This window comes from Pipra filicauda, unplaced genomic scaffold, assembly GCF_003945595.2.
Source record: "Pipra filicauda isolate LSUMZ 115617 unplaced genomic scaffold, ASM394559v2 scaffold453_size531900_pilon, whole genome shotgun sequence".
Lineage (NCBI taxonomy): Eukaryota > Metazoa > Chordata > Aves > Passeriformes > Pipridae > Pipra > Pipra filicauda.
Genome location: NW_024104591.1, coordinates 367,521 through 500,350, shown reverse-complemented (window position 1 = coordinate 500,350; position 132,830 = coordinate 367,521). Strand labels below are relative to the sequence as shown.

At 55.7% G+C, this 132,830-nt stretch overlaps 11 protein-coding genes and 2 long non-coding RNA genes across 26 annotated transcripts; 7 read left to right on the top strand and 6 right to left on the bottom strand.

Annotated features, from left to right (window-relative positions):
- Positions 1–712: 712 nt before the first annotated feature.
- On the top strand, positions 713–3,336 carry CUNH1orf43 (chromosome unknown C1orf43 homolog). Its single transcript, XM_027742503.2, has 7 exons — positions 713–847; positions 1,315–1,416; positions 1,598–1,706; positions 1,868–1,921; positions 2,208–2,374; positions 2,602–2,660; positions 3,048–3,336. Exons 1-7 carry the CDS (start codon positions 779–781, stop codon positions 3,244–3,246), a joined length of 759 nt encoding a protein of 252 aa, XP_027598304.1. The 5' UTR covers positions 713–778; the 3' UTR covers positions 3,247–3,336.
- A 972-nt stretch (positions 3,337–4,308) lies between these two features.
- On the top strand, positions 4,309–5,187 carry CUNH1orf189 (chromosome unknown C1orf189 homolog). The gene is given in 5 exon segments (XM_027742505.2): positions 4,309–4,324; positions 4,327–4,439; positions 4,571–4,611; positions 4,712–4,844; positions 5,014–5,187. Coding segments are annotated over 5 exon segments (405 nt in total). The 3' UTR covers positions 5,116–5,187.
- A 3,183-nt stretch (positions 5,188–8,370) lies between these two features.
- On the top strand, positions 8,371–9,025 carry LOC120324194 (tropomyosin alpha-3 chain-like). The gene is made up of 2 exons (XM_039385968.1): positions 8,371–8,484; positions 8,843–9,025. The coding sequence occupies exons 1-2, from the start codon at positions 8,371–8,373 to the stop codon at positions 9,023–9,025; spliced, it is 297 nt and encodes a 98-aa protein (XP_039241902.1).
- Positions 9,026–11,433: 2,408 nt separating this feature from the next.
- LOC113999180 (tropomyosin alpha-3 chain) lies at positions 11,434–27,261 on the top strand. 11 transcript variants are annotated; one of them, XM_039385951.1, is made up of 10 exons: positions 11,434–11,618; positions 14,401–14,534; positions 15,377–15,494; positions 15,748–15,818; positions 17,138–17,213; positions 17,690–17,752; positions 17,901–17,970; positions 19,723–19,801; positions 21,639–21,702; positions 25,421–25,498. In XM_039385951.1, the coding sequence occupies exons 1-10, from the start codon at positions 11,487–11,489 to the stop codon at positions 25,496–25,498; spliced, it is 885 nt and encodes a 294-aa protein (XP_039241885.1). In that variant the 5' UTR covers positions 11,434–11,486. The 11 variants fall into 11 exon arrangements, with proteins under 11 accessions (XP_039241885.1, XP_027598218.1, XP_039241882.1 ...); XM_027742417.2 differs by lacking the exons at positions 21,639–21,702; positions 25,421–25,498 and adding an exon at positions 26,084–27,261; XM_039385948.1 differs by lacking the exon at positions 25,421–25,498 and having other exon boundaries at positions 21,639–22,132.
- A 735-nt stretch (positions 27,262–27,996) lies between these two features.
- On the top strand, positions 27,997–30,104 carry LOC113999221. The gene is made up of 4 exons (XR_003544781.2): positions 27,997–28,210; positions 28,329–28,462; positions 28,729–28,835; positions 29,066–30,104. It is a non-coding gene; the product is annotated as an uncharacterized LOC113999221 (long non-coding RNA).
- Positions 30,105–36,381: 6,277 nt separating this feature from the next.
- On the top strand, positions 36,382–37,368 carry LOC120324193. Its single transcript, XR_005565307.1, has 2 exons — positions 36,382–36,634; positions 36,801–37,368. It is a non-coding gene; the product is annotated as an uncharacterized LOC120324193 (long non-coding RNA).
- A 3,114-nt stretch (positions 37,369–40,482) lies between these two features.
- On the bottom strand, positions 40,483–43,326 carry TMEM79 (transmembrane protein 79). The gene is made up of 4 exons (XM_027742494.2): positions 43,277–43,326; positions 41,638–42,454; positions 41,212–41,425; positions 40,483–40,962 (listed from the first exon to the last, which is right to left on the bottom strand). The coding sequence occupies exons 2-4, from the start codon at positions 42,359–42,361 to the stop codon at positions 40,758–40,760; spliced, it is 1,143 nt and encodes a 380-aa protein (XP_027598295.2). The 5' UTR covers positions 42,362–42,454; positions 43,277–43,326; the 3' UTR covers positions 40,483–40,757.
- Positions 43,327–45,917: 2,591 nt separating this feature from the next.
- On the top strand, positions 45,918–76,847 carry SMG5 (SMG5 nonsense mediated mRNA decay factor). The gene is made up of 22 exons (XM_027742471.2): positions 45,918–46,011; positions 51,578–51,676; positions 52,361–52,484; positions 53,091–53,247; positions 56,130–56,219; positions 57,475–57,564; positions 58,443–58,521; positions 59,105–59,230; positions 59,669–59,737; positions 61,580–61,788; positions 61,918–62,055; positions 63,096–63,797; positions 66,828–66,997; positions 67,279–67,354; positions 68,141–68,316; positions 68,662–68,820; positions 69,040–69,099; positions 69,929–70,088; positions 70,426–70,516; positions 71,122–71,196; positions 71,908–72,046; positions 72,445–76,847. Exons 1-22 carry the CDS (start codon positions 45,935–45,937, stop codon positions 72,526–72,528), a joined length of 3,150 nt encoding a protein of 1,049 aa, XP_027598272.1. The 5' UTR covers positions 45,918–45,934; the 3' UTR covers positions 72,529–76,847.
- Positions 76,848–81,060: 4,213 nt separating this feature from the next.
- Positions 81,061–82,861, bottom strand: LOC113999220 (bone gamma-carboxyglutamate protein). Of its 2 annotated transcripts, none has more exons than XM_027742509.2 (4): positions 81,896–82,861; positions 81,595–81,639; positions 81,445–81,511; positions 81,061–81,307 (listed from the first exon to the last, which is right to left on the bottom strand). In XM_027742509.2, exons 1-4 carry the CDS (start codon positions 81,954–81,956, stop codon positions 81,175–81,177), a joined length of 306 nt encoding a protein of 101 aa, XP_027598310.1. In that variant the 5' UTR covers positions 81,957–82,861; the 3' UTR covers positions 81,061–81,174. The 2 variants fall into 2 exon arrangements, with proteins under 2 accessions (XP_027598310.1, XP_039241887.1); XM_039385953.1 differs by having other exon boundaries at positions 81,061–81,304.
- A 108-nt stretch (positions 82,862–82,969) lies between these two features.
- Positions 82,970–86,418, bottom strand: PMF1 (polyamine modulated factor 1). The gene is made up of 5 exons (XM_027742497.2): positions 86,264–86,418; positions 86,064–86,169; positions 85,232–85,332; positions 84,411–84,606; positions 82,970–84,081 (listed from the first exon to the last, which is right to left on the bottom strand). The coding sequence occupies exons 1-5, from the start codon at positions 86,416–86,418 to the stop codon at positions 84,028–84,030; spliced, it is 612 nt and encodes a 203-aa protein (XP_027598298.1). The 3' UTR covers positions 82,970–84,027.
- Positions 86,419–87,201: 783 nt separating this feature from the next.
- SLC25A44 (solute carrier family 25 member 44) lies at positions 87,202–96,665 on the bottom strand. Its single transcript, XM_027742499.2, has 5 exons — positions 96,542–96,665; positions 92,864–92,972; positions 91,811–92,538; positions 89,736–89,863; positions 87,202–89,419 (listed from the first exon to the last, which is right to left on the bottom strand). Exons 3-5 carry the CDS (start codon positions 92,430–92,432, stop codon positions 89,228–89,230), a joined length of 942 nt encoding a protein of 313 aa, XP_027598300.1. The 5' UTR covers positions 92,433–92,538; positions 92,864–92,972; positions 96,542–96,665; the 3' UTR covers positions 87,202–89,227.
- A 1,155-nt stretch (positions 96,666–97,820) lies between these two features.
- On the bottom strand, positions 97,821–106,384 carry SEMA4A (semaphorin 4A). Of its 3 annotated transcripts, none has more exons than XM_027742475.2 (15): positions 106,167–106,384; positions 103,133–103,270; positions 102,006–102,163; positions 101,837–101,899; positions 101,657–101,755; positions 101,053–101,161; positions 100,832–100,948; positions 100,599–100,729; positions 100,024–100,193; positions 99,801–99,951; positions 99,403–99,592; positions 99,199–99,314; positions 98,950–99,113; positions 98,763–98,875; positions 97,821–98,483 (listed from the first exon to the last, which is right to left on the bottom strand). In XM_027742475.2, exons 2-15 carry the CDS (start codon positions 103,266–103,268, stop codon positions 97,867–97,869), a joined length of 2,334 nt encoding a protein of 777 aa, XP_027598276.1. In that variant the 5' UTR covers positions 103,269–103,270; positions 106,167–106,384; the 3' UTR covers positions 97,821–97,866. The 3 variants fall into 3 exon arrangements, with proteins under 3 accessions (XP_027598276.1, XP_027598277.1, XP_039241900.1); XM_027742476.2 differs by lacking the exon at positions 106,167–106,384 and adding an exon at positions 104,722–104,785; XM_039385966.1 differs by lacking the exon at positions 106,167–106,384 and adding an exon at positions 103,760–104,322.
- Positions 106,385–110,656: 4,272 nt separating this feature from the next.
- Positions 110,657–132,065, bottom strand: LMNA (lamin A/C). Its single transcript, XM_027742502.2, has 12 exons — positions 131,274–132,065; positions 115,600–115,756; positions 115,286–115,411; positions 115,008–115,178; positions 114,781–114,906; positions 114,447–114,667; positions 114,151–114,355; positions 113,919–114,026; positions 113,635–113,754; positions 113,456–113,551; positions 111,433–111,687; positions 110,657–110,747 (listed from the first exon to the last, which is right to left on the bottom strand). The coding sequence occupies exons 1-12, from the start codon at positions 131,621–131,623 to the stop codon at positions 110,715–110,717; spliced, it is 1,968 nt and encodes a 655-aa protein (XP_027598303.2). The 5' UTR covers positions 131,624–132,065; the 3' UTR covers positions 110,657–110,714.
- Positions 132,066–132,830: the final 765 nt, after the last annotated feature.

Here is a 132,830-nt window from a genome sequence, read left to right as displayed (position 1 = left end):
GGCCCGTGAGGAGCCCGGCGGGGCGGGAGCTCGGGCTCCCATTGTTACCGTCGGCACCGGCGGGGCCGGGCGGGCCGCAGGAGCGCGGCAGGGCCCGGAGCCGCCCGACCCCGCGGCGCACAATGGGGGCCGAACGGCCGGAGCGAACCGGAGGGCGCCGGCGGGGCCGGGGCGGGAGCCCCCGCGGCGGCGCCAGGCCGGGCCCGCACCAGGGAGGCGGGCGAGTTCGGGCCGCTTCCGCCCTCATGGCCGCGGCCGCCATTTCACCCCCCCCCTGCCGCCCGCCTGCCCGCACCCGGCCCGCCTGCACCCGGCCCGCCCGCCCGCCTCACCTGCGGCGGCCGCGCGCGCTACGCCAGCCCCCGGCCGCGGCCCGGCCCACTAGGCCGCGCGGGGCCCAGCGGCGGCGCCGGGGCGCGGAGCCGCCTCCGGAGCGCGGCGGGGCCGGGCGGGCCGTGGGGCGACGGTGGCGGCGGAAGGGCCGGGCGGGCCGTAGGGTAGCGGCGGGGGGGTGCCCGGCGGGGAGGGGGCGGGTTCGGGGGCCGCGCGGTACCGGAGCCGCCGCCGCCGCAACTTTACCTGGGTCCGCCCGCACTGACAACTCCCCCGGCCCCGCCCCCGGCACGTGACCGCGCGGGGAGGGGCCGCGCGCGCTGCGCTGGCGCCGCGCGGGGACACGTGACCGCGGCTCCCCCCTCTCCTCCTCCTCGGTCACGTGCCGCGAGCCGCAGGGCGGGTTCGCGGCCGCCATGTTGTGCGGCCCCGGGCCAGGCCGGGCATGGCGGGGGCCGGCAGCAACTGGCTCTCGGGGGTCAACGTGGTGCTGGTCATGGCCTACGGCAGCCTGGTGAGGGCCGGCGGGGTGGGCTGGGGCCGACGCGGGGCTGGCGTGCCCGTGCGGGGCGTTCCGGGCGTGTCCGCGGAGCCGGGCCGCTCATGTCCGTGCGGCCCCGGTGAGGCCGCTCCCGGCGTGTCCACGAGACTCCCGTGGAGTCCGTAACGCGCCCGTCAGGCAGGTCTCGGGCTGTTTTTGGGGAACCCCTCGGAGCCTGGCTCGGGGCCCTCAGGGGCCTGGGCTGGACCGCCTGTAAGCTCCTGGCGTCGGTAGGGCGGGGGGAGGACGTGGGTGGGAGCCTCTGTGGAGGCTGGGGGTCTGTGGGGCCGGGCCGGGTGTCCGCGAGGCTCCCGGCGGACTGAAGCGAGACCCTTGTGCCCGCTGGCGTTGGAGGGCTGAGAAGGGGGAGTCGGTGGGCTGGGTTATCTGTGACACCCCCCGGCTCATGCTTGACCCCCCGCCCCGCTGTGGCTCCTTAGGTGTTCGTGCTGCTGTTCATCTTCGTGAAGCGCCAGATCATGCGCTTCGCCATGAAATCCCGCCGCGGCCCCCACGTGCCTGTGGGACAGCATGCGCCCAAGGTGGGTGCACTCCATCCCCTGTGCTCTGAGGGACGGACGGGCAGGGGCTGCTCCAGCAGCAGAGCTGCCACCACGGAGTAGCAGTGGGGCAGTGGGGAGGGATCGGTTTGTGTAAGGCCTGTTCTTATCCTTGTGATCCCACAATCTAAGTGAACGTGTCGGGTTTTTTCCTGCTGTGCAGGATTTAAAGGAGGAGATTGACATTCGACTATCAAGGGTACAGGACATCAAGTACGAACCACGGCTGCTGGCTGAGGACGATGGCCGGCTCCTGCAGTTGGAGACACCAGGTACTGTCCCACAGCTGTTGTTCCCCTGGGGCCAAGTTGCATCTTTGGCTGCTCACGTTGGTGTCCTGTCACACGAGATGGTGTCTCTGCTCCTGTTTTCCCTTTCTCCGCCTCCCTCCAAGGTTTGCAGAGCTCTCAGTTTGTTCTTTCCCGTTTCCCAGGCTGCTATAACTACCTGTACAGGATGAAGGCACTGGATGCAATCAGGACATCAGGTAAGGGAGCTCGGAGCAGGAGGGTGCAGAGAGACCCTGACTGAGGGAGATGAGGGTGTCAACAGTCCTGTGGGGAGGCTCCAGGTCCTCGCTGGAGAGCAGCAGTCATTTCTCCCGCCCAGGGCTGGTGGCCTGAGGGTCAGCCTGCCCCGTGCTCTGGGGTCATCCGGCAAACAGGGGCAGCAGGTGTGGAGGGAAGTTTATCCAGCCAGCAGCTCCTGACTGTGGGGGTGAGCACAAGCGTTTCCACCTGTGCTTCAGCCAGTTGTGTTGTGCCTTTTTACAGAAATCCCATTTCAAGCAGAGGGCCGGTACCCAAAGTCTTTAATAGGGAAGAACTTCTGTGCCTACCTGCTGGAACTACGGAATTCCAGCGCCTCCTTCAAAGGCATCCGCAAAGCCTTGATCGACACCTTGCTGGATGGGTACGAGAGTGCCCGCTATGGCACTGGGGTGAGTGCTGGTGTGGCATTGCCGGCCCTGTGAGGTGTTCCTGTGCTCCGCCCTGGCTGCATCCCTTGTTCCTGTGGCCTGGCTTCATCCTTCTCTTCCTGTGCTCCAGCCTGGCTGCATCCCCACAGCAGTGTGGGGCTGTTCCTGTGCTCCAGCCTGGCTGCCGGGGCTGAGGTCACACTGTAACCTCAGCTGGGTTTTCCGTGATCTTTTCCGTTTGTATCCAGGTCTTTGGGAAAGCAGAATATCTGAAGTACCAGGAGGCTCTGAACGAGCTGGCGAACATGTAAGTGCTGCTGCCCGGGCACGGTGGTGGGTTCCTGGTCCATAGCAGCCCACGGGGGAGGTGTGAACAGAGACAGGTTTTGGGGCACATCCAGCGTCCGAGACTGGGGCTGTTTGTGCCCGTCCGTGCCTCTGAGTTCACTCCCTCCTTGCAACCTGCCTGTTAATGGAGTTTTGGGTTTGTTCCATGGTCACAGTCCACATTCCTGCTTGTCCCTGGCACTTTGAGCCAGGGCTTTGTGCATGACCACTGGCCTTAGATTTCAAGACCTCAGTGAGCGCCGTCACCCTGAGGGCAGAGTTGCCTCATGTCGGACAGACGGACGCGCAGCTGAGTGGCTCCTCTGGGGCGGCGGCAGTGGTGACGGTGCCTCTTCTCTGCCCACAGCACCAAGGCCCGGGGGGGCAGCAGCCAGCGGCAGCACCAGTCAGCAGCAAAGGACCTCACCCTGTCCCCTGAAGTCTCCAACCCCACCACCATCCAGGTCACCTACCTGCCTTCCAGCCAGAAGAGCAAACGTGCCAAACACTTCCTGGAGCTGAAGAGCTTCAAGGACAACTACAACACACTGGAGAGCACCCTGTGAGCACGTGGGGCCTGGTGCAGTGCGTGTGCAGGCAGCACTGGGAGGAAGCAGCTGCGCTCTCAGATCTCCCCTTCACACCACATCTCCGTTCCGACTGCTGGAACTCGGCCCTTGCCAGAAGCCCATTCCAGAGCAGTGTACCTGCCTGCTCTACAACCTCCTCTGCCACAGGCTCGTGACACTCCAGGCTTTGAGTCCTGCACCGTCTTGGACCCTGTGAATAAACTGATTAGCTTGATCTTATTTATAAAGACACGGATCCCAGCCAGCACCCCCCTCTGCCCGTCCTTCGCCACAGCAGCTGGCGGGAACTGATGTCTGTCCGTTCTGTCCGTGTGGGTCTTGGGCTCTGGAGCCACCTGTCTGTCCTTTCTCAAGGGTGAACACTTTTCCCCGTGTCCCTGTTGTTCCTGCTGTCAGCCCTGTGTGCCCAGCCTGCCTGTGTGCCCAGCTGGGGTGTAAATAGTTTGGTGCCCGTTCTCAGCACCGCAGCCAAGCTGCTGCTTCAGGCTGCAGTTTCTACTCATTCTACTGCAACTGGGCATTTGGGGATGCCTTGAGAGGACAAACCAGCATCAAGTGTCCCGTCTGTCCTGCCAAGGGGGTGTTTGCTCCCACTCTCACCAGCGCCTCGCGTGCCAGCAGCTGCTGAGCCCCCAGGGCCGAGAGCTTGCAGCCCCCACCTTGAGTCTGCGTCTGCCAGGCCGAGGGCAGCGCTGGCAGCTCACCCGTCACCACGGCACGGGCAGCACAGGGTGGAGGGCACAGACCTCGCATAGGCCTCGGCACTTTTTAATTATGTTTAATAAAATGACAGTTTAGCCTGAGCAGATTGCGTGCCACCAGCCTCTGACTGCAGGGGCCCGTTGCTGCTGGATCCGGGGCTGTGTCCCTCCAAGGTGCTGCTACGAAGGTAACCAGGATGCTGTTTATGGTGGCCAGGTTGCTGCCATTACAGCTGTGGTAGTTGGGATGCCGTTACAGTAACCGGCATGCAGTTATGGTAACCAGGATGACACCATTCCAGTAACTGGAATGCTGTAACAGGCTGCCGTTACTGCCATGGTAACCAGGCTGCCTTACTGCCAGGGTATCCAATGGGTGTGGCCCGTGTAGAGGGCAGTTGCAGGGTCCCTGTGGCACCAGCTATGGCAGTGCCAAACAGCCAGAGCTGCTCCCTGCAGGGGGAGAAGGTTGGACAGGGCAGGGGCTGGGAAGGTGGGAGCTGTCCTTGGGCTCCTGGGAGCAAGTGGAGACAGTGGGGTGCCGTGTCCCTTGGTGCAGGTTAAACCCTAGACCCCACAAACGTGCTCTTTGGTTGCAGGTCCAGGAGAAGGGGAGTGCTGGCACAGGGCTGCTGGAGAGGTAGAGCTGGCAAAGAGCCCTAGGGGCCAAACCCCCCATGCTGGGGGTCCGTGGGTGATGGGGGAGACATCCCCGGCCTGCCCACTCTCTGTCTCCACAGCTGTGGGCAGGGGCCCAGGGAGCACCCACGGTGCTGGGCCTCAGCCCACGGGGTGCTGCAGTGGATCATGGAGTCACGGCTGAAGCGGCGCGTGGAGTTGGAGCTGCATCTTGCGGGCAGGGAGCAGGCAGCGGTGAGGCCTGGCATTGGTTGGATGCAGCTGGGTCCTCCCAGCGCTGTGCTGCTGTGGGTGGTTGGGATGGCCCCCTCGTCCTGCTCCACCACGTTCTAGGGGACAGTGTCCCCCAGCACTGGTGAGCCAGGGTGACGCGGAGGTTCAGCACAGCCCCTGTGCCCAGCAGATCCGCCAAGATGCCCTGTACCAACTCTTCCAGGATGAGCATCAGCAGCACCGGCAGGAGCTGAGCCGGCTGGGGAAAGCCTTCTATGTAGAGCGGCTCTGAGTGCTCAGCCCAGCGCAGCACTGGCCTGGCATCCCCTGGCTTCTGGCTGGGAATAAAACATGTTGAGCAAAATGGGGGCTGTGTCTGCTGCATGTGGGGTGTGGGACAGCCTGGGGCAGTGGCGGGGGGAAGATGCAGCTCATCACGATTCCTGTGGCTGGGGTTCAGACATGTTGCCTGCAACCCTCCACGGGTTGCACCCTGCACACTTGGTCCTGTCCGTGGCTGTGCCAGGAGATGGCAGCACGGCCAGCATGCCTTGCCAGCCCCGGTGCTCCGCGCTGGGTCCCACTCCTAGCACAGGTCCCGCCGTGCCCTGTCGCGCGCCACGGTGCTCCTGGCCATGTGGCACAGCCCTGCAGCAGCAGGGAGAGAAGCCTGGCTGGGCTGGGTGTGATGCTCCCTGTCCCCACATTGAGGTGCCCCCAGACCCCTGTCTGCTCCCAGCTGGGGGGGACCTGTCCCTGGCCTCCTGTCCCTGCTGCCTGTGCCCGACCTTGGTGTCTCCCAGCCCCAGGGCCCATCAGTGCCTGCCCTGGCTCTGCTTATTGACAGGGCTGGGGGCCGCTGGGCCAGCACCCCCCACCCACAGCCCTTCATTAGCTCAGCTGTCGGGCTGCATCACATCAGCTGCTGCCGCACGCGCGCCCCCGGCTCTGGCACCGCTGCCGCCACGTGTGTCCCTGCTGTCCCCACTGCCACCTCACCTTGCGGCCACCCCGTGGGGCCAGAGCCCCTGACTCCCCAGCCCAGGCTGTGCCCCTGTCCTCCCCATGGCACTCAGGGCTCTCTGGTTGTCCCACATCCTGGCCCACTGATCACCCAAAGCTTGGGCCCCCACAGAGCCTCCAACACCATTCCCAAAATTGGTGCATCCTGCTACAGCAAAGCACCGCTGTGGTGTGGGGAGACACATGCCTCCAGCACCCCAAGACACCCCGTGTGCCCTTGTGGCTGGATGTCACCCCCCAGGTCCCAGTGGCCACCCCAGTGTGGGGCAGGGTGCTGCCTCTGTCACACAGCATGAGAGGGGTCACATCCCCAACACGGGTGGGGTGGGGTGACAGCCCCTCCAGCTGCCCCATGGAGGAGACGCTCCTGTGGGTCCCAGCAGCTCTCCCAGAGCAAGGGGATGTGGGGCACAGCCCCCCTGTGCTGATGGGGCCCGTCCTTGGGCAGGGTCGTGCACAGCCCCTAGGTGTCACAGGGCCCGCAGGCCAGGGCTGGCCCCCGGTATCGACAGCCTTGCTAATGATGGGGAGTGTGGCCGGAGGCAGGAGCAGGCGATGCGGGGCCATCGACCGCATTGACCGGCACCGGTCCGCGGAGGGGCAGGGGGATGTCAATGGGTGGTAATTAATGGGAACGAGGCCACGTGTGCAGGGCCGGGGCGCTCGCTGGCTGCATCCCCCCGTCGGGTGCAGCCCAGTGTGGTTATAAACAGCGGCCAGGCGACCCCCGAGCCAGAGCACTGCGGAGCCCCCCAAGCCAGCCCAGGTAAGACGGTGATGGATGTGGGTTTCCCCTGGACCCGGGTGGGCAGCGTGGCCTTCCATGGCATGCTGTGCCGTGTCAGTCCATGGCATGGCTTGCCCTGACATGCCATGCTGGGAGACTGTGCCTGCACTGTCCTGCTTCAGCTTCATCCCAGCCGCAGGACACCTCCTGCTCTGGCAGTGCATCCCGAGCAGCCCAGTGCCGGTGCACTTGCCCGGCAGGCTCCAGGCACTGCGGTGAGGCCAGGTGCTGCCTCCGCAGTGCCCCAGGAGTTATGCCTGGATACCACATCCCCCCAAGCTCTCAGCCTTTCCTTCTCTCTTTCTCTTGCAGGCAGCTGAGCTGTGGTTCCTCCTGCCTCCATCTGCCCCTGCCTCTGTCTGATATGTTTGATATTAGGTTGTTTTATTAGAAAACCAACTAAATATCAAACATATTCTTACAGCGCCAGGGATGCCCAGCGCTGACTTGGCCAGATGCTACCTGTGCCCTGCCCTGCACTGGGGGGTCCCTCTGCACCTCATCCTGCAGCCCCTGCCAGCCCTTTCACTGCCGCAATAAAACCTGTCTGCCCGTCTCCATGGTGCTTGAGAGGGGGAGGCCGGAGCTGTCCTGGGGACTGGCGGAGGTTTGGGATGGCAGAGGGGTCACCGCTTGCCACCTGTCCCCTTGCTCACGCTGGGGATGATGACAATACAAAGGCCCGTGGCCCCATGCCCACTGCTGGCTCTGCTGCCCTAGCACAGGGGGTTATTTATGGAGGTGCAGCCACTGCTCGGGGCCCTTGGTGGGTGGGCATTGTTCCCCCAGGGCCCTGCCCAGGGTGCTACAAGCTGTCACCAGGTCTCTGTCCCCCAGGTCCCTAGGTGCTGACTCCCTTAGCCCCCAAAATCTGTCATTGGGTGGGAGCAGTGAGTCTCTTCCATGGGAGATCCTACACTGGCTTATGGGACCTCGAGGCTGGCACGAGGAGGCCATGAATCCCCTGGCTGTGGATGGAGTGCTGCTGCGTGCCTTGAGAATTCCTCCCTGCGCCTCGGGAATCTGCTCCTCCAGCTGCCAACAGCATCCTCTGCCTCAACACCAAGCACCAGCATGGCTGGAGCTGGGCTCAGGGCTCAGCAGGCTCCTGGGGGGTTCTGCCCCTGGTGCCGGGCTCAGGTTGTCCCACTGCTCCCTGCAAAGCCAAACACTCTGGGCCAGGGGCTGCTGCCAAACCCCTGTTCCCAAAATAGCACCAGGCTGAGCTCACCCTTTTCCATGCCACCCCCAGGCAGGGGTAAATGTCAGCCCAGGGCCACCAAAACACTCTAAGCCCCTGGTGGAGGGTAAACGCACCAGGGTAAGACTTCGTGCTAGTGCTGCATGGACTCAGCTCGACATCCTGAAGGAGCGCTGGGTGGGAGCACAGTGTCCTCGTGGCACCAGCCAGAGTGTCCTGTTGCATGGGGGGCAGGGGCGCAGCTGGGACAATACAGGACCCCCTGCTCCCAGACCTGCCACTGCTTTTTATAACACTCCAGCTGTCCTCAGGAGCCCAAATAAGGCTGTGGCCACCCGGACCCCCTGGGGCGGACAATGGGTCCTGAGCACAGACTTTTTGGGAAGGTGGGGAGGCGGCTCAGCCCAAGAAAGGCAAAGCCCTCGGGCTGGGCAGAGCTGATAAACAGGCAGTGGGGCACAGGCAGCACAACTGCCCTGTCCACCCCTTGCCAGTCCCGCATTCAGCTACCCGCTGCTGCCCGTGTCCCAGTGAGGATGGAGGCCATCAAGAAGAAGATGCAGATGCTGAAGCTGGACAAGGAGAATGCCCTGGACCGGGCGGAGCAGGCGGAGGCCGAGCAGAAGCAGGCAGAGGAGCGGAGCAAGCAGGTAGGGCAGGCAGCAGCAGCCCCCAGCCCATGGGTGTTGGGAGGCGGCTTCTGTCTGTGTCAGCTCACCGTGAGCCCAGACTCAACACCCAACACAGACTCTGGCTGAGGTACGAGGGTGCCACAGCTGACACTGTCCTGCAGCTCAAGGGCACCCCAAGGGCTGCCTAGGGCTCAGCCCCTGCCAGTTGGTGGGGTGTGGGAAAAGGACAGACACTGTGGGGCAGTGCTGGTCCCAAGGATGGGGCAGGAGGGATGCTGTGGGGCAGAGCTGAGCCTGGGATGGGGCAGGCAGGGCTCTCTCACAGTGCAGGGATCCAAAGTGGTGTCCACCTGTGGTGACACCACTGCCCTTCCAGCTGGAGGACGAGCTTGCTGCCATGCAGAAGAAGCTAAAGGGGACAGAGGATGAACTGGACAAATACTCTGAGGCCCTGAAAGATGCCCAGGAGAAGCTGGAGCTGGCAGAGAAGAAGGCAGCGGACGTACGTATGGGGTGCAAGGTGGAAGCTGAGGGCTGCCTCCCCTCATTGCCTTCCTGATGGGACTGCAGCCCTTCCCTATGCCTTGGGGACACGGGAAGGTCCCTATCTGGCTCAGTGCATTCCCAGCAAAGCTGTGTGGGTATCTGGGAGCAGAGAATGACCCTGTGAAAGACATGTCCTGAAGGCAGAGCCAGGCAGTGAGCAGCCCCTCAAGAGTGAGACACATGTCCCCAGGAAACTCTGAATCACAGTTGTGGGCAGAGGAGTCGAGCTCCTGAGCAGGAGCAGAAGGAGGAAGAGGAGGAGGAGGAGGAGGAGGAGGAAGAGGAGGAGGAGGAGGAAGAGGAAGAGGAGGAGGAGGAGGAGGAAGAGGAAGAGGAAGAGGAAGAGGGGGAGGAGGAGGATGAAGACAGGTGGAGGTGCATAGGCAGTGTGAGGATTGCAGAGCCCAGCTATTGTCCGCCACTGTTTACAGGAAAACAACAGCACCAGCCATTCAGGGTTTCACCCACTGGCCGCTCTGCAGCCATCACGAGGCATCTGGCCCTGCTCATCACTTGCCAGGACCTGGCAGCCAGGGGCCACTTCCCCGTGGGGCTGGGATGTCTCAGGGTCCAGCGTTGGGGCGATGCAGCTTTTCCCTCCTGTGAGAGCCAGGAGAAATCCTGCAGCTCCTCTCCCTCGATGGGCAGAGGAGGCAGGAACTGTCCTCTGCCACTGTGCCCACAGGGAAGTGCCTGAGCCCCGGCACAGCACCTGAGCTGCTCTCAGTGGCACATTCTGGCTCCATGCTGGGGGTCAAGGTGTTATTGGGAGCTCTGGAGCCTTTCTGGAACCCTGGGACGTTTGTCACCCTGCAGCTTTGCTTGCAGCTCTCTGTCCCAGCACGGTGGCAGTGCCATCCCTGCACTGGAGTCGGCACATGTTCAATGAGGCATTGCAGAGCTCTGGGATCCCTTTCGCTCCCTTACACCCTTCCCGCTTCCCTCTGCTCCCTGTTGGCATTTTCCTGCTGTCACCACATCCCCACTTGCTTCTTTGTGGATCCCTCTCTGTGTATCTGGAGCCCCTTTTCCTGGCTGCTGCCACCTCAGGGTGGCCCTCGGGGCTGCCCCAGTTTCCCCCTGGTTCCAGGCAGTGGAGGGACTGGATGGGCAGAGCTGCCTCCCAGGTGCCTCCAGTTCCCACCTCATCCCTGGAAACGTGCGTGCTGCACATGCCGCACATGCCAGCCCAGGCAAATGGGGCCCTGCAGCATCCACCTGCCCAGCTGCTGAGGACGTCAGGAAGCAGCAGCTTGAAACCCTTCCCTTCTATCCATGTGCCCAAAGCCCTGCCAAATGGGCTTTGTGGGGGGTGAGGGCAGCAACGGGGCTCGGTGGTGTATTTACTGAGCTTTTGGGGGGCTCCAAGAACCCTCACGGCACCAAGAGACACGGCTCCTGGCTCCAAGGAACACTGATCTCGGCAGTGTTGTCTGCACCATCGTCTGCCCTCAGACTGGAGGGTTCTCACAGGGGCTCAGGCCGTCGAGATGTTGGGGTTTGGCACACGGGAGTAGAGCGGGACCCCGGCAGTCACAGCCCCAGTCCCGGGCAGGAGGAGGGAGCAGGATCTGCCGCAGGGCTGTAGGGTCCTGGGGGTTGCAGTGCCCGAGCTCAGCCCCTGTGTCCCAGCAGTCCCCAAATGTGGCCCGTGGGGCTGAGGGATGGGTGGCACCGAGGAGTCCGGCCCCACGGAGGGGGGCCCGTGTGGGGTCAGGCCTGGCTCCTCTGGGCCCTGTGCTCCCCAACATATGGGGCCGGTCCCAGTGCCCCCACGCAGGCACTGGGGGCCCTGTGCTCCCCAACATATGGGGCCGGTCCCAGTGCCCCCACGCCCATATGGGGCAGGTCCCTGTGGACCCAGGTGCCTGCGGTGCAGATCCCGGTGTCCCCCCCGGCCCGGTCCCAGTGCCCCTTTCCCACCAGGTCCGGGTCCCAGTGTCCTTATTCCCGCCCGGTCTTGGTCCCGGTGTCCCTTCCCCACCTGGTCCCAGTCCCAGTCCCGGTGTCCCAGGTCCAGGTCCCAATGCCCCAGGCCCCGGTGTGTCCTAATCTCGATGAGTCCCGGTCTCGGTGCCCCAGGCCCCGGTGTGTCCCGGTCCCGGCGTGTCCCGATCCCGAGGAGTCCCGGTGCCCCAGGCTCCGGTGTGTCCCGATCCCAGAGTGTCCCCGGCCGCGGTGTGTCCCGATCCCGGTGTCCCCACTCGGTCCCGGTGTGTCCTGGTCCCGGTGTGTCCCGATCTCGGTGTCCCCGCCCGGTCCCGGTGCCCCAGGCCCCGGTGTGTGCCGGTGTGCCCCGGTGTGTGCCGGTGTATCCCGGTGTCCCCCCCGGTCCCGGTGCCTCCCCCCGTCTCCCCGGTAACGCTCGCGCGGGGCGGGGCGGGGCGGAAGTGCCGTCAGTTCCGGGCGGCGGGACCGGGCGCGGTCCCGGGGGGTGCGGGGGTGGCGGCGGGGCTGGAGCGGACGGACCGAGCATGGCCGGGGCCACCACCATCGAGGCGGTCAAGCGCAAGATCCAGGTGCTGCAGCAGCAGGCGGACGATGCGGAGGAGCGGGCGGAGCGCCTGCAGCGCGAGGTGGAGGCCGAGCGCCGCAACCGCGAGCAGGTACCGCCGGGGCCGCCCCGCTGGGGCACGGCCGGGGTGGCGGCGCGCCCGGGGCCGGGGGGTCCCGCTCCGAGCCGCAGGGAGCGCCCGCGGGGTCCCGCGGGGTCCGCTGCGCCCCGGGGGTCCCGCCCCGTGGCCGGGGGTCTCTCTGGGTCCCTGGGACCTGCCCGTGGTGCTGAGCGGGGACCGGAGCGGGGGGGGGGGCCGGCGAGGCGTCGTTTCGCCGTTCCCCGTGTCCCGGGGCTGACCGCGGCCGGGGGGAGGGAGAGGCCCCGGCCATCTTGTGCGGCCCCGAGCCCGGAGCTGCGCGGGTAAAATGGAAGGGAGGAGGGAGCGGGGTCCCTCGGCTGCGGCCGGGCAGAAGCCCCTGGAGCGTCTCCCGAGCCCCGCATCCTGCCCCCGGGACCGGCAGCCGCGGGGGGAGGCGCAGGGGCTTGGCTGGGATGGCCTGGAAGGAAGGAAGGACGGAGCAACCACGGCAGGATCTGAGCTGGCAGATCCGGGGGACGCCGGCACGGCTGGGGACGGGGATGGGGTGACACAGGCAGCACCTCAGTGTGCCCGGCTCCCTTGGGCCGGGGGCACAGGCAAGGCCGGTGTGTTGTGGGCACAGGGATGGGGTGACACGGGGCCAGTCCCGGCTCGAATCCGAATGTGGTTCTCAGTGAATTTGCAGTGACTTTGCTGAAGTTGAGCCCTCTCCCCTCAGTGCCCGAGCTGCGTGTCTGTGACAGCACTGTGTGATTGGGCTCTGCTGCCCAGGCCCATGCAGAAGCTCTTGGGCCTCAGCTGGGCTCTTTTTTCGCAGCCACGTAAGGAATTCTCCTTGTAATAGCAGCGTTGTCATGGGAACACGCGTGCTTCTCCCAGCTCCCTGAGCCTCCTTCAGGGGAGCCAACCAGTGCTCCCAGTTTGGCACTGATCCCGGGTCCTGGGGAGCCCTCTTGGATCTCTGTGGGCTGGGGAAGCGATGGTGAGTCCCAAAAGCCGGGGCGAGCTCCTCCCTTGGCTTGCAGGGCTCCAGGTGCTCCCTGGTTCAGGGCTACCTTCCTGAAGGAAGCACAGAGTAACAGGAATGTGCCACTTGCAGCAGGGCTGCCTGGAAGTCACCTGGAAGTTCACCCCGTGGTCCGGGGAAGCCTGACGGTTTTGGCTGCATCCAGGGAGGAGCAGCAGGAGGGGAGGTGTAAGGGCCCTTCTGCAGTGGGGGAGAGGCACTTCCTCAAAAGCAGCGGTGGTTTTTGGGTGGGTTAAGCACTGCCTGCAGGAAGTCAGGGCTAAGTGATGCAGTTCAGAGGGTGAAGAAGCAGAGGCCTGCTGTGCTGGTGAGTCCCCACCCCCTGGGAGAGGAAAAGTGAAAGTTATCCACCTCAACAGCTCGTGTCCCCTTTAATAGGCAAAAGATATGTCAGGCAGTCTCCTTCCCAGTTCTGTTTAAGGTATCGTTGTGTTCCTCTTTGGGCAGACCACTTCCCCCTCAGGCGGGGCGGGTTCTGGCTTTGGGCACCCACAAGGGTGTGGGCCTCTTGGGTGAGGAGTGGGATGTGCCTGCATGGGAGTTCCCCTGCTGCTTGTGCTCTCCCAGCCCAGTCTGGAAATGTGGTAGGGGGTGCCTCAGTGGCAGAAGGAGGGGGAGAGCTCGGACAGCCCCTCTGGGAACTGGATGCAACTGGTGTTGGGCTCCACTGTAACACTGGCGCCTTTCATTGCTCTGCTCCTCCCTCCTCGGCATGGTGAGGAGCAGTGTGTCTGCGTAGGCTGCTTTATTAACATTCAGCTAGGGTATTTTGTGTCTGTCTGGCATGTGCCTGTGCCCAGGTCTCTGTAGAAGATCACAGCACTGCCCTGGAATGACCACAGCCCTGTCTGCCTTTGTCATCCTGTTGGGGACCAGGATTCCGAATTCCCCAGGGGGCTCCAGTGGGGTGTCAGTGTCCCCAGAGCATCTGGGCTCCCCTGGTCTCTCTCTGGGATTAGCATGGATGGGGCTGTGAGAAGGGGCCTTGTGGCTGATCACAGTGGCTGGGAGATGGGACAGCCCCTGATCTCCGCTGGTGTTTCTGTGGTCACATTTCTGGCAAATGCCTGAGGGCTGTCAGCAGTTTCACCAGCTCCTGGTGCCTATGGCTGAACCGAGGTGGCTGTTGCTGGGGAACAGCCTCCTCAACCTGTCTCAGGACTGGAGGAGGCTTTTGCTCCTTCTCTGGATTGTTAGTGACTCGCTGGGAGGAAGGAGGCCTCGAGCAGGGCAGGCTCTCTTCTGGGGCTGTGGGCCCCTGGGTTGGGCAGCACTGGTGGCCCACCTAGCCTGCCAGCACCTGACATAACTTGGCACATCCCCTGAACCTGTTAATCCTTCTCACCTTGCTGGTGAGAGGGTTTGCCTCAAGCAATGCTCACTGGCGTCCAGATGTGTGAGTAAACTGACTCTGTGCTAAGTGGCAGCTGTCACCATGCTCTGGCATGGTGGATAAACAGCTGTGATGGATGGCCTGGCAGGATCCCAGCAGCTGCAGAGGCACCCCTTGGCACAAGTCATCTCCTTAGTGTTTATGGCTTAAACTGTCAGGACAGCTCAGGCTGGCAGGGAGAAGGCTGCAGGAGGGCTGCAGCATGGACAAAGCATGCAGGAAGTGTTGTTGAGCTAAACGTGCTGCAGGCATCTGGGAGAGGGGCTGAAGGTTTGCTTAGGGCTCCCATGTTGACCCGATGGCAGAGCTCAGCTGCCCTGCCTGAGCTGCTCAACCTGCACAGGCTGAGTCCCCTCCTCTGCTCCCTCCAGGCTGAGGCAGAAGTGGCATCTTTGAATCGCCGTATCCAGCTGGTAGAGGAGGAGTTGGACCGAGCTCAGGAGCGCCTTGCCACGGCTCTGCAGAAGCTGGAAGAGGCAGAGAAGGCAGCAGATGAGAGCGAAAGGTGAGCAAGGGCTCCTGCTCATGCTCTGTCAAACAGCTTGGATATGTTTCTGACTGAGGGCCCAGTGCCATCCAACCTTTTGGGCTTCCCAGAGTGGGGGAAGGAGATCCCACATCGAGGCTGGATGTGGGAGTCGGTGCCTGCTTACGCAGAGCAGCTAAAACAATGCTGATGGCCTTGAGTGTCTTGGAACCTGAGGCTGCTGATGGCCTTGAATGTCTTGGAACCTGAAGCTAAGGAGCAAGGAAGTGCTGTGTGCTACCATGCATTCCTGCCTCCAAGGGAGGAGAAATAAGTGGGTTTGGAGACACCGTTGCCTTGTGAAGGTGGGGCAGCCTCTCTTCCTGCAGCCTCTGCCAGCTGGCAGATGTCCCCTGACCTGGCCTCCGATTCAGCGAGTAGTGGTCCCCTTGCAGCTGGCTGATGTGCTTCCTCGGTTGCACACACCATGGTGAGCAGCCCGACCTGGCTGGTGGCCTGCCATGGAGATGGACTTGGCTCTTCCTGCATTCCAGATGGGGAAGTGCTTGACTTGGCTTTGCTGAGTTCCTAAGACAGCCAGGCTTGTTCTTCTCAGCAGCACTGCACTTCCCTTGACCCAGGAGCCCAGTGAGCTGCTGGAGGAATGTTCCAAGGAACAGTCATTTCTGAGCAATTGAGGTTCACATCAGCCCAGCGGTATCTGCCTTCCTGTGCCACCCTCTGCACTCAGAGGAGTCATGGCTTGTCAGGAAGCATTGTGGTTCCAGGGTAGCGCTGTTAATGCTCTGAAACTCATCTCAGCGCTGGCTCGTCGAGGGTTGTTTTACACACCTCTCCTCCCTGTGCTTACTTCTGGACAGAGGTATGAAAGTCATTGAAAACAGAGCTCTTAAAGATGAGGAGAAGATGGAACTGCAGGAGATCCAGCTCAAGGAAGCCAAGCACATCGCAGAGGAGGCGGACAGGAAGTATGAGGAGGTGAGACTCTTGGATGCTCTAGTACAGCTGACCTGGGCTAGGAGAGGCAACTCCTCTTCCTGCTGGCAAGGCTTTCCTCAGCAAAGCTCTGTGCAGAGCCTGGCTCTCAGCAGAGCTACATCAGTGCTCTGCTTGGCCAAAAACCTCTGGCAGCTCCAGCAGCTCTTGCAGGCATTCGTTCCCTTCACTGCTGTGCACAGCCTACAAGTGCAAAATCATCCTCCTTCCTCTTGATTCTGATTCTCCCTTCCAGGTTGCTCGGAAACTGGTGATCATAGAGGGAGATCTGGAGCGTACTGAAGAGAGAGCTGAGCTCGCAGAGTCGTGAGTAGTCCACTGGCATGTAACTGGCACATCTGCCTCTGCATGGGAACTAACACTGCATTGCTAACCTTGTTACACAAGGCCTGAAGCACTGGGTGGGTTTAGGTCCTCAGAGGAAAGGGCTGGAAGCACTCTTCTCCTTGAAACAGGATTGGCTCCACTCAGGACAAGGAGTTTGTGATGTGATTTGCCTTGAGCATAGTTGCTCTGCCCCTTCGCATGGAGACACTCCCCAGTCACAGAGGCCAGAGAGCCCTTCTCCCCACAGCATTCACCAGCACTGCTTTGTGCGTGCAGTCACGAGATCCTTCACGTAGCCACAGGGCGCAGTGCTTGCCCTAAAGCAGCAGAGGCCTCCTGGGCTGGGGGCTGAAGCAGCACATGGGATGGCTGAGGGCAGAGCTGTGGCTGAGGCTGGTCTCTGGCTTCTGCAGGTATTTGCAGTAAGCGCTCCAGGCTCCTGCACTGCTGAGCAGCAAGCTGGACTTCCTCTGCTCAGAGCAGAGGCACAGATCCCCTGGTCTTCTTTCACGTGTCCGGATGCTTTAGCTGATCCTTGAGGAGCTGGTCAGGACCTTTCCGTGCTCTGGGCCTTGTCTAACGCAGTTGGTGTGTACGCAGCAGCAGCACTGTGCTTCCTGCCCAGATGTGCATGTTGTGACCATGACTTTTTTGTGTTTCCCCCCACCCCCTTTTTTGCTCTATGGTGTTGTGGTTTTGGTGCTCCTTTTGACCTTGCCCCCATCTGGCTTGTGCCATTGTGTGACCATCACTAACAGTCATTGCCGGGAGCTGCAGGAGCAGATCAGAGTGATGGACCAGAACTTGAAGTGTCTGTCTGTTGCCGAAGAAAAGGTACTAACCTTTCCCTTCTTGAACCATTAAACCAGAACTCTTGTGGTCTCCTCACTACGCTCCTCCCGTCAGCTTAACTGTGCCTTTCTCTCTCCTGGAACGTTCTGTCCTCTCTGCCCATGAATATCCCTGTCTGAACAGCTTCCTACTGTACAGCACACTAGACATGCAGCTTCTCCTTGGAGACTCCAGGTCTGGCAGAAACCTGTGTCCACATCTTGCTGCTCAGCTTCGTGCCCTGTACATGTGCTGGCAGAATACTTAAAACATGAGCTCAGAGGCAAAAAGGGAACTTGCTTTCTGCACAAGTGCCTCAAAGCAGGGTTCCATCCAGTCTGATCTCAGACAGTCTCCTGAAGTACTTCCTGGTCTTCCCTGCATGTGGATTCACTTCTTGTCTCCTGTCTTTCCCTCCCACTTCTTCTTTTCCTTTTTCCCCCCCCTTTCTTTACAACACCCCACAGTAAATGTTCCGAGCTGGAGGAGGAGCTGAAGAATGTCACCAACAATCTCAAGTCTCTTGAGGCTCAGGCTGAGAAGGTAGGGCTGCCTGTCCCAGAGCCAGAAACATTGCTGTAGTGCTATAGGAGGGTGTGTGAACAGCAGAGCACCCACTGGGATGGAAATGATGCAACTGCAATCCTAAGCAAGCCAGGAGAGCTGTGCTTGCTCTCCTGGGAGGGCTAATGGATTTCAGCGGAGGGCTGTGGAAGCTGGGGTGCAGGAAGCTTGGCTGCCCTTCCCTGCCTTGGGGCAGACTCCATCAGCCAGGATGTTTAAGGTGCTAAGATGTTAAGATGAGAATTTTTCTGTGCCCAGGTTTGTGTTCTGTGCATGATGTGGGACTTGCTACCTGACCCAGTCCTGTTGGACACAGGCAGGGATGTGAACAATTCCCAGTTGGAAGTTTCTGTGGGCATGTGTGCTGCAGTGAGGAGTTTGTCTCCCTCTGTAGCTGTGGGCTTTCTAGAGTGGGAGGTACCTGGGGCTGCTGATTGCTAACTTCTTTTCCACAGTACTCTCAAAAAGAGGATAAATATGAAGAAGAGATAAAGATCCTGACTGATAAACTCAAAGAGGTGAGTGACCATGTCAGGATGGCCCAGCTGGGTAATCTGGCCTCAGCTTGATGGGGGAGAGACATGGAGGATGGGAGACTCCATGTCCTCAAGCTGATGCCCTTTGCTGAAGAGCTGTTGCACTAAGTGGCGTGTTTCCATCTGGCAGGCGGAGACCCGCGCTGAATTTGCTGAACGCTCTGTAGCCAAGCTGGAGAAGACCATTGATGATTTGGAAGGTACATTTTGGTGATAGGAAACCAAGGAATATGTGGTGAGGAGCTGTCTCCCAGGTAGCTGGAGAGTGCAGAGGCTGCTGTACTCCTCAGTACTTGGATTATGACCTGACTTGGCCTCCAAGGTGAGGCTTGCAAGAGTCATGCCCTGTGTATGTGCTCTGAAAATATCTCCCCAGCTGTACTGCAGCAGATCTCAAGCTCCTTTTCCAGACACCTGCTTTATCTAACTGGTAGCTGGTGTGTTTTGGTGGTGATGTCCTCAGGAATGTAACTAGATCCCTATGCTCCAGCTTAATCCAATTTAAGGAGTGGCATAGGAAAGAAACACCTAAACTTGCAGGAATTAGTCACAATAAACATCCCTGCATGCAGAAGGTCATGCACATGCTGGCTGCTGCAGACAATGTCCTGCCAGCCAACCACGGGAGTCAGTGAGTCTTGAAACAGCCCCTGTGAAGACTCAGACTCCCCAGTGTTGATCCTGGATCAAGGTTAAATCACCAGCAGCCCCGTCCACGAAGTGCGGTGGTCAGCCAGTGCCAAGGATGGGTTCCTTTCCTCCTGCCATTCCTTCACACAATCCTTCAGGAGCACTCCTGAGGCCAGCCATTGCAGAACCTTGCCCCAGGCCACGGAAGAAGAAGGTTCCAGCTGCCTCCCTTAAATCTGGGGCTGTGGCCAGATTTTCCTATGGATTGCTGTGTCTGGAGTGGTGGTGCTGGTAAACCAAATCCCTTACAGGCCTTCTGCCTTGACCGCAGGTGTGCCTTTGTGGTCTTATAGTGCCAGGTCTTGGAGATACAAAGCCCCATCCTACTGTCTGGAGCTTTATTATCGAGAAATAGCAGTGGTGTCAGCTGAGCTGTTCCAGAACCACAGCCAAGCAGCAATCTGAGCTACCTCATGATCCAGGGCAAACTGCTATGGGGAACTGCAAAAACTCCACCACATCCCTGCATACTCCCCTCAAAACCTGTTAATTGAGAGTTGGCTTTGGTCTCCAGCCTTGCTGCTGAAGTGACCTAGTTTGTGACAACTGACAGCTCCCCAGGCTCTGTGAGGCTGTTAACAGCATGACCAGCTGTACTGTAGCCCAGGCAGCCCGAGCTGCAGCAACCTGTGCTGGCTCTGCAGGGCTCAGGAGTGCATCAGCACAGCTCCAGGCCCGCCCCTCCCCAGAGGCCATGAGCTGCCTGGCTGCTCCATTATCTGATGGAGAACGCCAGTGTGGCTGGTCTGTTCCACTTGCCCTGCCTCGCTGCCTCCTGCAGGATAGGAATTCCTTCTGATGTCCAGCTCTATTACATGACTGACTTCTCCCAAGCCAGTCTTTGCATTGAGACACAAGGTGAGAAGAAAGCACCTCGATTGATCAGTGCCCTCCCTAGGTGGAGCAAGCTTCTCCTTAAGTGGATGAAGTTGCCCTTTCCCGGTGCTCCTCCTGTCACTGGTTCCTGCTGGCCTAGCTGGGCAACTTGTTTTTACAAGCTAATGTGGTTTGAGTGCTTGGCTCAGCTCCCCTTGGAGCTGGATTGTAATCCTGGAAGGCACTTGCTGGTCAGATTGTCCTCAGGCTGCTGGAACCCTCCTGTTTATTGTTGCGGACGAGCACAGAGTCCCGAGAGCTCCACATTTGACTTAATTTTCTTCTGTTCTTGAGTCCCACCTGCTTTTCCTGCCCCAGAGTGTTGGAAGAACTCCTCTGCCTTCCCTCATTGTTTCCATTTTGTTCTCCTCCTAAACCTCTTCTAGATGAGCTCTATGCCCAGAAACTGAAGTACAAAGCAATTAGTGAGGAACTGGACCACGCCCTGAATGACATGACTTCCATGTAAATATGAGCTGGCTGGCGTTTGCCTCTCGCTTCAGCAGCCTGGGCCGCCAGCGCTTGCTTGGTTTGCTGTGGTTTCTGTAGTTGGAGAGTCAGCGGCGCTTGTGCCGTCCCAGGTTACTTCTACAGATCTGCCCAAGGCGCCCCAGCATGCCGTCCTCTAACTCTAGGTCCTCGTGATCTGCATGTGTAACCAAGTGCTGTGCTGGCCTGAAAGGGTTCTGACTTGAACTCCTGGAGTGCAATTCCCAGTCCTGCTGGGAAAGGCTTCCTGAGGTAAAGCAGCTTTGTTGTCTGCTGGAGCCACTGGGCCATGGTCTCGGGATTCCTTCAGGAAGAGGCTGTGGATAGCGCTCAAGTGGATTCCTTAGGAATTGCCACAACAGGCTTGAGATGGGCTGGATCATGAACTGATCTGTGGAAGTAGCTGAACTCATGTGTTTCTGCAACTTTACTCCTCAGCTTTGTGTTCAGATCTGCAGTGGGTGCTGCTCTAACAGCTGCTCTGCGTGATCCTTGCACTAACCCAGGAGAGGACGGGGTCCTCACCCCTCAGAGAAGAGCCTTAACATGAGTGTCCCAAAGCTGCCTCAGCAGAGTTTGCTGTGCACAAACACCGAAGCTTCTCTTAAAATTAGTGTCTCCTTCTGTCTCACACAGATAAGTCTTGCGATTCCAAACTCCACTTTGGATTTGTCTCTCTGCTTGGTGGCTTGATCTACATCTGCACTCTGCATTCACGCTCTCTTCATCTCACTTTGAATTCCAGTACCTTTTTCCAGTTACTGTGCACAGGGCATCCCTGGGAAAGGGTGCTGTAAAGACACTGAAGCTTGACAGCAGCAGCAGCCCCCCAGTTCTGCTGCTCTTGCTCCCAAACAAAGCTCCCTCTGTGTGACCTGATGTGCCAGACACAGCCTGCTCTGAGGGGCTGCCCTTTCTGTGTCGGGGGAGCTGGGAGGATGTTGTTCTCATCTGCATATCTTGTGTGGAGCCATAAAGCTCCTTTTGTATTTCTGTTGCCTCTTGCTCGAGCATGATGTCACCTTTTTTAAGGAAAACAGTTCTTATATAAATGGAACAGAATGGCTGGTGCTTTTGAGAAGTGGGATTCTAGTGACCACTCGCTGCTTTAACAACGTTTCAGCATTGCCTTCAAACTAGTATCACCTTCAGTGGAACACAGACCTCACTAGCATGCTGGATTTTCCCTTGCGTTGTGTTGCTGGCTCCCAGATGCAATGGCAGCACTGCAGACAGGGCCTGTGGGGTCAAACGGGAGGCTGGGGGTTGCAGCAGGAGACCCTGGAGCTGTGCCTGACTGAAGACGCTCCTCATTCGTGCCTGCTCTGGAGTGTTCACCAGCACCAGTTGCCAAGCACTGGCTTGCAGTGGGAGGTCACACACCTGGTAGTCACTAGGCCAAGGCGTGGAAGCCAATAAATATTGCATGAGCTCTGGCTGGTCTCCCTCGGGGCAGGACTGGTTTGGGTGTGAGGCTCTGCCTGTGCGCAGGGAGGGATGTGAGGCCCCTTGCTTCAGGAATGAGGAGGCACTGCAGCAGGGCTGTGAGCACCTGAACCAGGGAACCCATGTTTTGTAGAACCCTCCCCTTGCTGTGCAGGGGCTGAGGGCAGCAGGATCTTTCTGGGAGCGTGGCATGGAGCTCTCCACTGGGCGCTGCCACCAGGCTGTGAGCACCTGGCGCGTGTCACTGCTGAGCTGTTGCTCGTTGTGTGGTATGATAAACACTGGTCAGCCTGTGGTAACGGTATGTGCTGCCTCGTGGGGGCTGCTCAAATACTTTTTCCTTTTTGGATTGGTTCATCTGCCACAGTGCCCGAAGAGCCCTTCGTGAGCAGAGTTCTGGTGACACAGGACACCTGCCGTGGTTTTCTCAGGTTTGTGCCCCTCTGTTCTCCACACGACAGCACTGGCAGTCAGGATAGTCGAGGCATGCCCCAACCTGTTCTCACTCTGTCTTAGGTGCCAGGTCTGGGTGGGGAAGGAGGGAGCATTCCTGTAAGGAATTTCAAAGTATGGTGTGACTCTCCTGGGATGTGGGGCAGTAACTGTGCCCTGTAAGCACAAAGCAAGAACCTAGAACTCCTCAGTAACCCAACTGCAGCTGGAGTTGGGGGGTCTGGGTCCTGTGGGAGGGGCAGGGCTTCTGTCAGTGTAGAGGCTTCCAGCCTGGTGTTCCATTGTCAGCTGTTGAGACAACGGGGCCTCATCTGTGTCGGTCAGTCTCTGCTTAGTGGTGCCCAGCAATAGGACAAGAGGCAATGGGCAGGAACTGATGCCCAGGAAGTTCCACCTGGACATGAGGAAAAACTCCTTTCTTGTTTGGGTGACCAAGCACTGGCATGGGCTGTGCAGAGAGGGTGTGGAGTCTCCCTCGCTGGAGATACTCCAGAACCATCTGGATGCAATCCTGTGCTGTGGATGGCCCTGCTGGAGTAGGGAGGTTGGACCAGATGACCCACTATGGTCCCTTCCAGTCTCACCCATTCTGTGATTCTTACTGGGTGGAAGATGGCAGCCTGCCCTTGAGAAGTGCCTCTCTCCTCACGGGGAGGTCCTGTTGTGTTTGACTCATGCTGTGGAGAGCTGGTGGCTTTGCACAGTGGTGTTCCAAGTGATGTTATCTGAGGCTGGGCTGTGGCAGGGCCTTTCCCTGCTCGTCTGGATAGAATCCACGCTGGGTGGCGGGTGGGTGGGTGATGCATCGTCTGCCCTGGGAGGTTTTGGAGGCATCTGGTCTGACTGGATTGCTGGGCTTGTACAGGCTGGTTGCTGTGAGCTGGGCTGTGACTTGGGAGTGCTGCAAATGCAGATTAGCTGACCAGCAGGGCCGGGTCCTGGGGCTCCCTCAGTGGCGGGGATGGCTGGTGAGGCTGCCCTGGGGCTGGGCAGAGAGGAGAGCAGGCCTAACACTAGGGGTAGCAGCCTAGGCAAACATTCCATGTGGGGGAGCTGTTCCTGAGGTCTGGGAAAGGTCATGCATGCCAAACACTCCAGTTTTCCCCCTTGTGCAGGTGGATTATCAGGTCCCTGTCCACAGGCAGCAATGCTTGCTTTAAAGCTGTGAGCTGTTACACCAACTGACAGTCACTGGTCCTTCTGAGCACAGTTCACTCCCATCCTCTGCTGCTCTGGGGACCCAGGACCAGCCCAGATCACCTGGGGCTGGAGGCTGGCATCAGGGTGCCCAGCCAACCTGCTCAGAGCCAGCGTGGAGCCAGAGTCCTTAGCAGCAGTAGTAGCTGTTGTGCAAGGTGTGGGCCAGGATGGGGGTGGGTGTACCCACAACTACCCTCAACTTTCGGATTGTGGTGGGACAGAAATCACTGGCTTCTCTGGCTCTGCCTTGGTCCCTTGGTGTCTTTAAAGAAGGGACAATCAATCAGCATTACTGCCCTCTCCTACAGAGTGAGGTGCAGCTGGAGCAGGTCCTGAGGGCTGAGAGAAGCTGAGGGTGAGGCTGAAGGTGAACTTCCCCCTCTGTGTGTGGGTGTCACTCTGGAAAGACCGGGCTGAAACCCTGGGGATGGCAATGTGCTTTGACTGTTCCATGTGAATCAGTTGACTGTCTGGAATCTTACCCAGCTAGATCTTGTTCAAGAGCAAAATATTCCTTGGTTGAAAGCAATGAGGAACGGTGTAGCTCCCCTTCAGAGGGTGCCCAGGACCTCCTAGTACAAGGATTTGAGGAGAAGCCCAAGGCCCAAGCCCAAGGCTGTGCTCTAGGCTTGCTGCTTGGGCACAGGCAGCACACTGTGTGTGTCACTGCAGTTGGTGCTGGTCAGTTCTGCCAGGCTGGAAGCTGTTGTGTAAGCATTTTTCACTGCCTGGAATTCCCCTAAATGCAGGAATTGGAGCTGTCAGGCTGGGAGGACCCTGCCTGTGCAGATGGGCAGAGAGAGATGCTGAATGGGCTCTCTGGCCAGTTGTGTCAGGACATTGGCCACCCAGCTCTGAGAGATGATAGGTCCTGGGAGGGGACCAAACTGGTTCTCCCTTTCCTGGAACTGCTCATGAACACATGTGCTGGGCATGAGCCTCGAGGACGCGTGTGGCTGCTGGACCCCTGTGGGGCTGTAAGGCCAGGGACTGGAGAGCCATGGCTGCAGAGACAGCAACAGCTTGTGTCCTGCTCATGTAGTTCTTCTGGGGCAGATCTAAAAGAGGAGCCTGCACTCCAGAACTTTCTCTGTCCTGTACTAGAAGCAGTTGCTGCCTTCAGTCCTGTCTGGTCTGAGTGGTTGGTGTGGTACCAGGTGTGTTCTCAGAGGATGGTCCTCCAGGGATGAGGTGCTGTCATCCTTGTTTCTCCTGGTGTCCTTGTCCCACTGTGCAGACCCTGTCAATCTTACTGCAGTGTGGTGTGGCTCCCTCTGGAAGCTACTCCTGGTTCAGCTGTGGTAGGACTTGTTTCTGCAACGTGCTACACAGGCTTAAAGCACATCCCAGGTCTCTGTCCTTACTGGGGTCCAGCCCAGCCTGCAGGCTCGTCTTCTGGTGTCTCCTTTTCCTTTCTTTGCCTTTGCACATCCTTGGCAGCACTTCCACTTCTGTCCACATTTGGTTTCCTCTGTGATCTTCCTGAGCTGAAGCACAAATTAGAGAAAGACAAACCTTTGTTCTTTCCAGCTTCACCTGAGAATAGCCCAGGCCATCCTTGGATGGAGACAAGCTTGTTTGATGTGCTCATCCTGGTGCTCTACTAACCTTCCCTTTCTCTCTTTTTCTCTCTTCTTGTTTCCCTCATCCTGTCACTGCTGCAGAGTGCCTGTACAGCCAGCTTGAGAAAAACCGCCTGCTCTCTAATGAGCTGAAGTTAACGCTGCATGATCTGTGTGACTGAGAAGGGGCTCACTAATCCCATAAATGAGCTTATTGCAACCACCAGTGCTGTGGACCACAGTGAAATCTGATCATTAAGACTGGCAGACTTGCGAATTTTATGCAATTGCCGCTTTTTAATGGGGCACTTGAATTCATCCTATAATTTATTTAAGCATTTTTTTAACATATAAAGGTAAACTCTATTCTTGGTGAAGTAACCCCCAGACTTGGCTGGTTTTTGAGCGGTCTTGTTTGCTTGTCCAGGGGGGTCCTGCCTGGCTCCTCCATGGAACCAGAATGGCTGCACCCCTGAAATGAGGGGTGGGGTGAAGTTAGGCTTATGTCTGCTTGAAGCTGCTACAACTGAATTTGTGATTAGGTAAATGACTGTAGGATTTCTGATGCATGGAATGATGGCTTCTGCCAATAAATGACTGACCTTGTAGTCTGTGAGACACTGCACACCTGTAGTGTGTTCCTATCTAGGGGAGTCCTAACCGAGAAGGTGTAGGGTAGCAGTCATTTCCCGGGCCTGACCCCAATGCAGCTTCAGAGCCCTGGGAGGGTTGGGAAGGCTCATGGATATCTTGGCAGCAAGTCCCAAAATGTACAGCCCAAAGCTGTGTCCTGAGTGCCTGCAGAGTGTGTTTAAGCGCTGCCATTGCTCATGCTCGAGGAAGACTGTTCTCTCTCTGTGCACAATTTCTGACTCTGGGGAGGTTGGGAGTGGCTTTGGGAATCTGCCTGTACCTAAAGGACATTTTTCAACAGCCTGTCTATCCAGTGTCCCAGCGTGTGGATGTCTCCAGTGATATGGGTGGGCTCACCTTTGGAGTAAAGCCTACCTAGAGCACTAGCTGCTGATCTGCTCTCCTCCTGGCTTAAGGAACATGTGAGAATCGACTGCACAGCTGCCTGTAGTCTCGGGCAGGGTGCAGCTCCCTTGCTCCTTGCTCTCTGCCTGTTACTGCCCCAGCCCCTGCCCCGCTGCCCTCCAGGCTGGCGGTCTGCTCCCTGCTGCTGGGCTTGGCATCCCTGCCCTGTGCTGAGGGAAGGGGGTCATAGCCACCTTCTAGGGGTGATTTCCAAGTGTGTGTTGCTCTCAGGGTGCCTTGCTGGGCCATGTGGGTCAGCTATGGAGGTGTGGAAGCCCTGGGGAGAGCTGGCTGCAGTCGGAGGCACCTGCATGTGAGACACTGCCTAGGGCTCTGGCTGAAGGCACACCATGACTGTGCTGACTGGGAGCACCAGCAGTGTGAGAGGCAAGGGCTACACACAAGCCAGGTAACCTCAGAGCTTCCAGCTGCACCCAGCCAGTTACTCTGGCCCGAGGATCGCTGCGTGCGGGGAAGGGGCTGGCACAAGCTTTCTGTGGCAAAGGAGTTTTGGTTGTCTGACACTGCTTTGTAACTCTCAACTCTTGCTTTCTGCCAGATAAACTGAAATCCACCAAAGAGGAGCATCTCTGCACGCAAAGAATGCTGGACCAGACCCTGCTAGACCTGAACGAGATGTAATAGATCCCTGCCACCGCCTCCGCCACGCGATGCCAGGCGCCGGCCCAGCTGCTGCTGCCCTCTAACCCTGGGGACCAGAGTTTACGTTCTGTTGCCAACTTGACCAAACACAAATCTCCTTTGCCCCAGGGTTAAAGGCCACCAGGTTGGGCAGAGCTTCAAACAGCATCATTAAGGGAAATAAACAATGCAATAATGTTTGGGGAGCATGTTTGAGATGTACACATTTTGTAACTACCTTTTTTTGTAGCAACCATTGTAAACATTCCAAATATCGTGTGAGGCTGGTGAGCTACACTTCAAAGCTCTTGGCTTTAAAATTTGGTATTAACTTTCTGTTAATTGGCTCTAGGCCACCCTGCTTTGGCAGGGCAGGAAAAGGGTGTGATGGTGCTCGCTGTGAGTCAGAGTAGCCAGGCTAGGGATGGAAGCTTGTTGGGAAAACTTCCTTTCCAAGAGCTGTTTGCCAAAAGTGCAGTTCAGTTTCTCAGCTTTAAGGTAACTGTGTTGGGGAGGAGCAACTTGTGTGAAAGGTACTTTTTTTTTTCTTTTTTTTTTCTTTTTTTTTTTAAGCCAAGCCAGTCATCTGAACAATTGAACCTTCACAAGGATTGTGTCCCTTCCCCCCCCACCGTTGGCCACTTCCTTTCCTGGTGGGCTTAGAGCAGCCACGGCCCCTCTAACCCGTTGCTACCCTGGGGCTGACTTTGCCTTCACTAAGTGCTGGTGCACCAAGCTTCACCGCTCATTGCTGTGTTACACTTAACAGCTTAAGTACAACAGCCTTGTATTCTTGGAGAAGTGTTTTTGCCTACCTGGAGGGAGGGAGCTGAGCCTTCCCTCCTGGCCAGGACTGCTCTTACTGTCTTAATTGGGTACAAGCCATCTTGCTGTGCATTGCTGGTGTTTCGTGGTTGTGAGGCGTGAGCGCGGTATCGCCACGCTCGCAGTGTGTAGCTTGTGGTTTGAGCATGCTGCTTGGTTGTAGCAGTTTTAGGGGCCAATCTGGAGACGAAACCCCTATCCAGTGTTTTGATACTAAATTGAAAAATTGTGTTACTGTCTTTTGAAATAAAAACCGATCCCTCCACACCACTGCTGGCTGCAGAGCTTTACTGTGTGTGATCCACTCCATCTGGGCTTGTGGGGGATGAGGGTGGGGATGAAGGCCAGGGTGTGTGCCCATCTCCTGGAAATGAGACCAGACAGAGGGTCAGACAGAGGTGGACTTGCCAGTGTCTTCCTAGGGCTGGAGCACAAACATGGGACTGTGGGGGTGAGTCCCTCAGTCAGTTTGGAGATGACAGTGAATTGCGTGGGAGTGTTGATCTGCTGGAGGGCAAGAAGGTCCTGCAGAGGGATGTGTACGGGCTGGATCAATGAGCCAAGGCCAGTGGTGTGAGGTTCAACAAGGCCAAGGGCCAGGTGCTGTCCTTGGATCACCACAACCCCCTGCAGGGCTCCAGGGCTTGGGGAAAAGGGGCCGAGGGGCTGCTGTCCTACCTGTGCTGGGTGGGGGATGCAGGCTTGTGCAGGATCAAGGGGGTTGTTTTCTGAACTCTTATTACTGGCTGGTGTCCACACCAACACCTGAAGAAGAGGGACTGTCAGCTGAAGCCTGTGCACTCCAGGACCTGACGGGTGAGCTACTGGAGGCTCTCCCCAGCACTGGGAGGATGCTCTGAAGCAGATCATTGCAGGAATAAACACTAGAAAGGGGATTGTTTTAGTGACAATATAAACCCACTTTTATTTATGTGCTCTGCCACCTCTTAAGGTCATTTAAAGATACAGGTCTAAGTGGAGGGGGAAAAACTAACCCTTCCTCCCTCCCTCCCTTCCTTGTAGCTGTTGAGAAGGGTGCTGTTTGTTCCCCAAACCCTCTGGTGGCTGCTCTGCTGCAATGGCTGAAGAACGTGGAAGGCAGTAAAGTGCAAATTCATTGAGCAGGGAACTGTATGCAGAAACGAAAACTTTCCGAAAGAATGAAAGACTCTGTGAGAACCTACAGGTCATGACGGTGCCTGTACCCAGTCTCTGTAGGGTAAGAAGTCGCTGATTTGTTCTTTGTTATTTTCATTAGTGCTAATTTTTCACCAGTTTTGAAGCCAGTCTGAGCCTGTAGATGCTGAATTAGGGATTATTTATTCTCGTGTTGACAGGCTGTTTACTCCATTGTGATGTCCTTGTTGATATGATAGCATTGAAATTATGTTCCAAATTTGAGAACATTCTGGACAATTCTCCCCTGGAGTTTGCTGTGAGAGCTCTGGACATCAAAAGATGTACCTGTGAGGTAAGCTCTCCCACTGTTAATTCCACAATTTTAACTCTTCCTGCTGAGAAAGAAATGCTTCTTGTTGTCTTTATCTTTAATGGAAAAGGAGGCTTGAGTTTACTTATGTCAGCAACCAAGAGTCCATGACATTTAGTCTCTGTGTGAGTTCTCCTTCCTGTAGGTGATTATCAGATGCCTTTAATTTGTCAAATGAGCTTTTTGCAGAATTAGAACTTGCCCTTGAACGTTATGTCATCTTTGTGGATATCACCTTCCTCCACCAGCTCAGCAGTGAGGACCAGTTGGACCTGATCTGCTGTGTCTTCCTTCACCGACCTGATTTGTAGTAAAAGAGACTGTGAAGGCAAACAGGACATTTTGGAGCCTAACTGTGAGTTTCTCTGAATGCTTTAACTTCACAGAGTAGTTACTTGCGCACTCTGAGGGTGCCCATATTATCTTTCGTTAAATTGAAAATCATGAGAGAATTCCTGTAAAAGAACAAGGATCTCCATGTGTGAGCCCCAACTGCTCTTAATTGCACTGTAGAAGCTGGATTTTTAGGTAGTAAGTAAATTAAAAGCTCAATTATAAAACCCTCATGTTTCCTTTTTTTCCCAGGAATATACTTTCCCTTTGTAACTGCATCCATCCTGCTGGCAGTGGGAAGCTCAATCTTAAGGCTACATCTTTTCAAGTGCAGTGATTTGAAAACTGAAGTTGGTGTTTCTCCACTTGATGGGCTTCTCTCTAAATCAGACTAATTAACTCCACTGCAGACTAACAACAAGGAAATGGGCCCTGGAGCTTGGAAAGCATGTGTCAGAATTGCCTTCATGCCACTTCTCTGCTGCTTGTTTTTGTTATGGAGTGTTTGGATTCAGGGTACTTGGATACTTGGATAGAGGATGAAGAACGAGAACACTTCTGCTCCAGTCCTTGATTCCTGCCCAGAGGAGTTTCACAGTGACCCTGTGCCTGTCCTCTGTTCCCCACTAAAATCTGGTTTATGGCAGTGGGAAGATGTTTCTGTTACAGAAATCAGCATCACTGGCACTCTCATTGCTTTGGGACAAAGCCTAATGCAAACTTCAGGTTTCCAAGCCAATTTAGGAGTGCTCCTATTATTAATCCCCAGATTAATAACTTCCAATAATAGAGTTGCATTTCTTAATGAAAATCATGTTACCGAGTTGCTGTTGATGGTTCTTGGGAGCCAACCTTGTGTTTTATTTCAAGTTTCACCATCTGCCCAGGAGACAGGAGGACGCTGGAAGTGGAGCAAGAGTATGTGATGGCTGTGACACCGAAGTGCATTTATCTGATGTGAATGTGTGTTTACTTAGCAACGAGCAGCTGCCAAAGGGAGTGCCATGGGGAATTGTGCTACAGATTTTAGCACTAATAAGGAAATGAGAGTGAGAAGGGAATTAACCCTTGTGTTATCTCAGTCTCTCCTTCACACACAATTCTATTCCCATATAATCCCCAAAAATCTTCTGTGTGACAAACCACTACAGAAATGCAAAATCCTGTGAGTGTTTTTGGAAAGTGCATTGCGTTTTCCTTGGAAGGGAACACACTTTTCACTGATTTCTGTCAATTCACAGGACCTGAGAATAACTCACCATAATAAAACACAGCTGGTTTCTGTTCTGCAGGTAAGAGGCAAAGGTGGTAGTAATTTTCTTCACATTTTTTTTCTCTAGTCCAGTAGGTCATGTAGCAACACTCTTGTTCATACCTATGTGAAAGCAACTGCCCTGTGCTTGAGGTTATGCCATATTTCATACAAATCATAGACTCACAGACTGCTTTGGGTTGGGAGGGACCTTAAAGATCATCCCATTCCAATCCCCTGCCGTGGGCAGGGACACTTTCCACTAGGAAAGATTGCTTCAAGCCCTGTCCAACCCAGCCTTGGACACTTCCAGGGATGGGGCAGCCACAGCTTCTCTGGGCAACCTGTGCCAGGGCCTCACCATCCTCACAGGGAAGAATTCCTTCACCATATCCCATCTAACTCTACCCTCTGGCAGTGGGAAGCCATTCCCCCTAGTTCTGTCACTCCAGCCCCTTGTCCAAAGTTCCTCTCGATTTCTCCTGGAGCCCCTTTTAGCACTGGAAGGGGCTCCAAGGTTTCTCTGGACCTTCTCTTCTCCAGGTGAAGACCCCCAGCTCTCCCAGCCTGTCTCCAGAGCACAGGGGCTCCAGCCCTCGGAGCAGCTCCACGGGCTTTTCTGGACTCGCTCCAGCAGCTCCACATCCTTCCTGTGCTGGGACCCCAAGGATGGAGGCAGCACCGCAGGGGGGTCTCAGCAGAGCAGAGGGGCAGAATCCCCCCTCACATGCTGCCCACACTGTGGGGATGAGCCCGGTCCAGTGTTGGCTTTCTGGGCTCCCAGTGCACCTTCCCCATCAGTTTTCCCTAGACAATTCCTTCTGCAGTCCCTGCAGCTGTGAGGAGTCCAAGAGCTCTCAGAAATGCAAGAAACCAGACACTTGGATAAAAGTCCATGCTGCACTGGGGGATGCAAGAGGGGGTCTCAGCTGCACTGGAGGATGGAAGCAGGGGTCTCCACTGTCCTGGCAGATGAAGGGTCCATGCTGCACTGAGGGTTGTAGGGGATGGGGCCCTAATATCCCAGGAGATGGAGACAGGAGTCTGCACTGCCCTGGAGGACAGGAGCTCCTAGGAGCCTCTGCTGCACAGGGGAATGGAGGCAAGGGGTCTCTGCTGGACTTGGAGTGGTGAAGGTGGGGGTCTATGCAGTCTTGGAGAATTGAGGAGAGGGTCTCTGCTGCCCTGGACAGTGGAGATGAGGGGTCTCCACTGAACTGAGGATGAAGGTGGCTCTTGGCTGCATGGGATGATGCAGGTGGAGGTCTCCGCTGTCCTGGGAGCCAGGGCTGGGGGGCCTCCAGTGTCTCAGAAAAGTGAGGTGAGGATCTTGGCTGTTTTGGGTGACCCAGAAGGGGATCTCCACTGTCCTGGCAGATCAAGGCAGAGGTCACCACTGCATCTCTATTGGACTTGGCGGTGAAGGTGGGGGGTCTCTGGAGCACAGGGTATTGAAGGTGACTTCTCTGCTGCCCTGGGGGATGGAGATGGGCATCTCTGCTGTTGCGAAGATGAAGATGGGGCTCTGCACACTATGGGAGAATTGCTGTGGGGGTCTACACTGTCCTGAGGGATGGAGGTGTGGGTCTCCCTTGCCCTGGCAGATCAACAAGGGGTGCTCTGCACTCTTTCACCACTGAGACGGGGGGCACCTGCCCTGCCACTCCTGCTCCAGCACTTCTTGTCTCCTCTTGGCCCTTAGAGCAACCTGCTTGAAAAGGGCACAACGGGGGCTTCAAGGGTCCCTTCCCTCTGCAGCAGCTATGGAAGCACATGGCCGTGGCTTTGGCTCTCTGCCAGCACTACTCCAGGACATCCCTTGGCTCCAGGGGCTGGTCCTGCAGACCCCTCACATCCAGGGGTGCTGCCCCTTTACAGGGATGGGGGTAATTGCTGCAAGAATCTGTGCTATCCTGAGGGAGAGAGGGAGGGGGTCTCTGCTGTCCTGGGTGCTCCATGCCGGGATTTCTGCTTTCCAGGGGGTTGAAGGTGGCCAGGGGTCTCTGCTTTACTGAGGGATGAATGTGGGGGTCTCTGCTGCACTGGAGGCAGGGAGGAGTCGTGTTCACTGTCCTGGCAGACAAAGGCAGGGTCATGGAGAAGGGGATCTTTGCTACCCTGTGTGGAAAATGTAGGGAGACCTTCTAGCCCAGCTGATAGCTCAGGGCTTTCTGAGGTGACAAACAGCATTGCTGAATTCTGGGTACCTTCCCAATAGCTCAACTGGCCAACACTTCCTGGCATGGCTTCCAAATTCCAGACCCCCTCCTGCGTCTCTCTGGAGCCACACTCCAGTGCCCTCAGCCCAGGCACAGAGCAGGGGAGATGTGGGCACCCCTTCCTACACATCTGGTCAGACAGAACACTCAGCACAGACCTGGTCAGCCCCACAGTAAAAATGCTGCAGTATTTCATCCCAACCTGACTTTCCCAGCTTTCACCGGGGAAGGTTTGAAGGGCCTTTCACCCCTTTTTCAGCAGGTACACTGCTCTCCCCACAGACTGGCTCCACTGCACTGCATCAATACCTCTGCTTCACGCTGATTTTGGACATCAGAACCTGCTTTTTCACTTTCACATCCCTCCACTGCCCTGAAATCCACCCAGAGTGGCATGAGGAACCCTGCTGCCCAAAGACAATGCTCTGTTCTCACCAGTCACCCCACTGTGAGTCAGGCTGTAGTTGGGAGGCAGGCCATCACTGAAGCTCCCAGTACCCCCATGTTCCCCTTCACTTCCCCTGTGCCAACCTGCTCATAAGTGCCCAAGTTCCTGGGTGAGGCAGCTTGGCTTTGCCTTCTCTGTATTCACTGCCATCTACCACGGTAGGGTCCCCCCAATGTCCCTGTGCCCCCCAGTGGGGTCCTGAGAGCTGGCAGGCTCTGAGCCACCCCTGCTGGTACCAGGGCCCGTGGCCAACCTCTGGCACAACCTGATGGAGGCAAAACGCTCGATGGACTGCGTGGTGGATCTTCAGGTCAACCACACGACCGGTCTCTGGGAGGTGTCAACGGCCCCCCTGCGCCGCGTGATGGAGGAGCTGGTGGTGAGGGGGGTCTGGGGAGGGGGCAGCAGGGGGCTGGGGGAGCGGGGCCGAGCCTCTGCGTGCGCGTGTCTGCGCGTGTGTCCCGGCAGCGGAGCGGGGAGACGCTGAACACGGAGATGCAGAACCTCTCACGCGCCTTCGTGGAGCTGAACGACCAGGTGGCCAGCGATGAGGGCTACAACCTGCGGCAGGACAAGGGCAAGGGCACCCAGCCGGCCCGCAGCACCCAGGAGCTGTACGAGAGGAAGACCAAACACCGCTGTGCCAGTGAGCAGGACGGGCAGGGGCTGGCAGCACACAGGGCAGGCGGCTGCCAGCCGGGGGAGGCTGTCCTAGAACCCCATGCCAGCACCATGGACGGGGTCTTGGCCAGCGGGTCTAGGTCTGCACAGGCAGCTGAAGACTCCTGCCTCCCAGGTGTGATCAAGAACAGCCTGGAGCGCTGTGAGGGCCAGTTCTGTGGTTGTGCTCTGCATCGGCCACCTCAAGTGACACACCCCTCCCCAGCACCTCATGCCACTGTCCCTACTCACCAGCCCAGGTGGCTGCCGTGCTCACTGTGCCATGTGTGTTTGCTACAGGCGGACAAAATGCTTCCACTGCCACAGCCTGTTGTACAGGTGCAGCACACAGCTGCTCTCTTACTGCACTGGCAAACACTGCTGAGGAGTGGCTGGTTGGGGGCACCAGCCCACCCCAAAACCCACCCCCTTCCAGCTGTGCCAGGCTCATCTTGGGTTAGTACAAGGCTGTGATGGCACAGCGCAGGCAGACTTGGGCCAGGCAGAGCAGGGCCAGTGGGCCAGGGGCAGGCAGATGCTCCAGTACTGCTGCCTTGTGATGCTGTGGGGATATGGCAGGCTGGAGACATGGCACCAGTGTGAGTCCCCCTGCAGCACACAGCATGGCCAGGCCCTGGGGCTGTGGAATTCCCATTCCCAGTGGGGTTGGGTGCTGAAAGTGCCGTTCAGGGCCCAGTGGTGCTCTGCAGCAGCTGCACCATCAGGGACTTGGCCACCATGTTTGCAGACATGGTGGCTATGGGATGGGAGGATGGGGAGGCTGGGAGAGGGTGGGGGAGGCCCTGCATTGCCACGGTGCACAGTGGGGCCCATGGAGTTGCTCCCCAGGGCCATGGCCTCACTTTGGTAGGAACACTGCATGAAGGAATGGTTCTGGGTGACATTGAGAACCTGAAGGGGTCCAGGCCAGAGGTAAAGAGGAAGAGCAGGAACAGGCTTCACCTGAACAGCTCCAGCACTTGCAGAGAGCAGGGTGTGTCACAACCTGCTGCCCCCCAGCCCCAAACTCCCCGGTTGCCCCCAGCCCCTCACCATGTGCTTCAGCTCAGGCCACTGCAGGGCCAGGTGGCACAGGATGATGAAAAGCCGAGGTCTCGTCCCGGAGTTGGGACAGCAGCATCTGCTCGGTCTGGGTGAGGGGCAGCAAGGCACATGCCAACCCCTTCCACCATGCCAGAACGGTGCTGTGCAGGAAAGCCACATGCTCCTGGCATGGATGTGAGGGGATGAGGGCAGGTGGCAGCTGAGAGGGTGTAGAGGGAAACACATGTGGAGGATTAGCTTCTCACCTTGTCTCGGGACAGGCAGACATCAGGTCACAGGTGATCTCGAAGATGTAACCCATCCCATTTATGTCTGCAGGATGAGTATAGCCCTGCTCCTGTCCACCTCTGATAGTGGCAGATTAAGTCCAGCAGCCAGAAGAGGCTATGGTCAGCCAGAACATGGGCTGCACCCCATACTGGAACCAATCCTGCTCTGACAGCCACAGCGTGGCTGTCATGAGAAGACAACAGAGAGGAAAGTGAAGGACAGCAGTAGGCAGAACAAGGAGATGGCGAAACCCAGGCAGGTGCCTTTCTCCAGCAGATGTGAGGTTACCCCCTCGCTCAGCTGCTCCCTTTTGTGGGCATCCAGTAGTGTATGGTGGTGCTCCTGCTGTGAGGAGGAGCCGTGGAGCAGGGCAGGACCTGACCCCCATCCCGGGGACAGGCATCCACAGGGTGCCCAGGCAGCCACCTGCTACATGATGCTGGTGCTGAATTCCTGGCTGAGGCTGTGGACAAAGTTGTTCACCTGTTTGTGCACCTGCCAGCCCATGCCCACCCCATTCACCAGCACAGCAGTGTTTGCTCTTCATCTCGGAGTGGGGGCCCAGTGGAGGCCTGCGTCCAGGGGCTGCTGCAGGTCACAGCCCTCCTCACTGGCCACCTGTCCTGTCCCCCTGCGGGTAAAGGCAGAGGTTGTTTTGAATCTCTGTGCGGTAGCAAGGGAAGTAATTGTGATCATGCAGAGGTCTTTGCAAGTAGAATAGTATTCATTGGCAACAACTGAGCTGACTTGAATTTTTGACTGAGCGAAACTTGCAATCAACGCTGTCAAATCAAGGTGTATCTGAGAGAAAGAAAGTAAAAAGCAGAAGAGGGAAGGGAGGCAAGGAGAGAGGGAGAGAGGGAGTGAGGGAGGCAAAGAGAAAGCAAAAGAAAAAGAAAGAAGGAAAAAGGAAAGGAGGAAAAGAGAAAAGCAGAATAGAAAAAAGAGAAAAAGAAAAAAGAGAAAAAGAAAAAAGAGAAAAAGAAAAAAGAGAAAGAAAATAAATAAGAAAGGAAGCAAGAAAGCAAAAAAGCAAGAAAACAAGAAAAAAAAACAACAAAAGAAAAAAAAAACAATAAAACAAGCAAGGGAAAAAAGAGAAAAAAAAAAAAAAAACAAACCAAAAAAACCCCAGGCTCTCACCACCCCTGGTTCCAGGGCCGTACCCTACCCGCTGCTGCCACGCTCTGGTGCTGTGCACGCCTTTACCCCGAGCCGAGCCTTAAGGCCTTTGGGTCCCGCCCCAGGGGCTGGTCTCAGCCCCGGTCAGCCCCTGCACGTTTCTCCTTGACTGAGCCTTCTGGAAATGTCTCTGGGGGGTCCTTTTTGCGGCCCCACCAGTGTCCCGGAGCAGCAACCGGGTCCCAGCACGGTCCCCTGATTTGTGTGCCTCTGGATATGCTAGGTGGCAGGTTCTCCCGTGGAACATACAATTGTGAGATGCTGTGACCTACAATAGCAGCAGTGGAATGCTCCTCTGGCAACCGTAGAACAAAAAAAAAATGGTGGAATGCTTCCCTGGAACCGACAGAAGCTGGAACTGGGGCTGGGCATGGCCTTCTCCATCATGACATGATGACCATGCTGCTGGTGCTGCCCAAGTGAGCAGCTGTGGGCCCAGGAGCCAGGAGGGTGCTGGGGGGGGTGCCAGTTCCCAGCTGAGCCCCAGGATTGCCCTGTCCCCACAGGGGAGGGGACGATGCTGCTGCTGGAGCTGGGCATGGCCCCAACATCCTGCACAACATGCCCCAGGCTGCAGAGTCGCTGTCGTGGCTCATCCTCTGGATATGAACGAGGGTCATGCACACTGTGGAATTCATAGCAACCCTGTTCTACATAGGAGTAGCCACCCCTTCTGATGGCCTTTGAGCTGTTCCATCTGCTCTATGGTCAACGAAGCTCAGCAGGTCAGGCATCTCTGTTTTTCCCTTGTTCACCGCCTGGCCCCAAACGGGGCTGCAGCAGCGACGGGGCTGTGTGACGTGAGGGGAGTGTTTGGGGCTCTTGGCACCTGATTCCGGAGGAATTGAACCCTGATTCTCTTCCTTGCTCTCCTCTCTCGTCACTTTACAGAGCCACCATGGATATGAACCTTCCTGATGGGCTGCCTATGTTGTAAATAACAACGGTCAATGGGATGGTACCTAACGGTCAGTGGACCAGTGGAACACTGGAATGTTGAGAGCTCTGCAATCACCTATGGAACAAGTCAAACCAGCCCAATCCAGTTTGTTCAGGAACCTACTGTGCAGCTTAGATGAAAACAACACTGTATATGGAAGATCGGGATGAAAACTCCGAAGTTCAGTGGCTCAATGACCCCCACAGGGGTCCCTAAAGACCCCCCAAGAAGACCCTCTGAGACTGACTGCAAAGACTGAAGAGACTTAACAAATTAGATCCATGTATCACCTCGAGCCAATCGTGCATGGCAGGCAGAGTCATCCTCCCCTGCAACCAGCGCTGCACCGATGTGGGGAAGAGCTCAATGTAGCGACCTGGTCCCAAGGCTGAGCTGGGGAAAGTCAGGGAATGACAGGAGAAACCCCGGAGGTGCCCCTGTGCTACAGGACGCTGATGCTGGGGCGAGGTCTCTGGACCAAAACTTCACCTGGTCCTCTAAGTAAAGATGTTGTTTCAGGCTGTTTGTGTGATGGGAGGGTGGGGGGGAGGTGGAGAAAAGCTCCCCTGGGCTGGGCACTACTGGGGACCCTGAGAGGGTGGGGTGGGCCCCCCCCAGCCACTGCCACCAGCTTCTCTCTCTCCCCACAACTTGAAGACCACATCCGAAGGTTGGGGTTTTTCAGGGGCTGTGGTAGGTGACCCCAAGGGGTTCTGTGTGGAGCATTTCCTCATGAGGGGCAGGCACTGATCTCTGCTCTGTGTGACCAGGGACAGGAGCTGAGGGAACAGCATGGAGCTGTGTCAGGGGAGGTTTAAGGTGGATATAAGGAAAAGGTTCTTCCCCAGAGAGTGATCAGGCACTGGGATAGGCTCCCCGGGGAAGTGGTTACAGCACCAAGCCTGACAGAGCTCAAGGAGTTTGGACAACGCTCTCAGGCACTTGGTGGGATTGTTGGGTTGTCCTGTGTAGGGCCAGGAGTTGGACTCCAGGATCCTTGTAGGTCCCTTCCAACCTAGAAGGTTCTAAGATTCTACTCTCCAATTTTCTGGCTCAAATCCCACAGTGCAGCTCTTCCACAGAGGGAGCTGGGGTGGAAACGCTTGGCTGCTTCTTGCTGTGATACTCCTACGGAGAACTGACAGGGATTAACTGCAATACCACTGGAGCTCTCCAGGTGACTGCAGGACAAACCACACACACCATGTGCAGCAGGAAGCCACTGTGCTGGGCTGCAGCTGCTGCAGTGCAATTTCCATTGTCAGCTGAAAGGTACTTACAAAGTGAGGGGAGAACCTCCTGTCGAAGTCACGCTGAGCCAGGATTCCTCCTTGCCCGGGAGCACTAGTGAAACCAACCTGGAAGAGGCAGGGAAAAGACAAGCTTTACCACTTTCCTTCTTGGGACAGAGCTGGGCAGGGTGAGAGCTCAGGGACATCACCCCGACCAGGCTGCTGCAAGAGCACTGTCAGGGGTATCTGCAGGGCTCCTCTAAATCGTCCACTTACCACGACCTGTCCTCCCTCCTGTGCCAGGTACGTGATGGTGGCAGAGGTGAAGTTGAAGTAACCAGCTTTGAGAGGCCGCAGAACCACGGTGTGGGACACGTTACTCGCTCTGGGAGCCGGGCGTTAAGGAAAATGGTTGGATTTCATTACAGGAAGAAAACATAGGTGGAAAAGTCAGTGCTGCTGACAGATCCGAATGCTTATGGTCACAGACAGCCCGGCCTCCTCAAGGCTGACCCAGCTGCTCCTCCACATAATCAAACCCAATGTGCAAAATTATGGTATCTCATTAATGTTGTAAGAGTCTAATATGACATCATCATCATCAGTACTTCTCTTAGTGGTACTACACTCAGCATGCCTGAGTCTGCCTTTAAAAAATAAAAAATAAAAATTTAAAAAAACCACAAAAACAAACCAAAAAAACCAAAAAAACCAAAACAAAATAACAACAACAAAAAACCCCCAAAAAACAACAACAAAAAAAACCCCAAAAAAAAAAAAAAAACACAACAACAAAAAACCCCAAACCAACAAACCCAAACCCCTTTAACACTCTCCCATACTTTCCTCTTTCCCTGCTGCCCCGGGCAAAGCTCCTCCAAGCTGCTGACTATGGAAAGCAACCCAGAGGTTCGATCCCTGTTGACCATTGAGGCCACATAACCACAGGTTGGGCCTTTCCCTCCCAGCCCACCCCTCTGCAGGGTTTTCTCAGCCAGGGCAGGCTGGTCCCAGTCCCCAAACACTGACACAGCACCTGTCCTGGGCCTGAGACCCTCAGAGGTTTTTACAAAGAAGAGACTTGAATTTCTCTGCAAAGCGCCTTCCTCGTGCAGCACCTGGCTGTCAGAGGTTAATGCATCTGACCTACTCCTTCCCTCTGATTTCCTTCTTGGCTGCCAGTTGCTGGATCCCTGAGAGCTGGAAGGGAGCAGGTAACTGAGAGGGGAAGACAAAGCCTTGTTGTGAAGCAGAGCAATTTGAGGGAGAAAAATGAGACAAGCTGGGAGCTTTTCTGGGCACAGATGGTGTGAAAGGGCAAATGGGGCTGGTTTTGTGCCCTCGGACCCTTGTAATTAACACTGAACAACCAGATGGTCCAGAAATTGGAGGAGATCTCGGGACTGGCAGGAATGGGACAGTGCTGAGGAGCCTCTGCACCTGGACTTGTGCCTTGTAGCACTTGTGGTGCTCAGGGGAGTTTTGCCCATCAGCTGCAGGATCAGTGCCCTGGGCTGTGTCCTTGATGAGGTACATTCAGAAGAGTCATGGAATCATGGACTCTCTTGAGTTGGAAGGGACCCACAAGGATCATTTAGTCCAACTTCTGGCCCTGCACAGCCCCAACAATCCCACCATGTGCCTGAGAGCATTGTCCAAACACGCCTTGAGCTCTGGCAGCCTTGGGAAGCCTGTTCCAGTGTCTGACCACCCTCTGAGGGAAGAACCTTTTCCTAACATCCAATCTAAACCTCCCCTGACAGAGCTCCAGCCATTCCCTCAGGTCCTCGAGTCCAGTTCTCTGGCTCAGGTGGGCTGCTCCCTTGATACAGCATTGTGGGATGGGAGGAGGGACAGGCCAGACACCTGGCAGAGCTGGGGCTGGAGGGGCTTTCCCTGGATTTGGTGGATTTTTAACTCCTTTGAGTTATGCCTGAGAATCAGAGAACTGAGACCATCAAACGTGCAACTCCCAGGGGTCCCTTCACGTCCACGGAGCAGGGGGCTCAGCACCCGTCCTGGAGGGATCGGCCATCCCAAGCCCTGGGCAGTGGCAAGCCTGGTTCCATGTCATCCGTCCCAGCTTCTCCCTGCAACCCTCCCTGGGGAGGGCTCCCTTCCTCCTGCCTGGCCAACTGGTTCGTGAACTGGGTGCTGAACCTCCACCAGGAGGAAGAGGAGGGACAAGAGGAGCAGGACTGACCATGCAGGGACACAGCAGTGGGATGCAGGGATGGAAGAGGGACAATCTGGGGGAAACATGATTTTTTTTCCCCTCTTGGAAACATCATTTTGAGGCTGGATGACTGCATCCTGTGGGTGAAGTCCCAAGTCATTCCCTGGGCAATTTAACCCAAACCCCCCCCCAAACCAGACACAGAGCTGTTTGGTGAAGGGCTTTATTGGACAAAGTCGGCTCCAGGAGGAAGGGAGGAAAATCTCACCCCATTCCCATAGAACAGGGCTTGTTGGGTCTTGCTCCAGGCCTTGTTTGCCCTCCTGCAGGAGACTCCTGGTGCGGAGGGTTTCAGCACAGCAAAACCTCGCCATGTCTGGGCAGGGAACAAGGGCCCAGCGGGATCTGCCAGCACCCCTGTGCCATCAGGGCTCTCTGGGCAGGGCAGCAAAGAGGGCTCAAGCCCTCAGGGTCTAGGCCCCCCATCTCCCAGGCCTCCCTCACCCCCAGTGCCGGAGCTTGGCTCCGCTCTCCTTGGAGAGGCCCTCGGGCTTTGGTGCTGCCACAGAGAGGAGGTTCTCGGGCTCCAGGACAAACATGCCATAGAGGTTCCAGAGCAGCATGGCCAGGAGCGGCAGGAAGGTCATGCTGAAGCCAAAGGCACGGAAGGAGCGGCTGATGGCATAGGACAGCCAGAAAATCAACCTGGAGAGGACAGAGGGTGCGGGCTCAGTGGGGGCGATGCCATGGGGCCAGCACCAGCTTCGCCTGGGGGTTCTGACCAGGGAGGGTTTTCCATGCATGGCCACTGCAGGAAGCAGGGTGCAGATGAAGAACCCTCCCTGGTTGTGGCTGGCCAAGTGAGGCACTGCCAGAGCAGGAGTCGCACCAAGGGATGGCGTTTGCTGGCGCTGACAGAGCCTGGCGGCGCCCCAGGGTGAAGGAGCCACTTACCGGGAGATGGCAAAGAGCCCCGTGAGCAGCGGGATGAGCTTGAGGAGCTCCTGAGGGAGGTAGGTGGCTAGCACGGCCATGTTGAAGAAGTAGAGGATGAAGAGCTGGATGGACTGGGAGACGTAGGTGCGGTGGATCTCCACCTCCCGCTGCAGCTCCCCAAAGGGCTCCAGGGCAGAGGAGCAGAGGCGGGAGATGCCGCTGACAATCATCCCTGGGGGGCAGAGAGAGGGGCTGAGCGGGCGCCCAGAGGAGCTTCAGTGGGGCTAAGGAGCACTAGAGAGGGGAGGAAAACTCCACCTGCTGCACCTAGTGGGAGCCAGTGGAGCCGCAAAGAGCTTGGCCCCAGCTCTGATCCCCACAGTCCTGGGGCTCACATGGCCCAGAGCAGAGGCGAGAGGCTTGTACCCCAACCCCCTGGCTCACCCAGCACCACGGGGAAGGTGGCGAAGGTGGCGCAGCACAGCGTGTAGACCAGGCGGGCACTGACAGTGGGCAGCAGCGGAGCGTCGAAGGGCAGGAAGACATAGGCGCCGTAGATGAGGCAGGGGCAGAGGAGCAGGGCCCCCACCACTGAGGCCACGGCCTTGAGGTTATTGGAGCCACAGTCCCTGGCACACGGGCACTGTGGTGCCTCAGCCGGGGGCTTGGCCACGCGCCCCTCAAAGCCCAGGGGGTCCTGGTAGCGCGAGGGGCCAAGGGGGAGGAAGACCTGCTTGTGGTGGAGGCTGCTGGGTCTGTTGCTGGGGGGAATGTGGCCCCCCCTGCCTTCCTCCTGGGGCCATGGAGCGGGGTGCTGCTTCTGCTTGCAGGGACTCTGCTCGATGCACTGCGGGTCGATGGGCACAAAGACGTGGGCTGCCATCACGGGCAGCCCAGGGCCTTCCTCATCCTCTTCAGCCTCGGCTGGTGGGCAGGTGGGAGCAGCTTCCTCGGGGTCTTCACGGCCCCCCTCGGGACTCGAGCGCCTCTTTGCCTCTGCAGGCTCTGGCTGGCCCTGGGCGCTGTGCTGGCACCGGTCCCATGGCAGGGTGGCATCGGGGTCCTCTAGGTGTTCATCCGGGGCTGGTGGCACCTTGTCCAGGGCCACTTCCCCCAGCTCCAGCAAAGCCACCTCCTCGGGGGGCAGGACAGGGTCTGCGGCAGCCATGAGAGTGGCCAGGTCCGCACTGCTGCAGACTGCTGACACTCTGCTCCACTTGTGTTGAGAGGGGACGAGGTTTCTGTCTCTTCCACTTTCACCCTGCACCAGGAGTAAGGAGACAGACAAAAAACCATTGGAAATGAGAGGTTTGGGGCCACAGGGGCAAACTGGCACCCCTGGAGCCCCCAGCACCCACCTGTCTGTGCACTACAAGGAGAGAGCAGCACCTGGTATGCCCACACTCTGGGCCGTGGCAGAGGGATCAGGGACTGTCTGGGTGGGCCAGACGAGCTCTGGGGGTCTGGGTCTGGCTGGGAATGGCTTCCCCTGCCGGACAAACACCCCGGAGGTTCTGGCTGGGCACAGTCTGGTTACCCTGGAGCAGCTGGGTGATACAACCAGCTCTTCCACTGCTCTGTCTTGTGCCAGCGCCACCCAAGCCCCGGGGGAGAGGTGGCCTGGCTGTGCCTGGGAACCCAGCTAGAGCCGGGATGGGCCAGGTTTGCTGCCTCTTATAGCCGAGACTGATGTGAGGTGGGTGCAGGGGGCTGCCAGGTGCCCTTCACGGGGTGCAGGAGGCACGGGCAGAGCTCCTGCATTGTTTCCCTTTAGGGGATCCCTGTCTCTTTGCTCGTCTCGGGTGTTACCTCCACAATGAAAATCTCTCCCTCTGCCCTCTGTACACATTCGTCCCTGCATCCCCAGAAGGAGCCACAGGTGTGGGGAAACTGAGGCACGGAGCGGCACGAAGCTCCCTCCGAGATCCACACACGGAAGTGCCGCTATAGAGCAGCTTCCTGGGCCTCCCGCACGTCCAGCGCCCGCATCCCAACTTCCAGCCCCATTCCTAGCCCCAGTCCCAGCCCGAGCCCCGCTCGCGCACCGCCCCACGGCACCACCTCCCCTCGCTGCGGGACTCACTCGAGCAGAGGCGGGGGGCCATGGGGAGCTACGGGGCAGCTCTGCCGGGAGCCGACGGGAATTCCTGCGCTCTCTCGGCCGCCTCTGAACCTTAAACCTGTCGGACCAGCTCAGGTGGGGCGGGCGGAGGGTCCTCCCGGCCGGGCGAGGCTCTGCGCCCGCCCCTTCCCGGGTGTCCCCCCGGGGCTCCTGAAGTTCAATGAAATAACCGAACTGAAATAAAATATCTGCTTTGAGGTGGGTAATGTGCGTATGGTTTTGATACTCTTATCAGCCTGCATTTTTGGTGGTTTCGTCCCTGTGTTTTATGGATGTGGCTTGCTGGTGGGCTGGTCATTTATACCATGAGACAGCTTATAAACTAGCTTTTCATTTTATTGCCTTAAATGAGCTCAGTTTCAAACTCTACAGGTGATCACTAGAAAAATATGTTGTTTCTTTTCTGAGTTTTTAGCCACTTTCAAGATGTATACTCCAAAGTAAACATGTATAAGAAGCACAGCTGCACTTTGTAGGCATAATACAATAAAATAAAATCTTTAAGTGTCTTTGAACCAGTGTCCCTGTTTGTTTTACTCTAGTCCATCATGGGACCAATATTCCTTTACAAGAAATAGGATAATTTTAGAAGCCGAGTTTAAATGAGAAGCTCTCTGTTTAGAAAGGAGACATTGTCAGTCCTTGTTTAGGCATTCTTTATTCTGCGAGGGTGGGAGCTGGAAGTTGCTGCAAATCAAGCGCACTAAGGGGTAACACTAAATTTCTTCTTCTGGAAAGTAAAATTTACATGACCCCGCCTGTCTAATATATATTGCCCGCCCACCCAATGCATATTTATTTGTGTCACAAAATTTGTGGGTTTTTTCAATAAAAAATTATTTTTTATTTGTGTTTGCAATCTCACACAGCGCTTGAAACACGGAGTTCTCTTTTATTGAGCAGCTTCTCTTGTAGAAGTTACTTTTACAAAAGGCGAGAAGATTCATCCTGGAGACACTTAATTCAGTTTGAAGACACCCATGGGGGAGCCACTGGCAGGGGTTCCTGCTCCATTCCCCCTTTCTGATGCCTTAAAATCTATATTATAGAAGATTTTCGTATAGCTCATCAGTACATTTAGCTTGCTAAGTAGCTTTGTGCAGGATTTTTGGAAGAGCTGTTTGGCATTCTTTATTAAGAATTTCAACAAACAAGGGGCTTTAATGAGGCGAAGAGGTTTTCTATCTGTAAAATGTACTGAGAAACAGACACAACACCTGATACAAGCAATCCGAAGCTGCTCAGAAGCCTTGAAACCGTTCCAGAAAGTGTGATGCTATGCCAAAGACCAAGGAACAAGATGAGGAAGACAAGGATAAGGGGACCACCGACTCCAATTCGGGAGGCGTGTCTGAGGCGGGACGGGGGCGGTCCGATGAGAGGGGTGGGTTTGGGGATGGGTGTAACCGACGAGGTAACGGCCAAATATTGTAATTAAAACTGAATATTGTAATTAGATGGTAGTGTAGAGTTGTAACGCCAATGTATTCGGTATGCAACCTTTGTGAAATATTCCCGTGATGCCTTAAATACATATTATATAGATTTTGGTATAGCCCTTAGCAGTTTTAGTACCACTTTAGCTAAGTATCTTTGTGTTGAATTTCTGAAAATATTGTTTAACCTTCTTGTCAAGGATTCCAACAGATAAAGGCTTTTAGAGCATCTTGCCTGTAGAAGATGTGCTTAGAAAGAAAAGCCATAACAGCTTGATATAACGGAGTCAAAGCTATTCAGAGACCTCAGAAGCCTTGAAGTTGTTCCAAGAAGGGCAGAGATGATGACAAAGAGTGAGATCAGGATGAAGGAGTGGTCCTTTGCGACCTCTGACTCACATTCAAGAGGTGTGTAGAGGGTGGTACTGAGGGAGGGACAGTTTTAGAAGTGGATCTAACAGATGAGGTAGTCCAAATATTGTAATTAGACAACAGTATAACGTTGCATAAAGTTGTAACACATACGTAGTTCGGTGTGTGTACTTTGGAAATGATTCCTATGCACCCAGTGTAAATCAACGAGTGCTTTTTGCTTTCTAAAACTCAAAAAGAATCTTAGGTTTTTTTTGGCTTTTAGGCATCACCTCTGCATCCGGGCGTGCCGTAATAAACGACTGCTTTTTGCTTTCTAAAACTCAAAAATTCAGTCTAAAGAGAATTGTTTTCTGGCTTTTAGGCATCATCTACGCATGGGGCGTGCGTAATAAGATTTTTGACTTTTCTAACACTCAAAAAGAGCCTTAGAAAGTTGGGGGTTTTTTCGGCTTTTAGGGGTCCCCTCACTGCCGCCGCTGCCGCCCTGTGGTGCCAGCACTAAGTGCTGGCAAAGCGGCGGCCGCGTGTGTGTGTGCGCAAGTCCCGCGAGATGACGCCGCGTTGCCGCCATGTTTGCCAGCACTAAGTGCTGGCGCGGGCGCGAGCGCCAGCTCTCGCGAGGGTCGATCGCCCCCGCCCTGCCCGCCTGCCCGGCGCGGCGGGAAGTCTCGCGAGAGCGGCGCGGGGGGCAGGGGGCAGCCATGGCGGCCGAGCGGGGCCGGGGGCGGCGGCGGCGGCGGCGCGGGCGGTGCTGAGGGGGCCGCGGGGCCGGGCCGAGGGGCCGCGCCGAGGGGCCGCCGCGGGCGCCATGAGCCAGGGCGGCGGGGCCGCCGGCGAGAGCGGCGAGCCGGAGGCCAAGGTGCTGCACACCAAGCGGCTGTACCGGTGAGGAGAGGGGCGCGGGGGATCCAGAGGAGGCTGCGGAGGGTCAGCGCGGAGTAGGGCGGGGGGCACTGGGGGAACGGGGAGGGGTCTGGGGAAGGGAACCGGGGAGGGAGAACGGAGCTGGGCAGGGTCAGGTGGGCGTCTGGGGACTGGGGCGGGGGGATTTAGGGAGGATGGAAGGGAAGAAGGTGGGGGAGTTGTCAGGGAAGGGTTCGGGGGGGGGGGGAGGCTGGGGAAGGAGACTGCGGAATGGAGAGAACAGCGGGGATTAATGAGGCGGGGGGAGGAATCCAGAGGAGACCTGGGGAAACGGGGCGAGGGGGATCGGAGGCATGTTCAGGAAAGACGGGGGAAGAAGGTAGCGGGATTTAGAGAAAGATTAAAGTGAAGAACTTGGGCGGGGAATCCAGGGAAAGCGTGCAGTGCCAAGGGAAAGGAGAAGGGGAAGGTTTAGGGAAGACTGGGGAGCAGGGAAGGGGAATAAGGAGGTTGTGTGGGATCCAGAGCAACAAATGGGGGGAACAGTGGTGAAAAGGGGCCTGGGGGCTCCAGGGGAGATGGGTGAAACCAAGGGGCACAGGGGGATTCAGGCAAAGTAGGAGAATGGAGAGACGGGGAAGGAGACAGGTGGGAGAGTAAGAAGGGGGTCATGGGAAAGAGGATGGGTCACACATGGGGGATGGAGAAAGGAGTTCTGTGGGATTCAGGGAGGTGGGGTGGGAGATGGTGGGGGCTGAAGGGAGAGGAGGTGTTGAGATACAGTGGAATGAGGGTGAGATGTGTGGTCATCCAGGGAGAGGGGGGCTTTAGATGGTGTCCCTGACTTTGGCAGTAGGCAGGGATTATGTGGTAAGTGCTGGAGAAGAGGGTGGGATGAGCAGGAGCCTGAGCCAGAGCACTTTGGTGCTGTCTGGAGGGCAAGACTGCTCCAGCTGCAGATCTTTCCAATAAAACACTCCCTGGGACTCTGCTCCTGTATCCCCACACTGTGCATTGGAAATGGCATCAGAGGACAAGACTGGGGCAATCGTGCTAGCCTCGGTGAGCCCAACCCCCGATGGGATGAGGTGTCCCATGGGATGAGGGTGTCCTGCTGTCAGCCCCGAACTGCCTCTGCTCCACTCATGCCTTATGTTGTGAGGGTGACCCAGAAATTGCCCTCTTCTGGCTCCAGCTCTCTGTCAGTACAGCAGACCCGTGGTGGAGTTCCAGCAGAAACAGTGGGTTTCAAAGATGAGCCAAGTGATGAAGACAAGACATGGATTTTACATTGGGGTCTGTTTCTTTTTGTCTTGGTGACATTGGCCATGTCCTTTCACCTCGTGGAACCTCACTGCCCTCCTGCAGCAGGGCAGGCTTTGCCTCCTGCTGGGGCCTCTGGCAGGGTCCATGCCCAGGAATACCAGGCAGTAACTGCAGGTTTGAGTGTTGGTTACTGGAATTTCTCTGTTTCCATCATGTGTTCGGTGCAAACACTTTCCTGCACTTTGAAGGTGCAGTGGCTGCATTTCTTGGCACTGGAATGGCCTGTGACCAGATGAGGGATTGTCATCCAGACAAGAAGGGTTGCTTCTGTTTGAATTTTTATGGCAGAATAAGATGTGTGGTTGCTTTGGAGCATTTTTATAGCAGAAAAAGAAACCCCATCTCCTGCAGGGACGGCTCTTCTTTAGCTGGGAGGAAGGAAGCATTGTGATTTCAGTGCAGAATTTATAGTACCTGCAGTGGCCACAAATTTCCTTCTCCATAGCTGAGAGCTCTGTGAGCAAGTTCCCACCTCAACAGTCTCCTGTCAGTCCTTCTGTTTGAGCCTGGACTGGGGTTGGGTAAGGCAGGACCTTCCTGCCCTGGGAGAGGCCCGTTGGGTTGTGTGGTCAGTGTGGTCTCTGGGAACTCGTGGCTGTCGCATCAAGCGGCGCCTTTGAGTCACAGGTGTGAATTGTCACAGTCCCAGCTCTGCACTGTGATCCCGTGGGATCAGTGTTGTGTTTGCCTGTGGGAGTTGAGTTCAGGTCCCCACGGTCCTTGGCAGCATGCTTGAGTGTCCTTTCGGAGAGGAGGGTGTCCGTTGCTCTTATAGGGTGCTCCTAGATCTTTTCCAAATCTTCCTGTATTGATAGTTCCCAAGTTTCACCTTGGAATGTGGCAACTGGATTATCCTGGGTGTACTCTTTTACAATGCATGCTGTAGCTTTGGGTGACCAGGTTTATTTGACAGGTTTCTAGGTAACCATTAGCTTGTGTACTTGGTGTTACTCTTCCTGTCTAGAGCCTGTTCCGGGCACTGTAATTTGTGACTGACACGTGCCAGAGCAGAGATGAACGGCTGCAGGTCTTTTCCCTGAGGAATGTCTTATTCCTCAGAGGCTGTGGCTCTTAGTGATGTATTAAATAAAGAAACAGAGAGGGGACAAATAATTCTGCCTGCTGTTCTGCCCCATCCCAGACTGTTAATGGCACAGAGGGAAGGGGACAGATCGGTGTCTGCGTGTCTGGAGAGGACTTGGCACTGGCCTGTTTCCACCCTGCCTGGCTCCATGTGCTGTACTTGATTCTTTTAATAGACTGGCATCTGATTTGCCTCCTCTGTGGCTCTGATGTGCTGTCTGAAAGCAGCGTTTAAACCCAGCAGGTAGAAAAATGGGTCCTGGGACAGGATTTGGCCTCTTAACTGCCAAGTAAAGTTCAGCCCATGGTCTCAGGCCAGTCCAGGCACAGATGCTGAAGGGCATTTTTACCAGTGCGTGGTCCATAGGGCCTGCATTGCTGTTTTCCAGCATTTCTGCAGTGAGGCTGGTTCCTGTACCTTTTGTCCTCACTGAGTCCCTTTTCCTCTGCACTTCAGATCCTGACAGGTCATCACCAGCTGTCAGAGATTCTGCTTTGCTCCTGCTTCCTCCTCTTCAAGCAGCACCACGAGGCCCGTGTGGACAAGTCTACGTTTTAGTGTGGGGCCTGTCTTAGGGCTCAGGAACCACATCCCGGCCTGTAAACCTTGCTGCTCTCCAGTCACCAACTCCCTCTTCCTTTACAAACCCTGGAAGAACAGCAGAGGCACCGAGTGTCTGCATGTGCCCATCCTGGGCTGTTGTAGGAAACAAGGTTGTACAGGAGATGCCCTCCGGGCCACCTTGAGGGGAAAGTGAAATACCTTTCAGTGTCCCTGATCAGCCCATCCCTGGAAGGAAACTTTTCTCTACTTCTAATTTGGCAGGGCTTTGAGTCCTGGTGCATATAAGTAAGCTTTCCTTCATGGCTCGATCACATTTCTTGCCCATGGATACTGTTGGCAGGTCAATAGCTGTCTGTTTGCTGGTCACTGGGAAGGGGGTCTGGCAACTGCTCTTCGAGAAATTCCTGCCATTTCAGCAGTGTTGTGCTGCATTTCTGACACTGCTGAACTCAGGGGGATTCTTAGACGAAGTTTTGTGACCCTTCCTTAGGATATAAAAAAATCAGAGCCTTATTTGGCTGTGAGAGAACTTGGACTGTGTGCCCATAAGGGAGTTTGAGTGGAATAAATGTCAGGAGAAGGAGACAGTGTTGAGGCTCCAAATACAGTTAACTTGCACGTGAAGGTTTGGACACTGGTGCTCACACCTGTGAATGTGGTTTTACAGCTGCTTTGAAGAGGTGGAGTCTGCCCATATCGGAAAGCAACAACTGTAGTTTTCCTATAGTTCTCCCTGGGAATCAAATGAACCAGCAGTTCCCCTTTCCCCTGGTCACCCTCCTGCACAGGAAGCCAGTCAGCTCCTGGTGCGCTGGGAGGGGCTCTGAGAGCCGCAGCCAGGACAGCAGTCCCAGGCTGCAGTGAGGAGATGTGCCTGGCCTGTGCTTTGTGGGGAAACTAAACTGGAGGAGGCTTGTTAGTGTGCCCCCACCCCACTACGAGCTTGTCTGGATGCTGCATACTCAGTGCCTGTTACCCGTCAACCAAAATATTTTTTATTCACTTCCTTGCTGTTGAAGGTATTGGGCTGTCAGAGGTTGCAAAGGCCCTTCAGGCCGTGTGAGAAAGAGGTCAGTGAGCAGGAGGGGCTGGATGTTGAGGATGTAGCAGGATTTTGTGTGTGATTCTTACTCCCTCCTTGGTTTTCTTCATGATTATTCAGGAAGAAGTTTGTTCAACCCTGTGGTGTTTTGATCTCTCAAGACGTTGCATAAGGCACTCCTGTTCCCCATGCTTCCTTCTTCTGTCAGGTTCTGTGGTTACTGAAATGACATTTCCAGTTACCTTGGGTGAGAGGCTTCTTGTGGCATGGCAGGAGATGGGACATTTCCTCTGCGAGCTCTGGAATGTCCTGTTTTTTTTTCAGGGAGGTTCCTTTTGTTGTCGTGGGTTTGTGAAGGAAGATTGACTTTGCTGGGAAGGGGCTGGCATAGAAAACTATCAGTTACTTTGCAGTAATATCTGTAGTTTTCAAGGAAGTGGTGGTGGTTTCAGTCTCCCCAGCACATGGGCTCGCAGGCTGTGGCTTATTTTGACCCCGTGCTCCATCTGGCCATCAGTGCACTAGCAGCAGGTTCAGTCACAACGTGGTGCTGCAAGTGTGACGGGGCAGTTCCCGTTGAGCAGGCATGGAGGTTTTGGGAGGGGGAGCAGTCTGGCCACAGCACCTCAGGAGTTTGCTCTGATGCTGCCCCGTTCTGTGTTTGACAAGCACATCACGGCTTCTTCAGCTCCTTGTTCCAACAGCTCTCAGGCTGTGATGGGCTCAGCTCAGGTGTGGGGCAAACAAGGAATGACAATGGGCCAAGGGGGAGAACAAGGATTGGTGGAATTTGTGGCTTGAGGGATGGCTTGCTTAAAGAGGAGCGTGTAGAGTCAACAGCTGGGAAGAGTTGACTTCAGGAGTTCTGCCCCTTGGATAGAGGCAGAGCACAGGCAGAGGTTGGAGGTGACTTCTTGTGTCACAAGGGTTGACGGTCGATTGTGCTTTATCGAGCGGTCCATGAGCTATTGATGAGGTTCTTTCTGTCAGCACTAATGCTGCTGAAAGTCCCTGGGACCATTTCACTGCAGCATTTGGAATGGTCTGATTTGTTCACAACTTACAAACTTTTGAGTGCTTGAGTTTTGCACGTGGTTTGGGATTCCTCCTCCAAGAGGAAAGTCTTGGGCAGTGATTCACAGAAGTATTTCTGCATGACTCCAAACTTTTTGAGGTTGCTTGCTCTCTCTTAGCTGGCTTTGGGGGGGAAAAAACCTCAAAACAAATTTCCTCTTTTGGGCTGGGTTTGAATATCTCTGTTACCTATCACTGAGACTTCTTTAAGGGTTTTAGCCAGTGAATCCTTGTAGCGAAGACAGGGAAGTTTTGGGAAATGAGTGATTTGACTTGCCTCCCTTCATAGGCAAGTTGGTAAGGAAGCAGGAATTGGTGGAGGTTTGATTCTTCCTATCAAAATAGTGATTGTTAGCATTCAGTCAGTTGTTTTAATCACACAGTGACTATGGTGTGGTGGTACAGGGTGGTGTGCTGACAGTGGAACTAACTTGGACACCCCAGTGATCCCAGCTCACCCACTGTCCTGAAACTCTTGGTTCTGTGTTCCCATGCAGGGCAGTGGTTGAGGCCGTGCATCGACTGGATCTCATCCTTGGCAATAAGGCAGCGTATCAGGACGTGTTCAAGCCAGAGAACATCAGCTTGAGGAACAAGTAAGTTGGGCAGGATACTTGTGTTTTGTGTTTGGCTGGGGAAAATCCGTGTGAAGCAACATGTGGAGCTGTCGAATCTGGAGTTTCTCAGTGTATTTGGTTTGTTGTGTGCCTCTTGACCTGGGATTCCTCCAGATTTTGGAAGCAGAGGCTGGATTTCAGACCTGCATTTGATCAGCATTAACCCCACAGTCTGTAGCTGGATGCTTTCCTGGGTGTCACTGATAGAAATAAATTGTGTTTGTGTTGACTGGTTCCTTCCTTGTAATAAAAACTGCGGGGCAGAAACTTTTTACTTATGTGTGACATCTTTTATCAGGTTTGGGGGGTGCAAAGCAGAGAGGATTATTCTTACTCATTTTTTAAGCTGTCAAGCCAATTCTTATCATTACTGCACTTTAGGAAGTCACTGTTGGCCAGCCGAGCCCAGAGTACTGGTTTGGGTGTACAGCTTTTCCAGGTGCTCTTTTGTGGGAGTGATCCAGGCTGTATCATCACCACATGTCCTAGCTTAGCTATCGTAATGGATTCGGATGCTTCTGTAGTGGATTCGGATGCTTCTGTAGTGGATTCCATGCTTCTGTAGTGGATTCCATGCTTCTGTAGTGGATTCCATGCTTCTGTAGTGGCAGCTGTGCTTGAGGCTGCAGCAGCTCACTGTGAATGCTCTGCTGTCTGTCCCAGGCTGCGGGAGCTGTGCGTGAAGCTGATGTTCCTGCATCCAGTGGATTATGGAAGAAAAGCAGAAGAACTGCTCTGGAGAAAAGTTTACTATGAAGTTATCCAGCTCATTAAAACAAATAAAAAGGCAGGTATCTATGGCTCTGGCATGAGAAGGTCCGTGGTTGCGCAGTGAATAAGGCCAAGTTGAAAGCTTCATCTGCTTGGAGAAGTTGTGGTCTGAGTCCAGGGCGGGAAGCTGAGGGCTCCCGAATTATTATGGAGCTTCCCTGTGCCTTTAGCAGTGGGCAGGTAAGTGCTAACAGGCTGCTGAGAGAGCTGCCATCGCAGAGGGCTTTTCAACAGAATTCGCTGATTTTTTTGTGTTCCCCACTTCATGTGTCTCCCCACTGGAGACAGATCTCTCCATGTAGAGCAGTGGTTTTAAGAGGCTTCATCAGTAGTTCTGATTGTTTTTATGAGAGTTGATCACTGGAAGGTCCTCACAGTGTTCCGATGCTGTGAGCTCTCCTGGTCATCCAGGGGTCAGGGCATATTTAAGGTGCTCTAACCAGGCAGCTTGATTTTATTTGTTGTTGCAAGTATTTCTCCTTGATGTTGACCCTTAGTAAACACCACTAGGGGCAACAGTGTTGAGCAGGAGGTACAGAGCTGTGCAAAACCGCTTAACAGCTGAGCTACCCACTGTCTTGCTTCCTAGACTGCATTAACGTGCTCCTTTTCCTTCTCGCAGCACATCCACAGCCGCAGCACTCTGGAGTGCGCGTACCGGACTCACCTGGTGGCTGGCATAGGGTTTTACCAGCACCTCCTGCTCTACATCCAGTCTCACTACCAGCTGGAGCTGCAGTGCTGCATCGACTGGACGCACGTGACGGACCCTCTCATAGGTTTGTGCTCGTGGGCTTGTGGGCAGGGCTGAATCCCAGACAGGTGGCCTCACCTTGCACGAGTCCATCTTTGTTTTAGCATTCAAGGGATTATTAGCAAGTTATCTGCCTAGAACAGATTGTCCTGCTTTCTTCTCTATGGCACTTCTTTTTATAATACTATATTAGGGAAGAAAGAAGGGTTTCTAGCAGAAAAAAGTGTTAGAAAATTATGTAGTAAGTGTCTGATGATGGCAGATTTTTATGGAAAATTGAAGAGCTCTGCTGACTGTACAGAATGTTTTTAAAAGCTTAATTAAAACAGACAGAGGAATAGGTTCTTGAAATCAACACATTTCTTTCAGTACATCCTAGTCACTGTAAGACACTGTTCCTCTTCTTGGTCCCTCTTCTGTCTGTGCTCTCTTCACTGTGTGGCTTTAAAACCACTATTGGGTATTGGACAGGAGGGTCCTGTAGCTCATGTCAGCTGGCTCAGGTGATCTCTGTGCATGCCCTTGGGTGCAGGGGAATCTGAGGTATTGTACCTGTTAGGGGAGGAAGGATAAGAGTGTTTACAGTCCTGAAGCAGCTCAAGGCCGCCTGTGCATTCACATCCTCAGTTGCCTTGTAGTGGTCTGTGTCCATTTGCCTTTGGTTGTGCTTGGTGGCCTCAAGGCTCATGTGTCTGTTTGGGTGGGTCGGGGTGAGAAATGGAACCTCCATGTGTTTTGTGAACTGTATTAGCAAGGGTTTAACTGATACGCTTAAGCTGGCAGGGGGTAGGAAGGCAGCACCTGGCTGAGAAAAGTTAGTGTGTCTTTAGCAAAAGAAGGATTTTAGGTGCTGAGATCCTACTGTTAGTTCTGGGACATGATGGTATCACTATCAGCTTTGAAATGTTGGTTTACAAGGCAGATGTTCCTGGCAACTGTTGCTTTGAGAAATGTATCTCAGTACTGCAGAATTAATAAATCCTCAAAGTGCACATTCCAGGTGGGTTTGTACCCTGAGGGATGATTGCATGTGAAAAGCTCCCCTTGTTCAAGTTTCTTGGTGTGTTTGGACTCTTTAATTAGAAGGATGTGGCAGGTGGGCATGTAACTGGAGAATAGAGATGGAACCCTGCCTATCCAGAAGTGATGGATGTGAAAGGATCCGGTATGAACCACAGACTGGGGTGGGCACAACTCGATGGTTGTGTGAATGGGAGCAAGAGGATTCAGAGCAAAAAAAGGGAGAGTAGGTCCAACAGCACACGTGGACGCAGATTTAAGGCTGTGTATTTTTTAAAATACCACTCATACAACACCTGTTGGTAAGTGGGAACAGCTCCTCACTGCAGTCTCCAGATTTCATTTTGACCCTTTTAACCTCAGCCAGGGGGGAGGCAGAGTAAGGACTGGATCAGTCTTAAAAATCTTCTTTGGGATTCCTGCATGAGGGAACTTTCTCCTCCAGAAGGTGGGAGTCTTTGGCAGCAGGAAGACTGAACCCAGCCTCAGCCTGTGCTGTGGGTGGCCCGGTGGACACTCTCCGGGGAGGAGGCGCAGGCGCAGCAGCCTTTGCCTCCTGATCTGTGGCCGAACTGTGGCCACGCTGGCTGGGTGGAGGTGGGACATGCCCTTCCCAGGAACTGAGTCACGTTTGATGACTTCAGTTAGTTCAGATCAGCTGGCTGCAGCCTTCCCCTGTTGCTTTTGACACTTTCCACTGCCTGAACTGCCTTTTCTTTGTAAGTTTAGTATAGAATAGACAAGGCTATTTCAGTTGGAAGGGATCTACAACAATTTTCTGGTCTAACTGCCTGAGCAACTCAGGGCTGACCAGGAGTTAAAGCATGTTGTCAGGGACATTGTCCAAATGCCTCTTAAACACTGACAGGCCTAGGGCATTAACCAGATCTCTAGGAAGCCCATTCCAGGGTGTGACCACCCTCTTGGTAAAGAGAGGCTTCCTTATGTTCAGTCTAAACCTTTCTTGATGCAGCTTTGAACCATTCCCATGCATCCTATCATTGGATGCCAGGGAGAAGAGACTGACACCTTCACCTCTTCAGGAAGCTCCAGAGAGTGATGAGGTCTCCCCCAGCCTCTTCTTCTCCAACCTAGAGAAGCCCGGAGCTGATGGCCACTCCTCCCAGGGTGTGCCTTCCAGCCCTGTCACCAGCTTGGTTCCCTCCTGGATGCAAAGGCAGCATTGTCCAGAGGCAGTTCTCTCTAACTGACTCCAGCTGCCCTGTCCACAGCACAGATTTCTGTCCTGAATTTTCCTTCTTTTACTTCTCTTTTGGTTGGCCAGTGCTAAGTCTAGATCTTGGTCTTGAGACAATGAATTTATTTCCATCTTCCGTGTTGGGAAGGGTCTGTCCCCGTTGTGTGCTGCTGCCCAGTGCCAGTGCACAGAGTTTGTTTGGCTTCCAGGGATATGTACCCGCTCCCATCCAAAGGCCTCATTAGCCATGCTAATGAAATCAACTTTAGTAGCTTGTGTTCAGTCCTGTATTGACATGATCATATGATCCTGTAGACAGGAATTGGCCTTTGTCCTCTTATCTGAGGGCAGATGGAGCCAGGTCACTGCAGCAGACCTTGTAGACAAGGTGACATCATTTATTTCTGTGACTGTTGGTGATGTGGTCACACACACCGCTCCGGTCAGCAGGGTGTCCAAGGCAGGTGGGTGAGCAGCAGTGTCTGTGAGTATTTTCTCTGTTTATTTTCCATGTTTTGACAACAAGAGTGACCCAGGGCTGCTCTATAAGGTGCCCCAGACAGCAGTCAGCAGTGGGGTCTGACTGTGGGGGCTTTGATTTGGGTGTCTTGGGCAGAGGCATGGGTGGCTCCTGTGTCTTCCCAGCAGCCTCCACCCGGTGCTGTAAGTGATTTCACGTTTACTTGTAGGCTGCAAGAAGCCCGTGTCTGCATCGGAGAAGGAGATGGAGTGGGCACAGATGGCATGTCACCGATGTCTAGTTTACCTGGGAGATCTAGGTAAGAACAGCATTGCCTCTCAGGGCAGCCTTTGAAACATGAAAAAGATGGTGCCTGTACCATGCAAGGCCATCACTGTTAGGCACCAGTTGAGGTTACTTGCAGATTCTGTTTCCCTCTGACCCCTTTGTCACAGGATAAGCTGAAATCCTCATGGCTGAACTGCTGTGAGTTGCAGGAGCTTTGGTTTTTGGCAGGTAGATGAGGAGTTTGCTGCTGATAACCAGCTGTGAGTGTGTAAAAATGGAAGCCTTTTCTTTTATTTATGTGGTTTGGACAGTGTAAAGGAAACTCAAAGCAAGTTGACTGCTCAGTTCTGACTTGCTTTATGGAGCCACTGCCATCAGCACCAGTGGGACAGAAAATCAGATTTAAGCAATATTGTGCATCAGTCCAGAGTTTTGCTACTGCAAGGCCCCAGGTTTTTTGTCATTGTGCCTGGCTGTGTGTCATGCTTTTTATAGCAGGCATGTCTGTCCCACAGTGACGCCCTCCTGAAGTGTGTGGTGTGTCAGCTTCTTGATTGTGAACATGTGGGAGTGAGCATGTACTGTGTGGAAAGCAGCTCTTGAAAGTGCGGCGTGGGTACGTGTGTCTGACACTCTGCAGCCTCCAAGCTGGTGAAAGCTGTTTGGGATTATCATTGTGCATGAATCAGCCTGAAAATGGCATTGCAAATAAATGTCTTGTGGGGTAGTAAGAATGACTTACCTGAGTGGTGGGAGAGAAACATGTTCACCTCTTCACAGTGCTGTCACCTAAGGTTTTCAAAATGCCTATGTTTTTCAAAAAACAGGAAAAAAAAAAAAAGAAAAAAATTAATAAAGTCCAGTCTAGCCACAGCCAGATATTTTATTAAGTCAGCTGACTTGACTTAGATTTCACACTCTGCTGTAGTAGAATATAGTCTGAGGTATTGGAAAATAGAGCACAACTCTGAGTTACTTCAAGGATAGATGAATAACACATGGAGCAGAACATCTTCGCTTTGCTCACGTGCTGCTGCAAGTGCGGAGGGCCTCCCCCGGAAGGGGCAGAGCTTGTGGTGTGAGCAGGTACAAAAAACTTCAGACGGGCCTGGCAAACCCTGTGTGTTGTGTTTGCCAAGAACAGTTCTTTGATGGATTTGTTGATTTGGCCAGTATGTCAATTATTGTCATGTCTTTAATCTGTAGGGAAACTGTGCTGCGCTGCAGTGGGGAAGAGCAGGTGCTGCCTTCAGGTTTCTGATGTGCGGTGTGTGGTTTCCTTTCAGCTCGCTACCAGAATGAGCTGGCAGGTGTGGACACGGAGCTGCTGGCGGAGCGGTTTTACTATCAAGCCCTTTCTGTTGCACCACAAATTGGTGAGTGACTTACCATGAATTTTTAGTTGTTAAAACAGTGTTGCCACAACCTGAAAACAATGTGGTACTGCACCGGTCAGGTTTATGTCCTGCAGCTGGGAGAGGAGTGGTTTCATCCTCTGGCTAGGATTGCTTCCTTTGAGAACCTCTCTTGCTGGCAAGACAAAGAGAGGAGTTAAAGCCAGGGCGCTCCTTGTCAGTGACTTCACCTTACTCATCTGAGAACCTCTGAGAAGCTCAGACTTCCCTGAGTGTGGTGACATTGTGCCTGTCGACTGAGGGCAGATCCAGCTCTCCACTGCCAGGAGCAGAGCATTATTGGTCACGTCCCACGTTTTACACCTGCAAAAAAAATCTATTGTGCTGTTTCCTCCTTCAGAAGTGCCTCCTTCTGGGAACACATTGGCACTGGAGTGGAGGGCCTGTCTTACCTTAAAGTATGCATTTCCAGCCAAGTGTTCTCTCCGTGCTGTCTTTGAGCTGTTTTGATAGGCTGGTCTCAAATAAGTGACAATAATTTCTGCACCACAGTAAGCTGGAGCAGAGCTCTCAGATGCTGATAAGGTGATGTCTGTGTTGAGAAATACGGAGTCAAGGCTGCGGCATTGTTAATACAGAGGAGGAGGCATTGTTTGCTCTGCTCTCTTATGTAGATAACTGGCAGAAGGTGGGGAGTATCTAAAAGCTCTGTAAAGCAGAAAACAAAGCCTGGATGGCAGAAGGATTTAGTCCAGACCTTTGTACTGCAGCTTTACTACTGTTTGTGTCTCCTGGCTTTCTTCCTGTGTGGAAACGTAGTGAGGGGGAAAGGATCTACTTTTCATCAGGGCTATTGGAGAATTCCATGTGAATTCCATTGCCCTTCTCCTTCCTGACAGGAATGCCCTTCAACCAGCTGGGGACATTGGCAGGCAGCAAATACTACAATGTGGAAGCAACCTACTGCTACTTACGCTGGTGAGTGCCTGTGGGTCTGGGCGTCCTGGGCTGTGGAGCAGTGTGCTGCTGCTGCAGATGCTGGATCCTCTTTGCCTTCACTTTGGACTTGGGACTGTTTTCAGCAGATTAATTACAGGGGAAGGGAAAGAGATGGGTTTAGATCACCCTTGAGCAGGGCTGGTAATGAGAGCAAACCTCAGTCAAACCAAACCATTGTGCTGGTCACTAAACTTCTGTGCAGGGCTGCACCTGGAGGGCTTCACCTGAGCCCTCTCCTTAGCTGGAGAGCCAGGCAGGAAGGGGTGTGGAGGTACTGAGGGAGGCACCCTGCCAAGTGAGGTGGGTGGAATTCAGTTACCTGAACCTGGCCTGAAGGCACCGATATGAGGTGTGTAAGCCGGGCAGGTGGGAGCTGTGGGGCAGCTAAAGTCGGGTTTGCAGCTGTCAGTGGGAGTTAAGTTGCCCAGTGTGTGCCGACAGCAGCACTTGGTACCTGTCCTTGTGCCTCAATGCCTGAGTAACTTGCTAGTGAGTTAAAGACATGAAATGTGAGCAGCCTTGTAGCAAAGTAACTTCTGCTGTGTCTTCTTTTGTGTCTCAGCATCCAGTCTGAAGTGTCCTTCGAAGGTGCCTATGGGAACCTGAAGCGGCTGTATGACAAAGCAGCCAAGATGTATCACCAGCTGAAGAAATGTGAAACCAGGAAGTTGTCTCCAAGCAAGAAACGGTAAGAAGGGAAAGAAAAGGAGAGGGTTGCAGGCTGAGGGTTTGCAGTGTCATCCTCTGGGTTGAGAGTAGTGTCTTTGTGGGAAGTGGAACCAGTAGATGGGCCATTTGATGCGGTGACTGCTCCCAGAATTTCAAGAGCCCCACTCTAGATCCCATTCTTGATGTCTCAGGTCATAATTTCAGGAAAAAAGCTAAATGCCAGGTTTAGTTTGAGATGAGAGGTTTTTTTCACTCTCCCCTGGAGTTGGGGCCTGTTTATAAGGGTTGGGGCGTATTGGTGAAAGTTGGCAGTGTATAAACTGTCTTCTTTCCCTCCACTTTCATCAGAATGCAGCTTTCAGTTGAGACCTGGTTTACCTGTTAACAGAGCTCTGTGAGACCAGACCATCTCTGACGAGGCACCTGCTTTACAGTGTTTTCTCTTCCATCTCTTTAGAGGCAAAGACATTAAGAGGTTGCTGGTGAGCTTCATGTACCTGCAGAGTCTTTTGCAGCCAAAGAGCAGGTAAGGTTATGGCAGATTACATCTTCTGTTGATAACTGACAGTAGCAGGCACTTGGAATTGTTATTCCCTGTCGGATAATGGTGCCTGTGCTGAGGCTTTCTGCCAAAAGATCCAAGACTTTAGACTATTTGTACAGGGTAGGCTGCAATACCAAAGGGTTGATTACTTTGTCTAAATCGAGCCAGCACTCAGTAAGTGTTGAACTCCTGAGCCTCGCAGCTGTCTCTGTGCTGTACTGTGCCTTTGGTGTTTGCTTACCTTGTGCAGTCATCAAATGCTATTTCCTGGCAAGCCCTGGATTTGGGCTGATGGGACAGCAAAGAGTCACCATCCACACATGTGCAGGGCTGTTCACTGCACTTGGAAATCTGTAACCAAACACCTTGTTCAAAGAAACAAACAGCAAAACCTGGTTGTTAGCTGTGTGATTTTTGTTTTTTTTGGGTTTTTTTCCTTGGATTTTCTCTGACTCTGCTGGAGGTTTTCAGGTGATTGTAAATTAACCTCTAACTGCTTGAAATAGAGCAGGTATTTTAAAGGGCTTAGACACAGGCTGCACCTAAAGTCATTGTGGAATGGTTTAGGTTCAAAGGGACCCTGTGGGGGTCCAGTTCTCCTCCAGAGTAGTGTTCACTGTGCAGGTAGATACAGATGTGAAGTCAGATGAGGTTGCTCAGAGCTTCATCCTGCTGAGTTTTGACTGGATCCAAGGACAGAGATCCCACGCCTCTCTGGTCCCTTTTTCAGTGTTTGACCACCTTCACCACAGAATTTTTTTCTCCTTGCATCTAGTCTCATATTCCTTTTCTGCAGTGTGTACCCATCACTTCCTTTCCTTTTGTTGTACACCACTGAGGAGAGTCTTTCTTGGTCCTCTGTAAACACCTCTTTGGCATCTGGAAGCAGAAGACAGTACCCCTGAGCCTTCTGTCCTTCAGGCTGAACAAACTTGATTCTCTTTGCCTCTTCTCATACATCATGTTCTCTGTTCCTCTGCTGGACTAAGTCCACTTTGTTAGTGTCTTTTTTTTTTGGTGGGGTTTTTTTGTCCTGAGGACCCCAAGACTGGATGCAGTGCTCCAGATGCCACCTCATGAGTGCCAAATAGAAAGGGAGAACACTTCCTCACCCTGCTGGCTCTGCCCTTGCTCATGCAGCCCAGTGTAGGATTGGCTTTCCAACCTTGACTTATGCCGTGGTGGGATTACAGTATACACTACAAGGCTCCTTTAATATCCACTTAATATGTATTTAGCACATAAGAAAATTGGAAATTACTTCAATTTCCCAAGGACAATTCCCCCTGAAAAGGACTTGTTGGAAGTTCTGCTGGCGGGTTTGTTTTGTAACTAGGAGGCCCCCATAGCCCATTGGACTGATCCTGTGGGTGCTTCCTTTGAGGGAGGGAATAGCTACAGAGGATTTTGGAATATTCTTGCGGGACTGCAAGTTTGAGTCATAGGAGGAGGAAAAGCTGAGTCCTGTGTGTGTGCAGTGTAACACTTTCACTGAGCAGCGCGTCTGGAACTTTTGCTTCCTTTAGCGTTGAAGTGCCTAATGGGCACTGCTGAGCTCTCATGGGAAAAGTCATCTGGTTTCTGGTGACCCATCTCTAGTTCTCATTTGTCTTCAATTTAGCAGCTTTGGAGAGGAAAGCATAATCTGATTAATGTCACTTGCTTCCCATAGCTGTTGTTGACTGCAGTATATTCTCTGGTGCTTCATCCTGCCTGGTGCTAAAGCACAGCGTAACTGCTAGTTTTGGTTCAGTTTCTGTGCAGACATTACCAGAAGCATGAGACTTGAGTAATAATTCTTGTTTATTTTTAACTCTTGTTAAGCTCTCTGGATTCTGAGCTGACGTCTCTCTGCCAGTCTGTGCTGGAGGATTTCAACCTGTGCTTGTTCTACCTGCCCTCTCCTCCTAACCTGGGCTCAAGTAGTGAAGATGAAGAAGAGTATGAGAGCGGCTACTCCTTCCTTCCTGATCTCCTGATCTTTCGCATGGTCATCATCTGCCTTATGAGTGTTCACAGCCTCAAGAGGGCAGGTAACCAGTGCTTTAATGGAAATTTCATGATGAACATGCGGTACTGCAGTTAGGCTGGAGATGCTGTGTGAACTGGTGTTTGTGCTGTGGCCTAGTGCTCACCTCCTCCACCTCACTGTCTGGTTGCAGGTTCCAAGCAGTACAGCGCAGCCATTGCCTTCACGCTGGCCCTCTTCTCTCACCTGATAAATCACGTCAATATTCGCCTCCAGGCAGAGCTAGAAGAAGGGGAAAATCCCGTCCCAGCCTTTCAGAGTGATGGCACAGGTAAGAGAACAGGCGTGGCAGCAGCTGGGTCTCCCTAGTTGCCTGCCTATAGGGCTGGCTTTTCCTGTCCTAATTTTCTGGGTGTGGGTTTGGTAGTGTAGTGCCTGAGTGAGGGTAGAGGCATCTTGATCTTTGACTTCTGGCCTGGAATCCCCAAAGCTGGATGATCTACTGAACAGTCTCCGTTTGGATGCTCTTTGTGAGTATCAGAATCATCACAGGATGGACATGTTGCTTTCCTTGTAAGAAGTTTACTTTCTGTGTTTCTTGGCAGCTCATTCATCACCTGTTTACCCCAGTCCGAGACTTTATTTTCTGTCTCTCTGTTTACTATTCTTTACTGGCCTTTTTCCTCCTCCAGTGAGGAGATGATCTTGGGTGAAAGACCTGGGCTGGGGTAGGCAAAGGGGGGCTGAGGGAGGCAGAGGAGGGCTGAGGGAGACAGGCCCTTTCAGCATACCTCAGCTCTGCTCGGGCAAGGGCAGCACTTGAGTTTCTGGGGAATACCATTGAGCAGAGAATAAAACTGCTGAATGTTTCCCCTACCAACACTCTTTTTGTAATACCTCACTGAAGGCAGGGTGAGAGGGTTCCTGGTAAAAGCAACAATGAACAACCCCTCCTCTGCAGGTTTTGCAGCTGTCAGGGTGACTCAGGGTTGCTGGAAAGGCTGTGAGAATGTTGGTCAAGGAAAGGATTGGGTCAGGTCATTGCCTTGTTTGGGGGGTTGCTCTGACTGTAGAAAGCTGGGGAGGAGAGTTAGAATTCATCTGTGTTTGGTGTTGGTTTAGCAGCATTCAGCACTAAGGCTGCCTGATAACAGAGCAGCACAGCTTGGGCAGTAGGAATCACAGCTTCCCAGGGCTTCCCCAGGTGCCTTTAGAAAGTGAGTAGCTCTTCTGGGGTTGCCACTGCTTGTTCTGACACTGATGGAAGTGGTGGCTGAATTTTGCGGCCCTGGTGCCCCAGGCTCAGGGCTGACAAGCAGCAGCCTGTGGGAGGCATTGTGACTTTAGCTTGTGTTCTCCTTATAAATCCAGATGATCAGGAATCACGGGAGCCTGTGAACTCAATTGAGAAGGAAGCTGAAGCTGAGTTGGCCAATCATCAGCCCAGCGAGGAACAGCGGAAGAACAACTGCAAGAAAAGCAAGAAATACTCCCGGCTCTCCTGTCTGCGCCGCCGCCGCCACCCCCAGAAAGCGGATGAGAGCGACCTGAGCGAGGGCTTTGACTCTGATTCCAGCCAGGGCTCCATCAAGGGCAGTGATGGCTCAGAGAGTGGCTCAGAGAAGAGTGATGAGGAAGCAGAAGCTGCTTTTGATGTGGAGACAGACTCTGACATGAACAGCCAAGAGTCTCGATCTGACTTGGAGGACATGGAGGATGAGCCGGGTGAGGAGGGAAGCAGCCGAGGCAAAAGTGGGCCCAAAGAGGCCTTAAAAAACTGTGTGGATGGCAGTGGGCTGGGGGACTCCAAGAGCCCAAGCATCTCTAAAACTGAGGCAGCAGATCCAGCAGTCAATGGGCCAGCTTCCCTGAGCACTAACGATGCAAGCATAGCCAGTAACCTGCAGGCCATGTCCACCCAGCTGTTCCAGACCAAACGCTGCTTTCGCTTGGCCCCCACGTTCAGCAACATCCTCCTGAAACCCAACAGTGAACCACCTGCCTTGAAGGACGGGATAGAGAGCAAACCATGTGTCAACGGAGATCTGGAGAAGCCCAGCTTGGCAGAGCAAGGTAAGGGCCTTGTTAATGCAGTTTTAAGTAGAAAACTGCATGTTGTGGCAGTCTGTATGCTAAATTCACCTTTTCTCGTGGTGGGAGCTCTCCTTTGGCCAGGTTTGGAGAACAAGGTTGCCCAAGTAATGGACAGGCCATGGGTTAGGCATTCCCTGAAGAAGGAGCTTTACTTTTACTGCCTGACATCCAGGAATATGGGCACTGAGCAGAGGCAACACCTGCAGCCAGCCAGGATTACCAGAATAGCTTCAACTCCACATACTAAACACTGAGCAGCTCAGATAATTACAAGGTCATAGGCTGGTTTGTTTGGAAAGGCCTTCAAAATTCATCTCATTCCACACCCCTGCCACAGGCAGGGATGCCTTCCACTAGACCGTGTTGCTCCAAGACCTGTCCAACTTGGCCTTGAGCACTTCCAGGGATGAGGTAACCACAGCTTCTCTGGGCAACCTGTCCCAGGGCCTCACCACCCTCACAGGGAAAAATTTCTTCCGAATACCTCATCTGAATTTACCCTCCTTCAGCTTAAAGCCATTTCCCCTTGTCCTGTTCAGGCCCTTGTCCAAAGTCCCTCTCCATTTCTCTTGGAGCCCCTTTAGGCACTGGAAGGGGCTCTAAGGTCTCCCTGGAGCCTTCTCTTTTCCAGCTGAACACCCCCAGCTCTCCCAGCCTGTCTCCAGAGCAGAGGGGCTCCAGACCTGAGAGCATCTCCGTGGCCTCCTCTGGACCTGCTCCAGCAGCTCCACATCCTTCCTGTGCTGGGGGCCGCAGAGCTGGAGTCACCACTGCAGGGGGAGGTCTCACCTCAGCAGAGCAGAGGGGCAGAATTTCTTCCCTCAAGTGCTGCCCACACCGTGGGGATGAGCACAGCACAGCATTGGCTTTCTGGGCTCCCAGTGCACATGGCTGGATCATGTTGAGCTTCTTGTCAACCCACACCCCCAAGTCCTTCTCTTCTGGGCTGTTCTCCATCCATTCTCCCTCAGCCTGTGTTTCTGGGGGGTTGCTCCAAGGCACGTGCAGTACTTGCCCTTGGCCTTGCTGAACCACCTGGGGTTGGCACAGACCCAGCTCTCCAACCTGTCCAGGTCCCTCTGGTGCCGTCCCTTCCCTCCAGCCTGTGACTCCACCACACAACTCAGTGTTGTTGGCAAACTGGCTGAGAGTGCACTTGATCTCGCTGTCCATGTCACCAACAAGATGTTAAGAAGTGCTGGTCCCAATCCTGACTCCTGAGGATGCCACTCATCACTGCTCTACGCTTGGACATCAAGCCATTGGCTGCAGCTCTTTGAGTGCTACATCCAGCCAATTCCTTGTCCACCAAGTGGTCCATCCATCAAATCCATATCTCTCCAGTTTAGAGACAAAGATGTCATGAGGGACAGTGCCAAATGCTCTGCACAAATCCAGGTAGATGATGTCAGTTGCTCTTCCCTCATCCCCCACTGCTGTAACCCTATTTATAGAAGGCCACTAAATTTGTCAGGCACTATTTACCTTGGTGAAACCATGCTGGCTCCAGAGGATAATTCCAGCAGGTATTAAAGATTGGAATTATCTTCCTTTTTCCCATGTGAAATCTCTAATCAGACACTTACTAGGGCCTCTGGTGACAGACAGTGCAGATGCAGAGGAGGAAGTTCTCCCTAAGATGACAGCTTATCAACCTTGCAAAGCTCTCATAGGAGTTTATGTGTAAGATGTGACCTGGGTGCATGTGAGAGGTGTCAGGGTCCTCTCTGTGACCCCCTGAAAGTGCCTCACCGAGTGTCCCAGGCTGAACTCCCTGGAGATGCACAGCAGGTGGAGCTGCCGTATCTCCATTACCACCAAACTTAAGACCGAGTGATGCTCTGGGCAAAAACAGCTGGAAAGGGAGATCTGGTGCACTACAGGAATTGTTTGTATTTCAGATAAAACCACATGGGCCTGTTTGGTCTTCTTTGTCATTCCTTCTAGCTTTCCTGGAGCAAGGAAGCATTCTGCAACCTGTTGCCAAATCCATCTGGCCTGCAGCACTGGCAGGATTCAGGCTTTTCCTGGGCCAGAATTTGAAGGGGCAGTATTAGATCATGTCAGTATTGACTGGCTCCCAGCATTGCTTCATGGACACATGAAAGAGGTGGGGGGTAGAGGAAGAAACAAATGGGTTTTGATCTGTTTAACTCTTTTCCTCAGTGGGTTATCCAGATGTTGCAGCTCCAGGAACTGTGGCCACAATACCTTTACAGATGTAGAAAATGAGAGGTGGAATGAGTTCACTAACCCTTGGGGTTTTTTTAGGTTTGAGCTCTTCTCGGCTGTGCTGTTTCTAAACTGGTGTTTTGTGGTGTAGTACTGTCAGGGATGGGTTCTGAATAAATCACCCCCTCCCTTGTGATTCCAAGGGTTTATGGAATGCCCGTTGCTGTGTTAATAGGCAGCAATGGCAGCCCTTGAAATAAGGGGCTGTAGCAAAACATGTTGTTGATTCCCACCTGGACCTCAGGTCACGTGTGTCACATGTGATTCCACTGGCAATGGCTTTGAGATCCTCAGCTCTGGAGAGTTACAGGATTGCAAAGAATATATTCAATATTTAAAATTCCTCAGGCCTGGGTCATAGGACAGCCCTGCCATTTTCCTTCTCTTGCGTGGCCCAAAGGTGGGAGTGTGCTGGACTCATGACCATCGCTGACTCTGTTCCCTGCAGGAACTGCCCTGCTCCTTGTGCAGGCATGTGCTGCCCTGCTCTGTCAGCAAGTCTCTCAGAGGCTGCTGCAGGGGTTAAGGCATTTGTCAGACCTTCACAGGGAGATCTTAGTCCTCTTCTCCCAAGGAAGATGAAAATGCAGGAGTGATACATTCTGGTAACAGCACAGGGGACCATGGTGGAAAAGGGACTGGTTTTATGAGGGTGTGTGGAGGCACCAGGTAGTTCAACACAACTCTTTACCAGCTCAGCGCTGTTCTGACACCATCAGGGCTTGGCATCTCAGGGGTTTTAACCCCTGCCATCCTGCACTTCCCTTTGTTTTCCAGATGATGTGTCTGACTCCGAGGAAAGCATTTCAAGTAACAAATCCTGCAGGAATGAGCGATCCCTTCAGGAGAAGCTGGAGATCGTGACCAACGAGGGGCTGCTGCTCACTGTCAAGGTGTTCCTGGACTGGCTGAGGACGAACACAGACCTCATCATCATGTGTGCTCAGGTGGGGATGGTGTCAGGGCTCCCTCCAAGGCTGTGTCTGGTCAGCTCCCCTGGACTGGGATGTGGAGGGCAGGTTGCAGCCCCAGCCCCAGTCCCAGACAGAGGGTGATGTTACATCCCCCACCAACTGAATTAAGCTCACCTGGACTTAAGAAGGGTAGTGAGATTTACTCTTCATAAAGCATTCTGCAGGCTGTGAGGTGCTGGAAGGCTCAAGTGACCTGGTTGTTGTGTACATCAGTCCTGACATTTTCTGTGGCCTTTTGTGTTCTTTTCCTGCAGAGCTCCCAGAGCCTGTGGAACAGGCTATCTGTGCTCCTGAACCTTCTGCCTTCTGCTGCAGACCTGCAGGAATCAGGTACTGGAGAAGAAAATGGCAATGTCATGTTTCACCAACCCTAGTCCTCAGTGATTCCCAGGGTGTGTGGGAGATCCCAGGGGACATATTTCCAGGGAGCAGTTTTGATAAGAACAATGGGAAGCAACACATGCACGTGTTGTTTTTTTTGTTAAAACACCGTTACAGTTAACTACTATCCCATAGACTTTAGAGTCATAAAATCATGGAATATCCTGACTTGGAAGGGACACCCCCCAGGGTTATCAAGTCCAACTCCTGGCCCCAACAAGACAACCCCAAAAATCACACACAAAAAACGTATTATATATGGCTGACAATATGCTGAAACACTGACACCAGCGTGTGAAAATCCTTGTGTGGCCAGCAGGAGTGAAATTCACTGCCAGGAGCAGAAGTAAGGCTGTGATTTTGTCACGGCAACCCTGGAAAATAGTTTTGGAGCTCCAGCTGCTCATGATGTGCCCTATGCCTCTTTGGGGCTGAGCCTGAAGAACCCTGTGGTTCACAAGAAGCAGAGTTTAAACAGGGATGTTCGTCTGTTGGAAGGAGGGAGAAAGCTATCCCTCCAAATGGGAGAATTCCTGGATTCGCTCAGCAAGCTGTTTGGGGCAGTTGCTCCTTATGTTTTGGGTGGCCTTTTGGTTCCTCCTTGAGTAGGTGCTCACAGGACATGTGCCATTAACACCTCTGCCAGTGACCATTACAGATCATGTGCCTTAAAGCAGTTTTCCTCTTTGTCCCCTTACCTGTTGTTTTGCTCTCCTTCCCGTCCCTCCTCTTCAGGGCTGGCCCTGTGTGATGAAGTCAAGGACATCCTGAGTGAGGCTGAGCTCCCAGACCTGAAGGCCAGCCTCCTGCTCCCAGAAGATGTGGCCCTGCGCAATCTCCCCCCTCTGAAAAATGCACACAGGAGGTTTAACTTTGAGCAGGACCGGCCCATTTTCTCAGCAGTTGAGGAGGTGAGTTGGTATAAATCCTGGAAAAAAATCAGACCTGGACTGCTGTTTTATGTAGTTCCTTTTCCCAGCACTGAGGGCCTGAGCAGAGGTTTAGGATGGGACTGCTGATGTTTCTCGAGGCTGTCTTGGGTTGGGGAAGCCCAGACTAATGGCACTCCTGAGCACTCTGGCCAGCTGTCAGCTTTCCTGCTGCCCCCTCCTGCAGTCTCTGACCTGAGATCAGAAACATCCAGCAGAATTAGCAGTATAATAGCAGTTCCTGCCTTTTCCAAAAGTGTGAGCTGTGGGTCAGAGCTGGCTCAGGCTGCAGCCCCGTGGCCACTGACTGCCTGTTCTTCCTTGCAGTCTGTCGTGCGGATCTGCTGCATTCGGAGCTTCGGTCACTTCATTACCCACCTCCAGGGCAGCATCCTGCAGTTCAACTCGGAGCTTGGGATCTTCATCAGCATAGCACAGTCGGACCAAGACAACTTGCTGCACCAGGCCCAGGCCCAGTTTCACATGGTGAGTTGGCAGAGGTGGATGAATTTTCTGTGCTTGGCACAGTTTCTTGTAGGTTACTATTAGGTTGTAACTGTAATCGCAGATCTTTGGGGGGAGATGACTGTTCTGCTCCTTAAACCTACTTTGGTGTCCCCTTTTCACCCTGGTTTTGGAAGTGCGTGCTAATGTCAGCTGGTGTGTTTCCTGCTAACTGATATGGAAGTTTGGTTTTGCAACTAGGCTGCAGAGGAAGCTCGTCGGAACAGGCTCATGAGAGACATGGCTCAGCTTCGACTGCAGGTAGGAGATGCTGGTTCCAGCCTGAAAACCATCAGGGTAGTGACTGGAATGTCAGAAACTGGGAAGGGAAGGGGGAACTCTCTGCTCCCATCCTACACAGAGGCAGTAAATCCATTCTGTGTAGACTGAATTACAGAATATCTCAAGTTGGAAGGGACCCATTAGGATCGTGGAGTCCAATTCCCTGCTCCTCACAGGGCTACCTAAAACTAAATGGAATGCCCAAGAGCATTGTCCAGGCATTCGTTGAGCTCTGGCAGACTTGGTGTCATGACCACTGCCTTGGGGAGCACGTTCCAGGGACCAGCCACCCTCTGGGGGAAGAAAGTTTTCCTAATGTCCAACCTAAACTGTTCCCCTGATGCAGCAACGAAACTGCAAATGGAATAAACCATTTTCTCGTGTCCCATTGCTGGTCATGGGAAAGAGGAAATCAGCACCTCCCTGTCGCTGACCCCCATGAAGACAGGGTAGGCTGTGGTGGGGGATCACCCTCAGCCTTCTCTGCTCCAAGCTGTGCAGGCTGAGTAACCTCAGTGGCTCGAGCTTTCACCATCCTGGTCATTCTCCTCTGGACACTCCCTAATAGTTCAATGTCTTTCTTATATTGAGGTGCCCAAAACTGCTCCCAGTACTCGAGATGGGGCCGTGCTGGGGCAGTGCAGAGTGGGACTGTCATCTCTCACTGACCCTCTGCTGCATCCAGCCCTCTGCTCCGTGTGCTGGGAGGTTGGAAGGGCCCAATGGAGCTTTGCAGGGTGAGTCTTGCCCTGTTTGATGGTTTGTTTCAGCATAAATTAAGCCAGTGTCTCTGCATCTGTGTTTTCAGCTGGAGGTGTCTCAGCTGGAGGGAAGTCTCCAGCAGCCCAAAGCACAGTCAGCCATGTCTCCTTACCTTGTCCCGGACACCCAGGCCCTTTGCCAGCACCTGGCCCTTGTCAAGCAGCTGGCCACCAGCGGGAGGTTCATAATCATCATCCCTCGCACAGGTATGGGGACTCCACGGCAGGTAACTGTGGCTGCCTGCCCCTGTCCCCTCTGTGCTGGGAGCAGACCTCAGGGGCCCGGGCGGTGGCTTTCCCTCCTCCTTGACTTCGGCTGGTGCAGCTGCAACACCATTTCCAAACACGTGTTTGGAATCCAACAGAGTGTGTTGGAGAACAGCTAGGGGGAGAGAGGTCCTGTTCCCCCTCTGCCTGCAGCCATGGCTGCTGTGCACCAGAGAGAGTTCCGTGGAATGGGGAATACTTGACACCTCTGGATTAGTTTGCAGAAGTAGAACTGTAAGCAAGATGGTTTTCTTTCTTTTTTTTTCTTTTTTGTTAGTTATCGATGGCTTAGACTTCCTGAAAAAGGAGAACGCCGGTGCTCGGGACAGCATCCGGTACCTGGAGGCAGAGTTTAAAAAGGGAAACAGGTGAGAGGGGGAGAGGGATGTGATTTGCCCTTTCTTTTGGAATGAGTGGGATTTGAGGTGGAAGAAAACGTCAGTGGTGGGAGCAGGCTGTGCATCCCTTGGAGCAGAGCGAGGAGTGGGTCAAGGGAAAGCCAAGTTTCAGGAACAGGAAGGTGGTGAAGTAGCAGGTTTGGCACCTGGTTCTCCAGATGTGCTGGCAGTTGTTGCTCAACTGTGAAGTGCAGCTGCTTCTGAGGAACGGGGGAGTTGCATCTCTGTCACTGTATGAACCAGAGCAGTGCCCTTTGTCACTGCACTGGGAGTGCTGGAAGAGCTGGACTGTGCCTCAGTGCTCTGCAGAAGCACAAAGAGCTGTGAGGACAAACTTTGAGGCCCATGTTGGGGCTGGTGGGCTTTGAGATGTGGTGCTGTGAGCAGGGATGATGGTGAGGCAGGGAGGTGACCAAAGGGATTCACAGGGGATTCCTTGGGCAGGCCTTTAGGTGTTATTTGGATTGATAATAGCCAGTAAAAGGCCCTGAAGCACCTGGAGGAGCTGCTGTGGGGCACTGACTTTGGTCCGTGTGATGGTCTCCATGTGAGCTCAGAGACTCTGCTTCTCCTAGGTACATTCGTTGCCAGAAGGATGTTGGGAAGAGCTTTGAGAGGCATAAATTGAAGAGACAAGATTTAGATGCCTGGTAAGATTTCAGCATCTGGAGGTGTCTGATCCTGGTTCCCAGCAGACAGGTGGCTTTGGGGAGAGGTGTTAGCACTGGAACCCATTACAGAACTTGTTCTATGTGAGTGTAGTGGGTTTACCCACCTGGACACACTAAAGCCACTCTCTCGCTCCCCTCTGCAACTGGACAGAGGAGAGAAAATATAACAAAAGATTCATGAGTTGAGATAAAGACCGGGAGAGATCACTTATAATCACTGTCATGGGCAAAACAGACTCAAAGTGGTGATATTCGTTAAATTTATTACTGACAGAATCAGAGCAGGAGAATGAGAAGTAAAATAAATCTTAAAAACGTCTTCCCCCCACCCTGCCCTCCTTCCAAGTTCTACCTCCTCCCCGCCCAGCGGCACAGGGAGGGGGGGAGTGGGGGTCACAGTTACTTGTTTCTGCCACTGCGGTGGGTCTGTCCTGGCTGGCATTGGCTCTGCTGGACATGGGGGAAGCTTCTGGCAGCTTCTCACAGAAGCCACCCCTGTAGCCCCCCCATAACCAAAACCTGGCCACACAAACCCAATACAGTGAGTAATGATGAAATTCCCTGAAGTTAGGGACATCCATCTGCATGTCTCACACCGAGTGCTTTTGCTCAGAAGAGTCTCAGAAAAGTCCTTCCCAAGCAGATGTGATCTTCCCACTAACCTTCCCCTCTGGTTTTCTTTTCTGGCAGGAATCTCTATAAAATACTGGACAGCTGCAAACAACTGACAGTGTCCCAAGGGAGTGGAGAGGACGACACCACGGGAATGGTCACCATCATCACAGGCTTCCAGCTGGAGGACCCAAGCACATTTTCTGTGCCCATGCAGGTCAGTAGCTCTTTCCTGGCTGAGCTGAGCTGTTCTGCTTCCTAGCAAGGGTAAAATATGATTGATTGACAAGATTTTTTTTTTTTTAATGTTTTCTACCTTTCTGCCTTGGCCAATAACTTCCCTGGGTTTCCCAAAGTTAGCTTGTAAGTTGAGATTCCTTTTTCCTTGAAAGTTCCTTGATTTGTCATGCTCTCATGGTACAGAGTATCCGGGAAGAGGTGAGAGAATTGAATTTCATGTCTGTGCAGGCCTCTTGTACCAGAGCAATGAGAATTGGGACGATTGGGCCTTCCAGCAATGCCAGACTGCTGGAGAGTCCCCAGTTTGGGAACGGCAGTTGTCTTGACAGGGCAAGGAAAAAAATAACTGCCTGTTTTGTCTGTGTTTGCTTGCAGTCTGCCATCCAGGCAGCCGCCAACGCCAGTGTAGAAATAAAAAATGTTCTGGAGTTCTACAAGCAGTGGAAAGAGATGGGCTGATGGTCAGAAAGGCATCAGGTTGGTGAACCTTTCTCTCCCCCTCTCGGAACGTGCAGCGTCTGAACGAAGGAAACAACAATCTGGGCGACACTTAGACACGAAGAAGCAGCAGCAGCAACAGTAACAAAAATACCTACCCAAACGAATTAAAAAAACAAAAAAAATCCAATGTGGGCACGCACACAGACACCCTCCACCTGCATCCCGACCAGACGGCTGTACAGCTCTGATGGCGCCAACTGCTCTGAGAGAGGCCCCTCGGCACCGCCGGGGCAGAGCTCTGCCCTTCTCCCAGTCGGCAGAGATGGGCGAGAGACGGGCAGTCCTTCATCCCCCTCCTTCCTCCAAAAGCTTGCTTGGCCAGCGGAAACGGGCCGGTGGTTCAGAGCGTGGACTTGGCTTCAGCGAAACCAAACCAGCGTGGTGGAAATGGAGCCCTCCGGCTTGGGAAAGAAGATCCAAAGAGTGTTTTGCTCTTGTCTGGCAATCTGGGGACAGGAAAGCGGATAGTCTTTTTTTTTTTTCTTTTGTTTTCCCTCCTTTGAAGTAATTTTTTTTCAAGGGGTTTTTTTCCTTTAAATGCTTAGGGTTTATATATATAAATAATATTAAAAAAAAAACCAAAAAAACAGGAAAAAGAGGATTTCCCTTGGGGTTCTGGATACTCTTCCAGTGTCAGAGAGAAAAGGAAACAATTATGCTATTTAAAAGGGGGGGAAAGCTCTTAATATAATTTTTTTGTCTTAGAACAAGCATATTTATTTCCTTTCCCAGTCCCCAATGGAGCGGGCTCAGTGCAAAGGGATGTGGGCCTGCAAGGAGAGAGCAGCCCCATGGTGCACATCCCTGCTCTCCCTACGAGCCACACACTTCATGAGCGACATGAGCTTGGCTGTGCTGCTCCAGGGAGGCCACAGGACTCTCTGCCTCTATCCCCAGTCTCTCCCACTTTGCTTCCAGCATTAGACCTCGGAGGAAAGGAGGAATCCAGCAGAGTAGCTGGAAGAGAGAGAAGAGCCGGGTGGTATTTAAACACCGATAAGGCTCAACCGCTTGGCTTGAGCACTGCAACCCTGAGATGGAGGGGACGTCTCCAAAGAACCCAACACCTCTTTTTTTGTCTTTTCTTTTTTCCCCCTTTTTTTCCCTAAATCTTGCAATGGGGTGTGGAGGAGGAAGGAGGATCTCAAAAGCCATTATCTTCTGCTGGTTGTTCGACACACCACTGCTGCTATGTCATGCTAGAGAGGGCGGCAGAGCTGGAGCATTTGTGCCCCCCTCTTTGTGTCCCTCAGGGCCGGCAGAGGCAGTGCCATGACTGCCACTGCCCAGGAGGACCAAGCTTACGGACCATTCCGTGCTTTTCGCATCCCAGACGGGAGGGATGATGCTACCTGGACAGATGCTAGAAGAGCTGGTTCCCCAGATGACCCATGAGGGACCTCACAGGCCTCCATCCCAACAGCATCTAACGCAACCTGTGTCTGACACATCGTCACTCACCGGCGCTCGGATGTGAAGTCGCGGGTTCCTCACAGGGCAGTAGGAGAGGGGCTGGGTGGCCTCTTTGTGCTCCCTCTGCCTCTGTGTGCCCATGGAACAGACGTCTCCACCCACATGAACCAGCAGCAGCTATGCAAGTACAAACCACTGGAGTCTTCTACCTGTGTGTGTTCTCACACGAGCCAGCCAGAAGCTGCTACAGCCGGGGCGTAACACGGGAAGGCAAATCACATCCTCCAGTCTGTGTGGGCTCTGAGCACAGTGTGTTGTACTGCAAGGGCAGGATGTTCCTTGTTTTCAGGTAAAAACTAAGAATACCAGCACAAGTCCCAGAGGATTCATTTTTTTTCCAGTTCTAGCTCCTTTGCAACGCAGCAGAGGGAAATGCCAAGCTCCACAGTTCAGCTGGATCCATCCCTGGAGGCTAGCAGGCAGGGGTGGGGGAGGGACAGGGGTTTCCCTACAGGATTTTCCATTTTGCAGCTCTTCCTGAAACAAAGTGCTTTGCTTGGCTAAGCCAAGGAAAGGACATACACAGGACAGCAGGTCAAAGACTCTGGCTCACCTTGGAAGTTCTTAGATATCTGAGATGGGCTGTGAAACTCACAGTCACTCTTCCCTCCAGTGGTAGTGTTTGTGTAGCTCATTATTTCTGTTTGATGGGGTGGGAAAAGAGAAGGGAATCACCTTGTGGGATGTGGTGGAAAGCAGAGGCATCACCCTCTGCGCCTCAGCTGATATGCAGAGTGCTCTTGTGGTGAAACACTCCTTGTCTGGTGGGGGCCTGGCTCGAGGACATGGTGGGCTCTGCTTTTTCCTGCTGATGGGGAACTCCCCTGATCCTGAGCACAGCAGAACCGTCTGGGAGTCAGCTGGGGCTGAGCCTGACTGTATGTGTCTCCTGTCATCCCCCAGCCACGCTTGGGGTTGGTGAAGAGCAGCTGTAATCAGAGCAGGGAGGAGCTGGGGGTACTGCTCAGCTTTGTTCCAGGCTGGTCGTTCCCTTGGTCCCAGCTGGATCTGGAGGGGAGGGAAGAGCAGTGCAGGCAGAGCAGCAGCCCAGAGGGAATCCCTGTCTCACTGGTGGCAAGTGTCTCAGTTTGTGCATCTCCCAGAGCTGTGCAGGGTGGGAGCTGGGAGCCAAGTGCCATGGGGTCAGGGGCTGGGGCTGGAGGCTGAGGCTGGCACAGTGTCCTGGGTCACCAATGCCTCGTTTGGGCACAGGACACAGTTTAAGAACAAAAGTAAATAAACTCAATTTCTGTAACCAGAGTTTGTGGAGCGACCGTAAGCCCATGCGGGGCCACATGGCGAAAGCAGAGGCTATCCTTAGTAACTGCTCTTGTTCCCTGAGGGGTTGGTTTAATATCCCCTGAGGTTTTGTACACCTGGAGGGAAGGAGGAACCCTTTGCCCTGCAGTGGGGAATCCTGACTGCCCTGTGCCACCTTCCACCCTGGGCTGCATGGGGATGGATCATGACCTTCTAAACGGGCACCCGAAGGGTCCCTGTGCCACCCTCCTCCTCTCCGGAGTGTGTGGCTGTGGTTGAGGACCTGGTGAATGGTTTTGGGATGCATGTTCCCACTCAGATACATGGAGCTTAAAAAGCAGTAGACTCCAAAGTTCTGGAGCAGTGTGGCTGCAAAGCGGCCTCAGGGGGATGGCACGTGGGGTCCTCTGGCACACATGGTCTTCTGGGGGGGCTCGATGTGTCATCTTTAGGGTTGGGGTAAAGGAAGGCACTTCTCAGCCCCCATCCCAGTGCTTGGGATGAGCTGGAGTTTCCTCCCTGGGGATAAATCGCACAGATCTGCTCTGTCCGAGGGCCTGTGCCTGTTTGCTCAAATCCCAGGGGATTTGGTGCATCATCCACACCCCAACAGTGGTGTCCCTGCCCTGGGGTGGTGGTCACTGATGCAGAGCAAACAGGACGGTCTGTGGGAGGCTCCATGTATCCTGTGGCTCCTGTGCGCTGTGGTGGGGTCTCCCTCAGACACCCCCCAGCCTGTGCATCCCAGCCAGAGCTGTGAGCTGCCTCACCACGAGAGCATCGGGCAGGATGGAGACTGCAGGCGCTGCCACAGCTCATCCCTGCAGTGCTGCTCCTGCACTGACTCCAGGCTTGCCCAGACCAGATCCAAGCCAGTTCCATAGCAGCCGCTGTGCTGGGAGGGAGGGCAAATGGAAAAACCATCTTGTGGGCCAAAAACAAGGGTTTTCATGTGTTTTTGTGTGTTTCTTGGGTTTGGTTTTCTCTTTGTTACCACCCAGTTGAGCTGTTGGGGGTTTTTGGGGTGACCCCATGCTGGGAGGACGTAGATCTGTGGTGGCTGAGGCTGGCTGGGCTGTCCTCACACCAGGGTGGACACGGCCGCTGGTGCTCGTTGGGCTTCTGCTCCGTGGTTTCATGGGCTGTTTGGAGCAACTCATTCCTCTGCTCCCATCCTTGCTGGGCTTGAGGCCACCTGCAGTGCCTCGGGTTTTCTCTTGCATCTTCAATTTAGGGTTCTTTTCCTTGTTGGCACGTAGCAGCGCTGGCCCAGCCAGCCGGGGTGGGGACAGGGCGGGCTGGCACAGGGGCTGTGTCGCTGGCCCTGCCACTGGCAGCGAGGGGACTGTTGGTTCAAGGCAAGGGACAATCGCCTCTCCTCAGCCCTCCTGTGGCACACGGGCCTGCAGAGCCAGGGGGGGTTTCGCTCTCGCTGGGGGACAAGGGGGCACGGGGCCCAGCTGGGCGAGGAGGGGCTGGGGCTCGCAGCATATGACAGTGGTCCGAACACATTGACTGGCTTAATAAAATATGAGATGTTTGTACCTCGTATCCTGTGGTCCTTCCCACACCATCCTGCCTTTCCTGTGCAGCCCCAGAGTTGGCTGTGTTCTCTGTCTCAGAATCTGCCCTCAGATGTGTGCTTTGCTGACCAAACTTTCTACTTTTCAGGAAAAAAAATGCAGGTGGATCCTTCCTTGTCCTTCTGATGGAAATAGCATTTCCATTGCTGCCTCTGCAGTTTGGGATGAGTTCACCCTCTTTCCAGGATTCCACGTGCTGCTGCCACAGGAATATCTCCGATCCCAGCAGAAGAACCTGCTGTGGCTCACTGGGCGCCTTTGCAGCCTGGTTTTAACAGGGGAGGGGGAAAGTGTAAATTTTTAAAATACGTAACTTTTTGGTGTCCATTCCAGGCACTGGGCACGGTGGGTGGGGCTGGGTCCCACCACACGCTGGTGACAAGGGAAGCTGGAGAATGTTTTGTAGGGGGAAAAGAAAATGAATCGGTGTTCCCTTCCCTGTATTCATTCTGACTCACCAGCAGAGCTCCCTGATTTGCTCTACTAGTGGGAAGCACCGAGCCAGGCACCGGCATAATTCCCTCTCCCATTCTTTGGAGACTGCCAGCGGTGGGAAGCTCGGAGAGGGGGGTTGTGAAAAGGCAAATCCGGCTTCAGTCCCCAGTGAGGGAATGGGCTGTGGCTGAGACGTGCCCTGTGTCCCAACACCGCCCTGGCACAAAGGGGCTGTCTCTGCCGGCTCCATCCCCTCCAGTGGGGCTGGGAACATCTCTTCCAGCTCTGGAGGACTGTGCCAAGAGGCCATTGGTATTCCTGGCCCTGTATAGGCTGTGGATGTGCTGCTGGCTCCATAACAAACCCTGAGCCTTCATCATCAGTCCCTACAGGCAGCGTGTTGCTGCAGGGGTGCCATGGATGGGAGTTTGTCCCATGCCCTTTGCATGGGAATGGACTGAGGATGAAATGGAAACAGGAAAAGGTCACAACACTGGTCAGGGGCTGGGACTCCTGGTCCTGCTCGTTGGGACCCCAGGAGCTGCCATCTCTCCAGCCCCACAGCCCATTCCCCTCTCTCTCTGTGCCTCCACTTCCCCCTTCCCCTGGCAAGATGTGTCATTCCCCTGCCCTGAACCCTGCCTGGGTTTGCTGTGCTTATGCAAGTTATTTTGGAGGGACTGTTCAGCACCAGGGTCTGCATGCTGGTGTGGAGACCCCAAACCCTCCCAATAGGCCTTCTGCCAACACTACTGGGGACCCACGGCTTCCCCTTGGCCGGGGCTGCTGGAGCAGCAGAGACCTGCTGGTGTGGACTGGCCGCTGAGTCCCGGGCAGGCACAGGGTGGATTTGAGCTGCTCATGCTGTGCCCAGCACCCAACACAAGCCCTCCGGGGGTCACTAAATCCCCAAGGATGGGGACTTGGAAGGCACTGATCCTGCTTTCAGCTCAGCCCTTCGCCCGCAGCAGTGGCTCCGTCCAGCTGCGGTGCGGAGCCTCTGATGGCATCGCCCCCATGGACTGAGCCAGAGCCGCCACCAGCCCTCCTGCTGCTGCCAGGCCAGTTTTGTTTCCCCAGACTTTTGAGTTTTCCACCTCTCCCCTCCCAGGTCTCCTCTGGTGGGACCCAGCTGGGTGTTTATGAGAGTCCCTGCGTGGACCTGCACTCAGCTCTGTCGCCTGCCCCAGCTCTCCCAGTTCGGTGGCAATTTAAGATCCGGTGCCCAGAGCCGCTTTGCAATGGCCCCTCCAGTGGTGGAGGTTCCTGTGCCCTCATCCAAGTCCCGCAGCACACCGGCGGTAACTCCCCCTGCACGGTGAGGGGTCCTGTCTCCAGGGTATTTGAGTGGGCTCATCTCTGCCATGGTGGCCTTGCCCTAAGGCTGCGTCTGCCAGGGACATCCCCAGGGCTGGGAGCCTCCGCGGGGATGAGGCAGGATCTGGCTCTTTCCTGCAGCTCACCTGACAGCTGCCAGCACCCACCCATGGCCCCACCATGCTCCCCCCATCCTGGGCCTGGGATCTTGATCTTGCCTAGCCCGTGGCTCTCTGAAACAGTCAGAGAGTGGACTTTGCTGGGCACAGCCCTGGAAAAAAGCCGGGAGCCTTCTAGGGCGTGTCCGTCCTGGCTCCTGCAGCCCCGAGCCCTTCCCACCCTGAGCGCTGCGGCCCTGGGATGCTGCTGGTAAAGCTGCCTCAGATCTTCAGGGTCCACAAGGTGTGGCTGGGGGAAGGGGGCTCTGCCGCCAGGATTCTTTCCCCAGTTCCCTCATTCGAGGTGGGAAATCATCTGGACTCCCCACCCAGCCTTGCTCCAGTTGTGAGATACTCCCAGCCCACCCTGCCTCAGTTTCCCCACCCACCATAACCCTACTCATAACCCCACAGCAGATCTTGGGCTGCCCCACCCCCCCGGGATGTTCCCTGACCAGCCCTAATGTCCCCACAGATCTTCTGGGAGAGTGGGATCATGTCAGGATAGCAGCACCCCAAGAGCTCAGCCCATGGCTGTGCCCTCAGCTCCTTCTAGATGAAGAACGAGACAGTTGCATCTGGGCACACTTCCTGCTGACCTGGTGGAGATGGGACAGGGATGGAGATGAGGATGGGAATAGGAGTGGTGATGGGCATGGGAATACAGGATAGTGACAGGGATGAGGATGGAGACGGGATGGGGACAGGGACGAGGATGGGAGTGACAAAAGGATGGAGATGGGAATGGGGGCAAGGGACAACCATGGAGATGGGGACAGGGCTGGGAACAGGACTGGGGGTGAAGAGGGGATGTAGATGGAGATGGGGACAAGGGGGAAGACAGGGACAGAGATCAGGAGAGGGAACTGGGATGGAGCTCACCCCAAAACATGCTCTGCCCTCATAGGTATTTCCTGTGGCACTTCCTGGTGCTCTCCTCCTCCCTAGAGCTCTACCAGGAGCCCCACCCTCAGCCTCTGCTCATCTACCTGCTGCTCTGCCTCTACCCCTTCCTCTCCAGCTGCACCCACACCTTCAGCTCCATGTCAGCACCCGCCCGCCACATCTGCTGCTTCTGCAATTGCAGAACCCTCGGTCCCTCTAGCCTGGGGGAGCTCAGTGAAGAGGGGCTGGCACAGGGGTGCGGATGGGGCAGGGAGCCTCAGGCCCCTTGACGTTTGCCTACAGTGCCTCCACGATGGTGAACTACTGAGTCAGCAACTTTTGGCACTGATACTTTGTCCTTTGCTTTGAACTCCTTTGTCTGCACTGGCCTCTCCTGCTACTCCTGGTATGTTTGGGGTAAGGAAATTGGGGCTGGAGGTTTCCTCCTTCTCAGCTGTGGGGTCCTCTTGGTGGTTCCCATTGCTTAGGCCCAAAGCCAAGGTGCCAAGCCTCTGGAACATGTCTGTGTGTCTCTGTGTCTGTGCCTGTGTGTCCATGTCTTGCTGCGGCATGGCCACTGCTCGGTATCAGCCCCAGGGGCTGCGTGCACAGGGCTGGAGGCAGAACTGAGGGGTTTGGGCTCAGGGAAAGGTGTGGAGGACTGGCAGAGGCTGCAAGTGGTAGGAGCAGAGGTTGATGGGGTTCTCCCCAGTGCCCTGGCTGAGCATGGGCCGGTGGTCTTGTCCCACAGGACTCCAGGGGCTGTGGCAGGAGATGAACTGGGAGATGGGTGCAGGAGGTGGGTGGTGAGGCCCTGGCACAGGTTGCCCAGAGAAGCTGTGGCTGCTCCATCCCTGGAAGTGTCCAAGGCCAGGTTGGATGGGGCTTGGAGTAACTTGAGATAGTGGCAGGGAGAGGTGGAACAAGATGAGCTTTCAGGTCTCTTCCAATACAAACCAGCTGTGATTCCATGAATTTGGGGCAGGGGACTCAGCAGTCCCTACATGGGGACTCAGCAGTGTGTGCACGTGTGTGTGTGTGTGTGTCAGGGTTAATGAGTCATTAGGGTGGTTTGTGACAGAAGCCCCGTAGCTGGGCAGGGTGCAGGACCCTGGGGTGCACAGAGAAGCCCTGCTGTCCTCCATAACCCCACGCTTGGGAGAAACAGCTTTAAAATAAACTGGAATAATGGTGGTGCAGCACTGGGTTCCTCATTGCCAGGGACAGGATCCAGGTGTGGTGACATCACTCCACCGTGGAGCCTGGGAGGGGACAAGGAGGGGGGCCAGAGGTCCACAGCTATGTGGGGTGGGGGGACAAGGGGCACGTCCACTGAAGCCTCCCACCCCTCCACCCCCCCAGCCCGGGAAGGAACTGGCTCCACAATATGCATTTATTTTTTTCCAGGGCTAACAGAGAGGGTGTAAAGAGGGGGGTGAGGGGTGCTCAGAGCTCAGCCCCTGCCCCGCAGCTCGGCCAGAGGGCGGCGGGGGCTACACGAAGCCGTAGTAGTGCCGATACGCCTCCTGCAAACCGACCTGGTCGGCCAGCTCGTCACAGTCGGGGTTGAGCTCGCACACCTCACGCTTCGCCTCCAGCGGGTCCGGCGGGGCTGCATAGACGCTGCTGAGACAGACGGGGGACTCAGGGGAGTGTTGGGGGGTCCCACGGGGGTTGGAGGCTCCTGGAGAGGGGCGGAGCCAGCGGGGAACCCCTCAGTGTCACCTGGGGGCTGTGAGCCCTGGCCCAGGACCGAGCACTACCTGCCATAGCCGTAATTCCGCTTCTGCCTCTGGACCACCTGGGCACTGGCACGCCTGGAGATGAAAGCTGAGGGGACAGCGCAGTGAGTCAGGGGGGTTGTGCCCCCCCGTCCCTGGGACAGCGGGGGCAACATGGCCGTGGTCACTCACCTTCAGAGCTGGGGGAGTCGTCGGCGCTGGTGGAGCGATCGGCAGCTAGAGGTGAAAGGAGCAGTGGGTGGGCTCGGGAAGGTCCCGTGCAGGCTCCTGCCCTCACTTCACTCCTTTGGAGGCTCAGACCCGTCACTGAGACTCCCCAGCCCGTCAAAGGGCACCCCATCTCTCTGCTCCAGCCCCGTACCCCCGCTGCTCCAGGGCTCAGCAAATCTCTCCCCAGTCCCTTTGCTCCCTCCAGAGCCTTTCCCGGGGCACGGCCCACCCCCAGCCCCATCATCCCCGGACACACGGGTACCTCTGCGGCAGACACCGAGGGTGAGCAGGGCCAGCAGGGTCAGCAGCACGAGGGGTTTCATGGTGCCTCCCTGCACTGGGCTTGCTACACCCCGGCTCCCCGAGTGGATTTATAGGGTGCTGCAGCCCCAGCGAGGGGAGGCCACAGCCCCACCAGGGTTATTTCCAGCACATCCGCCGCGGCCGGAGCTGCCGGAACAGATGGCAATTGTGGTTTGGGATGAACTTGGTCCCCTCGTGCCTGGCCAGAGCCCACAAAGGGAGGGAAACACGGCCCCAGGCCAAGGGGGATTTCCTGGTGGGCCCAGCCCTGCCGGCCTGGCAGCACCCTGTGACCCCTGGGACAGGCAATGGGGCACTGGGAAACTCACAGTCCCCCACTACCCTGCCCCCTTCCCACTGCTGGAGCCCAGCAGGCTGCTGCCACACCAGTACACTTTCCTGACAAAACCTGTGGGGTTTTCCTCCCTGTGCAGGGCCAGTGGGGACTTGTTGGCCCATTTTTTGGGGACCGGCACATGCTCCTCTTCTGGTAGTGTTGTGCTGTGTCCCAGGAGGAGGGCGAGCAGGCAGGTGCCTGTACCCTTGGTCTCATGCAGCTCCCCCATGCCACATCCTACAGGCTGCATGGTCAGAGCAGCAGTTGGTCTCAAAAGCAGGACCAGAGAGAGGTCCAGCATCTCTAAAAACCCTCAAATGGGGCTCTTCCAGAACAAAATTAGTGGTTCTGGCCCTGTGCAGGGGAGTGGGACAGCTGGACCAGCAGAACTTCTCACATCTATCCATCCTTTCACATGCTCCTCTCCCCCAGACCCCAGCAGTGTCTGGGTGCTCACCCACCCCCAGTTTGCTCCTGTTTAACTCCAGGAGGGCTCTGAGCTGTGGGATTCCTTGGGGCTGCTGGGTGGGATTCCTATTTGGGATCCTGACTGCTTTCAGATCCTATAAATCCCAGCCCTGTCTTGAAAAGCGGAACTGGAGGCTTTGGGGTGGAGGAGGAGGAGAGAAATGCTGACCCTAGAGCCTGTCAGACAAACCCATAAAGTACAGAGTAAGTGGGCCAAGTGAGCCAAGCCACGAACAACAGCCCCAATTTATTCAGATTCCAGCGCGGCGAGGGGAAACTGCAGCAGCCGCTCCGTCCAGGGCTCTAATTGCAAAGAGGCCAGGGCGTGGTGCGAGCGGCCGCTGCTGCTCTGGGTTTGTCCCAGGGCACGGCCTCTCCCTGGGGCTGTCCCAGACAGGTGACCTGGAACCTGCTGCCCTCGGTGGCTGCCCTTTCAGTCCTCGGGGGACTTTCCTCAGTCCCTGCCCAGCCTCAGGGGATGACCTTTCCTCCACGCTGAAGACACTTTGTCATTCCTGGGGCTTCACCAGGCAGATCCCGGGAGCCCTCACTTTCCCAGCCAGGCAAACTTCCAACGAGGCCATAACAGACAACTCCGGATGGGTAAAATCAGTCTGGTTCCAGGAGGTTCCAGAGGGAAACATTAAACCCCCTGTGCCATGAGCCCATGGAGCTGAGGGAAGGCCGTTCAAAACCCTGCATGCCAACAGCACATGCCCAGATCCCTCGTGCTGCTGGAAGGGGAGCAGGGCTGGAGAATAACTTGGGAAAACAAAATAAAACGGCAAGGAGGGACTTGGAGGAGCAGCTGCTGCCACGTCCGTGAGCACACGGAGACTGAACGAACTGGCAAACACGGGTAAGAACGTCGGCTGCCTCACGGGCTGTGGCAGCTGGAACCTGCCCTGGGCTGCATGTGCTCCTGCTCCCAGGCTCCTCAGGCCTGGCCATAGCCCAGCTTGGGGTACAAGGCACTGGTTTTTGTCTAACATGCAGCTAAAATACCTACAAGGCCCGAAATGTGGCTTTAGTAGCTGGAATCAGGGCTGTCACAGCAGGGAGGGACCAGGTGAGCGTACAGACACACTCTTGGGACTCTCCTCCTTGTCGAGCAGAGCAGGGAATAGGGAATTGCCATCTGTTTCCAAAGATCCCAATGTATTTTTGTTTCTTCACCAAATCTGATCAGATTGTGCCAGCTTTTCCAGTTCCAGGGCAGTGGCCTGATGGGGCAGTTCTGAGTTTGGGGGGCTGAGCACATCCCACCTGGGAGACTCCCCACGGCCTCACTGGGGCTCCTGGAATGTCGTGATGAGCTCTCGCTGCTCTTTACCAACTGCCTGGAAGGGAAACAACACGCAGAGCTCAGCAGGATGCGGCTCCCCACCCTGCCATGCTCAGGGCTGAGTGTATCACACACACTGCTGTCCCCTGCACACACAGAACACAACCCCCTCCTCTCTGGTGGGAACAGTTCATATCCCACTCAGTGCAAAGGGAAAAGCACCTGAGACGTCCAGAGAAAATGCCCAGGCCTCCAGTTTCAGCAGGACTTGGCTGCTGGGGAGGCCTTGGAGAAGTGGAGGGTTTAAGTGTCGTTCATCAGCTGGGCACCATCGAGCCTCCCTTGGGCTGGTGCTGTGAGGAGGAGGGTTTTATCTGTTTTTACCTGCCAGGCTTGTTTGCGAGCCTGGATGAGCTGCTGCAGCTCTGCAATCCTGTCCCGCCCTGCCAGCACGGACTTGGCCACCTTCCTGTTCTCCTCCTCCTTCTCCCTGAGCACCTTGCGCAGGTAGGAGCGGTGCTTCAGCAGGTAGGGCACCAGGGCACTTCGGACATCCTCCTCCGGGATCCCACTGGGGCGCCTGGAGACACACGGGCACCTGGAGCAGCCGGAGAGCAGCGATCCCACCCAGCGGGGCATCCCCCACCCCCAATCTGACCCCGAGCTGCTGCCAGACTGGAGTAGTTCCGCAGCTCCTCCGGCACCGGGAGCCAAGGACAGCCAGAGTGGGAACCCCCTGGGAGGGACTGAGGAGTTTCCCAAACCCAACCAGGAGCAGAGGCCTGGAGCAGGCAGGATGTGATTCACCTCCCCAACAGAAACACAACCCTCTGATGCTGCTGGTTCACAGCCCCCGCCCATTTCCAGGGTGGTATCTGCAGCACCTGCCGAGGCATCGGGTCAGAGGCCCAGAGAAGCTCTGCTGTTGGACAGGAGCTGAGCCCAAAACATCCTATCAGCCCTTTGGACCAGCCAGAACTGGGTTTTCCGCAGAGGCACTGACCTCCCTGTGCTGAGGAAGCTCACAGAGATGGATCTCTGACCCAGAGAGGCACAGATTTAACTAATTTTTGGGTGTTTTAGGCCCAGTGATGTTGCTGTAGAGATACAGCAGGTTTCAGACCCTCCCTGCAGCATCCAAATGTCACCCAGGAACCCCACATTGCCCCTGAAGGAACATGGATTCCTCTGCTCCCCATCTGTACCACGCCGGTTCCTCCCGGTCCTTCGCTTCCTCCACAATCTTATCCAGTGAGTTAAAAAGCTCCTCCAGATTCCCTTCGTTTTTTATCTCATGGATCTCCTCCTGCAAAGGAAGGACATGAGAGGCATTCAGCAGGACCCAAACACAGGCACCACTTGTGAGCCCTCGTTGGGCGTGGAACCAGGGAATGGTCTGGGTCAGAAGGAATCTTAGAGTTCATCCAGTTTCACCCCCTGCCATGGGCAGGGACACCTTCCACTAGACCAGGTTGCTCCAAGCCCCATCCAACCTGGCCTTGAACACTTCCAGGGATGGGGCAGCCACAGCTTATCTGAGCAACCTGTGCCAGGGCCTCCCCACACTCACAGGGAATGATTTCTTCCCAATATCCCATCTAACCCTGCCCTCTGGCAGTGGGAACCATTCCCCCTTGTCCTGGCACTCCCAGCCTTTGTCCAAAGTCTCTCCAGCTTTGCCCTGGATGAAGGCTCCATCCTGGGAATCATCAGGGATTGAGTCTCCATCCCTGAAGGGATTTAACAGACGTATGGATGTGGCACCTGGGGATATGGGTGATGGCCCTGGCAGTGCTGGGGGAGCAGTTGGACCTAATGGTCTTCAGGCTCTTTTCCAACCTTAATGACTCTACAGCTCTTTCAGGGGAAGACAGAGAAGTTTGGGGAGCTGCCTCAGCTTTCTGCTTTTGCCATTCAAGAAACGCATTTGCTTCCTTTAAAACCGACGCGTTCAGTGCTTTTTTCACAGGGAGTTTGAAGTCCCTTTGGAGGCTCCAATCCCCTCCGCAGCCCCCCTGGGCCCGCTCCCCCCTTCACCTTGATGGACGACTGCAGCTGAGAGATGAACTGATCGTAGATGCTCCTAGTCAGCTGGGGCTGCACCTTGTAGAGGCAGCGGTAGCAGCTGGCGAATCTCTGGTAGCTGCAAGAGCGAGGGGTCAGGGTCAGGGGCAGGGTCAGTGTCGGGGCCGGAGTCCCGGCAGGCGCCTCCCGGCCGTCCGCCGCTCCCGCCTTACCTCCCGGCGGTCACTAGCTTCTCCAGAAACGTGTCCACCACGGTGGAGAACACGTGGGCGCGGCCTGGGGCCGCGGGCACGGCCAGGCCGGCGCCGCCATCGCCCTCAGCTGCCGCCACCGCCGCCGCGCCTCCATCGCCGCCCGCTGCCGCCATGGCCGCCCTCTCGCACCGTCGCCGCCGCCTATTGGCTGCCGCCCCCGCCCTCGCCGCTCCCATTGGTCGGGGCGCGGGGCCCCGCCCCCGCCGGCTGCCAGCGCGGGAAGGGGAGCGCGCCCGGGGCAGAGGGGCAGTGGGCGGGCCCTCTGGCCTGTGGGCGGGGCCCGGCGGTGGGCGGGGCCTCCCCATGCCCGGCCCGAGCGGCTCAACCCCAAAACGTGTCAAAACCACCCCAATAAAATCACAGAATCACAGAATCAGCTAGGTTAGAAATGGCCTCATCAAGTCCTACTGCTGGTTGCCTGGGAGAAGAGATGGACCCTCACCTGGCTACAACCTCCTTTCAGCTCTGGGCCTTGAACCAGAGCAGCAAATCCTTCCTCTCTCTCCCAACCACCCTGGAAACACCCTCTTTCCCTGCTCCTGGGTACTCAATCTTTTAATTTAAAACGATCAAGCCTGAAGAATTCAGTGGGAGAAGTAGCCAAGTTCAGCCCAGAGAGAGAGAGAGAGAAGTGACATTTCCCTTTGCAAGAGCCAACCAGAACCAACCCTGTGTCATCGGGGGGGGGGGGGGGGGGGGGGTCTGAGCTGATGTTTCAGGTGCTCCATGTACTCTGGCCTCTCTTTCCATTGTGCAGCCACTGTCACCGCTTTCTCAGGCAGGTCAGGTTCCTCCTAGTCCTACTCCAAAGGCAGAGGGTAAAACCCGAGTAAGCACAGCTGTGACACAACAGAAAGCAGCAGAGTCTCCCCTGGCACAAGCATTCACGCACCTTTAAACTCAGACTTGGGTCTCAGAAGTTTATTAGTTGTCAAGATCTTTGCTGGTTATGGGAGAAACATTAAGCTCACGAGTGTCTCCCCACGCTGGTGCCACCACCCCTCCACGCTACACACCAGGACTGGCCCCGCTGCCCTTGGCAGGGTCCGACTGTCATTTAATATCGGTGTTAGTCCCGCTGTGGTGTGAGAGCAGGGACACCGTCCCCTTGGGTCCCTCCCTGTGAGCTGGGGTGCTGCTGTTCTGTTTTTCAGAGCAGAATCTCCTATTACAGCAAGAGCTGACTAGTGTCAACTTTGAACCACCAAACAGGCAACGGGGCAGGTGCAGAAGGTGCTGCTGCAATAGCTTTGCCTGCAATCCCGGCACCTGCTGCCTTACTGAGCACTGCAGGAAATAAAGGTGGGATGAAGAGGCCTTTGATGACTCACCCAAAGCCCCATCACAGCACTGCACCTTAGAACTCTGTCCTTCAGCAGAGAAGTGTCTCCCACCACAGCACTCGTTCCACCTCCAGCAGACACGGTGGCAAATCTAGTCCCTGCTGGGCGGAACCACGATGTTAGGATGAAGGGCAGAGCCACGCCCAATGAGTCCCAGGGGAAGAGACAGCCCAGAGGAGCCCAGCAGCAGCCACAGGTCAGCAAGATCAACACTTTGACCAGAATTCCTGGTCACGGCAGCAAGAGGAATGGAGGCAGTGCATGTCTGTGACCAGAGGTGGATCCCATACCTCCTGGACACGGTGAACTGGGACGAGTGCCATGTGTGGGCTGGCAGCATGAGAGGCAAATCCCAACCACCCAGAGCAGCACAGTGCAGTCAAACAATCCCTTCCCTCCCTCTCCCCAAAGAGCAGCCTCTGGTTTTATCCCCCAGAAGCTTTTACCTGGTAAAATATACAGGCCATAGCTCAGGATTCTGATCCAGCAAGTGTGCAAAGCATTGTCCTTGCCCTTCCCAAACAGGATGAGCAGGATTTAAACTCTCAAAGTATTAACGAACTATCACTTCTTATTCAATATGAACATACCAGTCAGGTTTGAACTGGATCAAAAGCCAGCACAAGGTTTTCCTTCCCCACCTTGCATCCAGTTGTAGCTCAAACCACATTCAGTTCTCATCCAGCTGCTGGTAGCACCACAATCGGACACTTCCAAACTGCATTTCTTTGTGCTTAAACTAATTAAAGGTGGGAAGTGGCCACAGCCACCCTGAACATGCAGGACTGACACATCGAACAAGGCCACAGACAACCACTCAGTTCCCCAGAAATCAGAATAAGCTTCCCTAAAATAAAAAAAATTAAATATCAACAGATTAAAAACAGGTGTCAAAACTGCCATCGGCTAATTCCAAACAGTCAGCTGAGCTCCTGACTCGTCTTTGGCCTGCCTGTTGTTTGGAGGATGAGAGACAGGGAACATTTTCCAAGAACATACAAAACAAGTATGTACAGATCTATTCAAAACGCAGGAAATCAGGTCTGAAGTGGTTCCGGGTTACTCTTGTCTCACACCTTCTTGAAATAAATGTGGGTAATTGGAGAAGTCATTTGTCTATTCTCTGCTTCCACCTTTCCACAGCATAACTGCCACCAGAGCCATCCCACTGGAGGACCCTGCTGCAGGCTGTCAGACTCCCCTCCCTCCTCAGAAGTTTGGCAAAGATTAAAATAATTTAAAGAGAATAAACTGGCTTTTTGCTTCAGCCAGTAAGTCTTTAATTAAAAAAAAAAGGAATTAATAACCTGCCAGGATGTGTTCACACACACCTGGAATGGACTGTCCCAGGCAAACAGCATTGCCAAAGGTCGCAGTTTGATGGTTTTAAGCAAAACCAGCAGCAGAGACTTGTATGACACTCAGACCTAAAGAGGTGAAGTGCAGTTGCTCCTGCGTCTGCCTTGTGCTGCGACACCAGCCAGAGACAAAGGCACAGCAGCTGCGTCTCCTCCTGGGCTCTCCCCTGTGACAGTCCGAGCTCAGAGGGTTCACAAAGGTTCTCTCCCACCAGCTGCCTCTACCAGTGCCTCGAGTCCACCAGCTCCGGGCGGAGGCTCAGCTTCTTCAGCGTCTCGTACCCCACTACGATGACGATGGTGGAAGGAGTGGCTGAGATGATGCGGGCGGAGAGGCCTTTAGTCAGCCCCCAGGGACCTTCCTCTGCAATGAGCTGTTTGAAGGTGAGGATGATGGAGCTCTTGCCTTCCACCTGCAATGCCAGAACAGACATTCACAGAGCTGCCAGACTACACGCTGGGGCTCTGCTGCAACTGAAGACTCTGGAGACTACAGATCTGCCATTCCAACAACCTTTCCAAAGGGAAAGCCCATAGAGCAGGCCAGGCCAGCCCTGCCAGCCCCACTCCCTGGGATGCTCCTGCTATCACTGAGAGCTAATTAAGTGGGTGATACCCAGGATGAAAGGCCCAGGGAGAGCAGAGGAGCAGCTCACCTGAAACCACAGAGATCAGAGAGCCAAGGCCAAGCCCCACCCCACAGACATGCCAGGCAGGCTGAGCTCTTACCTGGACCCGAGCCCTGACCACGTCCATGGGGTTGGTGAGTGTGGAAGCTGTTGCAGCTGCAAGCGGCCCCGATATTGCCTGCAGGAGGAGGTGGGGACAGTCTTTAGGAGTCAAGCTTGAAAGCTGCTCTGGGAACAGGAGAGAGAGGAAAGTTTCAGACTTTCAGTGGCTGCTTATCAGTTCTTTAACTCCACTCCCTAATTCCAACTGGTTTGCAGTGGGTAGAATCCTGATTTACAGCCTGACATCTCCTCCCATGGAATCTCCAAGCGGTGCTTGCTTCCTACAACAATCAGAAAGCCAGCACAGTGCAGGGAGCAAGACTCATCACCTAGGTAGCCATGGGACACTCCCAGTGCTCCGTCCCACAGTGTCCCATCAGCTCCCACACTGGCTCTCAGGCCTATGGGGCAAACCAGTCAGAATGAGCTTCCATGTTCCCAAAACAGGGTATGGAAACACCTATCCCCTTTAGAAGGTGGGGGAAGCCTTTAGACAAGGTTCTATTGGAAGGTGTCTGCAAAGATTCACACAGGAAGCTGTCACCACCAAGCACACTGTCCAGGAGACATCCCTAGTATTCCACTGTGAAACCCTAAGGAGAAAAGCACCATGTAGTGCTCATTCCAGATATCCTCACTCTGCTCCTGCTGCTGGGCCAATGGGATTTGAATCTCTCACACCTGTATTGCTGAAGTTGTACAGAAGACAGTCCAAAAGCCCCGTTATTTTTTGATAATGTGGAGGCTTGTGCCTGTCTGACAGGAGGGAAGGAAGCGGCTCTTTGACCTGGAACAACGACTGGAATCGGGACCAGCAGCGCACTTTGAGCCCAAGGAGGGTTCAGTGACCCCTGGTGCTGCTCCATCCAGGGACACAGGATTGGGAAATGTAGCCAAAGCAGAGGCTCATTGACAGCTGGGGCTTTCATTTCCCAACATCTTGATGTCCACTGAGAAGACCAGGGAAGAGCAAACACCTGCCAGCAGAGAGCTCCAGTCTCTCCATATCAACTGCCCTCCTTTGAGGTCTTTTGGCATGACAATCTTACAATTAATATAGTGGATTTTGGTCTTATAAATTGTTGATGTGGAGAGCGAAGGGAGTGCTCCCCACAAAGTTCAGACTGGACCAACGTCCTAAGCTGCCACCGCCTTTTAAATGCAGCAGGGATGTGGAACCAAAGCTCCCTGTAGCTACCATAACTCTGGAAAGCAAATGTGATGTTCAAGACGCCTGGATTTTGAAGAACAGGTGATCTCCAAGATAAAATTTAAGCCCAGTACAGCAGAACCTAAGCTACTCATTACCATCACTTTTGGGCAGAAATTAGGTAAATACAAGCCTAAAAACCACAGCAGCAAAGCTGCACTGCAGAAATCTAAAGGATCATCACAGGGGGAAATAACCCTTAGCTGGCCAATACCTTTAGTCTTTGGGAACACCCTAAGGAGTACTATGGCTGAGCCACAGAAAGAGAACATTCTACTAAGTGTAGTTTTTCATCACAAGACTTGGTGCCGGTTTTAAAGCTACACAAACTGAAGCAAGACCTGACAGACACAAACCCACAGAAGACTTCGCCTTTGTCTCTGCCTGTTGTTTGCCTTTGCCATGAGACTTGGGGCTCTCAAAGGCCTTTTGCCACTTATGAGATCCCTGATTCCCTGTGAACTGAAAAATGGATTATACTTACACGGTGGCTCCAAAACTCTGCCCAACAACAAATAAGGGCCTTCCTCATTTGCAGGAAGCATTATTTGGGATTGGGGGTAGAGAAAGTTAAAGCAGACACATCAAGCCCCTCTCGCCTAGAGCTATCCAGCTTCAAGTCATCTGGCGCTCACACCCCTCATCTTTATCTCTGCATTGAAACACTGCTGCTCTGTTAAACTTCCACCCAACACCTGGAGAATTTCTTCACACCAGATATAGTTCTCTCTGTTTCATGACAGGTTCTGCTCCCACCCCAAGAGAGAGAAAGCAAATTATGCTGGATTCAGGGTGTCAGAGTTGATCTGAGGGGCTTTTGGGTTGCTTGGGATAAGATACATTACAAGCTTCCTTTCACTTACCAGCATAGAAGTGGTAGAAGGGCCACCAGACTGCACTGTTGGGAATATAAGTGAGCAGCGAGGCCACGTAGCCTCTGTAGAAGCCTCTAAAACCATCGGCCTTGAAAATCTGTACAATGATGTTCTTGGTTTGACCAAAGACCAGAAGCCGTTTACCATCGTGGCTCTGCACCTTGAACCTGCCCATGCTTTCCCCTTTCCTCTGCATCATGAGGTGCTGGGAGACAACATCGATGGGCACTGTGATGCTCTGGGCCACCAGGGAGGCTGAGCCGCCGGCCACCAGCGACTTCACAGCATTGTTGTTGTTGTAGCGTGATACGTACTTCCGAGTGAGCTCGTATGTTGTCACATAGCACTGCCCCGAGATCAGCGTGAAGGTGTTCACCAAAAAGCCACGGTAGAGCCCGGCCGTCCCTTCTGTCCGCAGGATTTTCACAAAGGCATCAAAAGTCCCGTTGTAGAGGCTCTTGCCCTTCTGAACCTGCAGCCGCGTCCGGATGAGTGTGAAGGGGTAAACGCTCACCCGGATCATCATAGTCATGCAAATCCCAAACACGTAGAATTTCCTCTTGTCCAGGTGCTCCCACTCAATGATGGGGATGTTGCGTTTGTCCTCCATGGCTCCTCGGGGTGTGGGAGGAGAGGTCCAGATCTCCCTCAAAGGTAAAGAGCAGATCCAGGCCTAGCCCTCCGGCCTTGACTGACCAGATGGGAAGTGCCAGCACCTGAAATGAGAGACACCTTGGGTAGAGGACGAAGCCCCCGTTTGCTACAGCTGCCCACATCACCTCAGACTGTGCTGACTGTCCTCAAGCACACAACGAGCCCTCACACAGCACTGTGCCAGCAGAGCAGAGGGACTGTAACCTCGGGAGGCAGGACCCTACCACGTGGCTGGTGGTGACACCTTCTCATGTGGCTCCAGCAGCAGCTCGCACACGTAGCAGCTCCCACCACAGCCCACATTGCTCTGTGGCAAAGCAAAGCTCCCAGGCTTTGGGAAGCAGGTTGAGAGCCAGGGGATGAGCACCACTCCAGCAGCACACTTACCTGTCAACGGACACACAGGATCACGGATTGCCAACCAAAGCAGCTTCTCCCCAGTCATTCCGGGTCTGTGATGCTCCCAGCTGTCAGGACGTCATTTCAGTTCCAGGCTCTGTACAAAGAAGGAAGTGACAAGTTTCGGTTTGTGTTCCCAGATTCCCTGCACAAATCAGATACGTTTCTTTGGGCATTTCCATTCTGATCTTCCTAAAGCTGGAGGATGATGCAAGCCAGGGAAGGGGGATGAGAAAGTTGTGAAAAGAGGAACAACAGCAGGAAAACAAGGCCAATGCAAGGAGCCATGTAGAGTCTCCATGTTGATGACCAATACTCTGAAAAGAAAGGGTTAAATCACAGCCTAGGCTCTCTCTGTTGAGCTGCTTGTCAGCTACAGAGCAAAGTTCATCCTCCCTTCCAACACTGCTCCTGGTCTGATTCCCCCCCCCAGACTGCCCCCCTTCCACCACTGGCCATGCTCAGAGTGCCAGAGGCAGGGGGAGGAGGAGGGAGGTGCTGGCTCAGCCTGCTCCAGAAGACCCTTCCCCTCAGGAAGCCCCTAATTCTCTGGGAACCCCCACACAGGGCCAGGCAGAAAGAGAAGGGCAGCTCAGAGAGTCACGCAACACGACAGTGATCGTTTCGCTGCCTGCAAGGGCTTTGTTTCCACATCAAAAAAGGCGCCTTGGGGTGTTAGGGAGTAACAGATCACTAAACTTTGCAGAAGGGTTTGACTACAGCTGGATCATAGCTTACATTCCAGGTGCTGGCAAATGGGGTTTTGCCTGTGTGCCCAGGCACGACCTGAGCTGTCAGAAAGCAGAACTGCAATAAGGAGTGGGAACTGGAATGAGGGGCCCACAACCTGACACCTAAAAGCAGATTGACCAAGTGAGAACTCAAAGGGAAGGGCAGTGACCACCACACAGTGCCTAAAGGGGCTCCAAGAGAAGCGGAAAGGGACTTTGGACAAGCTCTTGGGTGACAGGACAAGGAGGAATGGCTTCCCACTGCCATAGGGCAGGGTTACATGGGATATGGGGAAGAAATTCTTCCCTGTGAGGGTGGTGAGGCCCTGGCACAGGTTACCCAGAGAAGCTGTGGCTGCCTCATCCCTGGGAGTGTCCAAGGCCATGTTGGATGGGGCTTGAAGCAACCTGGTCTAGTGGAAGGTGTCCTGTGGGACAAGATGAGGTGTAAGGTTCCTTTGAACTCAAACCAGTCTGCGATTCTGTGAGAAATGTCTCCCCACTGCAGTCTCTGTGGAGAGCTCACAGGGTCCAGAGCCACTCGGTTAAAAAGGCAGTAACAAAACAACTGGAAATTATTTACCTCTGGCACAGAGAGGAAACTACAGTTATGAAATTACAGCAGGGCAGGGGTGGATGTACCATTAACTGACCATTTCGTTGCCTGTCTGCCAAGAAAATATTTGCTGAACAGCAGCAAACAGCATTACAGGCTGCCACAGACAGGGCAGTTAAAAATACCTAAGGGCACCGGGTCCAACACTTTTACCAATGCAAGGAGAACTACTCAATTGCCTTGGCAGATAAGGCACAACAAACACCATGGCCTGGCTAAAACAAAGTCAGGATTGCTTTAATTACAATTACAGCATTACTGGGCTCACTAAGAGTGCCATGATTAATTCACAAAGCTTCCTGCCCAGGAATTATCTGCAAACAGAACCTATGAAAACAGGACTTGGTTCTTGTTAAGTAAGTTAAGTTAGTCTCACTAACTCAATATTTTATTAAAGAAAAAAATAAAGTCTGGTCAATGTAATTTCCTGGTGAAGCCTGAGGGTTTAGTCCATATTCCAAATTCCTCTGCCACCCAAGGACAGAAACAAGCTCCCCATGGGAAAGTGAAGGACTGCCTGCAAAAAACATTCTCATTGCTGCAATAAGGAAAACAAAATAATAATAATGAAGTATCCTTGATTTTTATGTAGTTCCATGTACTCTGGTGCTTTGGGTTTAGAATTTTAGCCATAACCCCTTGAGGAAATAGCTGCATTTTCTCTGGACTCATTACAAATAACTCCTCTCACCGGGGATCTGAATTAGAAAGACAAAGTCCTAGGGCCCATGGGCACTAAAAGCCCCTCCTGTGTGGAAGAGGGAAGGCATGCCGGCATCCCCAGGGATGACCAGCACAGCCACAATTCTTGTTCTGCCAACACGAAAGTTTCTCTCAGAGCATTTAATTCTTACAGAAATTTAGACCAGGGCCTTGCTCAGGGCAGGGATCCAGGGATCCCGTCACATCCATTCAACAACTCTTGGATGATCTTTCAAGTAAATTCTCCCAAGAACTCACCTGCTCTCCAAACCAAAGCACCAGTGCACCAGGTTCCCTCCCAGCTCCCACAGCCAATTCTGCACTTCACCTCTGGAACAGTCCAGACTACCCCTCACTGGTCCCTTCTCACCCTGCACAGAACAGCATTTCTTGAACTTCTGCCTGGAAATCCAAGCAGGGGATACCCAGCAGGCTGTCCCCTGCCCTCTGGTTAGTCTGGGCACAGCCTCAGCCTCCTGAACACAGAACTCAATTTAGCACAATGCTCCAGTTAAGGTCCTTTTAAACGTTGCCCTGTCAGTCCAGTCCCCAAAACTGCTCTGGCTGCAGCTGAAGCTAAAGATGATTCCCTGGCAAACAGAAACAGGGCTTTTGTGTCCCCTGGCCAGGGCTGTGTCCTGCCCAGCATGTTAATGCCTCAGCACCCCCTGGGAACCATCCGGAGCGAGCCCCAGCTGCTCACCAGGGTTGCCTGTGGAGATGCTCCCAAGCGGGAAAGCACGAGATCCACAATCCCACTGCGAGGCTCCAATCCGGAGCCCTTTCCCTGTGCCATGACACCAGCCCCAGTTGGCAGCTCCCCTGGCAAAGTCCTTAAGCGTTCACTTCTTAAATTCACCCCGGGGTGGGAGCAGTGACAAAGCCGAGGAGGGGGCGGTGTTCTGAATACAAACCCGGGGGGAGCTCTGGATACAAACCCGGGGGGGGGAGCTGTGGATATAAACCCCGGGGGGGAATTCTGGATACAAACCTGGGGGGAAGAAAGGATCCGGCCCCGGCCTCGCCGAGAACCCGCAGCCTCCCGGAGCAGCTGTCGCTCAGTAACCGCTGCGGCACAGACACTTCCTTCTCCAGCACCCCCAGCTCTGCACTCAGGAGTCCCCCCCCCCCGCTCCTACCCCCCGGGCGAAGGCCCCAGCGCTGGTCCTTCGTCTACAAAAGCTCGGCCGTGCGAACAGGAGCAGAGCTGGGCCTGGGGACCCGCTCAAGGTCACTGCGCGGGCCACACTCGTCCCCAGCCCCGTGTCCCGGGAGTGTCCTCGCCTGGCCCTGGGGCGGCTTCGCTCCCGCAGCCCCGGGGGGGTCCAGCCACTGCCCCGGGGGGTTCCAGCCCCTGTCCCGGGGCTCCTCCAAAGTCGAGGGGGTCCCGCAGTACCCGGTCCCCTCCCACACCACCGGCGCCCCCCCGGTGTCCCTCTGCCCCCCCGTTCCTCATCTGCAGCTCCGTCGTCCCTCCCCACAGCTCCCCCACACCCCCTCGGGGCCTCGCTCAGCCGCCGCCGCCGCCACCACCCACGCCGGCCCCGCACCGGGCAGAGCCACCACGGTCAGACGGCTCTCCCCGGTTCCGCAGGCCCGGCCCCACCGCCCCCTCACCTTCGGCAGCGGGCGGGACCCCCCGCTCGACCGCCAGCACGGCTCGCTCCGGCCTCGTCGCCCCATGGCCGCCCTCCGGCCGGAAGTCACCGGTGGCGTCAGCGCCCGGGCGCCGCCGCCATCTTGGGCAAGGGCTGAGGCCGCGCCGGAAGTGCCATGTCCCGCGCCCGCAGTAAAGATGGCGGCACCGCCCCAGGAGGTGGGAGGGGTGCGCAGGGAGGGGACGCGCGCGCCTTAAAGGGACCGCGCCCAATTCACTGCTCTTAAAGGGCCAGCGCCTGTCAGCCTGCTGCGCGTGGGGCTTGTGCTTCCTGGGGGGAATTCTGGAAGGGCCGGAGGCACGGCGGCAACAGGGGACAACAGCAGGGATGCACGCAAAGGGAGGGAGCCGTGGGCGGGTGTAAGAGAGCCCTCCCTCCCCATCCTCATGTCGTCGCCCCACATTTCACCCCTTATTTCACATGCCCACCTCGCACACCTGCACACGCATCCCACATGCTCTGCACACGCATGTGCACATGTGTGCATGTGTGTCACGCCCTGCACGTGCCTGAGCTGCACGTGAACACGTGTCCCCCTCACGCACCCACGTCTTGCCCTCAAACACGCCTTGCACATCCCCCCACGTTGCCCGAAAGGCCTGGGCTGGCGCTGCCCCCGGCGCTCCTCCCTCCCCAGACCCAGCAGTGCCATGCGTTGAGTTTTCCTTTTTTAATAAAAAAAGCAAAGGGCAGGAAGATTTACAGCTGGTTTGGCTTAGAAAGGGCGGATCAAAGGCGTTGGAAATGGGGGGGCAGCTGGGGAGGACTGAGGGGGCTCCACCGCCCCAGGGCCATGCAGTGTCCGGGAAGGGGGTCTGGCAGTGCAGGGTGGGTGCCCGTGGGGTCGGCCCATGGAGCCTGGCAGGCTCAGCCTTCCCTGTGTTGAGGTTTTAATGGATCCTGGGGGTATTTCCCTGGGTGACACCAGTGACAGCATCCACCATGTCCATCCATCCATTCCCACCCCACATCCTGGCCCCACAGCCACGTTCCTTCTCTGTGCCACGTCCTTTCCCTGTCCTCCTGACCTGCCCTTGCCCCCTGCCCTCTCCCTATCCCACCTCCTTGCCCCATCCTGCCCCCGCTGCTCCTAGGGCCCACCCCACCCCCTGCCCCAGCATGTCACCTTATGCTAAAACACGTGTATTAAATAAAAAAAACAAAACCAAAAAAAACCCAACCCAAACCAAAACAAGCCCCCACTCCCCCCCCCAAAAAAAATCGAAACCCCTTCACATTCACATCCCCTCCCTCCCACCCTCCCCAGGGTGTCCCCTGACAGTGTCACGCCGTGTTCTGCCCCGGCACGTGGAGCCGGTTGTTGTCCACGTCGATGTCCCCATCGAGTTGGAGGCAGCAAGCGTGGGAGCCTTCATCCTCCTCCTCAGTGGCGGCTCCGGGCGCCGGGGGCTCTCCGGTGCCCCCGTTGAGGGGCACCTTCTCCCGGTGGCGGGACGGGGGGCTGTGGGGAGCGCTGCAGCCCCGCACCTTGCTGCGGGCCTTGAGCTGGTCGCGGTAGGCGAGCAGGGCCAGGCAGGCAGCCGCGGTCACTGTCACCACCAGCAGCACCGTCACCGTCACAAACTGCGACCAGTACGACACGGGGGTGCCAATGGCCGAGGACCCCCAGGCCAGCTCCTCCTCATCCAGCCCATCCCCCAGGGCCACCTCGGCAGAGCCTTTGAGCTGATAGTGAGCCACGGTCCAGGTGTAGCCATTCTCCATGGCCTGGCACTTGTAGATGCCGGCTGTCCCTGGTTGCACGATGACCACCAGCGTGTGGTCAGGCAGCTGCATCGTGTTCTCCTGGGCACTGCTGGGCTGCTGCCAGCTGTAGGTGGCCAGTGCAGAGTGGCAGGGGCACAACAGGTGGACGATGGTGTTTGGCTGGGGGTTGAGCACTGCGGGTGTTGAGAGTGGGGTGAGGCAGAGCACCCTGTGTGACCCATACCACCCCATGGGCCCCATACCACCCTGTGTGCCCCATCCCACCCCATGGGCCCAATCCCACTCTCTGTGCTCCATCCTGCTCCATGTGCCCCATCCCGCTCCACGTGCCCCATCCCACCCATGCCACCCATCCCACTCTGTGTGATCCATTCCATCCCATGTGCCCCATCCCATTCTGTGTGCCCCATCCCAACCCATGCGCCCCACCCTACCACGCTCCCATACTCAACCCTGTATGGTGGGATCCTCTGGTGGCCCCCAGGCCCGGGGCATGGCCACGCTCCTCCCACGGTGGCATGTGGTGGCTGGGCTCCCCGTCTCGATGTCCTGCAGCCACATGCTCCTGCAGCCGGGAGAGCGGGGTCAGCACCCCAGTCCCCTCTGCATCCCCCTTCCCATCCTCATCCTGGTGCTCACCTGTCCTCAGTGGCCATGTGGGTGGGCTGGCAGGAGCCCTCGGGGCTATGCCAGGCGCAGTAGGGGTCCCGTGCCAGCACACACTCGGCGCAGCTCCGGTGCAGGCTGCAGTTGGCCAGTGGGACCTGGAGGACACCTCTGGAGTAGCCCACATAGAGGGTGCCCTGTGGAGAGAGAGGTGTGTGGCTGAGTCACCCCCCAGCCCCCACGCCAGGGTTGGGGTGGCTGTTGGGTGGTCCCATTTCTTACCTTCCCTGGGGCCAGCAGCAGGTTCTTCACTGGCTCCGGCGTCCGGAAGAGCTCAATGCTCTCCACGATGTGGGGACCCTCGGGCAGCTCCACTGCCTTGTGCAGGAGACCCTTCGCTGCGGGGCACAGGGGACATCACCAGGGCTTTGGAGCCAAGGAAAGGGTCAAAGGGGTGGCCCTGTGTGCACCCCCCCATAAACCCACCTGTGGCCAGGAACAGGACGCGGTAGGTGGTCCCTGAGATGCCACGAGTCTCATCCACTGCGATGCGCGTGTAGGTGACATCTGACTTCACCAGGAGTGGCCTCCCCTGGATGGGTGACACCTTCTCATCCATCAGGAAATGGTCTTTCATGAAGGTGAGGGCTTTGTCTGAGGAGGGAGCCACGGAGCACTGCAGGGAGAGAGGGGTCAGTGCTCTGAAACTGAGGGGAAACTGAGGCACAGGGAGGGGAGGGTGTGCTGTGTCACAGCGCTGCCCTGTGCCAGCATCCTGCTTGCAGTGCGAGCACACTGGGCAAATTGTGACACACAAACCCCTTCCCTTGGGAACCAGCATTGTCCCTGGGAGGGTCGAGTCCCCCAAGGTGGGCAGCACTCACACTGCCAGGCCGGGGGCTCATGTCAGGGCCACTGTAGACAGTCCAACGGGAGCTCTCCTTGTTCAGCTCCTTGTACTTGCCCTCGAAGACCTTCTCCAGATCCTTCTGGCTGTAGGCACAGATGGCGGCGCTGCCCGCCCTGCCTGCCTGCCTGTGGGGACATCCAGGTGGGCACCAGAAGGCTGCAGGACCCCAGGCACCCGTCACACCCCTGGGCACTCACCACTGCGAGGTGAAGACGGCGTAGAAGTCGGCGCTGCCACCACGGCGGGGCAGGACAAAGGCATGGTGGATGACGTTGAAGGGGAAGTGGCCGGGCTGGGAGCACACGAGCTGTGCCTTCAGGAACGTCGTCCACTTCTTCTGCAACACCTTGTCCCCCCCCACATCGCTCTGTGGGAGTCAGAGGGTGCTCAGGAACAGGAGCTGGATACCCCCATTTATCCCCTGTCGTTGTCCCCCATCATCATGCCCTGTCTTCATGCCTTGTCATCATCCCCCATCACTGTACCCTCCATGGTTCCTCCATCTTTATGATCCCCCATCATCATCCCCTGTCATCGTCCCCCATCATCGTCCAACTATTGTCCCTCATCATCATCATCTCCATCATTGTCCATGTCATTGTCCCCTGTCATCACGCCCCATCATTTTGCCCCCATCGTTCCCCACCATCACCCCTCATCATTGTCCCCTGTCATTTTCCCTCATCATCATCATCTTCCCCCATCTCTGTACCCTCATCATCCCCTGTCGTCATCCCCTGCCATCGTCCCCTGCCATCACCCCTGCACCTACCTTGCAGACACGGGCCACCCGCGGCACCAGGAGCCGCTCGAAGAAGTCGAACTCTTCGGCTGTCTCCTCAAAGAAGAAGTAGACCTTGTCGTCCCCAGGGATGCTGAAGGAGGCCACGAAGGCAGCGTCATCTACAGGCATAGCCAGGGCAGGTGGGTGAGGAGCTGGAGTCGAGGGGGCTGCAGGCACCCCCGGCACAGGTGTGTCCTTCCCAGGACTGACCCTCTGCTCACCCGAGAGCCAGCGCAGGAAGGCATCTGTCTTGAGCAGGGTGCGGGTGCCCAGCGAGCGGGAGATGATGGGCTCATTGCCCTGGAAGTTGTTCATGGTGCCAGTGTAGAGCTCTCCATCTGCTTGGGGACAGGGCAGAGGGGTGAGCCATGTGGGGACACTGTCACCCTCCGCTCCATCCCAGGGGTGTGCCCACCCGTGGGGCCACTGGCCCCGTACTCACCCACCAGCAGGGCCGTGTAGTTGTGCTGGGGGTCAAAGGGGCACTGGCCCTTCCCATCCAGGAAGGGTTGTCCTCTGCCGCTGGACACCAATGTGAAGTTCTCCAGGTGCTGTGGGAAGGGGAGAAAAATCAGCCAAAGGAGCGAAAACAACCCCAAATCTGCAGGGAATGGATGTGGAATCCCTTGCAGACATGGGGTGGCCTGTGTCTTCAAGGTGGGTGCAGGGATGATGACAGGGGACGACGGGGGGTACCCAGCTCCTGTCACCTTTCCCCACTTTCCTGTTGGGGAGTGATGGTCCCCATCACGTCCTCAGCCAGGGGGAAACTGAGGCAGGGACAGGGAGCCTGGGGTCACCTGAGGGGACCAGAACCCAAAATCAGAGTTTCCCTGCCAGGGGAAGAGTCACTGGCAGCTGAGTGAGAATCACTGGGCGCTCCTTTATGGAATACAAAGATGCCCCTTGTAGGGGGACACCCAGCACTCCCCATCCCAGGGACACCTCGTGATGTAATTCACTCCTGGGGCTGTATTTTGTGGGTCCTCAACAAACACAACCTGCCCAGAGACCCCCCCAGGCCCTGTCCTGGGAGGGACACTCACAATGTAGGTGCATGCAGGGCTGAAGGCATAAGTCCCACAGACGTAGAGGTGGGTCTGGTTCAGGGCCACCAGGACTCGGATGAAGTTGAAGCACTCGGTCTGGGGGGGAAGAGCAAAGTGGGGGGCTGAGCACCCCGGCAGCTCTGTGGGACCCCCTGAGCCCCCACAGAGCCATCTCACCTCTTGGCTCTTCTTCTTAAAAGCACACTCAGAGGTTTTCTCAGCCGTGGGTCCCCACATTATCTGCAAAGGGAATGGAAATGGTCCTGGGCTGTTGAGCCCAGCCCCAGTAGGGGAACTGAGGGAGGAGGGAAACCCCTCCGCTTCCCCGAAAGTGACGGCTGCTCACCGAGGCTCTTGCACGGATGCTGCCGGGGCTGACAGTGAGGGCCAGCACCCGGTCACGTGCCCCCACATACAGCTCCCCCTCACTCTCATCCAGGAGGAAAATGTCATAGTGCGAGACGTTGTCCTGGCTGAAGTGGGTGAGGGTCCGCCGTGGGTCCTCTGGCAAGAACAAAGGGGGTGACGGGGGCCAGGGGACACACACACCTCCCACGCCCACCATCACCCCCGGGCGGATGTGGTAGCAGCTGCCACCATGGCTTGTGTCACCTCTAATGCAGGAAATGGGGTGCAGTGCTTGCCCCGCAGCTCCCACATCACAGTCTCCACTTCCCACATCCAGGTCCCCACCTCCCCCTGCCTTCTCCAGGTCCTGCTGCAAGAGCTGGATGTCTCAGACCCCAGAAATGGGGTGCATTTTCCCCCAGGCTGTGCCTGTGATGCTTTGGGGCCAAGGCCAAGGGCAGTGCTCCATTTGGGGGATGCACTGCCCTGGGATGCCAGCCTGGGCAGGGGTCACAAGCCCCCTGGGTGCCCCCAGACACAGACAGGGACTGCAGCTTCTTATTTGCCCCCACCAGGCACCAAAATGGGAGGGATTTTGTAATTCTGATCATGGCTGTGTGAGAAATGGGAAGTGACAGCTGGAAGGGCACAGCCCTGCCATGGGGCACAGACCCTCCTGCTGCCCAACCATCACCCCACAGCCCCCCAAACCCCTACTTTGCCACCTGCCTTTCAGCTGGACACACTGTGCCTTGTCCCTTTTCCTCTCCTAAGGGTGACCCTGAGCAGACCCTCAGTGCCAAGTGAGTGACAAAATGGCTCTGCTGGGTCTGGCACCCTGGGGTGAGTCCCCAGCTCCCCCTCCCACAGTTGCTGGAGTGCCAACCATCCTAATCAGATCCCCTCACCCACTGCATCACCTGTGGCCACTGGCACAGTCCCCAGCCCCACATGGGGGTGAGGAGAGGGGTGATGAGGCTGTGATGGGGAGCAGCCCACAGCTCCTGATTCTGGATACTCAACCCTGCGGATGGACACTCCCCCAGGCCAGTGCTGTGTGTCCCCCCCTCCCCAGCTGTCCCAGCCCTTCCCAGCCCTCCCCCTCCTCCCCGGTGTCCTACTCACCGCTGGGGAAGGTGATGCGGGGCAGGGGCTCGGTGCAGAGCATGGCAGCCGGCACCACCACCCCGCAGAGTAGGCGGAGGGCGGCGGGCATGGCGGGGGGCGGCAGGGATGTGCCCCGAGAGGGTCCCAGCACCATCCCTGTGGGGAGGGAGAGGGTGAGGGCACGCGCTGCTGGGCTGCGTGGCGCCTCAAACCAGCGGAAACAAGACGGGGAAGCAGCACCCGGAACAGAGGGGGAGGATGAGGGGGCGCCTCAGTGCCTCGAGCCTCGTGTAGCCCCCCAGTACGGGTGAGAACTTCCCACTGCTGCACCAGTACAGTCAGAGATGTCCCCTTGCCCTATGGGGCTCCTGCACCAGGACCGCCCGCACAGGGGTGTCCAGATGCTCCAGCCTTTGCCCCTGCAGAGCCCCATGGTGCCCATCCCTGTCAGGGGTTCCTCTGTCCAGTTCCATCATCGGTCAGAGGATCCACAAAAAGGAGCGGGGAATACACGGGGTACCCCCCTGTTGCAGCTCTTTCTGCAGCTCGCAGCAGAAGCGATGGGGAAAGAGCTGCATCTCAAGAACCTCACAGCCCCCAGGACCCCTTGCTTATGGCCACTGTGTGCCCAGCGAGCAGTATTACCTCTCCGGTGGGCGCCAGCAGAGCCGCTCACCTCCACCCCTGGAGCACCGGCGCCCGGCGGGAGCCTGAGCCCTGGGGGCTGCGGGCACAGGACCCCCGCGGGCCCATGCCCCGCGTCCAGCTGAAGTGTGGTCCTGCTGCCGGACCCCCAGCGCGGCTCGTGCTGGGCTCGCTGTAGCCCAGCCCAGCCCCGCGTGGCCCCGCCGGGACTGCGGGAACCTGAAAGTCCTGCTGGAAGAGGACGAGCCTCGGCAGGTTGGGGCAGCGGGTGCCTGCGCCCGCCTCCCTGGCCTCGCACCCCCACGGGGACGGCAGCGAAGCCTGGTGGAGGCAGCTGGGATGGGAACTCGGGGTGCTCTGCTCCTCCAGCTACGTGCCCAGTGGGTGGCAGGGGGTACATGGGGTGCCCAGATGCCTGGATTCACTTCATACTTTGGGAAAATCTTTGGAGTGAGAAAAATAATGGCATTTTTCCTGTGGGCTGTGAAGACCGACAGCGGGCCTGAGCATCACTCTGAAAAACAGCCCCCCAGGGCTGAGTATTGCTCCCCACAAACTGCCCCCTGGGGCCAAGCATCACCCCCACAAGTAGCCCCCCAGGGCCGAGCATTACCCCCATAAACAGCCCCACGGACCTGGAATCCATCGCCCCCACGAACAGCTGCATGGGGCTATTACCCCCACAAACAGCTTGCCACGCCTGAGCACTGCTCCCACAAACAATCCCTTGGGGCCAAGCATCACCCCCACAGACAGCCCCCCCAGGCCCAAGCATTTCCCCCACAAAGCTCCTGCAGCTGTCCCAGGAACCTGCCTCTCTGGGGTCTCTATCCTCCACTCCAAGCTGCGGGCAAGAAACCCACCAGAGCCAAATCCCTGGGGTCCCCTGAACAGCACAGGCACTGCAATGTCCCTCTCCAGCTGAGGCTGAGGAGCATCCTGTCCTGTTGGGGCCTCCTTACCTGCCTCCCCCGGTGCCCACACCGGCCCGCCGGGACACGGAGCCCCGGGAGGGCAGTGCTGTCCCCACCACCTTGCTTGGCTGGGACAGAAGCTCCTTGTGAGCACAGAAAGTAGGTTACTCTGCCCCGGATTTCCCACTTGGCGAAGGGCTGGCTGAGGGACGGGGCCGCACGGAGCCTTGGACCGGCCGCATTGTTTTGCCCTGGGCCAGAGCCATCGGGGCCGCAGAGGGGGAGGAGGGAGTGGGAAAGGGAGCAGAGGCTCCTCGGTAAGGCTGAAAGCTCGGGGAGGGGGCTGGGGGAAACACCCAGTGTTCTCCCAGTGTTCCCCAGCACAAGCCAGTGCTGACAGGATGTGAGGCAGGAGCAGCCTCAAGGCTGCTCTGTCAGACTGGGAAACCAAATCCCTTCATAGCCCTGTCCCTTCTCTTTTCTGGGTCCCCTGGCCACAGTGGTCTGGGGATGTCATGGGTGTTGTCATTACAGCCTCCCCGTATGGGATTTGGCACATGGGAGCAAGCGTCACCAAGGGCCTCTCAACACTGGGGTGGTTTAGTTTACCCCTCATGCTTATGGGCTGACCACGGCCGTGGCTCTGTGGATCTCAGCCCTGCTTGGATCTCTTCTTGGAGGATTCCCTGTAAGCCAGGGGCAGAGCCAGGCCCAGCCCATGTGCTCAGCGAGGTGAGCTGTGACAGTGTGGGGCAGCTGTGCAGCTGGTGGCACTGATCTCCTGGCTGCCCAGACCTTCCCAGTGCCTCAGTTTCTTACAGCAGGGTCCTCTCCTGCTGGTCTCCAATTCCCTGCCCATGTCACCTCCCAGGAGCATCCCTGTGGCATGGGGGCTGGTGCAGAGATGCTCCTAACACCCAGAAGGGGCTGGGACAGCTCAGCTTGGAGGAGGCTCCTTTGATCCACCCCCCTCCCAGACCTGGAGCAGGGTGTGTGTGTTTAGGGAGATGGAAAGCAAGGGAGGAGGAGGGGTGGACTAGAGACATGAGAAGATGAAAGGGAGGAATCTGGGGGGTGAGAGTGCAAGGGGAGATGGGAGAGGATTCATGGGGGGGGTGATACAAAGGGTGGGGAGAGCTGGGGAGGTGCAGGTTAGAGAGAGAAGGATGCACAGGAAGGAGCTGGGGGTAGAGGGGGTGTGAAGGGGTGCACAGGACCTGGGGGAGGCAGAGAGGGGAATGTAGAAGGGATGTGAGGGCAGAGTGCAGGGGAGTCCGGGGAGATGCGAGGGGGGGCGGGGGACTCTCTCCAGGGCCAGGATCTCAGCCCCTTTGTCGCTGTCTGGCAGCATCAGCCCTGGGGGTCCCTAAAGCCCAGCCCCTTTATGGCCACTGCCCCCGCCCCGCTCGGCCCCCAGCCCCTGCGGAGCCCCCCCTGACACTCCCGGCCGCCCCGGCCGCCCCCGGCCCCGGTCCCGGTGCGGAGGTACCGACCTGCGGCGGGCGGGCGGGAGCAGCATCCCCCGGCCCCGCATCCGGCTCACGTCGCCATGGCTACGGCAGTACCTCGGCCGGCCGCGGCCCCCCCGCGCCGACAGACCGACGGACACCCCGACAGACGGACACGGGACTGCACAGCTCGAGCCCGCCCCGCACCGACAGAGCGACGCACACCCCGACAGACGCACCCTACGCCCCGTGTGGGCAGGGTGGGTGCCCACCGGCACACGCGTGGGCACCCCCCTCACCACCCCACGCGCACCACTGACAACCTCATCCCCTCGAGGTGCAGGGACACGCCTCTGCCCCCACACGTGTCCCGTCCAACCCCTCTCCTGACACACTCCTGTGCCACCATAACAACATTCGGGCCCTTCACCCCAGTTTTGCTCTCTGCTATCGGTAACAAGTCCCTGCACCCCCATCTCAACACCTCCAGATCCACACCCCATCCCTGCGCCCCCATTTTTGCACCCCATGCCAGCACTCCGATATCCACATCCCGTCCCTGTAACCCCACCCTTGTCTCAGCTCCCCCATTCCCACTCACCCATCCCAGACAAGTGCTGCTGGCTCTGGCTTCCTGCACTACCTGCCTTTGGGGTGTCCCAGAAGGGGGTTGGGGGCACAGCAGTGGCACCAGGCCTCCAGTATGTCCCCCCCCAACAGCACCCACAAATTTTGGTTGATGACACTTTGCCCCTTGGAACTTCCCTTTCCAGGAAATCTGACCCTGCTGGTGCCAGCAGATCCCACTTCTGCTTTGGAACTTGCCCCCTTCTCCTTCCCAGAAGTGTGAGAGTGGGGTGCCCTGAGCCCCAAAAGAGGATCCTCAGCCCCCACTTCCTCCCTCTGCAGCCATTGTCCCGACACAACTCCGCAAGTGACTTTGCCCCCAGTCCCCACTGCACAAGCAGACACGAGGCACTGGGAGGTGCCAGTCTCTGCACAAGCTGGGGTGCAGTACCAGCACCCCCAAAAACAGCAAGCCTGGAACAGGCCCATCGATGGGAGTACCTGCCCTGCTGGGGCTGGGGAGCAGAGCCAAGTGCCCCCCCAGTGGCTCCCTGGTTCCCGTGGCGTTCGGGAGCCTTTCCCAGGGAACTGTAAGGAGCTTGTGCCTCGTGCCTGCCAGCACTGGAGGCTTATCTGGAGTCTGCTGTAGGGACCCCTCCCACCTCACGGCTGAGCCACAGGCCCCGAGCCCTCCCTGGTCCCCTCAGGGGGGTGGGGGTCCCACAACGTGCAGCACCTTGGGGTGCAGCCTCAGGGAGTGGCAGCAGGCACAAGCTCAAATCGTAACTCCCCTTTGGGATTAGTGGGGCAGCCTGACCTTAATCCCCCCGGGTACGCAGGGGCCTGGAGGGGCCGGCATGGGACTGGCGGGGCCCCCAGCACTTGCTTGGCCATGCCCCGGCTGGTAAACTGGTGGCTGCCAGACACTGGGGTCAGTCCCAGCTCTACCCCATCCCAGTGATTGCTCCAAGGCTCCCTGTGCTAGACTTTCCCCAAAAAACCTGGTGGTCCTCAGTGTGTACCCAAACCCGGGTGCTCCCACCCAACCACGCACCCCAGGGCACCTCTGCAGAGACTGTGACACTCAGTGCACAAGTGAGCAAGGCCAGGCCATGGCTCCTGCTCTGGGCTCCCATCTGCCTTCTGGCAGACTCTGGGAGAACCTGGAGCAGGGCTCAGCCCCATGGGACAGCAAGAGAAGCAGGAGAAACCCCACATCGACTCAGTGCTTTTGCTGGAATGGGGCTGGAGCTCTGTCACGGGCTCTGTCACAGTCCCCATAGGGGTGTGTGAGGTCTCTGTGGGCTGTACATGCTCCCCACGGGGCTGTGCAAGGTCCTTGTGGGGTATGTATGGTCCCCATGTGGCTCTGTAAGCTCCTCATAGTGTGTGTATCATCCCCATGGGGCTCTGCAGTGTCCCTGAGGGTCTCTGCAGGGACCCCACAGGTCTCCAGCTCAGCCCTTCCCCAGTGTGACCCAGCCCAGGGGTGTCGGGACACTGGGGTCCCGTGGGGGGTGCGGGAAGGACCCGGGGCATTATTTCCTTGTTGCATTTCCCCATGGCAGTTCCCCATGGTAGTTCCTGTGTCTCCTGGCTTGTCTCCTCCTGACAGCATGGCCAGGCAGCAGCACAAGGTCCCGGCTTCTCCGTGGGGCTTCTCCCTGCCATTCCAGAACCTGCTATTTTTGGCACAACCTCAAAACTTTTGGGGCCTGGCAGTGCCAGGCTAAGAACTGGGATGGATCTCCATGGAGGGGATGGGCTGCAGCATTCTAGGGGTACCTGCCCCAGGCATGCCTGAGCTGGCAGAGACAGGGGGCCAATGGGGCACAGGCAGGGGGCCAGTGTGTCCCCTGCCAACCTGTGAGAACCCGCCTCTGAGAACTCCTTGTACCCCTCTCCTGGGAGGGGACATGGCATCTCACTGCATCCCCACAAGCCCACCTGAAGCTGGGAGGTGGCAACCATGCCCCAGAGACCCCCTGACACCCCCTACCCTTGTGAGCCCCAGCCCTGCTGCACCCAAAACCGGGATGATGTGGCCCCGTGTGGCTTGGGGGGACCCAGGTGTCCGAGCGCTGGGGCAGGGGGTATCCCCAGGATGGGCACCCCAGGCACCTACCTGGCTGTGCCTGCGCCCCGGCCGCCCGCCCGCGTCCCCTCACATCGCGGCTCCCCAGCGCTGTGCCTGGTAAAGCCGATTATGTGCCGGCTTTAAGGCTCTCCTTCTCCCCGGCATCGCCTCCCACCTCGCTCCGGTGCCTGGCACGGCCTGGGGGCAAAGGGGATCCCCCTGGCTGAGTGTGGGGGTCATCCCTACGGTAGGAGGAAACCTTCAGTCAGGGGCTTGCTCAGGTTCTGCCCCCTCCCCAGGACATCCCATCCTGGGAAATATCTGGTCCCCAAAACCCCAAGGTACAGAAGGTCTGAGCCCTCACCGCAAATTCCATCTCCTCCCCACCAGTCCCTCTCCTGGGGCTGCCCCAGATCTCAGCATCCCACCCTTGGATAAGTCAGGGTGTGGGGGGCCACCCTGCTTCCCCCCATCCACAGTACCTGCTGAGCCCCCACCCTGGCTGTGGGGCTAAAAGAGATCCTGGGGGGATTCCTGTGCAGCACCTCCAAATTCCCCCCTGGGTAGCAATGATGACAGCACACAGCGTGGGAAGGGTTTGGCTGTATTTTGACTTTGGAAGGAGATACAGGCAGTAATACAGAAGCTTTGCAAGCATGAATACAATACACGGCCTCCCCAGATCCCGCTGGAGCGGGGGGCTTGTCCTGGGACCCTGATCCTGCCCTCCCCTGCACTTGAGGCTGGGGGGGCTGCAGGCATTCCTCAATCAAGGCAAGAAGCCAAGATCTCTGTCAACGGCTGGATGGACTTTTGCAGAGGGGGAAGCTGCTCCTGCCAGATCCCAAACTCCCCCTTGCTCAAACAAAACACCTTCCTTGGTGCCTTCCTGGCAAACCAGCCCTGCCTGGACTGAGCATCCTTCACCTCATCCCTGAAACGGTTCCTGAGCTCTGGCCACCGGAGACGAGTCTGACTAACCACAGTCGAGAAAAACTGGGGTGAACCCTGTTAGATGCAGTGGCCCCCAAAGAGAGGGACCTGGAGGGTCCTCCTGGTGCTGAGCCTGCAGGAACAAGGTCCATCACCCCAGCTGCCAAATCCATCTGGTCCTGGGATGCAGCTCTGGTGGGTTTTCACTTCCCCTACTCCATCTCCACTTGATGCCATGCAGGGTCCAGCGGCGTTCCCAGCCTGGCCCCTGCCTCGGCTAAGGCACAACTCGGCTGCTTAAAAAAAAAGAAAGGGAACCCAAAGGGCACAAGGTGCCTGGGATAGGGAATATGGGGAATACAGCACGTGGAGCGCTGGGAGTGCAGGCAGGCAGGGGGCTGGGGAGGGGGCAATGGCCACGGAGAGACATGGGCATTGCCTGCAAGCTGCCAGGAGCCCCCACGCCAGCACCACCGGGAATCACAACTCAAAAAAAAAAAAAAAAAAAAAAAAAAAAAAAAAAAGGGAATTTTGGCTTCAGATCCCAAGAAAAAGGGTTGTAAAGGCACTGTGCTCCACTCGAGACAAGACAGCAGCCCCGGTGGGGATGGCTGCACTTCTCCCAGTCCTATGTAAAAAGCTTTGGCAAAAAAGGTACAATCTAAAGAGCATTTCAGCTGTGATCTCCTCCTGCATGGCTGCTCCGTAAACACGATTCCTTGCTGTCTTTGGCTGAAGTTTTAAAAAAATTGTGAAGCTGAGGAGCTTTTTTTTGGTTTGGATTTTTTTTATATAGAAATAGATTTTTTCTTTACAAAAAAAAATCAAAGCATCTTTTAGTACTTTTTATATATATATATATATATAAAATTCCTGCTATAGAAAACAAAAATCCCCAAACTTGGGTTTCGATATCTTTTTTTTTTAAGGGAAAAAAAAAATCTTTCTTTTGCTTTGGGGAAAAAAAAAAACACCTAGCTGGAGACGGGCAGGAACCACAGGAATGCGCCACAGGGTTACATGATGCTGCAGTTCTGCACAGCCTGAGCCTGGGAGGGAGAAGGAAAAAGAAGAGGGTTAAGAAGAATCCAGTGTCACTGTTAGCTCTGGCTGTGAAGTGTCAAGTGGGATCCTCCGCACGCCCGCAGTGTCTGGACTGTGCGTGCCCAGGGCTCGCCTCTTCCCTGGCCCTTGGGGTGCAATAAATAAACCCCCCCAGGCTGGGGTGTTCATAGCTCAGAAATTTGAGAACTAGAGGTAGGTGATACTTGAGGGTTATAATATTGACTGAGAGTATTAATATAGAACATAGTATAAATTAATCTAATATTATATAGATATAAAATATATGTTCAAGTGCTGAAGTGTTCACGTTACCAGCATGAACAACACTTAGCAGTGGTGGAATGAGTGTGTTAAGGATTGCTCTGGGGTGCCAAGGGGGCAGAGTGTGGGATGGGATGGGATGGGATGGGATGGGATGGAATGGGATGGGATGGGATGGGATGGGATGGGATGGGATGGGATGGGGGGGGGAGCCACTATGGCCACATCCCTTTCCAATCCCTCTCAGAATCTCCGGTCCCTTACAAAGAGGCTTGTGCAAGGCCAAAGAGGAAGAGCAAAAACAGGGTGAAGGACAGGAGGGAGGAGATGAGACCCCTACAGCGCTGCCCTGTTGAGAACGGACAGCACTGGGACAGCCCGGACCCGGGGTCTGGGAATGGCACTGACCTGCCTGCGGGGACTGGAGTTCCCCAGGAGGTAGTTCCTGGTCACCAGGCTGTCCCCGAGGCCAATGCCAGAGTCGCCCATGCTGCGGTAGCTGCGGGTGACGGTCACGCTGGAGGTGGAGGAGCCCGAGGACATGGTGTTGATGCCGGCGTTCTGGGTGCCTGACTTGTCAGCGGGCTGACCACACGTGCCGCACACGATCGTGCGGGAGCGCAGGTTGTATTCACCGGGGTCCCCAGAGCCGCTGCAGCTCCCCTAGACATGAGGGGGGACAAACAAAATGACCTTGAGCCCCTGCCCGAGTATCCTCTGCACTGAACCCCTGCTCTGAGGATGATGGTGTGACCCCGGGGGGACCTCTTCAGGTTAGTCCTCAAAGAGGGTCCGCACTCGCCCATCCTCTCCATCGTGTGGTTTAAAAACAATAAAACAGAATTGTTATTTTTGTATTTCTAATCCCAAGTGACCGGGGCTGGTGTGATGCCAGTGGGTGACCTGCCCCGCTGCCCTGTCCTCACACCCCAGGCTCTCAGCACACCTGAACTGTGCTCCTCTGAAAACATCCTCTTCTTCACCGCCTCGCGAGCTGGCGGCTGTCCACAGGGAAACTTGCTCTTGGAAAAGATTCAGCCTTCAGATGAATGGGCAGCACTGCCTGCAGGAGCTTGGCTCCTCTGTCCAGGGATAATCAATGTAGAAGAGAATCACAGAATCATGGAATGGCTTCGGTTGGAATGGACCTTGAAGCTCATCTCTTTCCACCCCCTGCCATGGACAGGGACACCTTCCACTAGACCAGGTTGCTCCAAGCTTTGTCCAACCTGGCCTTGAACACTTGCAGGGATGGGGCAGCCACAGCTTCTCTGGGCAACATGAGCCAGTGTCTCACAGCCCTCATAGAGAAGAATTTCTTCCCAATATCCCATCTAACCCTGCCCTCTGTCAGTGGGAAGCCATTTTGCCTTGTCCAAGGTCCCTCTCCATCTTTCTTGGAGCCCCTTTAGGCACTGGAAGGGGTTCTAAGGTCTCTCAGGAGCCTTCTCTTCTCCAGGCTGAACACCTCCAGCTCTCCCAGCCTGTCTCCAGAGCAGAGGGGCTCCAGCCCTTAGAGCATCTTCACGGTTACTTCTGGATTTGCTCCAGCAGCTTCATGTCCTTCTTCTGTTGGGGGCCCGAGAACTGGACTCTGCACTGCAGGTGGGTCTCACAAGGGCAGAGCAGAGTAGGACAATGCAGTAGCTCAACCCGCTGATACAGCAGCACTCTTCATATCCAGAGAACTCAAAGGAAAGAGGATGATGGATTCCGCATTCTGCTCCTGCAGAGACCCTGGGGCAGCATCCAGCAGATCTCTTGCCACCTCTCCATGCATGATTCCTGTGGGCATCTCATGTGCAGGACACACACATTCTGTGCGATGGGCTGGTGGGGGCTCCTGGGCTGCAGCCAGGGATGTTTCTTTGGGACAATTGGCTGCAGCTCTGTTCCTGGCATACTGCCTACTCTCTGCCTGCTGCCTGTTCCTCTGCCTGCTGCCTGCTCTGCTCGCTGATCCTCCTGGTGCATATTTCAGCTCCATGAGGGTAATAATGGGTTGAGAAGAAGGACAAAGCCACCCCTGGATTTGTTCCAGCACCCTCGCGAAGCAGAGAGGACGGAGCAGCTGCTGCCGAGAAGTGTCATCCATCAACTTTTGTCCATCCCATCCTCCCGGTGACACGGGGTACCAGCTCAGCCTCCCTCCGGCTCCTCTAACACCTTTCATGGCATGTCAAGGTTGCTTAGGGTTGGAGGCACCTTTCAGCAGGGTTTTAAGACCTTTTTTGGTGAGCAGAGATCTCCTCCAGGTGCCAGAGGTCTGTTGCCTTCTCTCAAGTTGTTGTTTCCACAGCAGACTCCCTGCTACCTTCTCCCATACGCCTGACCCTGCATGATGCTGAGCTGCCTCCCACCTTGACTGGGACCAGAACCGCATCCCCCATTAACCCCCTGGGATTACTGGCATTCCCAGTGCCCTACTTACGTGGTGATGGCGGTGGTGGATGCTCATTTCATCATCGTCCTCATCCTCATCATCGTTGATGATCACAGTGCGGACCAGTTTCCGCATGGCTACCTCCTGTGGGGGACAGGAAGGGAGTTGGGGGGTTCAGTGCCTGCTGACTCCCCATGCCCCAGCCCAGACGTGTCATTGGCTCTCACCTCCCCGTTGGAGTTGATGAGGGCAGTGCGCAGGCTGTCCCCGGAGCCCCAGCTGCTCTGGGCTTTCCACACCACGTTGCTGGGGGGACTGTGGGTCGCTCCAGCTCCTGAGGCCCAGATCTGGGGAGAAAAGCAATAGGAAAGTGACCTCTCAGATCTGCAGAGCCCAGAGCCCAGGAACATGGGTCTGTCACTGCAAAAAGCACACCCCAACTGCTCTGCATCACCAGCGGCCCAGCAGGACTTGCGATCTCGGCTGGATCCTCCACTGGGCAGTGACTCACCGTGACCACCTGGCCAGCCTTCAGGGTGAACTTCGGGGGGAAGCGGTAGGTGATGGGGGGATCGTCCCCATTCTGCCGCTTGATCTGCCAGTTCCCCATTGCCTGGTCCTTCAAGAGAGAGAGAGAGCAGCGACCCTCAGAACCCCAGTTCCTCCCCAGCTTGTCCCATTCACCTCCTGCCCATGGAGCAGGGCTGAACTTCACCCCAGGGATCCCCCTCAAGGAAACTCACCTCGTTGGACTTGTTCCTGAGACGGACAAACTTGCCCTCCAAGTCCACCTCCTCCACTCCGACACGGCCGCTGGTCCGGGCATGGTGGGAGAAGCTGGTCCGGCTCTCACCATCCTCCAACTTCCGCTTCTTGGAGGAGCCCGGGGTGGACAAGTGGCTTCGGGATGCACCTTTGTGGGAGGAAGGGCTGGGGGACAGCCTCAGCCTGGTAGAGGGAGAAGGGGAGATGGAGCCAGTGAGGACATGAGGGCTGGGACCCGCATAGCTCAGAGGTGGGTGCAGCGCCTCGTGCTCACCGCTCCTCCTCGCCCTCCAGCAGCTTGCGGTAGGCATTGATCTCCATATCTAGAGCCAGCTTGATGTCCAGCAGCTCCTGGTACTCATCCAGCTGCTGCTGCATGCGTGCCCGCATCTCGGCCATCTCCCGCTCCTTCTCGGAGAGCAGGCGCCGGTTGGTCTCACGTTCCCTGGCCAGAATATCCTCCAAATCATGTAGCTTCGCTTCCTTGGCGGCCAACTGTGGGGAGGGAAGGTGAGAGTGGCCACTCCATTCAGGACCATGCCTAGAAGGGGATCATCCCCAGGAGAGGACCATCTCCAGGGCAGATGTCCCAATGAACCCCCACTCACCTGCTTCTGCAGCTGGCTCACTTCTGAGGAGAGGTTGTCGATGCGGATGCGGGTCTGCTGCAGCTCCTCGTGAGCAGCACCCACCATGTTGCTGTTCCTCTCAGCCGACTGCTTGGCGTTCTCCAGCTGGGAGACAGGATAGGGAGATCAGCATCCCCAGCACCCGCTGCCCACCAGTGCTCTGTGCGGCCGGGGGGAGAGGAGGGTATTGTGGGGGGGCTTCTCACCTTCGCCCCATAGGTCTTCTCCAGTTCCTCCTTGTAAAGCCTGATCTGGGCTTCGTGCTGGCTCCGCAGCTCCTGTAGGGCCTCGGACAGCTTGCTCTCAAACTCCCGCTGCCGCCCATTGTCGATCTCCACCAGCCGGGTCTCGTGGCGGCGCTTGGTCTCCCGCAGCTCCTGGGGACAGGTCAGGGGACAGTGTCACCTCAGGAAGGGGACACAACTGCGCAGAGCAGGGGTTCTCCCAAGTGACCCCAGCACCGTGGCAGCACGTTGCAGCTCACCTCGCTGTAGATATTTTTCTGGAATTCCAGCTCTTCCTTCAGCGTCTGCAGCCGGTTCTCGGCATCCACGCGGCGCAGCATCTCGTCCTGCAGCTGCTTCTTGGCTTCGTTCAAGGCACTTTCCAGCTGGCAGGGAATTGAGAAGGAACATCACAGTGGGCTCTGGACACCCCAGCATCCGGTATGGCTGGGGACCCATCATCCAACTGCATCTGCCCCACAGCCCCCTGGCACAGCGGGGACCTGGCAGCCCCCAGGTAGGGGGGGACAGAGGGGTCTCTGGGGAAGCTGGAGACAGGGCTGCCACTGCTCACCTTGGCCACCTGTCCCCTCAGATCACGCACTTCAGTCTCCAGATTCCTCTTCTCACCCAGGGCTGTGGAGAGCGCGGCTTCCTTGGAATTAAGCAAAGCCTCCACATCCTTGAGGCGCGCCTGGGCAGTGAGCAGGTCCCCTTCCTTCTTGGCATTCCTGAGGGGCAAAGGATGGCACAGGTTATCTGCATGGCAGGGAGAATCATAGTCATCAGGAAATGATAGAACGGTTTGGGCTCAAAGGGACCTTAGAACTCATCCAGTCCCACCCCCCCGTCATAGGCAGGGACACCTTCCACTAGCCCAGGTTGCTCCAAGCCCTGTCCAACCCAGCCTTGGACACTTCCAGGGATGGGGCAGTCACAGCTTCTCTGGGCAGGGGCCCTGTGCCAGGGCCTCATCATCCTCACAGCCAGGAATTTCTTCTCAAGATCCCATCTAACCCTGCCCTCTAGCAGTGGGAAGCCGTTCCCCCTTGTCCTGTCACTCCAGCCCCTTGTCCAAAGTCCTTCTCCAGTTTTTAAAGGCCCTTTAGGTACTGGAAGGTGCTCTAAGGTCATGTCAAGCTTCTCATCCACCAACACCTCCAAGTCCTTCTCCTCATGGCTGCCATCAGAAACTCCCCCCTGAACTGTAACTCAAGCACACAGAGAATCATGTCCACAGCCCTCTGATCACCCCCAAAAGAGTTGCAGGATCACCCCTAACACCCACTCGCCAAGGAGACCGGCAGGCCCCAGCCATCCAGCCCCAGTGTGGATACTGGAAAGCAGGAAGGGCTGGGGAGGACTGGGGGAACAAGAGGTGTCTCAGGATGCAGCCCCTATGTGATACGCACACCCATAGCACGGCTGCACCATGAGAGACCAGTGCTGACCAGGCTGGGGCCAGAGTGGCACAATGTGACACGGTGGGACATGATGCAGCGTGGTGGGGACACCGGAGCACGTTGTGGTGTGACACAGTGGGACACGGTGGGACACGGTGCAGCATGGTGCGGTGTGGTAGAGCATGTGATATTGTCATGTGTGGCACAGCATGGTGTGGCACAGTGTGGCATCATGTGACACAGGGCCGGATGGCACAGCAGCAGCTGGGGAGGAGCTGGAGATGCCCTGTAGCCAGCACTGCCCTACCGAGGCAAGTGGGCAGAGGAGCTTGTGGCACCCTGCCAGTGCCAGGAGCCTGGTGCCTCTCCTGGAGCAGATGGGGGGCACCGGCTGATAAGCAGGGGCCGGGGGCTGCACTGGGGTGGCCAGACCTCACCACGAGCTCAGCTGTCGCTTGGTGGGTGCAGAGCTGTGGCACCTCAGCCACCCAGCACAGGGCTGTGGACAGGTCTCCCGACCTCCAACATCACCGTCCAGACTCCTATGCCATCCTGGCTCCCACTGCCCTCCTCACTTTTCCAGCCCTCTGACAGCAGGTCAAGGCCATTCCTTACAGTCCCGATGTGTGACCAGGGAATCTGATCTGACTGTACCACCAAAATGCAGCCTGGTGCTATTTTGGTAGGTCCTATAAAAAGAAAAGACCCAAACGGCCCCCAGCAGCCACCAACTCCAGAGTGGGATTGTCATCCCACCTCCCTCAAAATGGGAAGTGGGACAGGTGGAGGTGGGATGTGCCCCGGGACCAGTTGTGGAACCCCTAGGCTGTGGGTGAGCACTGGCCAAGCACTGGCTGCTCGCCAGCCCCAGGGCACATTCCTGGGGTGGGGAGTGCACACCCACGCCATGAGATCATGGGTCACAAATACCAGGGAGTGGGTGGCGGCACCACTGGCACTCAGCCCATCCCAGGGTCCAGAACACCATGAATGGGACCCCAAGACCACCAGGAACGGGACCCCAGTACCAGCAGAGAAGGCGTTCCCTGACTCGCAGGGATGTGGGAACATCCTGGCTTGGCCAATAGCAGATTTTCCTGCATTTCTTTCTATTTCCTGACCTGAGCCAGCACGGAAAAGTCATTCTGTTATTTTGCAGACTAAACCAAAGGTTTCAAAATCCCAGGCTACTGTTTTTAAGTATAAACTCCACTTTGTATCTCAGGATGAATTCTATATTAAAAGAGCAGGAATTCAGCTTGAGGAAGGACAGTTTAAAAAAATCACTATTCCTACATGTACAGTAACAAAATTCAGAACCACTTTAAGTGTCGCTGTCAGGAAAAGCAGAGCCCAAGAGCCTCTGGGAATCCAGAAGCAGCTTGAAGACTTTCTTGGAAGTGTGTGAAGATCCATCTTCTGCCTTTGTTTTCATTTCTGAAAGTTCCTTTCCCAGCCCAGAACACTTTCTGTTGTGGTGCAAAGGGCTCAGTGTAACATGCTGGATCTGTGATAAATTATATGATGTTTTTGTGGTCAGATTTTCATATCATATTTAATGATGTGCACAGAGTATGACTTCATAGTCCATGAATTCCATAAAATAGCCTGGTTTGTGCCTAAATAGCATTTAAGCAATCTTGAGAATTTGGAATTTAGCTTGCAGTGGAATAACTGACCAAGAAATGGTGCTGGCCCCCGTTTTCCAGAGAACTACAGTCCCACTTGCTGGAGCTGCTGCTGGAGCTCTGTGCCGGGTCCTTCCTGCACAACCCACTCCTTTCATACCACTGACTCATAGGACAAGAATGCCAACTGGGAGCAGCTCCGAGGCTCCAAGGCTCACTGCAACCAGTGTTTGAGGGCGAGTGTTCCCATGTGGCCGTGACTCGTCCCCACAGCCAGGGTGGCCACCCCGGCACTGCCGGCGGGGTCCAGTCCTGCCGTCCCTGATGGAGTGAACTGCCCTGTGACTCCAGGAAGGGCTCGTCCTGGGCGTTTTGCTGCTGCAGCTCTTTGCTTGCCGTGTTGTCTGTGGAGGTTTGGTACAGCCAGGGGGCACCGGTTCTTCAGGATGGGGCTCTGGAACGTCCTGAATCCTCCAACTCTTTCAGGGACAGCAGTTTCATTAAGTGACAAACAGAGGGGAAAACGTTGATAATTACACTTGTGTCTCCATCAGATTGTCCTTCACCAGGGAACAGAGGGATCCAGGGCTCTGGGCATTGATGTCTGGAAAGCCCCATGGTAAATCCCAGATGACTCAAGGACAAATCACTTTGCCTTAGAAGCCTCCCATGCTCAGCTCTGGGTTCCACCATGAGGAGCAGAGCTGGGAGCTCAGAGCTCACCAGCCGTGGGGCTGAGCTTGGGGGCAGTTCTGCAGGAGGGAGAGGGGTGAGGAGTCCTGTCCTGTCCTCTGCTCCGGCAGGTCCAGTGGTCTTTGTGACTCGGCTCCCTAGGACCTGAGCATCTTCCCCCCTATTCTTTCCAAACACACCATGGCCCTGAATGTGGCAGCAGCTTCCAGATGAGCTGTCAGTCCACAGGTGAGTCCTCTCTGGTGCCAGGGACCCCAGTGCCCACTGCTCCATGCCAGCCCTGTTGCTCCCCACTCCAGCCCAGCCAGGGCTTTGAGTTTTCCCTTCTCCTCCCCTCAGGTCCTGCTTTTATCCCCCAGCAACCTCCCAGGCTCCAGCTGGCGCTCGGCTAAAAATAAAAACTTCCATGGCAGCTGTGTCGCTTCCACTTCCATGGAGTAGGGGACAAAGCCAGACCTTCCTCCTCCTCCCTGAGGGTTCCACTGGCCTCCCCATCCTGCCTGCTAGAGCCTTAGGATCTTGTGATCCCAGATCCCCCAGGGAAAAGGGAAGCAGAAACTCACCCCAGAGGGCTGGGTGCCTGCAGGCAAGAGACATGGGCTCAGTGTCCCACAGGATTTGATCCCCTGTGCTGGGACAGCCATGGGTAAAAACAATCCAAGAGGAGAAAACACAACAGAAGCATCAAATCCTCAAGAAACAAATGTCTCAAGAGAAAAGATGGAGGGAAAAGGGGCCTCAAGATGTTTTATTTTTAGCTTTTAAAAGCAGGAAGGAGAAAAAAAAAAGAATGAAAATTGCAGCTGAGCTGCCAGAAAATCCAAATGTTAATGGAAAGTTGGATCTGCTCTGGCTGCGCTCAGCACTGACAGACACGTTGACTGCGAAGCCAATGCAGCAGATTCAGAGAGGGCTCAGGGACAGCCCCATAGAGCACGATCTGCTACTGCTTGCCCCCACTCTGCCCCAAAATCCCAGCCCAGAAACCTGGCAGGTCTGGGCTCTCCCCCTGGAAAAGTCAAGACAGGACAGAATCATCAGAGTTCATTGAAGCAGCTTCAGGCACAAGCCCACCAGGCTGCTGGAAAGATGCCAACCCTCTCTGAGACGCCAGAGCCCACTCCATGCATTTTTAGGAAACACCCTTTGGTTTCCGCCCTCCACTATTAATCCCTGTGAGTGTTGCTGAAGCTTGGGCAGCAGCGGGCTTCACATGCTGGAAGGGGACAAACGGATGGGCTGGAGCCAATGGAGGTGTAGGCATTCCCCTCCTTCCCTGCTCCAAATTGCAGCTGCCCCACCCTGGAGAATGTGCCAACTCAGGGAACTCGCCGGCTCATGCCCCATCCATAAATCTTTACGCACATCTGCAAATCCCCTGGGATTGCAGGTTTCGGTCCCACCTGGCTGCCAGGGCCCACATCCACCTGCTCCTGGCCATGCTACTGTAGGACCGAGAACGCTATCCCAGGAAAGGCTCTTGGCACGTTTACGGCTTGGGAGCCCAAGGTAGAAGAGGCAGCGTGTGTCCTCGGAGGTCTGTCATTGCTGGGAGGACCCAGAAAACCTGCTCTGCCCCACCTTGAGCTGGCTGCTCCGCATGGCACTGCCTTCAGTGCCACGGATAGGTCCCAGGATCACTGCACGTATCCCAGGGATCACTGTCCTACTGCAGGGATCGCCCCATTATACCAGGGACTGTTTCTCCATCAAGGATTGTTCCCCCATCCCAGGGATCAGGGCCCTACAGGATCTCAGGGACCAGGGCCCCACAGGAACAAGCAGCAGGGACAGCACGAGGAGGGGAGGACTTGGAAAACCTCTGTGGTGGGGCAATGGGAATGTGGTGAAGCAGCTTCTCCCAGCTCCTGACTCATCTGTGCCGCAGCGCCTCTGCCAAATCACCAGGATAAACACAGGCTGGTCTCCTAGCAGGGGAGCTGGAAATAGCCAGCGTGATGTATAGCGAGGACAACATCTGCACGGAGCCGGCATCCTGTGGGGCACCAAACCCCTGCCAAAGGGAGCTGGGGATGCCAGCGTCAGTCGTGCTCATGGATGCACAGAAACAGCTCCCACCCTCAGGAGTCAGCAGTACCAAAGACACTTCCTGGTGCCAGGGTCAGTGCTGGCCCCGATGCACATTCCTGGCATGCTCATCCCTGGGGCTGAGGGGCTTGTTCAGCCACATGGGACCCCAGAGGGATGAAAACAGCTCATTGGCATCTCCCAAGAGCTGGACTTCCCCCTCCTGGAATTGGGATCTGGCCTTTCCTTGCCTCCTTAAAATGAACCAAAACCGCTGCTTCATTGGAAACTAGGAAAAAGCATTTAATGCGGATGCAAATGGACCCCCCAGGCTGGCATTCCACAAATCCAAGTAATTCCTGTCCCTCCACAAGCCCCATCACCAGGAGCTTCGCTGGGAGCTGTGGCGCACACAAACTCCAGCCCGATGGGACCTGACCACAGCAGTACCTCCAGGGATTGGCCACACATGCCCCTCCTGAAGGCTTGAAGGAGCTTTTCCCCTTTCCCTGGATGCATCAGAGCAAACGCCCCGTGCCCACTCACCATCACCCCACAGCCTCTCCCCTCATGATGGGAGAAGCACTTTGGCTTCAGCAGCACCACAACCAACGGATGCAGGAGGTGGCTGCAGCATGGACCGACAGCCCCGCAACTGCTGAAAAGCTGGAAACACATTTCCGAGAATAAATAGTATATTAATTGTTTAGAATTAATGGTGTTGTAGCTCGGTGCTGGCCAGAGAGCCCCAGTGTTGCTTGTTCCCTGTCCAGGCTGTCATGCCAGCTGGTGACTCATCCCAGCCTCCGCCAGCAGCTTGGAATGGAAATCCCAAGTCACCAAGTGACACTGCTGTTTGGGCTGAGTCCCCCCTAGTAACAGGAGGGCCCGTGGTTTTGGAGAGTGGATGGCATTACCAGGGGGGTTTTGGAGCTGGAAAAGGGGGTTTTGCCCTTTTGCCATGTTGGAGTCACCAGGGGAATGTGCAGGACTTGGCTTTCCACTGCCCACATTGCATTTTTGGGAGGAGGTTTGTGTCAGGCATAAATATGTGTGTCTGCACAGACAAAGGGCAGGATTTAGACCCCATGGACATGTGTCCCAGCTTGGAGCAGGCATCACAATGTCCCACCAGGTCTGCCAGTGCCTGGCTGCCTGTGAAACCTCTCTGTCACCTGTGGGACCCCCCACTGCTGCCTGTGGAACTCCCTTTCCCAGCTGCCTGTAGCTTTTCCAGGGAGCAGCAAGCCCCAGGAGACAGATGCAAAGAGGATGCAAAGTGCACGGGAGGATCAGCCGCTGGAGTCTCCAGTGCCGGGAGCGCACAGAGCCTGGCACCACAAAATGAGGGCAGGATTTCCCTATGGAACCCCTCCACCACCAAACCATGGGTTGGCTGGAACAAGCCTCCGGGCTGGGGTGACATGCAAAGTGCCACCAGTTGAAATTTGGTTTAGTAACTTGGAATTGTCTGCATGACACCAGGAAAACCTGGCCAGTGTCTGTGCAGGTCTGGGGGAGATGGGCTGAGCCTGGGGTTTCCAGAGGAAGGGCTGGTTCCTCCCTTCCAAAAACTATGTTTTCCACTGAAAAAAAAAAATCACCAAAGACTTGAACAGGCTGTGCAGGGCAGAGGTGGAGTCACCATTCCTGCGGGGATTTAACAGACGTGTGGATGTGCTACTTGGGGACATGGGTTAGCGGTGGCCTTGGCAGCGCTGAGGGAACAGCCAGACTCAATGATCTCAGAAGACTTTTCCAACCTAAATTATATGATTCTATCTCTTCATAAACCTGAACATCTCAACTGCTTAGAACACCATGATCAAACACTGGGCAATCCCCACCAAACCCCTCCATTCCAAACACACCTGCCTGCCTTTCCCTGGCTTCCCATGGAATTTGAATCGGGTTATCTAAAAGACATTTGATTGAATTAAACCATCTTAAATATAGATTAAAGCAATAATGCCCTTCATCAGGAAAAAGGAACTTGCTAAAAAAGAGCCTGGAATTGTGCTGGAAAGAGAATTCAGAGACATTATTTAAAATGTCACCTTCCAAGCCACTCAATTCCACCTTCTGAGTTTCAGTAGGAAAGGCACAAGAAGAAAGCTTGGAATCGTGGAATATCCTGAGTTGGAAGGGACCCACAAGGATCGGTGATTTGAACTCCTTCAGAAGACATCCCCAAAAATCCCACCAAGAGTGTTGTCAGTTTGTTTTTCCAATCCAGAATTTCCTAACAATTTGTAGGCAGTATATGATACAAAAGCCTGACTAAAGCTTTTGGGAAGAGAAGGGAAGAAGGAAATTCCAAATCTCACCATTGTGAGAAGTGAGTTTATCATTAATACAAGTATATATCATTAATATAAGATATAAGTATATTATTAATATAACTGTATTATATTTAATGTAACAACAAATTAACAATTACACTTTGGACTGGATGAAATCGAAGGAGTTTTGCTCAGCCTTGACTATCTCACTGCGACACCGCAAAAACCAGTTTTGCGATAACTGGGCTAAATCTCAATGGGATAGTTGTGGGTCTTTTTTTGTCTTTTCCCCCCCCCCCCCCCTAAAACAGCTCCGATTGTTGCACCTCCATGGAAACCCCAGAACTTTCCATTCACTTCAATACATCCTTCTCCGGATGAACAAGAAACGCAAAGCCCGTAAACCTCCACCTCAAAGGATGAAGACAAAGCACAGATTCCCGGTGTTTCCTTGGGGGATTGGGCATGGCCGGAGACTTACAAACAGAGTTAAAAACAAGGAGCTTAGTCACTCGTATTAGTCATGTCTTCAGGAGCACTGGGGGGAAACAGCCGCAAGCTCCTGTTTCACTGGGAGCTGGCAACATGGCCAGGACATGGGGCAGTGGAGAAGAAGCAGGGATGCAATCCCAGCCCCAGGAGCAGGAAAACATGCTGCCATGGAACAGACATTGACTTCTTTCCCTCTGCTTACACATGTGGTCCCTGAATGCAAAGGGGTGATGGGAAGGGATGAGATCGCTTTGTATCTGCTGCATCCTGACCCACAGTGGGAACACAGTCCCTGCACAAGGTGGGACAAGGTGGAGAGGAGCCAAGAGAGGCAAAACACAGAACAAGCTCAAGGCCTTCTTTTTTCTCTCCAGTAGCAGCTCACGTCGTTTTCCATAAGATCGGGTACGCAAAGCTTCCGGCCAGCAACATTTGCTTAAGAAACAAAGTGGGGGATTGTTGGATCCAGCTGCCACCCATCTTCCTGGGAACAAAAGGGTTTGCTATCCCGGCTCCAGCAGTGCAGATAAAGGCAGGCGAGGTGTTTACATTGCCACAAGGTCTGTTTGCGTGTGGCGGTGGCAGCGAGGCCGGTGCGAGCTGTGCTGGAGCTGCTTTGTTTGTGCGCTCCGACGGCCGCTGTGAGTCAGCGCCGGCACTGTGAGCTCCAACCGCTGTCAGGGTGGCTGCTGGGATGGGATGCGATGCAGGGATGAGCAGCGGCCAAGGTGAATGCCAATATTTTGCTGTGCTCTGCCATACGCTCTGCCCACTCTCCCCTCCAGCCTGCATGTGCCGGGACGGAGCCCAGACCTGCTCTGGCACGTGGGCAGGAAATAACCACTTCCCCAGAGTAAGGACTGCAGACGTGGCATCCCTAGAAAGCACAGTTCAGCCCCAATTGCTGCTTGCACAGAACTACCTGCAAACAGGGCCACTGTGAGAGGCTCCGGTCTCCCCACCACCTCCCTCCTGCTCAGCCCCACGTGCCCACATCACGCTCACCACTGGGCAAACACAATCCAGCTTTTTCCACAGGAATGGCACAGCTAAGGCTGGGCTGTGAAAAGCGGCGTCTCTGCCCTGCAAATGGAGGGTCTGGGGGCCATCTAGATGGTAAAGCACGATGCCAAGGGGCAAGGCTGCTCTCCACAACGCTCCTGTTCCCTCCTAAAGCCCACAGCATGAAGGCTCAGCTTGGAAAACTCTCTCTAATTTCTTGCCGCTCAACACGCCCTGCAGCAGAGCATCCTCACACCCCACAGATGCTGCTGGGGAGCATGCCATCCACTGTCCTGCCAGGAAGGTGAGCGTGACTGCCGGAGCAGCGGGAGCCCCCCGAAACGCGGCCCCACAGTGCCACACCCTGCTCCAGCCCGGAGACATGCGGCTGAGCATGACTCATCCCCCTGCTCTGCCAGGGCTGCTCCAGAGCCCTTCCACAGCCACGGCGAGCCCACTGCACTGCAAGGAGAGGGGGACATGCAGCTCTTCCCAGTGGGGACTGGCAGCTGCAGTGGGGCAACTGGCCACCCTCAGTGCCCATGGGCACTGGGGCCAAGTTTCCTTTGGGCTCCCATGCCTTTGAAGCCCACGTGTTACACATCCACACCAAGAGCTTGGATGTTTATTTGGGCTCACATAACTCAGAGATGGAGTTTTAAGGGAGAAAGTGTGTCCTTACACTGTTATTAAATAAACCCCCCAACAAACTGGAAGTTCTGAGCTCCGGTCAAGCACCGCGGCAGGGAGACACCAACTCTTTCTGACCAGGATGGGGGCACTAAACTGGATGGCAGGAGGATGCCAGTGTGGAAAGAAGGAGCCAGAGCAAGTGGTTGGAAGTGGCTCCTGTTCAGGAGGGTGGAGAGACCTGTGCTATCAGAACCTTGCTCATACAGAGGTGCTTCTGAACCACTCATAGCCCTGACACAAAAATTCAACAGCTTCAGGAGAGCCCATGTTTACTCCTACCCTGGCTCTGTCACCTCTCTGTAGGTTCACGGCGCCAACACCTGTAGTTGTGCAACCCTGTTAGTAGGGAAGGTAAAGTACAGGCAGGGCAGCATCCATCTTGCACCCTGGGTGCTGGGGAACTGTGTCCCTGCTGCTGTCACAACTCCTGGCTCTACTCACCATGGGAAGGCAGAAACAGGGCATAAGGGCTGTCTGCAGCTTGTGGAGGACACTAAGGGCATCTTCACCTTCCTCGTAAAGATGAAATTGGTTTATGATCGAGAACATGCAATGTTGACTCAGCCTCGCCCAGGAACGGAGGTGTCCCAACCCCAGCTGGGTTTTGTGGTATCTCTGCGGGTTGGGTTCACTGCACTTCATTAACCAACTTCCACACCCTTTGGCTCTCCTCAACACCCACAGTGCTGGATCACACCATGGGTTCACAGACATGCTGTGATATCCTTCACACACGGGAACTAGGACATATATACATATTTTATGGAGTGACAGGGCAAAGAGGAATGGCTTTAAAATGAGAGGGCAAATTTAGATTAGGTATTAGGAGGAAATTCTTCCCTGTGAGGGTGGTGAGACCCTGGCACAGGTTGCCCAGAGAAGCTGTGGCTGCCCTGTCCCTCAAAGTGTTCAAGACCAGGTTAGGGCTTGGAGCAACCTGGTCTAGTGGAAAGTGTCTCTCCATGACAGGGAGGTGGAATAAGATGAGCTTTAAGGTCCCTTTCAAACTAAACCATTCCATGACTCCATAAACTTGGGCTTCTCCTGGGTGGCTGAGAGCCTGGCTGTCATACAGAGGTCTCTGTACTCAGGGCTGCTGCTTCCACTACACCAGGTGGGGCAGGGGGCTGTGCCAGCCCCCCACAGTTGTTCAACTTCACACTGGAGCTATTCAACCCCGGGCAACGAGGGGAAGGGAGCAGAGGCAGGTGGGCACCCAGTCCCGACACCCCAGTGAGTGGCTGCGGGTGTCTGATGGCAGCTGCAGACAGAGACAGGTTTCACATGGCACCAGCCTCAGCTGTTTGGGAACGTGCTGAGCTTGTCACAGAGGAACAGGCTCAGCACACAGCCTCACAAAGAGCAGGATGGCGAAACAGGTAACGCAGCCAGTGGCAGGACAGTGGGAGGTAATTCCCAGCTCATCCCAAACCCACTGGGCTGACTCTTCTCAGGCAATCCTCTAGGTCAGCCCTAATTTTGTACAGGACCAGGGGAGAGCTCTGGTGGCTTCCTCCTCTGCTAGTTGCCAGAAGCAGGGGAGGAAATTGCAGCTCCCAGAGGGCACAAATTCAGCAGAACACGGACCTGGCAGCCACCCTGTGTGTCCCACCCCAGCCACGCCACCCTCTCCATCTGCCTCCCTAAGCACCAGGCCAGGAACAACTCCCAGTTCTCTGGGCTCCAGAGTCTGAATGTTGATGGCATTCAGACAAGTGAAGTGACACGTGCGAGGCTGAAAAACACTTGTGGCAGCACACGGGACCAGAGCAGGCTGGGACAGGATGTTGGGGATGGATCCCTTCCCGCACTAAACCCAGCCCTGATTCTCTTTGCAATCGTTTCTCTTTAAGCCCCAGCTCCAAGGATAAGATCCTTAATTTGAAGAGTGGATCCTACCGACATAAAAATGTTTAGGGCAGCAGGATTTCCTCTCACTCCCCTCATCCCCCAGAACAGCAAAGGAAAGAGCCGTGGCTGGAAGATGCTGGCAAACGCAGAAATGGGAGTGGGGCCACAAACCGAAAGTGCTGGAGCCTGTTCTTCTGTTGAGGTTGTCCTTGGGAAAAAGAGGGGTTGGATGTTTGCACGGGCAAGAATTCCTCCCTCCCAGGAGCCCAGCCATCTTGAGCTGTTGCCTGCAGATGTCAAGGGAAAACCAATGTTTCTGCGGCGCTGGAGACTCACGGTGGCGCGTTTAAGAGGGTCCCAGAGGGGCACAGGGGTCCAGCCCAGCCCAGCCCTGTGTCACTGACTCCCCCAAAGCATCCCCAGCTGTACAAGCTGCTCTTTGTTTGCTCCAAAAGGGCAAAGCCTCCTCCCAGCTAAAGCATTCCCTCCCTGGCAGGGATTCCACGAGGCAGAGGGGGGGAACAGCCCAGGAGCCGGAGGTTTCACCCCACGCAAAATGTTCCAGCACAAGCTCATTGCTGCTAAAAGAAGGGCCTGGCCTCATGGCAGCACTGAGTCCTAGTTTCCACCCCCTCCTCTTTTTCAACTAATTGGGTCCTGTTCACCTGCTCCTGCCTGGAGGGTCTTCACTGAAACCAGCACAGGGCAAAACCCCCTGGGCTGGGGAAGGGCTGTGGGGTTCACCTCCTGGCACCCCACTGCTGCCACCCTTGCTCTGCCCCTGGGTGAGCTTCCTCTTTCCACAACAACCTTTGGGAAACAGGAGATTTGTCCTCATTAGGTCCAGGGATGAGGTCTGGGCCCCGGGAGGAAGAGGCGCTGCCAAGGCACCGGCTTAATCGTGTTAGGGGCTGCAATTCAGGAAGACATCGCTCATCAGCCGCGGTGCTAACAAGGGCTGGTTCCTGCCTTGGAGGAGGGAGCTGGTCCCTGCATGGCCAACCCTCACCCATGGAGCGGGCACTGAGCCCCCCAGGGGGCCTCTCCCGGTGACGGAGGTGCCCAAGGGCCGCATCCTACAGCCCTTGCACTGACAAACGCATCACACATCTGGTATGGGGCGAACCCTCATGGAGCAAGGCAAGAGCTGTGGATCCTGTTCACCCCATGAGTCAGGAGTCAGCTCAAGGAGAGGGGGGTGATGGGCAGAACTGGGCACAGAGCATCTCTCCAACCGCCCAGTGCTGCTCTGGAATCCAAGTGTCCTCCAAGAAAGGGGACAAAAGCTCGAGGACACCAGAGACAAGGGCATTTCAGACTGGTCCTGTCTCTCCCCACGGTCTGGGGTGCTGCCAGCACCCCTGAGTCACCAGCCACCCTCACCGCACCCTCTGCTTTGCTTCAAGCACAGCTCCAGCATATTCACAGGCCATTGAGAGTTGGGGACACACGTGGAACAGGGCCAGGCAGCGCTGCCTGGAGGTGTCCCTTGTCCTGGGGCACAGCCAGCACCAGGCTGCACAAGGTCCCTGTGCAAGGAGCTGGGTGGGCACTCTGGGATCACCACTGGGAGAAGCCAAACAGGTAGTGGAAAGGTCCAGCCCAAAGGCAAAGCAGCTGGCCAGGGACAGAGGAGTGGCAGGAGGGAGAGAGCAGGCAGCTGCCTGCACCTCCCAACTCAGCTCTACCCAGACCCTCCTCCACCCATGCAGCTCTTGCAGCAGTGTGTCGGTACTGGTTAGACTGGTCCCCTGTTTGCACAACCTCTCCCCCTCCAGCCAGCATCTCTTCCCCCGCTCCAAACAGAGAACCCAGCACCCAGCACTGTGCCACATCATGCAGTGGCACCCCCAGCCCCCCACCCTCCCTCTGTGCTGGCGAGACAACCCCTGTGGTGAGCAGTGGTGATGTTGTGGGTGCTGATAACACCGCCCCGAGTGCCTGCCCTGCGGGAGATACCCGGTGCTTCCCCAGGGCTGACAGGCACAGTGAGGGATGCAGAGGGCTGCCAGTTACTTATTAGCCAAAGTGTCACCGTGCCAAGGTCAGACCAGGTGCTGACCCAAGGGCTTGGGGTGGGCAGAAGAGCCGGCAGAGCAGGCACATCCCTATGCAACTGGATGTCAGGGAGCAGAACAAAACCTGAGCAGGTCCTTCCTGATCCCGCCAACAGTTCCAACCCCTCCAGAGAGTCAGTCTTGTGGCTGCCCCATTCCCCCATGCCCCAAAGACTTGGGACACCACAGCCAAACTGAGCCCGACAAGCAGCATCACGGCGCAGCAGGCAATCATGCCCTTCTCTGAGCAGCACTGCCACATCAAGCAGGTCCCCACGGACACGAGATGAGCTGCAGCCCCTTTGTAAAGGCTGTGGGGACTTTACTAGGGTTTTGGGGGTTGGAGAGCAGCCCTGATACCGTGCCCAAGAATGGGGACACACCAGATGCAGGAATGAATAGCACTGGCTTCCCCCGCAGAACCGCTCTTCCACCTCACCGACTGTGACTCAGAGACGACTCAACACAGAAACACCCCTGTCCCCCAGAGCCCCGCGCACCAACCGCTCTCCAAAACCCACCGAAACCCACCTCCCAGCCACGAGCTGCTCTTTGGGAACCCCCTCGAATCACAGAACTTTTTTCAGGGGTTTGTCAGCGCTCAGGAACACGCACACCAGCTCCCGGAGCACAGCCCATCGCAGGGAAAAACTCCACACCCATTTTCCACTCTGCAGCACAGCCAGCTCCCAGCTCCCCGCCAGCCAAGGCTGCGGGCTGGGCATTTTTTGCAACCCTTGAAAGATCGTGGTCAAGATAGTTCTGGGTTTGCATAAGGCAGAAAAAGCCTTTAGACAGCTCAGCTCCTCCTCCCACCAGCACCCGGATCCTTGGGATCTGGGAGCAGGGATCTGGCGAGGGGCAAGTGGGACAAGTGAAGCTGGCTTATCCGAGGACGGAGCTGCAGCGGTGCACGAGAAATAGAAAGTTAAATATAAATAAAACCCTGCACAGCTTCTGGAGACGTTTGTAACAGGCAGCACGTTCTCTCCCTCCCAGTAGGTAGAATATTTATGGCATCTTCTGAGGAAAGCTAATTTTAGCCTCATTTGGTGCAGACTCAAAACGAGGCGTCCAGAATAAGAGGCGAAAGATCAAATGGAGGAAGAGGGGGTTGTCCCGTCACTGCCCAGCCCGAATCCGGCCGCGAGCCAAAGCTGATGACGGAAAGGGATCCGCTTGCTCCTTCCACGGAGCAGGACTCAGGGAGCTCTGAGTGCTACAGGGACACATCCTGACACTGCATGGGCTGGCAGAGCCTGGGGGAAGCCCAGTGCCAGCCCCTGCCTGGCCAGCAGCGACACTGGCCAGGGAGCCCCGTGTCCTCAGGGACCCGTGTCCTCAGGGGACCTGCACTGGTCACCGGTAACAGCCCTGAGGAGGGGAGGGCAGAGGCACCCAGTGGCAGCAGGGAGGGGCCCAGGAGGGGAGCATTTCTGATGGCAGGGAGGGAAAGAGATGAATCCAATGGGAAGCGGCTGGGGGGATTCGAGACTCAGTGTGGACTGGGAGCACATCACTCAGCAACAGCTGGTGCTGCCCCTGCACTGCTTCCCCCAAAGCTGGGGACCCCACAGAGTGGGAGCAGCTCGGCACAAGGAGGGTTAAGGCAAACAAAAACCCGAGCAGGTTCTTTAACTGATGCCAAAGACAGCAGAGGAAAATAGGACGAGCAGGCGAGATCTGTGGGCAGGACAGAGCCAGCTGGCTGGCACCACTTCCCGGGCTGTGCCGGAGCGTGTTTAGGAATAACTCCAGAATGACGAAGGCAGAGGGGCTGCCAGCCCGGTGCTCGTGCCCCACGTCGCACGGACCCTCCCGGGGGCCCAGGGCATGTCTGCTCAACCCCAGCCCTGAGCCTTCACAGCTCTGCTCCCCGATACCCCCCCCAAGGGCATCCCGGCCAAAGATGGCGCTTGGAGGGAGAGCAGGAATGCTGAGAGAGCTTCTCTCCTCTCCTCTCTCCGTCCTCACCGTGGACACTCCTGCCCCAGCTGGGTCATGGATTTTTCCTCTCCCTGCCTCCTCCAGGTTGCTCCTTCTTCCCTCCCGGCTCCTTGCCAAGCATGACGACAGCGCCAGTCCCGCTGCGGTCCCCCCCTGTTCCCAGGGCACTCACCGGGCTTTCAGCTCCTTGTGCTCCTCCCGGACTTTGCTGAGCTCCAGCTGCAGCCGAGCTCTCTCCTTGGCCACCGAATCCAAGGTCTTGCGGGCATCTGCCAGCTCCGACTCGTAGGCAGCCTTGATGCCCGAGACCTCTCGGCTCACCACCTCCTCGGACTCGGTGATGCGGAGCCTCAGGCCGGCGTTCTCCAGCTCCAGCGAGCGCACCTTGTCGATGTAGACGGCCAAGCGGTCATTGAGCTCCTGCAGGTCCTCCTTCTCCTGCAGGCGGGTGATGCGGGTAGGGGACAAGGGGGTCCCCGAAGCCTCGCTGCGGGTGCTCCTCTTCTGCGAAGGCGTCGCCATGGGGTCCGGTGTCGAGGCGAAGGACACGGCACAGGTCACGGCGCGATGTCCCACGCCACCCGCCCAGCTGTCGCGGCAGCTCCTGGTGTCTGAGTGACTTGCTTATATCCCAGCTGGGCTGCAACCGGGAGGAGGAGCTGCGAGGCAGCGGCGGGTGGAGTTATCCAGAACCTGGGTGGAGACAACTCACATCAGTCCCGGCCCTTCCTTGGGAAAGCCATGCCTGGGAAAAGGGGGCTTGAGAGGGCAGCTGTGGGGGCACATCCCGGGGTGACTCCTGGTACACACACACACACACACACCCCCTTTTATAGGGTGATTCCCCTCACGGAGGCTGGCTTGAAGCTTGGGGGGATTTGGCAAGGGCAAAGTGCACCCTGAGAGGGGCTGCAGTAATGAGCGCCCCCGGGACATCGCTGCCCCACGCGACAGGGGGGTGCATCTCAGCAGCTGCTGACCCCAGGATGTGTGGGGTCCCGGAACACCCTGAATGCAGGAGCCACAGGCTGCACAGGACCCTGGGGTAGCCCAAACTCTAGGGTGCAGGGACCCAAATACAGTCCCAGGTCACCCAAAACACCCTGGCCTGGGGTCCCCCTGAATCCTGAGGCATCACAGAGCCCTGGGGCACCAGAGGATTCCCCCTCTCCCCCCCACTGGCTTTGCCCAGTTCTCTCAGCACTAGCTATCCCCCTTTCCCAGCTATCCCCAGTACTAGCTGTGGCCAGTTTTAGCCTTCCTCCCAGTTTCTTGTGCCAGCTATGCCAGTTTGTAACCCCACAAATCCTGAGCACCAGTTGAGCCCAGTTTCCCCCCACCCCAATTCTCTGCACTGTTTCCTGTTCTCCTGACTCCAGCCATTCCCAGTCCCACCAGCACTCAGGCATCCTTCCAGTATGTCCAGTTCCCAGAATGGGTGATTCCAGGTCCTCTCAGGTGCTGGGAGCAGAGTCTGGGGTGCTCTGCCTTCCTTGAAGTGCTGCCAAGACTCAGGTGGTTCATGATTTCCAGATCTGCCACACACTTCCTGGCACCCCCAAGTGCTGCCACAGAGAGGGGTCCCTCTCGGTCTTCACCCGTGTTTCCTTGTGTTGTGCTGTGAAGCTAATCTCTCCCGTGTCAGAGAAATGGGAGTGAAATGACAAAGGGAACAGAAAAGCAACCCTTTTACACCCTAGAAATGAGTGGTGGGCGGGGGTCCTGGGGG

What these genes read in the sequence shown, in the direction of transcription:
- LMNA (XM_027742502.2), bottom strand. Translation starts at nt 131,623, where the DNA reads ATGGCGACGCCTTCGCAGAAGAGGAGCACCCGCAGCGAGGCTTCGGGG. An exon ending in AGAAAAATATCTACAGCGAG is followed by an intron (nt 115,179 to 115,285) that starts GTGAGCTGCAAC and finishes ACCTGTCCCCAG; the next exon opens with GAGCTGCGGGAGACCAAGCG. An exon ending in ACTCCAGTCCCCGCAGGCAG is followed by an intron (nt 110,748 to 111,432) that starts GTCAGTGCCATT and finishes TCTCCCTCCCAG; the next exon opens with GCTCAGGCTGTGCAGAACTG.
- LOC113999220 (XM_027742509.2), bottom strand. Translation starts at nt 81,956, where the DNA reads ATGAAACCCCTCGTGCTGCTGACCCTGCTGGCCCTGCTCACCCTCGGT. An exon ending in CCTCGGTGTCTGCCGCAGAG is followed by an intron (nt 81,640 to 81,895) that starts GTACCCGTGTGT and finishes TTTCACCTCTAG; the next exon opens with CTGCCGATCGCTCCACCAGC. An exon ending in CGACTCCCCCAGCTCTGAAG is followed by an intron (nt 81,512 to 81,594) that starts GTGAGTGACCAC and finishes CTGTCCCCTCAG; the next exon opens with CTTTCATCTCCAGGCGTGCC.
- PMF1 (XM_027742497.2), bottom strand. Translation starts at nt 86,418, where the DNA reads ATGGCGGCAGCGGGCGGCGATGGAGGCGCGGCGGCGGTGGCGGCAGCT. An exon ending in AAGCTAGTGACCGCCGGGAG is followed by an intron (nt 86,170 to 86,263) that starts GTAAGGCGGGAG and finishes TCGCTCTTGCAG; the next exon opens with CTACCAGAGATTCGCCAGCT. An exon ending in GACCGGGAGGAACCGGCGTG is followed by an intron (nt 84,607 to 85,231) that starts GTACAGATGGGG and finishes GTGTGTCTCCAG; the next exon opens with GCGCCCCAGTGGGATCCCGG.
- SLC25A44 (XM_027742499.2), bottom strand. Translation starts at nt 92,432, where the DNA reads ATGGAGGACAAACGCAACATCCCCATCATTGAGTGGGAGCACCTGGAC. An exon ending in CTTCTACCACTTCTATGCTG is followed by an intron (nt 89,864 to 91,810) that starts GTAAGTGAAAGG and finishes TCCTGTTCCCAG; the next exon opens with AGCAGCTTTCAAGCTTGACT. An exon ending in TGGTCAGGGCTCGGGTCCAG is followed by an intron (nt 89,420 to 89,735) that starts GTAAGAGCTCAG and finishes CTGGCATTGCAG; the next exon opens with GTGGAAGGCAAGAGCTCCAT.
- SMG5 (XM_027742471.2), top strand. Translation starts at nt 45,935, where the DNA reads ATGAGCCAGGGCGGCGGGGCCGCCGGCGAGAGCGGCGAGCCGGAGGCC. An exon ending in ACCTACTGCTACTTACGCTG is followed by an intron (nt 58,522 to 59,104) that starts GTGAGTGCCTGT and finishes TTTGTGTCTCAG; the next exon opens with CATCCAGTCTGAAGTGTCCT. An exon ending in CATTTTCTGTGCCCATGCAG is followed by an intron (nt 72,047 to 72,444) that starts GTCAGTAGCTCT and finishes GTTTGCTTGCAG; the next exon opens with TCTGCCATCCAGGCAGCCGC.
- LOC120324194 (XM_039385968.1), top strand. Translation starts at nt 8,371, where the DNA reads ATGGAGGCCATCAAGAAGAAGATGCAGATGCTGAAGCTGGACAAGGAG. An exon ending in CAGAGGAGCGGAGCAAGCAG is followed by an intron (nt 8,485 to 8,842) that starts GTAGGGCAGGCA and finishes CTGCCCTTCCAG; the next exon opens with CTGGAGGACGAGCTTGCTGC.
- SEMA4A (XM_039385966.1), bottom strand. Translation starts at nt 104,159, where the DNA reads ATGTACCCCCTGCCACCCACTGGGCACGTAGCTGGAGGAGCAGAGCAC. An exon ending in GCCCTGCATGCACCTACATT is followed by an intron (nt 101,162 to 101,656) that starts GTGAGTGTCCCT and finishes CCCTTCCCACAG; the next exon opens with CACCTGGAGAACTTCACATT. An exon ending in TGAGCCCCCGGCCTGGCAGT is followed by an intron (nt 99,593 to 99,800) that starts GTGAGTGCTGCC and finishes CTCTCCCTGCAG; the next exon opens with TGCTCCGTGGCTCCCTCCTC.
- LOC113999180 (XM_039385951.1), top strand. Translation starts at nt 11,487, where the DNA reads ATGGCCGGGGCCACCACCATCGAGGCGGTCAAGCGCAAGATCCAGGTG. An exon ending in TGACTGATAAACTCAAAGAG is followed by an intron (nt 17,753 to 17,900) that starts GTGAGTGACCAT and finishes TCCATCTGGCAG; the next exon opens with GCGGAGACCCGCGCTGAATT. An exon ending in CTGAATGACATGACTTCCAT is followed by an intron (nt 19,802 to 21,638) that starts GTAAATATGAGC and finishes CATCTGCCACAG; the next exon opens with TGCCCGAAGAGCCCTTCGTG.
- CUNH1orf43 (XM_027742503.2), top strand. Translation starts at nt 779, where the DNA reads ATGGCGGGGGCCGGCAGCAACTGGCTCTCGGGGGTCAACGTGGTGCTG. An exon ending in TGGGACAGCATGCGCCCAAG is followed by an intron (nt 1,417 to 1,597) that starts GTGGGTGCACTC and finishes CCTGCTGTGCAG; the next exon opens with GATTTAAAGGAGGAGATTGA. An exon ending in CTGAACGAGCTGGCGAACAT is followed by an intron (nt 2,661 to 3,047) that starts GTAAGTGCTGCT and finishes CTCTGCCCACAG; the next exon opens with CACCAAGGCCCGGGGGGGCA.
- TMEM79 (XM_027742494.2), bottom strand. Translation starts at nt 42,361, where the DNA reads ATGGCTGCCGCAGACCCTGTCCTGCCCCCCGAGGAGGTGGCTTTGCTG. An exon ending in CACCTTCCCCGTGGTGCTGG is followed by an intron (nt 41,426 to 41,637) that starts GTGAGCCAGGGG and finishes TCTGCCCCCCAG; the next exon opens with GGATGATTGTCAGCGGCATC. An exon ending in GGGCTCTTTGCCATCTCCCG is followed by an intron (nt 40,963 to 41,211) that starts GTAAGTGGCTCC and finishes TGTCCTCTCCAG; the next exon opens with GTTGATTTTCTGGCTGTCCT.